Consider the following 142683-nt stretch of genomic DNA (forward strand, 5'->3'; position numbering starts at 1 on the left):
CTCTCTCCCCCTCTCTCCCTCTCTCCCTCTCTCTCTCTCTCCCTCTCTCCCTCTCTCCTCTCTCCCTCTCTCCTCTCTCCCTCTCTCTCCCTCTCTCCTCTCTCTCTCTCTCCCTCTCCCCTCCCTCCCTCTCTCTCCCTCCCTCTGCATCCAGCAACAAACTTAGAGAGCCCTCTCTCTCCGTATGTGTGCTACCTGCCCCTTCTCGCTCTCTCTCCAGTCGAATCAGCTTTAGATGAGTCTTGCCCACTGTTAGAGAATGTTAGTTGCTTCTTTAGTTTACAAATATAGCGTGGAGACAGGCCCTTCGGTACATTGAGTTCACTCGAACATCAGTTCACCCTAGATCTATGTCATCCCGCTTTCTCACCCGCTCCCTACACACTAGGAGCAATTTACAGAGACCAATTAACCTACAAACTGGGAAACTGGAGTACCCGGAGGAAACTCATGCAGTCACAAGGAGAACGTACAAACTCTGCACAGACAGACAGCACCCTAGGTCTGGATCGATCCCGGGTCTCTGGCGCTGTGACACAGTGGCTCTACCTGCTGCGCTACTGTGCTGTCAGGAGAAACAGTCAATGGTAAAGGTGTTTGCACGTTCTCCTTGGAGGAATCTGGGATATGTTAGAATCACTCCCTGTTAGTAGTAGCAGGAGTAACACTAGATAGAGAGATTGCAGCGGGAATAAAATATACAAAGTCCATATACAAAGTCCATATACATTATGCACGCACACCCCCATCCACATTAACGGGACGGAGGTGGAACGTGTTTCTAGCTTCAGGTTCCTGGGAGTCAACATCTCCGATGACCTCTCTTGGACCCACAATACCTCAACTCTGATCAAGAAGGCTCACCAGCGTCTCTTCTTCCTGAGGAGACTGAAGAAGGTCCATCTGTCTCCTCAGATCCTGGTGAACTTCTACCGCTGCACCATCGAGAGCATCCTTACCAACTGCATCACAGTATGGTATGGCAACTGCTCTGTCTCCGACCGGAAGGCATTGCAGAGGGTGGTGAAAATTGCCCAACGCATCACCGGTTCCTCGCTCCCCTCCATTGAGTCTGTCCAAAGCAAGCGTTATCTGCGGAGGGCGCTCAGCATCGCCAAGGACTGCTCTCACCCCAACCATGGACTGTTTACCCTCCTACCATCCGGGAGGCGCTACAGGTCTCTCCGTTGCCGAACCAGCAGGTCCAGGAACAGCTTCTTCCCGGCGGCTGTCACTCTACTCAACAACGTACCTCGGTGACTGCCAATCACCCCCCCACCCCCCGGACACTTATTATCACTTATTATTATTTATTTAAATCATTTGCTATGTCGCTCTTCCAGGGAGATGCTAAATGCATTTCGTTGTCTCTGTACTGTACACTGACAATGACAATTAAAATTGAATCTGAATCTGAAATGGTGGAAAAGGTGTGTTTAAGTGTCAGTTGCTGTCACACGCTCACTATAGCTCTTTCCCAGAGGGGGATCATTATTTAGTCTCTCCCGCTCTATACTAGTGTTTAATTTGTCACCGTAACATCCTTCGGGAAGCGACACTGTTTGATGACAAGGATTCAGTTTATTTCTGGCATAATTCCTTGCATGTATCTGTATGACTGGCCTTGCCTTGTCTGTGTACGACTCTCTCAAACAGTCTGCCCACTCATTCTCAGCCTCCCCCTCTGCCCCCAATTCCCCGCCCGCTCGCGCCATGTTATGTTTGCATGCTCCCGGTCTCTCACTCTGCATGGGAAGCCGGCATGTTGTACTTCGATAGAGAGCTCCCCTGTAAAGCAGACCGTGCCCGTCAGAACCCAAGGCCTGTTTCTACAAATGGGGAAGGTTACTTGATCCCGCCACACAAACTGTTGTGCTAAATGTCAAGTGGATTTCCATTCCCAGTGTGGACCGGGCGACACAGCACAGCAGGGCCAGATTACAATGCGGGCAGTCTGATTTCATGCTCAGTCGCTGGGGCTTTGGTGGAACAGTATCTGTCTGCTTGGTGGTTATGGTCTGTGGTCAGACATATACTGAGATGATGGAGAAACCCAGTGTGAGTAGGAGTTCCCGGCCCATAGAGTGAGGGTGGTGAAGTATGGGTGTAAGTGCAGGAGGCCTGGTGCATGGCGGAGTGACGGGGGTGAGAGCTTACCTTGTAGTTTCCTTGCGGACATAAGGTGATGATATAAACACCAAGAGTCCTTGTACTATATGTAGAAACAGGAACTGCAGATTCTGTTTTGTTTTTTAAAGATGCAAAGTGCTGGAGTAACTCAGCAGGTCAGGCAACACCTCTGGAGAACATGGATTGGCGACATTTCAGGTCGGGTTTGAAGAAGGGTCTCAAACTGAAATGTCGCCTATCCATGTTCTCCAGAGGTGTTGCCTGACCTGCTGAGTTACTCCAGCACTTTGTATCTTGTTTTGTGTTCGATCGTCATCCCAAGGAAAACAACGTCCCTGTTGCTTGTGGGGAGGTGGGTGAATGTGGCCCAGAATATGTATCCACTCCGGGAGGAGATTCTGTGGACAAGACGGCTGCAGTCAGTAAAAACACGGTCCCTTTAGGTTCAGGTTATTGTCACGTGTACCAAGATACAGTGAAAAGCTTTGCTTTGCATGCTAGTGAAACAGATCAGATAATACCATACAGAAATACAATTGTCAAACTCAAGTACAATAGATCAAGCCAAGGGGAAGATACAGAGTGCAGAATATAGTTCTCAACATTGTGGTGCAGCAGTCCCGGGACATAGTCCAATGTCCGCAATGGGGTGAATCAGACAGTACCCTAGTTTATGGAAGGACCGATCAGAAGCCTGATGACAGAGGGGAAGAAGCACAGCTGAAGTTCCACTCCAACATACACTTGTTCAGCAGCTTAGGGAAGGGGGTGGGGAGAGGTGCAGGACTTGTGGTGTGACCAGTGCTCAGGGATCTTTGGGAGTTTGACTGGAGAGCAACCAAGGACTGGTGAAGCATCAGACCTAGGTTCATGTGAGAACAAGGACAAACTACCCGGTTTAAGTTGTGTACACCACCGGTGGCGTTGGTCAGAGCCGCTGGAGAGGGCCTGTGGTCTGAGTCAGAGGGTGGTCCACTTTGTCCACTTGCCTGACCTCTGAGACAACATCACTATAGCGGGTGTCTGGGCGCCACATCCCGTTGGGAAAGTAGGAATGGGGGGGGACAAGGACCTCCTGCTGTTGCAGCATTGTTTGTGTGGGGGCAGGGTTCAGGGACCAAGAGGAAGGCTCTGCCAGTGGTTGGGAGATGGGGTAGGTGGCCCAGGGGAGGGGTGTAAGTCAGTCTTGAGTTCGGCAGCAGTGAGATGTTGCGATGCGGTGCATTATGGGGTTGAAGCAACGTGAAATGTAGCCAGGGTAATCGTTTATTACAGTTTAGTTTATTGTCACGAGAACCAAGCTTTTTGTTGCGTGCTAACCAGTCAGCAGAAAGACTACATGATTACAATCGAGTCATCCACAATGTACAGATACAGGATAAAGGGAATAATGTTTAATGCAAAATAAAGTCTAGTCAACTCCAATTAAAGATAGTCCAAGGGATGAGGTAGATGGGTCTGGACCACTCTTTAGTTGGTGATAGGATGGATCAGTTGCCTGATTACAGCCGGGGAGACACTTTCTGAATCTGGAGGTGTGCATTTTCATATTTCTGTACTTCTTACCTGATATACAGAGGTACAATTGTACAAAGTCACAATTCTATGCGGTCTTTGTTGGAACTGATCTCAAACCATGCTGTGAAGCATCCCAATAACATGCTTTCAATGGAGAATCTGTAGAAGTTGGTGAGAGTTGGGAACGTCAAACCTTCTAAGGGAGTAGAGGTGTAGATGTGCTTTCTTGGCCATTGCTTTGATATTGCTGCTCCAGGTTGAGGCAATGACCCCTTGATGCTTTACCTCAATGGTCTCAGCGTTGGGACCTTGTGCGTTGCTGGAGGATGTGTGGCCAGGATGGTGCTCCACTTGCATTGGGTCACTGTTCGTTGCCTGGACACTGTTCGTTGCCTGGACACTGGTCGTTGCCTGGACACTGGTCGTTGCCTGGACACTGGTCGTTGCCGGGTCACTGGTCGTTGCTGGATCACTGGTCGTTGCCGGGTCACTGGTCGTTGCCGGGTCACTGGTCGTTGCCGGGTCACTGGTCGCTGCCGGGTCACTGGTCGTTGCCGGGTCACTGGTCGTTGCCGGGTCACGGTTCGTTGCCGGGCCACTGGTCGTTGCCGGGCCACTGGTCGTTGCCGGGCCACTGGTCGTTGCCGGGTCACTGGTCGTTGCCGGGTCACTGGTCGTTGCCGGGTCACTGGTCGTTGCCGGGTCACTGGTCGTTGCCGGGTCACGGTTCGTTGCCGGGCCACTGGTCGTTGCCGGGCCACTGGTCGTTGCCGGGTCACGGTTCGTTGCCGGGCCACTGGTCGTTGCCGGGCCACTGGTCGTTGCCGGGTCACGGTTCGTTGCCGGGCCACTGGTCGTTGCCGGGCCACTGGTCGTTGCCGGGCCACTGGTCGTTGCCGGGCCACTGGTCGTTGCCGGGCCACTGGTCGTTGCCGGGCCACTGTTCGTTGCCGGGTCACTGGCCGTTGCCGGGACACTGGTCGTTGCCGGGCCATGGTGTATTGGCGGGCTATGTTGTGACACCGGGACGGTGCGATACCGGGACGTGCTGCCCGGTGCTAACTCTCCCATGTCTCCGCAGCAGCAAGGTGAGCCTGAGGGAGCGTTTCTCCAGTCCCAAGGGTCCTGGCGGCAGAGGCAACGGTCCAGAGCAGGGTGAGGTGCGGCGATCGCCCAGCGCCGACCACATTGATGAGAGCCCCGACAAGGTACAGAAGACCTGGAGCTTCACCGACAGGAGCCGCTTCCGGCACGCCTTCCGGCTGAAGGGAGCAGCCTCACGGCACAACTCCGATGGTGTGTGGACACGTGTAGGGGTGACAATGTGGAGGGGTGGCAATGAGGGCGGGGCCGCACGGTGGAAGGGCCACATGGTGGAGGGGCCGCACTAGAGGGGCTGCACGGTGGAGGGGCCGTGCGGTGAAGGGGCCACACTGGAGGAGCCACACTGTGGAGGGGTCAAACGGTGGAGGGGCCACACAGTGGAGAGGCCGCACTGGAGGGGCCACACAGTGGGGGGGCCGCACAATGGAGGGACCGCACAATGGAGGGGCCGCACGGTGGAGGGGCCGCACGGTGGAGGGGCCGCACAATGGAGGGGCCACACTGGAGGGGCCGCACGGTGGAGGGGCCACACGGTGGAGGGGCCACACTGGGAGGGGCTCCACTAAGAGACATGAGAAGGATTTGGGATGGAGATAGACACAAAATGCTGAAGTAACTCAGCAGGACAGGCAGCATCTCTGGGGAAAAGGAATAGGTGATGTTTCGGGTCGAGACCCTTTTTGGGACTGCAGGTATCGGAAGGGAAGCAAGAACAAGCAAGATGTGGAGACACCCGGGTATAGAACAAGCTCGATGGGCTGAATGGCCATCTGTTGGGGCGGCAATGTTGTGGATGGAGAGTGATGCTGATGAGGAGCGGCTGTCATTGGACACTGGTCCCCGAGATCCCTCCCCTCTGCTGTTTCCCATGGTCGTGCTGTCTGTCTTTCAGACCAGGGCAGTCTGCCCGATGAACTCATCCCGGACAACAGGAGCTACCAGTGCGAGTTCGTCTCGGACGACCTGACGCCCGGGCTGAAGGTGTCCATCCGAGCCTTGTGGTAAGACCTGGGGTCCATTTTGACCTCCTGCTGGGAGATGGGGGTAGGTCTGGGGGGGGAGGTGGGTCTGGAGGGGGTGGGTCTGGGGGGGGTGGGTCTGGGAGGGGGTGGGTCTGTGGGAGGTTTGGGGGATGGGTCTGGGGGAGGTTTGGAGGGTGGGTGGATCGTGGGGGTGGGTGAGTTGTGGTGGGGGTGAGTGGGTCTGGAGGGGTGGGGGGCTGGATCTGGGGGTTTGTGTCTGGAGGGGGTGCGTCTGGGGGAGGTTTGGGGGATGGGTCTGGGGGGGGTGGGTCTGGGGGGTGGGTCTTGTGGAGGATGGGTCAGAAGCCCCAACATAATAATAATAATTAATAATACATTTTATTTATGGGCGCCTTTCAAGAGTCTCAAGGACACCTAAACATGGTGATCCTCTTGCTCTTGACCAAAGCAGTTGGCAGTTGGAGGGAGGAGGGTGGGGGCATATGGGTCAGTTGTATTTGTGCTGGGTGGGGAGGGGGTGTGGGGTGATAATTAGTTTTGGAAGTCCAAGTAAGCCCCCACACCCAACCATTGCCCAGCCCGCCTCCCCTGTAGGCCGTAACTGTACGCCACCTTTCATTGCCAAATAGTTATAAAGTTCTATAACAACTGGGTCTTGAAACTGGTGCCAAATTTCGCCACTCTGTACATTGTCTCAGTGCACTACTGCTATACACTTGTACTATATCTCAGATGCTAATCTATGATGTATCTAAGTGCTCTTGAATGGTGATACTTGTACTGAACTGGACACAAAGATGAATTTCACTGTACCTCGGTACATGTGACAAAAAGTACCATTGACCCATTGAGTTGGGTGTCTGGCAGAGGCCAAAGGCAGGGTAGAATTGCCCACCATAGCTCCTTGCAGACCCAGCATTCCCCATCCTGTTGGGTCTCCAGGTCTTGCTTTGTCTCTCTTCCGTTGCAGTATCATGAAGTTCCTGGTTTCCAAGCGGAAGTTCAAGGAGAGCTTGCGGCCGTACGATGTGATGGATGTGATTGAGCAGTACTCGGCTGGACACTTGGACATGCTGTCCAGGATCAAGAACCTGCAGTCCAGGCAAGCACCTTCTCTCTGCCCCTCACAGTCCCTTCCAACGGCGCACTGCGGGTGACATTTGCACCAACAACAATGCACACTTGTCACGCCAACAGGTGGCTGACAACTACTCCTTCCGGGGCAAGACACCGTCTGTCCCTCCATCTGGTTCACTCAAGGTGGTTTCCTAGCCCAAAGGCCAATGTTTTCCTTCCCAGCACCAAGTAATGGAGTAACTCAGCAGGTCAGGGAGCATCTCTGGAGAACATCTCTGGAGTTGACGGTTCGGGTCGGGACACTTCTACACACCATTCGCCATAGATGCTGCTTGACACGCTACGTTACTCCAGCACTTTGTGTCCATTTTTGGTATAAACTAGCATCTGCAGGTCTTTCATAGCCCAATCTGGCCTGCACGTGACTTCAGGGTCACAGATAGATGGATCAGCAAGGTTGAGAGGGATATGGGTTAAATGCATGCAAGTGAGACTCTCACCTTGGCCAGCATGGAGGAGTTGGGCTGAAGGGTCTGTTTCTCTGCTGTATATTTCTGAGTAACCAGATACATCTTAATGACCTGGGTGTCCTTGTACATCAGTCACTGAGAGTAAGCATGCAGGAACAGCAGGCAGTGAAGAAAGCTAATGGCATGTTTGCCTTCATAACAAGATGATTTGAGTATAGGAACAAAGAGGTCTTTCTGCAGTTGTACAGGGCCCTGGTGAGACCACACCTGGAGTATTGTGTGCAGTTTTAGTCTCCTGATTTGAGGAAGGACATTCTTGCTATTGAGGGAGTGCAGCGTAGATTCACGAGGTTAATTCCCGGGATGGTGGGACTGTCATATGATGAAAGAATGGAACAACTAGGCTTGTATTTACTGGAATTTAGAAAGGATGAGAGGGATTCTTATAGAAACATATAAAATTATTAAGGGATTGGACAAGCTAGATGTAGGAAACATGTTCCAGATGTTGGGGGAGTCTAGAACCAGGGGCCACAGTTTAAGAATAAGGGGTAGGCCATTTAGAACTGAGATGAGGAAAATCTTTTTCACCCAGAGAGTTGTGAATTTGTGAAATTCTCTGCCTCAGAAGGCAGTGGAGGCCGATTCACTGGATGCATTCAAAAGAGAGTTAGATAGACCTCTTAGGGCTAGCGGAATCAAGCGATATGGGGGGAAGGCAGGAACGGGGTACTGATTGTGGATGATCAGCCATGATCACATTAAATGGCGGTGCTGGCTCGAAGGGCCCAATGCCTCACTCCTGCACCTGTTGTCTATGTTTCCATGTTTCTAATTGCCTCAGAGTGAACACCTCATAAGCCCCGCAAACACTTTTATAATACAGGTGGACAGGGTGTTGAAGAAAGGTTTTGGCACGCTGGACAATATCAGTCAGGAAATTGTGTATTGAAGTTGGGTAAAGGTTGGGCAGGCTAGGACTTATTCCTTGGAGCGCAGAGAAGATCTTATAGTGTTGTATAAAATCATGAGGGGAACAGATAGGTTGAATGCACAAAGTCCTTTTCCCAGGGTAGGGGAATCAAGAACCAGAGGACATAGGTTTAAGGTGAGAGGGGAAAGATTTAATGGGAACACAGTGGCAGCTTTTTCATACAGAGGGTGGTGGATATATGGAACGAGCTGCTAAAGGAAGTAGTTGAGGCAGGGACTATAACAGCATTTAAGACACTTGGACAGGTACATGAATAGAAAGGTTTAGAGGAATGTGGGTAAATGGGTTCAACTTAGATGGGGCATCTTAGTTTGCATGGACATGTGCTAAAGGGTCAGTTTCCGTGCTTTGTGACTATGACAAGTGGAATCACCATCTGTTCTTGAACTTTAAACAACCATTTGCGATCAGGAAGCTTCTAACCATCCCTCAACTTTTTCTTTCAGAGTAAAATGCCCCAGATTGTTCAATATTTAATGATTTTAGAAGCTGACGGTTCTGATCTTATCCTGAGGTAAAACGTTAGTTTATCTCCTCCATATCTTGCACAAAGCAGAAGCTGCTGAGATGTCAGAACCGTGGCCGGTGCAGTTCAATGTAGGGAATTGTGAGGTTATTACTGCTGGATATTAGAAAGACTGATCAGAGAGATTGATCAGACAAATTGGTAGAATGCTGGAAGTGTGGAAGATGGCGGCAACTAAACTTAGACAATAAACAATAAGTGCAGGAGTAGGCCATTTGGCCCTTCGAGCCAGCACCGCCATTCAATGTGATCATGGCTGATCATCCCCAATCAGTACACCGTTCCTGCCTTCTCCCCATATCCCCTGACTTAGTAATCACGAAATATTCTTAGATATGTACAAAAGATATTTAGAAATAATAACCGGAATACTGGCCTTTCTTCCATCTGATACGTTACGTTAAAGCTGCACGGAGCCGTGGTCAGTACCCATCGTGATAATTCCACTGGACTGAAGGTCCCAGAATGCAGGAGTGAAGGTATCCATGAACAGATACCAGTGTCGACAGTGCTTGTGTGGACAGACTGCAAACATTCAGTTTGTAATCTTTTAAACATGGAGATTAAAGAGTGAATTACTGATTCATTTATTGGTGATTACAGGATTTGGTACATAGAAACATAGAAAATAGGTGCAGGAGTAGGCCATTTGGCCCTTCGAGCCTGCACCGCCATTCGATATGGTCATGGCTGATCATCCAACTCAGTATCCTGTACCTGCCTTCTCTCCATACCCCCTGATCCCTTTAGCCACAAGGGCCACATCTAACTCCCTCTTAAATATAGCCAATGAACTGGCCTCAACTACCTTCTGTGGCAGAGAGTTCCAGAGACTCACCACTCTCTGCGTGAAAAATGTTTTTCTCATCTCGGTCCTAAAGAATTTCCCCTTTATCCTTAAACTGTGACCCCTTGTCCTGGACTTCCCCAACATCGGGAACAATCTTCCTGCATCTAGCCTGTCCAACCCCATAAGAATTTTGTAAGTTTCTAGTTTACTCAGAGAGTGGTAGCGATGTGGAATGAGCTTCCAGTGGAAGTGGTGGCGGCAGGTTCGTTGGTATCATTTAAAAATAAATTGGATAGACATATGGATGAGAAGGGAATGGAGGGTTATGGTATGAGTGCAGGCAGGTGGGACTAAGGGAAAAAAGTGTTCGGCACGGACTTGTAGGGCCGAGATGGCCTGTTTCCGTGCTGTCATTGTTATATGGTTATATGGTTATATAAGATCCCCCCTCAATCTTCTAAATTTATGTACGATAGTTTATTTTAGAGATACAGCCTTGAAACAGGCCCTTTGGCCCACCAAGTCCACGCCAACCATTGATCGCCCATTCAGACTAGTTCTATGTTATCCCACTTTTTCATCCATTCCCAACACACTCTGGGCAATTTTTTACCAAGATCAAATTAACCTACAAACTGGAACAACAATGTAAACCTAGTGGTGCGTTTAGCCAAGAAAGAGGACATCTTGGATGTCATAGAATGGAAAGTCTCATCTTGTGAGCAGATACAGTGGCGATGGAGAAGTTGAGCGTGAGGGATGCCGTCTTTTCCACAGAGATGTGTAATAGATGTGGAGCAGGAGGACTGGACAATGAGAGGTCCAGAGCAGGACATGGTTTGTGGATCTTCTCTGGAGGCCGGTCCCATCGCTGTGTTTCTGGAGGAACCCACGAGTAGACTTTCCCCTGACAAACGGCTCCCTCTGACCCAATGCTTAGGTATGACAAGTTAACATTCTGAATGTGATGATACAAACTCCTTGCTGTCTCCTGATGTTGCTTCATGATGCATTTTGCTGGTTTTCTCTCTTATTCACTCTGCCAGGATAGATATGATTGTGGGTCCCCCGCCCCCTTCAACTCCCCGGCATAAGAAGCTTAAAGAAGTCCTCACCACGTCCAAAGATTCAGTCCAATACTCTCCTAGGTTAGGCCTCATCAACAGAATGTTCTTTTTTTTCACTCAAGAATGATTATTCAAACAGCCAAACCCCTTCGACAGTAAGTAATGGGGATGATTAACCACAATAGTAAAATCTGCTTAAATTAGCTTCAAATTGTGTCGTTAAATTTGTAGACCCTCTCAGCAGAGTCTCGGAGGGCTGGGTTAAAACGTAGAGGAGATGACTGATGAAGGGGTTTAGCTGGGAATGCTTGCACAGTGCGGCAGATGACAGTCAAAGCTTTCTTGCTTTCAAGCGATTGGGAGTGTTTGTGGTTCTTCTGCCAGGAGCTGAGTGGAAACCAGAGCACCAGAGCTTGGGGTATGATGTTGCTGATGGACGTTTGCATGTGAGCATGTTGTGGAGTGAGCATCAAGTGAGGGCAGGAAGCATGTGTGAGGCGCTGTGCCAACCACTTTCACCCCGATATCCTGGCACTACTGGCATGCTATGTACAAAGTTACCATCTGCCACCAACCTGACAAGGAGCCTCGCACAAAGAATCACAGAACCATCCCCAGGACAGGGCCACCTGTGTTCAGGGTGTCTCCACCATTACCGGACCCCTCCCTGCCCTTCTCGGGGAGCAGTTCCCAGGGTCGGACACGACTGCAGGCAGCTTGTTGAGGTGTTTCTGTGGACACGTTTGTCCTGGTGTATTAAAGTGTCATCTGTGTGTGTGCAAAACCTCTTGCACTCAGGATCTGTACACTTGTTAATCAGGGATGAGCTTGGGGATGACAATACTTTACTGGACTGTTTATAAGAAAAAAATGTCACTGCGTTTGCAATTTGCACATGCGACAATAAAAACATCATTGAACCATTGAACCAAACCTTATTGCAGACTTTGCAACCCTGCAGAATCTGAATACTGCTCCACCTTTGCTTCCCCACTGCCTTTGTACCTGTTTAGTGAAGGACATTCAGTTCTAGTCCTTTAACCCATAACTACTTCTCCCAATATCTGGGCCCTTCCTCTTTAAAGATGCCCCATAAAACTGTCCCTTTTGTAAGTAACTGACTGTGATGGTTGCACAACCTTCCTTCATTAAGAGTGGTTTATAGATGCGTAGGGTTCTTTCTTAAAGCAGGACCGGTGGAAGTACAGTCACAGCCACCGCTCCATGCTGAAGTTGTGTACTGCACCCTCTCCCTTCTCCCCACACAGCCCTGTCACTGGTTTCCCCCTCACCCACCAGTCGAGCTTCCTTCAGTGAATGGTGTGTAGTTCAGAGAGGGGCCTCATTCTCACATCAGTCCCTCCCCTCTTGTGACCTCCCAGCAGTGCTCGTCATGCCAGCTGTTAGTCCATCCAGTTGTGCGGCAGAGAGGAAGCGGTCCTCAGTTAGTGCAAGTGTTTCCTTCTCATCTCTTGCCTGTCCGTGAGCTTTAGTTTAGTTTTAGTTTTAGAGATACAGCATGGAACAGGCCCTTCGGCCCACAGAGTCCGCGCCGACCATCAATCACCCGTACACTATTCTGTTCTACACACTAGGGACAATTTACAAAAGCCAATTAACCTACAAACCTGCACGTCTTTAGAATATTGGAGAAACGGGAGCACCCAGACTAAATAGGGAGAAATTGCAAACACTGCACAGACAGCACCCATAGTCAGGATGGAACCCAAGTACCTGGCACTGTGAGGCAGCAGCTCTACAGTTGTGCCACTCAGCTGGAGCTTTTCTCTGCAGACCATTGGGATGATGAGGCAGTGTCCACACTAGCGATGTCTGTGGGCACCAGGGCTCCAGTCTAACTCGATGTCTTTCACCCTCCATGGACCGAGCATCTTCTCCCATGTTCATCCACATGCCGACTCCGGCTCCCACTCACCCCCTCACACATGGCAAAGTCCAGTAACCACACGTGGAGCTCATGGCTTGCCTAGAGTGTGAGCATAGAAACCTCCATGGCAGGGAATTTAGTCCTAACGCCTGTGTTATTCTCAACCCGAAATGCAGACTGACCCTCTGCCCCACAAGCCACACTCGCCCTGCTGAGCTTTTCCAGAAGTTTTGTGGTTTTCTTGCAATTAATCTCGAGAACTACTTGGGGTGGTCGATCAGCAATCACCGATAGAACTGAACCCAACACTGAAATTTGTGACCACTGTCCACCCTGCTCTCCATCCCCTCCCCTCACACCGAGTGATTCTGTGTGTATACAGATGGTTATTACCACCCCTGACTGAGTGTGGAATAATTGTCTTTGTATATAAACACTGGCTGATGCTAGTTTGTATATCTATTGCACTGTGCTGGGAATCTCTGGCTGAGAGATGTGTACGAAAACCCCACTCCCCTTCGAGACCACCCTTCACCCTTGCATATTGAACCTGTTACACTGGCGGCAGGGTGGTTTCTAACCAACCATACAGAGTGCCTACCTCTGCCCTGCTTCACGACGACGCCATGTGTTTGAAGACAACTCCCTTAACATCAGTAGCTGCCTCCCATAGATGCCTCCATTCCCTGCTCCATGGCTCGGTGTATTGCTGCCTGTTCCATTACCTGCATGTCGCTGGCACATCAGAGCTGCTTCACTGCGAGTGTCCTGATAAATGCTGCTCTGATCTGATTCAGGCTTTCGCTCAATCATTCCCCACCCTCATCACAAAAAAAAGAAAGACAACTATCCATTAATCCTCTCCTTAAAAAGAACCCCCTATCTCTGCAGACAACACCTTCTCTTCCAAGAGCTCCACTAACCTTGACTCTTGCCATGCATCTACGATCCTAACCTCTGCTGATGATTGGTTTGTCGCTGGTGAGTCAGCGGCCGGTTTACATTCTGATCTATTTCCTGAGCAGTCTGTTTCCCCCCACCCCCTCTTTGCTAGGGTGGACCAAATCGTTGGCCGCGGCCCCCAGATACAGGAGAAAGATTGCTCCAAGATCCCAACGGAGCCAGACATCCCTGAGGATCCTAGCATGATGGGGCGGCTTGGCAAGATGGAGCGACAGGTATGTATAGTTTTGCTTATTGCAACGTGTACCAAGGTACAGTCAAAGCTTTTACATTGCATGCAATCTAGTCAGCAGAAAGATGATTTCATGATTTCAATTGAGCCGTCCACAGAGTACAGATACAGGATAAAGGTAACAATGTTTAGTGCAACATAAAGTCCAGTAAAGTCTCCAAGGAGATAGATGGTAACAGGATTGGTGATAGCAACGCTGAGGGGGACGATTTCCTGGAATGTATACGGGATGTTTTTTTAAACCAATATGTAGAAGAACCGAATAGAGGGCAGGCCATCCTAGACTGGATATTGTGTAATGAGGAAGGATTAGTAAGCAATCTTATTGTGCAGAGCCCCTTGGACAACAGTGAGTGACCATAATATGGTGGAATTCTGCATTAGGATGGAGAGTGACACGGTTAATTCAGAGACAGGGGTCTATCAAAGATGTTATAGCAGCGCATTTTGAACTTAAAGAAAGGAGACTTTGAAGGTATGAGATGTTAATTGGATAGGATAGACTGGCAAATTATACTTAAAGGGTTGACGGTGTAGATGTAGTGGCAAAAATTTAAAGGCCGCATGCATGAACTCCAAAAATTGTTCATCCCTGTCTGGCGAAAAAATAAAATGGGGAAGGCAGCTCAACTGTGGCTAATGAGGGAAATCAAGGATAGTGTTAAATCCAAGGAAAAGGCATATACATTGGCCAGAGGAAGGAGCAAGCCTGAGGATTGAGAGAAATTTAGAACTCAACAGAGGACAAAGGGGCTAATTAAGAGGGGGCAAAGAGCATGAAAGAAAGCTTGCGGGGAATATAAAAACTGACTGTAAAAGCTTCTTTAGACATGTAAAAAGGAAAGGATTAGTGAAGACAGATGTAGGTCCCTTACAATCAGAGACATTCATTTATAACATATAACCATATAACCATATAACAATTACAGCACGGAAACAGGCCATCTCGGCCCTACAAGTCCGCGCCGAACAATTTTTTTCCCCTTAGTCCCACCTGCCTGCACTCATACCATAACCCTCCATTCCCTTCTCATCCATATGCCTATCCAATTTATTCTTAAATGATACCAACGAACCTGCCGCCACCACTTCCACTGGAAGCTCATTCCACACCGCTACCACTCTCTGAGTAAAGAAGTTCCCCCTCATGTTACCCCTAAACTTCTGTCCCTTAATTCTGAAGTCATGTCCTCTTGTTTGAATCTTCCCTATTCTCAAAGGGAAAAGCTTGATCACATGGGAATGGGAAAATATGGGAATTTTCTAATGGGAAACAAGGAAATGGCAGACCAGTACTTTGGTTCTGTCTTCACTAGGGAAGACACAAACAATCTCCCAGAAATACTAGGGGTCCGAGGATCTAATGGGAGGGAGGAACTGAAGGGAATCCACATTAGTCGGGAAATGGTGTTGGGTAAAATGTTGGGACTGAAGGCAGATAAATTCTCAGGGCCTGATGGTCTGCACCCCAGAGTACTCAAGGAGGTGGCCCTAGAATCGTGGATGCATTGGTGATCATTTTCCATTGTTCTCTCAACTCTGTATCAGTTCCTGTGGACTGGAGGGTAGCCAATAACTTCACTTTTTAAGAAAGGAGGGAGAGAGAAAACGGGGAACCAGTTAAACTTACATCGGTAATGGGGAAGATGCTTGAGTTGATTGTTAAAGATGTTATAGCAGCGCATTTGGAAAACAGTGACAGGATTTGTCAAAGCCAGCATGAAGGGGAAATCATGCTTAACTAATCTTCTGGGATTATTTGAGGATGTAACAAGTAGAATGAATAAGGGAGAGCCAGTGGATGTGGTGTATCTGTACTTTCAAAAAGCCTTTGACAAAGTATCAAAGTATCAAAGGTATTTTATTAGTCACATTCACATACACCGAGGTGTAGTGAAGTGAAATGCTTTTTGCCATTTTGCAGTACACAAAGAAAGAATACAGACATAACACCAATGAGAGTCTTAAACACAAAGAACATCCCCCCACAATGGCTCCCACCATGAGGGAAGGCACAAAGTCCAGTCCCCAAACCCAGTTCACCCATAGTCGGGCCTATTGAGGCCTCCACAGTTGCCTCTACGGAGGCCCGATGTTCCTGGCCGTTCTCGCCGGGTGGTGGTGCTCCGGCGTCGGGAGAGTCCTCACAGCAGCATGGGAACCCTGGAACGGCCGCCTCCATACTGGAGGCCGCGGCTTTGGAAGCCGACAAGGCTGTACCGGTTGGAGCTCCACAACTGGCGATCTCGTCGCGAGATCCCAGGCTCCCGATGTTAAGTTCAGCGCCGCCGCCCGCAGCTGGCCGCTCCTCAGACCCGCAGCTCCGCGATGTTGTTCCCGGCGGTCTCAGCTCACCGGAGCTCCAGCGCGGCGACCCAGGCAAGGCATCGCCCGCTCCACGATAGCGCTCCAGCGCTGTGCCGCCACCGAAGCCGAGGTTCTGGGCGGTCCGCGACAGGAAACGCCGCTCCAGGCCCGCTGGTAGGCCGCGAGGACGGGTCGAAGCTGCCTCTCCGACCAGGTAGGGACCCTGAAAGGTAGTTTCCCCCCCCCCCCCCCCCCCCCACCCCCCACATAAAAAAGTCTAGACCTCCAAACAAAACACTTTAACTAACTAAAAATAAAAATAAAGCGGTGAAAAGACAAACAACTGCTGGCAGGGCAGCCGTGCACAGAACAAGGTCCCACACAAGAGATTAGTGTGCAAAATTAATGCATATGGTATTGGGGTTAGTGTATTGACATGGATACTGGTTGGCAGACAGGAAGCAAAGAGTAGGAATTAACGGGTCCTTTTCAGAATGGTAGGCAGTGACTAGTGGGAGGCTGCAAGGCTCGGAGCTGGGACCCCAGTTATTTACAATAACGATTTAGACGAAGGAATTAAATATGACATCTCCAAGTTTGTGGGTGACACAAAGCTGGGTGGCAGTGTGAGCTACAATAAGGATGCTATGAGGCTGCACAGTGACTTGGATAGGTTGGGTGAGTGTGGATAAGTATGAGGTTATCCACTTTGGTGGCAAGAACAGGAAGGCAGATTATTATCAGAATGCTGTCAGATTAGGAAAAGGGGAGATGCAACGAGACCTGGGTGTCCTTGTACATCAGTCACTGAAAGTAAGCATGCAGGTACAGCCGGCAGTGATGAAAGCTAATGGCATGTTGGCCTTCATTACGAGTGAATTTGAGTTTAGGAGCAAGGAGGTCTGACTGCAGTTGTACAGGTCCCTGGTGAGACTACACCTGGAGTATGGTGTGCAATTTTGGTCTCCTAATTTGAGGAAGGACATTAATGCTATTGAGGGAGTGCAGCGTAGTTTCACCAGGTTATATCCCAGGATGGCGGGACTGACATATGATGAAAGAATGGGTCGACTGGGCTTGTATTCCCTGGTTTAGAAGAATGAAAGGGGATCTTATAGAAACAACATTCTTAAAGGATTAGACAGGCCAGTTGCAGAAAAAATGTTCCTGATGTTGGGGGTGTCCAGAACCAGGGGTCACAGTTTAAGCATAAGGGGTAGGTCACTAAGGACTGAGATGAGGAAACATTTTTTCACCCAGAGAGTTGTAAATCTGGAATTATCTGCCACAGAAGGCAGTGGAGGCCAATTCACTGGATGTTTTCAAGAGTGAGTTAGACTTACCTCTTTGGGCTAAAGGAATCAAGAGATATGGGGAAAAAGCAGGAACGGAGTACTGATTTTAGATGATCAGCCATGATCATATTGAATGGCGGTGCTGGCTCAGAGAGCTGAATGGCCTACTCTTGCACCTATTTTACTATGTTTCTATGGTTGAGTTGCGTGATAACAGCTTGGAAAAAACTGTCCATGAATCTGGAGGTGTGCTTATTCATGCTTTTGAATCTCTTGCCTGATGGGACAGGAGAGAAGAGAGTGTCCGGGGTGAGACTGGTCCTTGATTATGCTGCTGGCTTTGCTGAGGCAGCGTGAAGTATAGATGGAGGCAATGGAAGGGAGGTTGGTTTGTGTGATTGTCTGAGCTGCACCACATTTCTCTGTAATTTCTTGCGGGCTTGGATGGAGGAGCTCTCAATCCGTGCTATGACGCATCCTGATAAAATGCTTTCTACGGCACATCTGTAGAGGTTGGTGAGAGTTGTTGGTGACATGCCGAACTTCCTAAGCCTTCTAAGGAAGTGGAGGAGTTGATTTGATGTTCTGGTCCAGGACAAGTTGTTGGTGATGTTTACTCCTGGGTACAGAGCGACACTTTATTTTGGGAGTGTGTGGACACTTCCACTAACGGATGTGTCACCTGATACTTGGAGCATCAATGGTCCCAGGGAAGCAGAAACGGGCCATTGTTGGGTAGGCATTATATTCAGGATCAGTTGCCGCATGAAGAGATTCTGCCTGGCCCTGGGTGGGGATTGGTGCAGACCTTATCAGATCCACTGAGGATGGGTTATGGACAAATGGTTACTGGGAATCTAGTTAACCAGTTGGACAACTGGTTAAAGAGCAGCTGGTTTATGGGTGACTAGTGAATTGAATGGTTGTTAATGGATGGCTAGTTCATGGTTGTTGAGCATTTGGTTAATGGATGGGTAGTAAATGGGATCTGGTGAATAGATGGTTAATTAATAGTAAGATTAAACGAGAACTTACCAGTTTGAAGTTTGATCTGTATTTTATGAGGAGTTACGATGAGGGATTACGTGAAGAGCCCGTTCACTGACATCCCAATTTGGGTGTACCTATTTCTGGGGAATGGATTGAATATACCTCTCCTCTATCTGATCACCAGTGAGTGGTACCCTTTGCCCTGTTGTCGTGGTGCCCAAGTTGAGTAGGCTGACAGAACATGTCCTTCATTGTGGTGAAGACCTGCCAGGAACAGTTTTTTGTTGTAGTTGAATGTGTAGTTCCTGTTTTGGAACAGTGTCCCATGTCTTGATGTTCCTCAGGTATGTTCCCTAGTGGATATGCGACGGAGTGCTGTCATCATGTTGATAGTGCTGCTGATCCAAGCACAGCAGTGGTCTTCCCAATTCTGCAATTCTTTTAATGACAATGTCGAGGACCACTGGGAACCATGCCTGTGGACTTAGTCCACTGTAATTTGCGTAGTACCCGACTGATGAAGCCGTAGTACCTATTGAAGAGGTAGAAGGTAGGGAGAACATAGAGATTAGATTCCCCCCCACCCCTCAATACGCGGGAATGTATCCATCGCCGCTGCCTTGAGATTGGTTTCATGCGACGTAGGTTAGTACGTGGCAATTTAATTGAATATAAGGAAATCGATATCTGGTGGCCATATTGCTTAGTAATTTCAGCAAATATTTTTGGTTTAAATGTTTGTTTACAGCATTTAGCTCACCTGATAGTAGCAATGTTACAAAATTTTGAGATTTAAAAAATCAAGTCTGTAATTTATCCCATCAGATAAAGCATAAAAATAAGTTTAATTTGACACCTAATTCACTTTCATATCTCAAGTATTTAAAAAGTTATGGCCATTTTCATACTCGGAAATGAGCATCTTGTTCCCTATTGATTTTCTATGGACATAACAAAATGGCTGTGATCGTGAACAGTCAAAAGCCCATAACTTTCTTAAAAATTAAGAGAACTGAATGAAATTTTCAGTTATCATAGATTGAAGCATTCTGAAACAAATATAAAATAATCTTACTTGGATGACCTGAAATTAAAGCATATAATTAGTTAGTTACCTAATTGTAGCTAATTTCAGACTTCAATTACTAGATCTAAACATCTATCCATTTCTTAATAAATGATTAACATTTTTAAATAGCCTAAAAGTCCAAATAATATTCACAAATAATTCACAATAAAACATGATTTTTAAATCTCATTTACATTAATTTATAGACCAAATGGAAGGAATTTAGTGTTCAATTGCTGTAAATAAATGCCCATTTAAATCAGCTTTCCAGTGGGTCCCTGTGGAACGCGCTGGTTTAGAACGTTCACATTGCGGTAGATTTGTGCCCCCAAATGCCGAGAAAAATACTGCGGGATATAATGGGCCCAAAATGAGCTACTCGCAATATTAAACTTTGTATAAAGGGATCTTTAGAAGCCCTTTATAATGTAAAAATATACAGCTTACCTTCAGTTGTCTGCTTTATGAGACCCTGCGGTTGCTGGTGGTCGCGGGTTTAGAGATTGAATTTTAAACTACTATAACTATTATTCAAGGCCTTTAAAACTAATAATAGCTTTTGCGACGGGGTCTTTCAGCGATTTTTCGTTAATATTTTACAAGGCTGAACATCTTCGATTGGAACAGCCTAGAGAAAATCGCGTTTTAAACCCGCCCCCTCTAAACGGCGCCAAAACCGCGCACACCCGCAGCGACAGATTTTCAGCGACGCTTCAGGTAGGCTTTGCAACATACCTACTGTTAGGTAAGTTACTGATGGTCAAACATGTTTGATGACATACGGTTACCAATTGTTAATAAATTGTCACCTAATATCGATGTTCTCCGCCCAAGTGGTTTGGTATATGCCACCACTGTGATGTTGTTAACTTATAAACGAACATGCAAAATGGTGCATTACTGAGCTTCACTAGAAGTAAGTAATTTTATATTTAACACGTTTAAGTCAACTTGCATTGGCACTAAGTATTACAAGCTCAGTAACACATCAGGACACATAAGATGTTACTCAAACCAGGTGGAAGTGTACAAACATAATCCTTCCTATGCAGATGAATTCCATGATAACACTCCAGATTAGTCCATTTGCCACCATATTACAGGTATGGAATATAGTTTGAACACTAGTATCTCAGCTCATAGGAAGGTACAATGTTCAGTAGCTGGTAATGCTGCTACTATCCCAATTACTTTGTCACGTAGTTGATTGGTGGTTAAATGTTACCATAATTGAGAGCATTAATGAATACCAGATAGACAATGTTGTGGATGGTCAACGTAAATATCTGGATATATGACAGAGCCCGCTAAATAAGTTAGTAGCTAATGCAGCTAATAAAGCTATATCCAAGGATAGTCTGTTGTTAATATATAGACATGCCATGACGGAATGTTCCTTTAGTGTCAGGGCTGGTTTGAATTCTGGAATGGCTTCGACTTATATGCCAATTCAATACTCAAATCAAGTTTATTTGTCACATACCCACGCGAGATGTGCAGTGAATGAAAATGGCAATGTTCATCATGTTTACCCCATCCAGGTAATTGTGGTATATCCGAAACTTATATGAAAAGGTACTGAATAGTATGCATCTTCAAGATCGATGTCTACCATAAAGTATCCTTGGATCCATGGTAGAAGTTACAAATCCCATAAGTGGGTATACCTGATGAAATACTCAAGTGGTTCATCAATGATGGTGCGACATTCACCATCGTGGGAGGGTAGACCCCTTGGGGTGCTTGCTGAATTGGTGGCAAGATATTCATTCTATTCCCCTTGAATATATTTTTTGGTATATAACTACCAAGAGTGATAGCTTCCTAACCAGGCGTGATTCACCCACCCCTTGTTAGTACAACCCTTCACCTTTATGTGATGGTAGGAACCATACTTATCTGTCTTCATTGTTGTTTTCTTCGGTTTCTGGTTCCTTGTTCTTGTAGGGACGATGTTTGTTGGGGGGTGGCGCATTTTCCATGGGGCCTGCTCTGGGCCCTGGCCTAAAAGGCTTACGGGATTGGCATGCAGGCCCCGAGCTTTCACCAGTACCATGAGGTAGACGCCCCTGGTGGACGCGTAGAGGTACTGCTGTCTGGTTTAGTGTGGTGCTCATTCCAGACTCTGCCCTCTTGTGCCGAATAGTTTGAACATTTCGTCCAGTTTTTTAGGACTGGTTTGGTAAGTGCCAGGTAGCAGGATCTGTGGTTGTGAGGTCGGCGTTCTCACAGTCCTGTGAATTTCATAGATTGAGGGCAGGTTTGTGACTTCCCTTGAGAAGTTGAACAGTAGGGTCAGGTGTTTTGCCATACTACCCTGCCCTTCTGGAATGAGCAGGTGGACATGATAGACGACGTCAGGGTATCAAATGAAATTTTGAGATATTTGGGTTAAATGCGCTGCTCAATGTATCCCCCAATAATGGCGGGCACTTTGAGTAAATGCAATTTAGGGGAGGCGTGATGAAACCAACACCTCATGGCTACCTGTCTTGGAGAGGTTTTTTGGAAAAGACAGGTAGTAGGCTGGCCATCAGTTAAGACTGAAAGCCATCTTGCTCGTGGTGAAACCACGTAGTGGCCACACCCAGCAGCTCTTCCTGATCCTGTACCTCAAAGCATACTCCCGATGTTGTTCAGCCAGTGCCCCTCTTCTTGACCAGCCCAGCTCTGGTCGCCAAAGCTGTCCTTGGATGAGGAGGAGGCAATGGCCAGTGCACAAGGCACTGTGGAGGGAGTGCCTGAACTCCCTCTGTGAAACTGCTCCTCACGAAGCAAGTCTCGCTTGAGCTTATGCTCCACGAGCCGCTCAAAGCGGGTCAGGCGGCTGTCTCTGCCCTAAGCGGGTGGTGAGACGTCCCCGTCCGACGAATCGGATACCACCGGCCGGATGTCTTGACATCCAGTCCGCTGCTCAGGCGCTAGCGGAACTGGGCTCGGCTCGGTGTCGGGGATGGCGGAGCGCCGGGTAGGCGGTCCTACCGCCCTCTGTCCCCCTCTGATGAGACGCCTGTCTGCTGGAGCCGAGCTGGGGACAGGCTTCTTGGAGAGTCTTGTTCCTTAAACTGTAGCGGGAGCGCCTGACTCCCGCTGTGCCTCTGGACTGGAAACCGGCGCAGCTCTGTCTGTGGACCGCAGCGTGTGCGGTCCTGTGCCGTCTCTCCCCCTTCCGCGAACGGAACACTCCTTCCCCTAGTCCAAGGGGGGCCGCTTGCGTCTGGACTGGCACCGGCACAGCTCCCTGTCTGTGGACCACAGCATGTGCGGTCCTGGTGGCATCTCTCCCCCTTCCGCAAACGGAACGCTCCTTCCCCGGAGTCCAACGGGGGCCGCTTGCGTCTGCTGCTTTGCTCCACCTGGAGCAACAAACAGACACGAGTCGCTGGTTAAACTGAAGGTAAGTACTTACCTAAAGCTTCCTCTTTCAGGCTTGTAGTGGGAGCGCCTGACTCCCGCCTGCCGTTGTTGCCTGCTGAAACGTAATGCCGCGCATGCGTGCTGAGCGGGCTCTTCACGTAGTCACTCACGTGACTCCGAAGTAAAATGGGATAGTTGTAGGGCTTCAGGTTCGAGGATGGCTAGTTATTCTGGTTGTTGGCTAGCTGGTTAATTGATAGTTAATTATAGAATGTTTTTTGGGCATCAGGTTAAATTATGGCTAGTTATTGGTCTATTGTTGGGCAGTTGCTCAGTGGATGTCCCGTTATTGGTCTGCTCGATGGGTGCCCGGGTGGGGTATGGGTGCCCGGGTGGGGTATGGGTGCCCGGGTGGGGTATGGGTGCCCGGGTGGGTGTATGGGTGCCCGGGTGGGGTATGGGTGCCCTGATGGGTGTATGGGTGCCAAGGTGGGTGTATGGGTGCCAAGGTGGGTGTATGGGTGCCAAGGTGGGTGGGTGCTAGGGTGAGTGTGTGCCCAGATGGGTATGTGAGGACCTGGGTGGGTGTAGGGTTGCTGGATGTCAGATGAGTGGTTGCCTGGGTGGGTGTGTGCAGGGTTGTTTGATGACGGGGTTGGTGTGAGGGTGCCCAGGTTGTTGTGTGGATGGGTGCCATGGTGCATGAGTACCACAGAGGGTGTGGGTGTCAGGGAGGGTGAGTGCTAGGGTGTGCGAGTGCTAGGATGGGTGCAGGGTTGCTGGATGTCAGGTGGGTATGTTTGCCATCCACCAACTACCCAGATGGGTGGGTACTAGGGTAGGTGTGTGCCCGGTACCCGGACGTGGCGCCGACAGACAAGAGGCTGAAGCAAAGAAGTCGAAGCCAAAGAACCGAATGGAAACGTAGGCCGAAATGAATCGAAAGGATGGGACGCCGAAATGCAAACTAACAGAAAGGGTGGGACGCCTAAAAGCGAACGAACCGAAAAGCTGCGTTGCCTAAAAGCAAACTTACCGAATGGCCGCTCTGTCGAAACGCCACCTACCCGAAAGGCGGCGTCGCCTACAGGCCAAAGGACCGACTGCCGCTCAACAGAAACGTCCAATAACGGACATGACGTTGCCGGGGGGCGGGACTTGTCAGCGATTGGTCCAGACTCCCGCGTCCATCACATCACTGTGAAGGCATGAACATTGTCCCAAACCTCCGCTCCACCCGACCCACAGCCCGCGGAGAGTAGCCGTGGGAGAGTGGGGGCTGTACACCTTCGGCCGCTTACAACTTGGTGCTTGGGTTCAGATAGCCCAGTCACCTATGGCTTGTGTGGGAAAATGAACTCCACGCTCCCGTCTCCCCCTTCTCTCTCCCATCTTCTCTCTCTCTCCCCCCCTCTCTCTCTCTCCCCCCCTCTCTCTCCCCCCCTCTCTCTCCCCCCCCTCTCTCCTCCTCTTTCTCCCCTCTTCTCTCTCTCACCTCCTCTCTCTCCACTCTTCTCTACCCCTCCTCTCTCTTCCGCTCTTTCTTCCCCTCCTCTCCCCCCTTCTCTCGCTTCTCTCTCCCTCCCCCCCCTCTCTCCCTTCTCTCTCCCCCCTCCTCTCTCCCTTCTCTCTCTCCTCCGTCTCCACCCGCGGGAGTGTCCCACCGCCATCGGACCACAACCTCCACACCAGGGTGATTCTCCGACCCCCGGACTTTGATTCACCCCGGCCGCGGAGACAGACTCGGAACGCACCCAAGCTCCCACGCACAAAACAGGCAGCATCTCTGGAGAGAAGGAATGGGTGACATTTCATGCCGAGACCATTCTTCAGAGTGCGTCTGAAAGGTCTCGACCCGAAACGCCACCCATTCCTTCTCCCCAGAGATGCTGCCTCTTCAGCTGAGTTACTCCAGCATTTTGTGTCTATCTTTGGTGTGACAGTTGTGTCATTTCATCGGCTTCGTGTATTGCGCGCCCAGGAGAGAAACTGGACATGCCGCTTGCATCTATTCAAACAAGTGCACTCAAATTGAAATTCCACATCTTTGTGAGGGAGGGATGGAATAGATGTAATCACCGGCTAAATCAAAGGCCGTTAGGACAGGGAAATAATGCCACCAGTTAATTAACCATGTTCCCGAATGTAAGAACGATTTATACATGTAATACATGATATACATTTATACATGGTTAATTAACTGGTGTATATCATGTATACGTGGGAAGCTCCCGCGGGTGGAGACGGAGGAGAGAGAGAAGGGGAGAGAGAGAAGGGAGAGAGGGGGGGGGGGGGGAGAGAGAGAGAACGGAGGGCGAGATAAGGGAGAGAGGGGGGGGAGAGAGGAAGGGGAGAGAGACAAGAGTGGAGAAAGAGGGTAGAGGAGGAGAAAGAAGAAGTGAGAGAGAGGAGAAGGGAGAGAGAGAAGAGGGGGAGAGAGGGGGTGACGGGAGCGTGGAGTTCATTTTCCCACACAAGCCATAGGTGACTGGGCTATCTGAACCCAAGCACCAAGTTGTAAGCGGCCGAAGGTGTACAGCCCCCACTCTCCCACGGCCACCATCCCACGGCTGTGGGTCGGGTGTTGCGGAGCTTTGGGACAATGTTCATGCCTTCACAGTGATGTGATGGACGCGGGGCTCTGGACCAATCGCTGACAAGTCCCGCCCCCCTGCAACGTCATGTCCGTTATTGGACGTTTCTGTTGAGCGGCAGTCGGTCCTTTGGCCTGTAGGCGACGCCGCCTTTCGGGTAGGTGGCGTTTCAACAGAGCGGTCATTCGGTAAGTTTGCTTTTAGGCAACGCAGCTTTTCGGTTCGTTGGCTTTTAGGCGTCCCGCCCTTTCTGTTAGTTTGCATTTAGGTGTCCCATCCTTTCGATTCATTTCGGCCTACGTTTCCATTCGGTTCTTTGGCTTCGACTTCTTTACTTCGGCCTCTCGTCCGTCGGCGCCACGTCCGCACACGGTGTACCCAGACGGGTATGTGAGGACCTGGGTGGGTGCAGGGTTGTTTGATGCCTGGGTCGGTGTGAGAGTGCCCAGATAGTTGTGTGTATGGGTGCAATGGTGCCATGGAGGATATGTGGGTGCCAGTGTGGTGGGTGAGTGGGTGCGAGGGTGGGTTGATGCTCGGGTGGATGCAGGGAGGTTGGATGGCTGGGTCGGTGTGAAGGTGCCCTGATTGTTCCGTGGGTGGGTGCCAGGGTGGGTGTGTGGTTGTATAGGTGGGTATGTGGGTAGCAGTGGTGGGCACCCAGGTGAATTAGTGGGTGCTCGGATGTGTGGGTGCTGGGGTGTGTGGGTGCCAGGATAGATGTGTGAGGACCTGGGTGGGTGCAGTGTTGCTGGATGTTCAGGTGAGTCTGTTTGCCCAAGTGTGTGGGTGGATATCAGAGATGGCAGCTGGCTAGCTGTGGGTTGCCTGGTGTGGGTGTATGAATAATTTCTCTCCCCCCTCCCTCTCCCCCTCCCCCTCCCTCCCCCACCTCCCCCACAATCCCCCTCCCCCCCTCTGCCCCCTCTCTTCCCCCCCTCCCCGCTCTCCCCCTCTCTCTCACCCCCTCTCTTTCTCTGTCTCTATCTCCCTCTCTCTCCCCCCCCCCCCTCCCTCTCCCCTCTCCCTCCCCCCGTCTCTCCCCCCCTCTCTCCCCCCTTCTCTCTCTCCCCTCCACCCCCTCTCTCTCCCTCTCTCCCCGCCTTCCCCCCTCTCTCCCCGCCTCTCCCCCCCGCTCTCCCCCCCCCTCTCCTCCCCCCCCTCTCTCCCCACCTCTCCCCCCCCCTCTCCTCCCCCCCCTCTCTCCCCCGCCTCTCCTCCCCCCTCTCCTCCCCCCCCCTCTCTACCCCCCCCTCTCTACCCCCCCTCTCACCCCCTCTGTCTCTGTCTCTCTGTGTTGGCGGGGTGCAGGTGCACTCCATGGAGAAGAAGCTGGACTTCCTGGTCAACATCTACATGCAGCGCATGGGCATCCCACCATCAGAGACCGAGGCCTACTTCATCTCCAAGGAGCCTGACCCCGCTCCGCCCTACCACAGCCCCGTGGGCGTGGACAACCTTCAACTGAGCGACAAGACGACCAACGGCAACAAGACCACGTGCTCCTGCGCCGCCCACAAACCCTTCCCTGGACAGGGGGGCACCTCGCTGCCCCATGGCTGCCCACCCTCCACCTCCTTCCACCAGCACTCGGTGAACGGGCTGAGTCGGCACAGTCATGGCACGCTGACCTTCGTCACCTCGCCCGTGGGCACGCCCTTTGTCAGGATCCCCCCCCCTCCCTCCACCTCACACGAGCGGATGTCCAGCCACGGGGGCTCGGAGCACGCGAGGCACGGGGGGCATGGCAGCAGACGGACGGACACGGGGCTGAAGGAGAGGGACAGTGACACCTCCATCTCCATCCCCTCTGTAGACCACGAGGAACTGGAGAGGTCCTACAGCGGCTTCAGCATCTCGCAGTCCAAGGACAACCTGGAGCAGGCGGGCGGCCTCCCCCACTCCACCACCACCCCCTGGTCCAAGGTGCGCCTCTACATCGCCGAGGGAGAGTCTGACACTGACTCTGAAGCATGCACTCCCTGCGGACCGCCAAGGCTGGGCACCAACGAAGTGCCACACTGTGACTTTGCATGGATCTCAAAGTAGACAAGAGGGCATGGGTATGTTGGACCAGGGGAGGGTGAGTCGGCACTGGCGTGGTTAGAGGTAGACCTTTACCACAATGCCAAGGAGACAACCTGATCTTCTACAGCCACCAACCCTGCCGCCAGTCGCCCTGGACCACTGGGTTCTCAATGGTTCTCAAGTCTCAACCTGTCCTGTCCCTTCAGAACCCCCCCCCCCCCCCCCCCCGCCCCCATTGCATCCGGCATCCTACCCAAGCCCTCTAAGAGGAAGTCTTCCCCCCCCCCCCCCCCCCCCAATGGTTTAAACGTCCCCTCCCCTCCATCCGACCGCTGAATGTACCCCCTCCACACCACCTTGTTCAGGTGGGCAGATGGGGGGGGGCGGGGGGAGTGCAGGGGTAAAAAGAGCACTCTGGAAAATGGCTGTGGAGTTACCCAGGTGAGGGAGGGAGGGAGGGATTCCAAACACGAGGATTGATTCAAGAGCTGAAGGAATGGCGAGTGGATGGGATTGGGAATCTTTTCCACAAAGAGGAATTGATGGAGAGGATGGTGAAGCAGGCATCTTCAGTTGATGCATCGTTCAGTATTACTGCCTCCCTGGCTACTTCTGACATTAATCATGTTTAACGTTCATTCTGTTTTTATCATTAAATGCCTTAGGTACCAGGGTGGGAGGTTGGCGTGGAGATGCCAGGTATAACCATGCTGCCTCATATTGCCCCCCCCCCCCCCCCCCCCCCCCCTCTCTGTTTTATCTCAGTGCTCTGGGCAAGGGTCAATGAATGTCTGGGACAGGGGAAGGCCACTTGGTCATCTTGTCCATTCTGGCCACTCGGATTGTTGCCATTAACATGTGAGGAACACTGTGTTAACCCTCCTGTTTTTTCTGACTCTCTGAATAACTACACTCTTCATATCCCGGTGCCCTGCCCTGACTGACTTGACTCCCTAGTGAAGATACTCCATTTGAGTCAATCCCATCTCAGGCAGGCTGGGCGTGGTTGTACAACTCTTGGTTTGATTCCCAGTTCAGGAGCAATGTTCTCGGTGACTGGGCCATTTTAATTTATTGCAGTTTTACTCTGAACACAGCAGTCCCGAGTATATGGAATGCAGGGCAGTGCTGGCATAAAACTGACCCTCCCCACCCCCCTCACGGCTGCTCTGTTCCCCTCCCATTGCACTGCTCTTAAGATCACCATCCATACACCATGCAGATTGTTAACACTGGTACACAAAATTGCTGGGGAAACTCAGCGGGTGCAGCAGCATCTATGGAGCGAAGGAAATAGGCGACGTTTCGGGCCGAAACCCTTCTTCAGACTGATGGGTGGTGGGGAAAGAAAGAAGGAAAAGGGGAGGAGTAGGAGGAGCCCGAGGGCGGGCAGATGGGAGGGTGGGAGGAGACAGCTAGAGGGTTAAGGAAGGGGAGGAGACAGCACGGGCTAGCCAAATTGGGAGAATTCAATGTTAATGCCATAAGGACGCAAGGTCCCCAGACGGAATATGAGGTGCTGTTCCTCCAATTTCCGCTGTTGCTCACTCTGGCAATGGAGGAGACCCAGGACAGAGAGGTCGGATTGGGAATGGGAGGGGGAGTTGAAGTGCTGAGCCACCGGGAGGTCAGGTAGGTTATTGCGGACCGAGCGGAGGTGTTCGGCGAAACGATCGCCCAACCTATGCTTGGTCTCACCGATGTAAATCAGCTGACATCTAGAGCAGCGGATGCAGTAGATGAGGTTGGAGGAGATACAGGTGAACCTTTGTCGCACCTGGAACGACTGCTTGGGACCTTGAATGGAGTCGAGGGGGGAGGTGAAGGGACAGGTGTTGCATTTCTTGCGGTTGCAACGGAAAGTGCCCGGGGAGGGGGTGGTGCGGGAGGGAAGGGAAGAATTGACGAGGGAGTTACGGAGGGAGCGGTCTTTGCGGAAGGCAGACATGGGGGGAGATGGGAAGATGTGGCGAGTGGTGGGGTCACGTTGGAGGTGGCGGAAATGGCGGAGGATTATGTGTTGTATTTGCCGGCTGGTGGGGTGAAAGGTGAGGACCAGAGGGACTCTGCCCTTGTTGCGTGTGCGGGGATGGGGAGAGAGAGCAGTGTTACGGGGTATGGATGAGACCCTGGTGTGAGCCTCATCTATGGTGGCGGAGGGGAATCCCCGTTCCCTGAAGAACGAGGACATATCCGATGCCCTGGTATGAAATGTCTCATCCTGGGAACAGATGCGGCGTAGGCGGAGGAATTGGGAGTAGGGGATGGAGTCTTTACAGGGGGCAGGGTGGGAAGACGTGTAGTCCAGATAGCCATGTGAGTCAGTGGGTTTGTAATGTATGTCGGTCAGGAGTCTGTCCCCTGCGATGGAGATGGTGAGGTCAAGGAATGGTAGGGAAGTGTCGGAAATCGTCCATGTGTATTGGAGTGCCGGATGGAAGTTGGTGGTGAAGTGGATGAAGTCAGTCAGTTATTGTTAACCACCAAGATGGTTGTTAACACTGTTGTTGCAGTGCTTTTGTGTTCCTACATTACAATGGTGCCGACATTTTAAGGAGATCTCACATTAAAAACAAAAACATTTTAAGAGAGGGTTACGGGCCAAACGTAGACAAATAGAACTTAGGAATAGGCCCTTCGGCCAACATGATGCCATTAAACTAACCACTTCTGCCTGCACATGATCCATATCCCTCTATTCCCAGCATATCCACGTGCCTCTTAAATGCTGCTATCGTATATGCCTCCACCACAGGCACCCACCACTCTCTGTATAAAAATAAACTGGCCCCACACATCTTTAATCTTTGCCTCTCTCACCTTAAAGCTGTGCCCTCTAGCATTGAACATTTCCACCCTGCGGAGGAACGTTCTGACTCTTTACCTTGTCTATGCCTCCCATAATTTTATATCATTCTCTCTCGGGTTTCCCCTCAGCTCCAGAGAAAGTAATCCAAATTTGCCCAACCTCTCCTTGTAGCCGGGGCCAGTCTAGTTGGGTGTCTTGGTCGGCACGGACGAGACAGGCCGAAGGGCCTGATTCTGTGCTGTCCGTCTGACTATGGCATCCACTGGCTGTACATAGCCGTGGGATGTCATGAGGTGGGATGAGTGCCTTCCAAATACTGGCCTTGCTTTAGTCTTGGAAGCTTGGTGATCCTGGCTCTGACACTCTGGTGGGCTCCAGGGTAGTAACAACAGCTACCTTATTGTATCTGGCTTGTTTCTATTTGACCTCTCACGTACTCCCACCTCACACACACTTGTTTTACAAACTTAAATTTATTTACAATAATATTTATACAACAATAACAAAATACCCGTCACCATAATACAAAAATTGGCAAGTATTATTCGTAAACATCAAATTACTATATTCCAATCCTGATCCAGGATACAATCAACCCCCCTGCGGTGTCCAGCACTTCTGGTCCCCGTGGACACCACGTGTTCATTCTCAAGGGACACCCGGGCGCGGACGTAACCCTGGAAAAGGAACAGGCAGTCTGCCTGGTGCAGTGACCCACGAATGGCCAGCTTGGCCATGCCCAGGACAAAACCAACCAGGCCATCCTCTGATCTCCCCTCTCCCCTATGCAGTCAGGATGGTGGGACTGAAATGGAATCAGAAAGATAGGAGTACTCTTGGTCCATGCTGCCTGTTGGAACCCACTCATTGTGTCGACTAGTGTCCCTACTCTCAGTCTCCCTTCTCCATTTCCAATCTCGTGTCCAAATGAAAATGTTCAAGGCCAGTAGAACTCTTCTAATGGGATTGGCAGTCTGGGTTCATTGGTTCCTTATCAAATGGACCAAGGTACAGTGAAATGTTTTTTGTTTTACGCAGATCAGTAAGATTATTGGCATACATAAGTACAATCCCCAGTTAAGTACAGAATGCATAGAAACAGCCCACTGAGTCACATGCTAGTCGCTAGGTTTTGGTGCCATTTCAAAGTGCCAGTTGCATCCGTCTCTCGTTAGTAGGCAGTCCAGGAGATTGGCTGCTGAACTCTGGTGACGAGAGTTGGAGACTCGGCAGGGACACCCCGGACAGCCGTGGACATTTCCACCCTTCCTCTCTTCATCCGTAGCCTTGCACCTTGCTCTTCCGAATGATGAGTGAGACATTTCCCAGAAGATCCCCTTGATTTAACTTTGTGAAGTTGGCAGCTGGTTTACAATAATCCCTCTTTATTTTGTGCCACCAGCCGTTCACAAAATGCTCTGTTAACAAATACCTGCAGGGATTCCCTTGTCCCCGATCATCGCCAGTCACAGCCAATGCAAACCCCATCTCTCACCCTGGCCCTGGCACTACTGACGGTTTACAATAACTTCATTTACATGGCATTCCGAGGTGCGTCACAGGCCCGGAGCTGGCATGGACTGAAAGGACCGATCGGCCTTGTGTTGTGCTGTAATTGTTCTGTGATGACCAAACCAAGTGTGGGTTTAACAAACTCTGCTCAGTGAAGGGTCTCCCTGGATCTTACCTCAATGGCAAGCAGCATTTGAATGTATATTGTAAGTCACAAGCAACACTTGGATGGGAGATGTTTAAAGGGGTTGGGTCAGATGCAAGCAGATGGGACTAGCTCAGCTATAAAATCTGGTTGTCATCGAGGAGTTGGGCCGAAGGACCTGTTTCCGTGCTGTGCAATTCTGAGCATGTTACCTATCTAGCAATGATCTGATGCCCCAGATGCCAGCATCTGTGTGCGTGTCTGAACAATTCTCAGGATCACTGATGAAGTGATTGTTACATCCTAAACCTGACTCTAGAGGAGGGCATTCCCTATGCCTCTGATCTGTAACCCAACATGGTCTCCAGTTCAGGCCTTCCCGTCCTCGCTGGCTGGACCTGGGGCAGCAGGGCTGTGGCTTTAGCTGCCTGGGCTGGTTTCACAAGGACATACAAGGACATTTGCTGTGGTTCACATGTCATATGAACCTCTGATCATCAAACAAATCATCACCTCCAAAGAAAAGACAATGTTGCTAATGCTCTGGTCTGGATGTCACTCCAGGCCCCCAAACAGTAGAAATCAAACTGTCCTTGAAGTGGCTCAGCCAGGAGTAGTTGGGCAAGAGTGCCTATCTCACTCCATGAAACCTATGACTTTCACCAGATCTTTGCAGATGCTGGGCTGGCAGGTATGTGCGGTGTAGTTGACAATGGGGCCTTCAGCAGCCCTGGCCCACTGGTCATGGATGACATATGCCTAGGGTGAGCGGTTGCAAGGTTTCTGTGTACAGCTCGGTCACTGATTGTGGGCATGGTGTCAAAACAAGCTGCCATCTGATGTCACGGGTCTTTTTACCCATGCTTCAGAGAGCTGTGGGACACGATATACATAAACATACCTGTCCTCGCACACACTCACCCTCATACTCTCACTCACTTTCTCACATGCACTCACACTCCCAGTATCTCACACACTAAATCTCTGTTCTTGACAGCTTTTGGCCGCCTGTGCTGCAATTTCCGAGAGAACGCCGCCACCGACGGACGTCATTTTTGGCCACCTCGCTCAGAGCCCCCCTCCGCCGCATGTGTGCCGAGGATTTTCCCCGTCGATGAAAAATGACAGATATTAATGTTTTTGCAAAATTCCACAATTTCTCTGCTGCCCCTGCTGGAGGGAGGGGGAGGGACTATAAAACCAGGAAGTGGTGTGCCTCACTCAGTCTCTGCAAGTGGTGTGCCTCAATCAGTCTCTGCAAGTGGTGTGCCTCAATCAGTCTCTGCAAGTGGTGTGCCTCAATCAGAGCTCTGAATAACACTGAACAAATGTCTCCACAGCTGTGAGTGCCCATAATGTGGTTTGAAAATGAAAATATGGTTAGTTTGAGGAAAAAAGCACTGCCTGCAAATGGTGTTGTTTGGGTTGAAGTAAAAAGGAACCCTCTCTCTCCCCTCCTCTCTCTCCCCACCTCTCTCTCTCCCTAGCCCTCTCTCTCTCCCCCTGTCTCTCTCCCTTTCTCTCTCTCTCTCTCTCCCCCACTCCTCTCCCGACCCTCCTCTCCCCCCCTCCTCTCCCCCCCTCTCTCCTCTTCCCCCTCTCTCCTCTTCCCCCCTCTCTCCCTCCCCCCTCCCTCCTCTCCCCCTCTATCATCTCCCCCCCACCCTCTCTCCCTCTCCTCTCCCCCTCTCTCCTCTCTCCCCTCTCCCCCCCTTCTCCTCTCCCCCCATTCTCCTCTCCCCCCCTCTCCTCTCCCCCTCTCCTCTCTCCCCCCTTCCTCTTCCCTCCCCTCTCCTCTTCCCTCCCCTCTCTCCTCTCCTCTCCCCCCCCCTCCTCTCCTCTCCCCCCTCTCTCTCTCCCCTCTTTTTCCCCCTCCCCCACCGTCCCTCCTCTAAACCCCCCTACCCCCTTCCCTCCCCCTCCCTGCTCACCCCCCTCTCAGCATCCCCCCCCCCTCTCACCCTCTCTCTCCTCCCCTCCTCCCCCACCTTTCCCCCCTCACCCACCCTCCCTCTTCTCCTCTCCACCCCCCATCCCTCTTGTCCCTCTCTGTGTCTCTGTCTCTGCCACTTCTCTCTCTAACCCCCCCCCTCCCTCTCTAGATATGATTGCAAGTTGGGGGCTATGCGTCAGTAGATAGGGTGGTTATGGGGTAAAAGGAGCAAATTAATAATCTTAATATAATATCAAGGGGGGATAATTAGCGTGAGTGCGGGGGGGGGGGATAGTTAGTGTGTGTGACGCTGCATGCCGCCTCCTCCCCCCCCCCCCCCACAACTGCACGTTGGGGGAACAGACCCAACGGGTCTGCACTTGGTCTAGTATATATATATATATACACACCCACACAGCACACTCTCTCACACTCCCTTACACAGTCTCACATTACACATAGACTTGACATACATGCAGCCTATCTCACATACACACACATTACATACTCACACATTATACTCATTAGATTCATAGATGCACACAGTCGCATATTCCCACAGCAAGGAAGTGGTTGTGGGAGGTACAATAACAGCATTTAAAGGACATATTTGCAGATACATGGATAGGGGATATATGGAGCGGTATGGGTCAAACACCGGCAAATGGGACTCATGTAGATGGAGCATCTTAGTTATTGTGGACCAGTTGGGCCAAAGGACCTGTTTCTACACTGTATGACTCTGACACACACAAACACATGTACATCTCATTTCAATTAGCTGAGAAATATATAGTGTTTATCTCAGGTTTTCCCAGCACTGGTAACAAATTTGTCAGCTTGAAATTGAATCAATTTCTCTCTCTCAGCTGCTGCCTGACCTCCTGGGAGTTTCCTGCCTTGTCCGTATTCATCCAGCTGCAACCCCTCCCTGTCATTCCCTCTGAAAACTCTCGATACAACAACATGCTGTAATGCACACCTGGGACCTTGTTAAACCATGTATGAAATTTAATGATCTAGTCTGGAACTCCCGTGAGCCGAGTATTGAAAATGTGTCTAGAATTTCACTTTTGTGACCCATGTCTGGTATCTACTTGAAATTTGGCACAGATTTAGATAAAATATAATTGAGAAGGAATTTATAACTCGTCAGTGCCAAAATTTGCATATTAATTAATTACGCTAATTAGAAAATTAGATTGAAAAAGTAACAGCGTCATCTCGTGCGTCAATGCTCATATTACTCAATGGGGAGCATAATTCCGTGCTATTTAAATCGTATATTATACCATATATATATATATATTATACACATATATATACCATATATATATTGTGTATATATATGTATAATGATATATATATATACCATATATATATCATATATGACTTGTATATGTATATATGATTTGTGAATATGATAGGTTATATATAATTATAAAAATAATATATTTAATGATGAAAATAATATAATTGTGAGTCCGACTGGAGGTGTACGGTGAGTGAGACTGCCGCGGAGGTCCCGGGTTTCACCGGCTCCTGAACCCGCCTAATCAATGGGTGTGCGTTCCCCAGTTTATTGAATCCCACTGACTGCCAGTGGGCAGAGTGGGAGTCACGGCCATAGTGGAACGGGCAGTGCCAGGCTGGGGGAAGGCTAAGGCATCTTCCACAGAGAGGAAATGCCTAACCCTAACCCGCCCCCCTTCAGAACTGCCCACGGCTGGAGCTGGAGTCGCTTTGGGACCGGCTGCGGGCTCCATATGTGTGGCCACTCAGCACGTCCACCTAACTCTAATCCTAACTAGCTCCACATTTTTATTTATCATTTTTATTTCACAGTTCACAACATCATAACTTTACAAAGATAAATCAGTTGTAAAACAAAATTATCAGCAAGGTTAGCATTACCTTTATTCCTTCGAAACCTTGCCATTGTTTTGATGTTATGAGGACGCAGCCATGATCCCACAGTACTTGCTGCCTCGCTAGCATGAAGCAAAGTGCGTGATTGGTCAATTACTACCTGGAAAATTGGAGTTTTTTCTCATATTTTAAAAATATGTGCAGGTTTTGTTCTTGATGAGTTTCAGGTATAATTTCTATAATATTTTAACACAATATGTTATAAATACAGGTAGATACGTGATTTGGTTCACGAAATGAAACGACAAAGCACCTCGGCCCACGGTCTACTGGGGATGTGTAACTTTTAACCACCTGGATTAGTTTCCATCCTAAAACAAACACCCGGGGATCTTCAATACAGATCCACGTGCTCCACAATTAGATTCTAGCCAGAAATTTGATCGTAAGACATAAGAGCTGAATTAGGCCATTTGGCCCATCGAGTCTGCTCTGCCATTCGACCATGGCTGATCTAATTTACCATCTCAACCCCATTCCCCTGTCTATATCTTGTCCTCTAAATAGAAACATCTCCATCCCCTAAACCCGAAAAGTAGATAACAACCCACAACTCTTGGATAGTTTTTATTCCATCTATCAACATGCTAGCCCACTCAGTTAATGTCTATGCTATATTTCTATAACTCACTCAGGAATCTAATGCGTTATACCAAACCTCTAGTACCTCTGGATTAGATTGCTCATCAATCCAGAGGTACTATAGGCATTGTCTGTCAGGCAAGATGGAAACCCCTCAATTATTTCCATCCATTAACTCACATAGTATTGGTTATTCTATGTACAGACCTCCGGAACCCTTAATTTGACTCCAGTCGTAAATTTGCTCCTGGCTACATATCATCGTCCACAGAAAACTCTCGATCTTCTCGACCTTTCAGTAAAGCTGCTACCTCACAGCTAGAGTCCCGGGTTCAATCCTGACCTCTGGTGCTGTCTGTGTGGAGTTTGCACGTTCTCCCTGTGACCTGAAGAGGTTTCCTCCGGGTGCTGCGGTTTCAACCCACATCCCAAAGATGTAGGTTAATTAGCCCTCTGTAAATTGCCCGTCGTGTGTAGAGAGTGAATGAGGAAACGAGAACAAGGTGGGCTGAAGGAAGCCTAGATATCTCGTCTGGATATGTTCCTCTGTATGCTAACACTGATCCACTGATTTAAATGTTACACGCTCATGACCTCAGGAGTCTATTATACCTGCTAAATGTGATTGGTTTCTAGCCTGCAACTCACTATCCGTTATTCTAAGTATAATTCCCTCGATTAGATTCCAGCCTATAATATTCTTGAATATCTGTTATTTAACACTCTGAACCCTCTTGGTTGGATCACAGCCTGTAACTCATAGAGGACCTGTTATTAACGTTTAAAGTTCCCTTCATTCCAACATTTCCATCGGATCCTAGTGAACTCCCGTCAGCGTTACAAACAGGGCCGGATTTAGATGAAGAGAGCTGTTCCACTTGTGATGCCCCCTCCGCGTTGTTTTTCAGCGCTGGCGGCGAGGCAGCAACCGGACAGCCATGGCGGCCAAACCTCCCACAATTCAAAGCGAGGGAGAAAGTGCCCAGCGCCGACCAGGTGCAGTTGCAGTGCGCATGGCGGCCGATGATGTGCTGGCCGTGGTTGTGCGCATGTGCAGGGGGAGGACGTGAAGGCCGCAGCAATGCGCATGTGCAAGGCGGCCTGCCGTGCCGGCGGATGAGGAGCGAGCGGAGCCCGGCGGCCCAGACACGGATAGTGGGGGGAGATGGAGAGCGAGAGAGGGGGAGGTCCGCCCGCCCAGAGTTGAACGGTAGTGTCCTGCCTTGGCCGGAGGCCCCCCTAGACCTCGAGGCCCTGAGCTTAAGCTTGTCTAGTTTATAGGTAAATCTCTGTGCCCCCCTCCACCCATTACTGAGGCGCGCGAACTCCACGGGTCTGGAGCCAGATGTATCTGGGAACATTGCATGAATAAGCAGCGTTGAGCTTTAATTGACAATTAGTTAGTTTCCACAATTAATATGATATCTCGCTACGCATGCAGACACATTCTAATGCTATTTTGAAAACAAAATTGCATTTATAAAATTTAATAGTGAAAATGACTTCCGGTGGTTGAATCGAGCAATGTTACAATCCAGTTTCTTAACCCAAATCTTTTTACTCTAAGGTTAACCATTTGCACAAGGTATTTATGGGAACTTTTACAATTTCTATACACAGCAGCCTTTGGTCAATGTGGTGCCTGTTTTGGGTGCAAGTGGGGCATTCGTAGACTGTGCCGACTGCAGGGCACGGCTTTCAAGAGCTGGAGGGTCGGGGTCCCGGGGAGGTGGAGGGGTGAACACCTCCCGGTGAGTGAGCCGCGGAGTGCAGGCTGCTGTTTACTACCCGGCTCTCTGCAATCCAACCGAGTCAGACGACGTGTGACTACGAGTGTGACCGCATTTGAAAAGATTCCATGAATTCTATATTATTAAATAAAGTGTATGCACTTACAAAGCACACACAATCTCTGCCTAATTGGTTGGGTCAGAAATCTTTTGTTCCCATGTTTATCTTGTTGAATTGTTAAGGCTACTCTGTGGACAAACTTTCCAGGCCTTTCATTAATTCAAGTGTTAATTCTGGCTAATTAACCTACAAACAACCCCTTCCCTCCCCTGTGCCCCATCTGGATTCTCAATCGCCCCACGACCTTCCGCCCATATTCCTTTACCCTGCTTAACAATTCTCAATTATATCTTTATCCTACTGAGGGAGCGCCGCGCTGTGTGTGGGGGGGGGGGGGGGGGGGGGGGGTACGGAGGGAGCGCCGCACAATTTTTAATTTTTTTAATTATACGGACACCTTTATTCAGAAAATAAACATGCAGAGTATTAACACGATCAAAGTCTGCCTATATTGGCAGCTTACAAACACACGGTCATCAGATTAATATATCGTCAACTTTATCAACCTAACCACAGAACAACAACCTGTGGTCCAAGACTTGTGTAGCTGGCCTCTTCCGAACAGAGGAAATAACAATGAATTAGCAGGTAGCTTCTATTGTTTGCTAATACTCTAAGGATTGAATATTATAATGTAGTTTGTATTGGTTATTAACACTTACCAGGAAATATCCAGATTGGTAATTTCACATGCTGATAGAATGGTCAAAATCAGTAACAAAAATCTAACAGTTGTGAGCAGTTTAGAGCAGTAGGTAAATGGGACTGTGCTGCTCTGGTTGTGCACAAGTAAAGAAAGTGTGACTGGGAAACACATGCAAATTGTCAGTCCAGTTGATTGGCGATGACACCTCCACAGAGGCAGGAAGGATTTCTTGAACTTCTACAGGTAGTATACAGTAGTTCTACAGTTAGTATAGAGTATTGACTGGTTGCATCACGGCCTGCTTCAGCAACTCAAATGCTCAGGAGCGGTGGTGAACACTGCCCAGTCCATCACGGGTTCTGACCTCCCCACCATCGAAGGGATCTATACGAATAGCTGCCTCAAACAGGCAGCCAGCATCATCAGAAACCCTCGTGCTAGTGATGGTAAGAACAGAATGATAGGGGAACTTAATGTGTGGCTGAGGTGTTGGTGCAGGGGGTAGGGATTTAGATTCCTGGACCAATGGGATCTCTTCTGGGGCAGGGGTGACCTGTACAAAAGGGACGGGTTGCACCTTAACTGGGGAGGGACCAACATTCTGCCTTGTACGTTTGCTAGTGGGTTTAAGCTAAACAGTGGGGTGGGGGGGTTAACAAGGTGTAAATGTATGCATGGAGTTAATGGGAAAGAGAGTGCAGAAAAGGCCACAAAAGTCTCCAGAAATAACAGGACAGAAAGTTTAAAAATGGGGAAGAGATTAAGGATGGGTAAAATCGGGATGGTTGTGAGAGGAGGGGTGGTCAACACAGAATTAAAGGTATATTTGAATGCCTATACATAAGGAACAAAGTGGATGAGCTTGTAGCACAGTTGGAAATTGGCAGGTATGATGTTGTAGGCATTAGGGAGATGTGGCTACAAGAGGATCGGAACTGGGAGCTAAATATTCAAGGCTACACATCCAATCGCAAGGACAGACGGGTGAGCACTGCTGGTAAGGAATGAAATTCAGTCCTTAGTAAAGGGTGACAGGATCAGAAGATGTAGAATCCCTGTGGGTAGGGCTGAAAAAATGCAAGGATAAAAATACTCTCATGGGAGTTATTTACAGGCCCTCAATTGCATCAGGAAATAAAATTGGTGTGTACCAAAGGCAAAGCTCCGGTGGTCATGGAAGATTTCAATATGCAGGTAGACTGGGAGAATCACTGGTAGACTGGACCCCAAGAGAGAGAATTTGTAAAGTGCCTCTGAGATAGCTTCTTAGAACAGCTTGTCGTAGGGATAAGGCAATTCTAGATTTAATGTTGTTTAATAAACCAGATTTAATATTAGAACTTGAGGCAAAGGAACCACTAGGACGTAGTGACCACAATATGATAAGATTTAACCTACAAATTGAAAGGGAGAAGGTGAAATTGGATGTATTGGTAGTACAGCTCAGCAAAGGGGACTACTGAGGCATGATGGAGGAACTGGCAAAGATTGATTGGAAAGGGGCTTTAGTAGGAATAAAGGTAGAACAGCAATGGCGGGAATTTCTGCGGATAATTCGGAAGATGCAGGATCATTTCATTCCAAAGAGGAAAAAATATTCCATGAGAAGTGGCTGACAAGGAGATCATGGGCAACATAAAAGCAAAAGACAAGGCATATAACATTTCAAAGATTAGGCGCTTTTTCGGGTAGGCTGCCAGTGACTAGTGGAGTTCTGCAAGGGTCGGTGCTGGGGCCGCCTCTCTTCACGTTGTATATTAATGCTTTGGATAAGGGGATTGAAGGCCTTGTGGCCAAGTTTGCAGATGATACTAAGATAGGAGGCAGTATAGAGGAAGCAAGGACTCTGCAGAAGGACTTGGGCAGGTTAGGAGAGTGGCGGAGAAGTGGCTGATGAAATTCAGTGTAGCAAAGTGCAGTCATTCATTTTGGTAATAAGAATTAAGACGTTGATTATTTTCTAAATGGAGAGAGAATCTGGAAATCGGAGGAGCAAAGGGACTTGGGAGTGCTGATGTTAAGGTTCGTTTCACTTCAAACAGACGAAAACGCAATAAAATCAGTAATCAAGTAGTAAAATCTTTATTTCGCCAGGCGGGTGCGCTAGTACCTCTTAAAGAATGTAGATACAGACTACAGAGCAACTCTATCCCCACACAAAGAGGTGCTGTTCAAACAGATATATTTTCCTAATTTTAGGAAGGACATTCTTGCTATTGAGGGAGTGCAGCGTAGGTTTACAAGGTTAATTCCCGGGATGGCGGGACTGTCAGATGCTGAGAGAATGGAGCAGCTGGGCTTGTACACTATGGAGTTTAGAAGGATGAGAGGTTATCTCATAGAAACATATAAGATTGTTCAGGGCTTGGACACGCTAGAGGCAGGAAACATGTTCCCGATGTTGGGGGAGTCCAGAACCAGGGGCCACAGTTTAAGAATAAGGAGTAAGCCATTTAGAACGGAGACGAGGAAACACTTTTTCTCACAGAGAGTGGTGAGTGTGGAATTATCTGCCTCAGAGGGCGGTGGAGGCCGGTTCTCTGGATGCTTTCAAGAGAGAGCTAGATAGGGCTCTTAAAAATAGCGGAGTCAGGGGACATGGGGAGAAGGCAGGAACGGGGTACTGATTGGGGATGATCAGCCATGATCACATTGAATGGCGGTGCTGGCTCGAAGGGACAAATGGCCTCCTCCTGCACCTATTGTCTATTGTCTATTTATACCCCAATAATCAGCGATTCAGCACCACTTTATGTTTCAGAGCATCGTACAGCCTCTGGCCTGCTAAGATTGACAGGTTCTTCCGAGGAAGCTATTTTTCTGCAGATCAAGCATTCTTGTTTTTTTTACCTTGTTTAAGTACTTTGCAATCTGTAGAGCAGAGGGAAGAACCGTGCCTAAACATTCCTCTAATATATTATAGTGCAAACACATTGAGTGTTATGGTGCTGTAGCCTTGCTAGTGTAATGGGAGAAAGGTGAAGGCATTTTCTGCTAGCTTTGCATAGGGGAATTGCAAGAGAGGAAAGGCGAAAGCCTGTCTTTGCTTCTAGTTGTACTGCTGAATCCATTTTGTAATCCATTCGCAATCCTCGGTAGTTACATAATGGTCGCAAGCCGTTAACAATAAAGATCAGAACGATTATTAATAATAAGATAGAGCCATAGTGTAATACAATATTCCAGAGTCTATCAAACAAATGGGTCAGTAGCTCCCATTTCTTACACTGTACCCATGCATGTCACTGTCAACCTCATGGATTTTCTCAATTTCTTGGGAAATCTGGGTAGCAAGGTCATTGATATTAGAGGCTTCATCAGGGATCTAGGCACAGCACTTGTCTTATTATAATACAGGGTCCTCTTTGTTGATCTTTATGATAACCTGGTTGAAGACATTTGTCAAATTCATGTTATGAGATTAAAATAGCATAATTTATGACAAAATGGTTGGGGTAAAATGAGAATGGAGTTCTCAACTGTCTTTATGCAGAGCTTATAAGAAATAAAGAGGAATATTCAGAAATCATACGTTTCAGGCTATTAGCATTAATTCTTATATAAATTCCCCCATTGAATTGCTGCATGCCATGTATCCATAACTGTGGGACATGCAGATTAGTTTTTAGCTTATTTAAGAGATTAACATCCATAAGTTCAAATGTTACAAGATACCATGAACTAGAAGCATTATGTGTCTGATTGAATTTGGTTTGAATCTGTCCTTTAGCTCGTAATGGGTTATAGCACAATCCCAACATCCTAATCAGATAAAGAAGTGTGTTTACGTTACAGCAGCTAGTTCACTGCTAACACTTCTATCATAGGCTGGCATGTTATTCCACCATTACTGGCAAAGTCATGGAACAATAGGCTATGCAGGTTCATCTTGGTTTCTTGGTCCTCCAAAATATTCCAAATGGAATTTAAACTGGAGGTGGTTAAGGGAGGGTTTAAGCCAGAAAGGGTTATTGGAAAGAAAGAGCTACTTTAAATTTAGTTGCATCTGGTTGGGTAACTAAAATTGGGTGGAGATTATTCCATGCTTTAATTGTGCGGGGGAAGAATGAATTGCTGTACACATCTGTCTTTGTAGCTGGGATCACAAATTGGATCGAATGCCCTTGTCTGCTCCTAATTGGTTTGGGTTTGGTGTAGGTCTTGTAGTCTATGTCGAGCTGACCATTTAACATTTTGTAAAAACAGGTCAAACGGTGAGCTTCACGTCTGCCTTGGAGAGGGTTCCACCCCAGAGAATTCAGAAGTTTGGTGACACTCGCTTCTCTCTCATAGGTGTTAATAACAAATCGAGCTGCCTGTCTTTGGACACGTTCGATGGAAGAAATGTTTTTATTTGTGTATGGGTCCCATGCTGCAACTGCGTAGTCCAAATGAGGTCTAACGAGGGTGAAGTATAGCTTCTCCTTGACAGAAGTTGAACAATGATGAAAGTTGCGCCTCAGAAAGTTTAGGACACCTGTTGCTTTCACCGTTGCATGATGAGTCTGACCATTCCAACGCAGATCATTCTGCAATTTGATGCCAAGATACTTGGTTTGTTTGGATTCTTCAAGGGTGGCACCAAGTATATTGTAAGATGTTTCGCCTGGATTTCTCTTTCTGGTGCCACGCATAGTTTCACATTTGGAAGGGTTGAACTGCATGCCCCATTGTTGTGACCACTCAACCATAGTATCGAGATCCTTTTGGAGAGCATCTTCATCATCAGCTGACTTAATTGGACGGTACAGCAAACAATCATCAGCGAAAAGTCTGGTCGTACTTGCAACTTTTTCATGGATGTCATTTATGTAAAGCAGCTATGGTTTATTAAATCAAAACATAAGATATTATGTTATTAGCAGATGTAACCACCCGCAATTTATGTAGTGACTGGACCCGTTGCACTGAGGCCAGTGCCATGAGGATTATTACCTCATGAGAGCAGGCTAAAGATAAGGATGTAGCTGGAGCCTCCTGGTGAAGTAATGTTAGCATAACGTCATTGTCCCATACATCCGTGTAACTGGGCCTGGGAGAACTTATGTTAAGATATCCTATATAATTCTGGATATCAGAGGGTGAGGCCCGACAGTGTGGGTCCCACTTGCTGCAGCAAATATGATGAGAAAGCATGTTGGCACAGTTAATGGCACTGTAACTTAATTATTGTCAAAGAATCATTTAAAAATGAACTCTTAGACGTCAGTTATATGTGCTGTACAGTATGTATTGTGTATTCAGACTAAAACGTTTCCCATCTGCTGAAGTGGAGATGTACTGCCTTTTGGTGCTTGCCCTGCACTCTGCAGTGAGCACTTACACGGATTGGTCTGACAACCCGAGCCACAGGAATAGTCGTCTCAGAGTCTACAAGTTAATGACCTGATGTATCATGCAGAGGCTGGTTTCCTGAGTCACAGGCTGAACCAGCAAGTTTTATGTTTTGAATAACCATATAAGGTTCTATATTATTCCCAACATTAGCGTGAACCATGGCTGCGTACGCCAGTCAGGCAGTTTGAGGCCTGAAGCAGTATCTTGCTGGATTTATTGCAAGGCCCAACTGATGAGGCAGAATGGAGGAAAAACATGCAATAACATTCCTCCCCGGTGTGGCGATAATGCATCTCTTGTCACCGTATGCCACATGTTTTGCAGCTGGTAAATGAGCCTGGATGTAAATATATCGATATCCGGTGTTCCATCGAGCCAAAATGACATTAAATACTTTGTGATCCAACATCCATTCTGTGTTGTCATCGATTTCACATAATACAATAGCGTCAAATGAGATTAGGTAAACATCACAGGATATTTAAACTTGATTGCACCCATGTGCCACCACCATAGTGTATCAACTTGGAGTTGAGCATGCAGCTTATGCACATTCTTACAATAACCTTTAACGTATAGAATGCACCTAGTGTTTATAGGTAGTTGATACCAAAAATCGATAACTTATGCAACCCGCATCCGCCTCCATAACTGGAGATGGCATTCGTAACTTCTCCTCTTTGAGCACTAGCATCAGTTTGTAATTACTGAAGATTACTGACCAAAATACTGGAGCAATGCAGAATACTGCCACCATCGTGACTTTGGTAACTTCAGCTGAGAATAGCATAGGTTTATTAATAATTACCTATATGATACCTGAGAAGTTAATTCTTTGCACGTTATAAGTTCTGGTAATTCAAGGGCCCAATTTGCACCGCTGAAACACAGTTGCTATATTTCCAATTACACTTGATGAATAGAAGGCTGCTTCATAACCAACGAGGTTATTACAGGCTTCTGTTAATTGCATCTCTTGCCCCAGGGCGGAGTCCCTGTTAAGTTGATTGTTAAATGTAAATCCCAATAATCAGTAGTTCTGATTGGTATCAACTTAAATTTAACTGGATGGGTGAGGGACCCCAATTCCTCAAATATAGTTTGGGCCTACAACAGTTAATTTTAGTAAAATACAGTGTTTAAACATCATCCAGATAGGCGATAACTAATGTTCTTGAGCTCTGAACAGCCCAAGCACCGGTTTTAGTAATTTGGTAAATAAACCTGGGAACTGGTAAGCCTATTTTGCAACGCTTTAACTGTTATCATTGACCCATCCAGATAAATTTTAAATATCCCAGTGAATGGGAACTGAATTGCATGCATCTTTGAGATCGATGCTTGCTATATAGCCATATAGCTCCTATAGAAATCAGTTGTTAGACCGTAAGCCCAAAGGCCGCTGATGCGGGTTCTTTTCCCCTCCTTGATTGGGGAGTAGGACTGGCAGGGTGCGTGGATTCCATGTTTCTCCTGAGACCGGCTTGGGTCTTGGTCTGAAACCTCATGATACTGAGCCTGCCTTGAAAGACGACTGGCCATATTTCCGTGCACAGCTTTCAGGCTACCTCCGGCTTCAGTGAACCGCTTATCCCCTATGGAGGCGTGGGGTGCATTGTCGCCTACCGATGAAGCTTTTGCTCGTCGTTGGTATCTTGATTAGTCTGACAGCTTTTTGCTTCCTCCTCCTGGTCACCTGTGGGATAGGTCTTACCTGAAGAGAGGATTTGGCGGCTGGTTTCATTTCCTGGATTTCAGCCCTCCAATGTCACCCTGATAGCGCTGCTCACTTGCGGGCACTTGTAGCGTGAGAACTCTGGCCCCTTACGGGTATTTTGCCAACGGCTGGAGACCAACTCTTCCGGGAGCAACCCCTTTGTGCTCTTGAGGCCATATGCATGTGCTCCAGCATGTTCATACTTTGAATTTGAAATCAGTTACATACTGACCACTCGCACTCCCCTCCACAGCGAGATTCGTAGGCAACCCTGAAAACAGGTGCTGCCGCAGGCCCCTGAGGATACCTGCGCTGACATGGCCCCTCCAGCGGACCTATGTCAGGTTTTTTGCTTTGGGTCAAACTGACCCTGGATGCTCCTCTCCTCAGAACGGGAGACATTGTGCAGCCCTGCGGGTTCTCCATAATACCCGGGCTGATAACCCCCTCCTTTGGAGTATATCATTGTGGAGCACCTCTCCACCAGGTGCTCCATGTGAGTTGGAACGTTTAAAGACGTTACCCATGAAGGAGGGGATCCTCTGCATCAGGAATCCTCCTGGCCCGACTCGTTTGCGGGCTTTTTCCTTACGCTCCCCTCCGCAGAGAGGGAGATACAATTTAGTGACTAACCCTCCAAACGGCTGTCTGGGTGCTGCCGACACCAGTCTGACGCCGCTGGCTCCACCGCCAGCGACACGAGAGGCGAATTTCGACCGCCGCTCGCTACTCGCACTTCCGCGGGAGCTCCGTAGCGGGTGCCGCGGTCCGTTTCCGGGATTCCCCCAGGTCATGACCGGGATTCCCTATTGTCCGTGACTGGGATTCCCGCGGTCCATTTACAAATTATTTCCCAAGCCAATTAACCTACAAATCTGCAAGAAGCAGCTGCTGGTTTAAACCGAAGATCGACACAAAAAGCCTGAGTAGAAGGTCTTCTAATAAAGCTGCATTTAATGGGAGTAGGAGGAAATATTTTTAACTGGATAATGGATTTTCTTAACGGTAGAAGTATCCAAGTTAAAATAGGGTCAGACATCTCTAGTAAATGTGTAGTCGAGAATGGAACTCCCCAAGGAAGTGCGATAAGCCCGATCCTATTCTCAATCATGATCAATGATATATTTGCAAACATTCAACCAGAGATGGGGCGATCGCTCTTTGCAGATGATGGCAGCCTATGGAGAAAGGGGAAGAATATAGATTTTATCGTGAAAAAAATGCAGCAAGGGATAGCCCAGGTGGAAGAGTGGGGAGTGAAATGGGGTTTTAAATTCTCTATAGAGAAGACAAAGACAATGGTTTTCACAAGGAAGGAAATTAAAGAGGATGTCCAGTTAAAACTATACGGCAACAATTTGGAAAGAGTAAAAGATTTCCGTTTCCTGGGAGTCCATTTTGACTCCAGATTAACATGGAGGGTCCACATTACAAAAATAATTGGAAAATGCAAAAAAGCCATCAATGTAATGAGATGCTTAGCAGGTTTAGAGTGGGGAGCAGATATATTATCTCTTAAACATATCTATATATCACTGATCAGATCCAGACTAGAGTATGGCAGTATAGCTTATGGATCAGCATCTAAGTCAGTGTTGTCCGAGTTGGACAAAGTCCAAGCGGAAGCTCTAAGAATCTGTATAGGAGGTGTACGGACGTCACCTGTATGTGCACTACAGGTGGAAACTGGGGAGATGCCGTTGAGACTGCGCCGCAGACAACTAATGGCTAATTACTGGCTAAGCCTTAAGGGTCATGGAGAGAACCACCCAACAAAACAGGTAGTACAGGAGTGCTGGGAGAGAGGGGTGGCTCAGTCTGGAAGCTTCGGCTGGGTTGGAGGAGGTGTGGCAAGGGACATGGAAGTAGAGGACAAAGAGTTCTGCCCTGCAGTATTGTGGCCATCTGTCCCAATATGGTTACTGAACATCCCAAAAGTTGATCTGGAGATATGGGAGGCAAAAAGGAGGGAAAAAAATTCGGACCTAAAAACAGAATACCATAACCATATATATAATAGATACAGGGAACACCTCTTAATCTTCACAGATGGATCAAAGGACCCAGTAGCTGAAACAACAGGGGCAGCTGTGGTAGTGCAAGGGATGAATGTTGAGATTTGCAAAAGAACAAATAACTATTTGGCAGTGTATACAGTGGAACTGTACGCTATTTTGATGGCAGTTCGGTGGATAGAACAGGTGCAACCATGCAAAGTATTAGTATGTAGCGACTCATTGTCTGCAATCCAGAGTATTGGGTCTGGAGCATCCCATAGGCGGCCTGACCTAGTGTATGAAATTCTACTACTATTAAGCCAAGTAACAAGGAAGGGCAGTGACGTGACTTTGTTGTGGGTCCCAGCACACATTGGTGTGCTAGGAAATGAAAAAGTGGATAAATTAGCAAAAGAGGCCGTTAAAAAAGAGAACATAGAGGTAAACTTACAATTATCCAAATCTGAAGGAAAACACATTGTGTGGAAGAAAATAAATCAGGAATGGCAACAATACTGGGAACAGGAGACAAAGGGGAGACACCTCTATTCGCTACAAAATAGAGTGGGCATTACAGCAAGAAGAGGGGGGAACAGGAGAGAACAGGTAGTATTAGCAAGATTGAGGATAGGACACACTCACCTGAACAGTACATTAAAAATGTTGGGAAAACACCCTACTGGGCTGTGTGAGGAATGCCATCAGCCGGAAACAGTTCAGCATGCCCTAGTTGCATGTAGAAGATATGAAACAGAAAGAAGAGTTTTGATCAGTGAAATGAAGAAAATTGGAATGACAGATATATCAGAAAAGAACATTCTAGCGTATGGAGGGGAAGGAAAAGGAGTAAAGGTGTTGTTTAATTTCTTGAGGGCCTCTGGCCTTATAAAAAGGATATAATGTAAAGACATGAGGACTGTGGAGTGAAGCCAGAAGGTGGCAGCAATGCAACATTGTGGATGCCGGCTGCCGTAAAACTCCAAAGAAGAAGAAGAAGAAGAAGAAAAAGCCTGAGTAACTCAGCGGGACGGGCAGCATCTCTGGAGAGAAGGGGTGACATTTTGGGATGAGACCCTTCTGCAGACCTACAAATCTGTATGTCTTTGGAATGTGGGAGGAACCGGTGAAAACCCACACGGTCATAGGGAGAATGTACAAATTCCGTACAGACGGCACCCGTGGTCAGGATTAAACCCAGTCTCTTGCACTGTAATGCAGCAACTCCACCACTGTGCTGCTCCCATACAGAACTCACTGACTTCAACTTCACGACCAATTTCCATCCTGCACACAAATGCACTTGGACCATCTCCGACATCTTCCTACAGTTTCTTGATCTCACTGTCTCCATTACAGGAGACAGACTATTGACCAACATCTATTCCAAATCCACCAATACCCATAGCTATCTAAACTGTACTTTTCCCCACCCTGCTTCCTGTAAAGACTCTCTATCAATTCCTCCGCCTCCGCCGCATTTGCGCCCAGGATGAGGTTTTCCGTACCAGGTGATGCCCTCATTCTTTAGTAAAAGAGGGTTCCCCTCTTCCATTATAGATGGGGCTCGAACTAGGTCGAATTTCGCTGCACAGCAAGTATTTTGACTGTTCGGGTGATACAGATTTCTTCGCATGCCTTTTGGCATAAGCTCTGCTGCTGAAGTATTTCAACAAGCTATGGAACAGTTGTTTGCAGGTTACCCATGCCCTATTATAGTGGATGACAACCTCGTTGCTGGACAAACTGTCGAAAAACATGATGCTAATCTGACAAAGGTCCTGGATCGCGCCAAGGCCATTAACCTAAAGCTAACCCCTCAAAAATGCAAATTCACTGTAAGTGAGGTGAAATACATAGGCCATGTGTTCACTAAAGATGGCCTAAAAACGGATCCGGCAAAAATCAGTGCCATCAACAAGCTCCCAGTACCCACAGACGTGCTCAGTTTGCAGAGATTCCTTGGCATGGTTCACTACTTCAGCAAATTTATTCCGGACTTCAGTGAAATATCAGCCCCGCTGCGCCAGCTTACACACAAAGACACTGCTTGGACCTGGCACGAGCAACAGCAGAGGGCATTCAACACTCTTAAGCAGCAGATGTCTTGTTCTCCTATTCTCGCTTATTTTGATCCTAAACGACCGGTTATACTGACTTGTGACGCTTCACAACACGGACTAGGCGCAGCATGTCTTTAAAATGACGATAGCGGCAATAAGCCTGTTGCCTATGCCTCGCGCACTATGACTGACACAGAACAGCGCTATGCCCAAATCGAGAAAGAGCTACTACCGGTTGTTTTTGCTTGCAAGAAATTTAACGACTTTATCTTCGGACAAACGGTCACGATTGAAACTGACCACCAACCTCTGGTCAGCATCTTTAACAAACCGATTCAGTTGATGTGGACAAGCTTTTCCCTTTGAGAATAGGGAAGATTCAAACAAGAGGACATGACTTCAGAATTAAGGGACAGAAGTTTAGGGGTAACATGAGGGGGAATTTCTTTACTCAGAGAGTGGTAGCGGTGTGGAATGAGCTTCCAGTGGAAATGGTGGAGGCAGGCTCGTTGGTATGATTTAAAAATAAATTGGATAGGTATATGGATGAGAAGGGAATGGAGGGTTATGGTATGAGTGCAGGCAGGTTGGACTAAGGGAAAATAATTGTTCGGCACGGACTTGTAGGGCCGAGATGGCCTGTTTCCGTGCTGTAATTGTTATATGGTTATATGGTTATATGGTTATATGGTTACTTGCCAAAGCAATCTCATATCTTCTTTTAGCTTTTCTAATTTCTTTCTTAAGATTATTTTTACATTCTTTATACTCCTCCTTTAGACTCCACCTCCGTATTCTCCAGGCCGTACAAGTCCGTCCGTGTCCAGCGGCATTGATCCGCCTACACCAGCACAACAACCCACTTCTGCGCTGCAGTCCCGTTTCATCACCGGGAATGCTGTTTCAATCTCGGTTTTCCCCCACCGAGGAAGCCACAGTAATATATACCGTAGAAAACAACAAACAAAAATAAAAGCAATATAATTAAGCAAGGAGTGATTCCGTACACTCTGACTCCATGTCGAGCTTCTGCTGCTGGAATAACTTAGGTCACGCACAGGTCCTGGTCAACTCGTCCCTTCCCACCCAAACCACCCTTCCCCAGATACTTTCGCCTGCAACCGCAGGAGATGCAACAGCCTGTCGCTTTACATCCTCCCTCAACTCCATCCAAGGACTCTGACAGTCTTTTCAGGTGAGGCAGGTTCACTTGCACCTCCTCCATCCTCATTTACTGTATCCGCTGTTCCAGGTGTTAACTCCTGTAAGTAGGCGAGACCAAGTAAGTAGGCTCGGCGATCGTTTCGCTAAACACCTCCGCTCAGTCCATCTTAACCAACATGATCTCCCGGTTGCTCAGCACTTCAACTCCCCCTCCCATTCCCAATCTGACCTTTCTGTCCTGGGCCTCCTCCATTGTCCGAGTGAGGCCCAGCACAAATTGGAGGAACAGCATCTCATATTTCACTTGGGCAGCTTACATCCAGCGGTATGAACATTGACTTCTCTAACTTCAAATAGCCCTTCTTTTCCCTCTCTCTCCATCCCCTCCCCCTTCCCAGTTCTCCCACCAGTCTTACCATCTCCGACTACATTCTATCAATGTCCTGCCCACTCCCCTGACATCAGTCTGAAGAAGGGTCTCGACCCGAAACGTCACCCATTCATTCTCTCCAGAGATGCTGCCTGTCCCGCTGAGTTACTCCAGCATTTTGTGTCTATCTTCGATTTAAACCAGCATCTGAAGTTCTTTCCTACCTAAAACATCATTGTTTGTCTGTCTGCTTTATGAGTATGTATGTGTGTGTATATATATTTGTGTTTATTATATTGTTTAAAGAGTACTATGTTTATATATTCTGTTGTGCTGCTGCAAATAAGAATGTCATTGTTCTGACTAGGACATATGACAATGAAGTACCCATCTCTTTTAACTTGACTCTTGAGCTGCTGAGTTTCTCCAGCACTTTGCATTTTGTTTTGTGTTCCTTGTTGCTGGGGTTAACAAGGAGCAAGTGTCTTTGCTCTGAGCTGAACTGTTAATCAATGATGTTTGATCCGGTGACTCTCATTCCATCTGATAATCTCCAGTGATGGTGTGCCTGACTCAAGGACTGAGTCAAGGGGACAGCTTTGATTTCACTGTAATGCTAACTGCCTGCTCCTGTCGGAATGATTCTTAGATTGTCTTGTTTCCTCATGCTTGCCACTATTTATATCTTCGGCCCAAGGTCGGTGAGAAGCTGGGTCGGATGGCAGAGCCACAGTGCTGACCACACAGGTCTCCGTGCCAGATCATGACGGGGCTGGAGTTTAGAGATCAGTCTGAAACCTCGACTCTTTCCCCTCCACAGATGCTGTCCGACCTGCTGAGAATTTCCAGCACCTCTTGTGCTTGGATTGGATTTCATGCCCCTCCCTAGTTCACACAACAGCAACGGCACAGATAGAGGCCATTCATTCCATCCATTCAATGTTCCCACCAGCCATTCCGTTTCATTGGGGCCTTGACTTCAGATAGTTATCCAGCTCCTTTATAAATGGCACCTTTGGCATGTAGTCGTGGAGCAGTACAACATGGAAATGGGATCTTCAGCCCACCTTGTTCATGCTAACCAAGATGGTCCACTGGGCTAGTCCCATTTGCCTGCATTTGGTGAGTATTCCTCGAAACCCCTCCAAGCCACAAATCTAAGTGTCTATTAAAAGTTGCAATTGTATCCGCATAAATTCATAAGTTCTAGGAGTAGAATTAGGCCATTCAGCCCATCAAGTCTACTCTGCCATTTAATCATGGCTGATCAAACTTTCACTCTCAACCCCATTCTCCTGCCATCTCCCCATAAACCCCTGACACCCTTACTAATCTGTTAATATCCATCTTAAAAATATCCATTGACGTGGCCTTCACAGCCATCTGTGGCTTCGACAACTTCCTCTGGCAGCTGGTTGCAGATACAGACTACCCTCTGAGTGAAGCGGCTGCTCCTAAGGTCCCTGTTCGATCTCTGCCGGGAAAGTGCTGAGGTTCCCCCTGCCTGCATCACACGTGGTGGAACTGGGGCAAAGAACATCTTCCCTGTCAGTGCAGAGGGCAGCGAGGAGCCAGGTCCACAGGCATGGGACCGCACTCACATCTTGTTAAGAAAGGCGTAGAGAACTAAAGGACACTCTTTTCCCCAGGGTAGGGAAGTCCAAAAATCGAGGATGACCCAACAAACTGCAGATGCTGGGATAGAGTCATAGTCACACAGCACGGAGACAGGCGCTTTGGCCCAACTCTTCCATGCTAACCAAGCGTCAGAGACCCGGGTTTGATCCTGATATCGGGTGCTGTCTGTGGGGAGTTTGCATGTTCTCACTGTGACTGCGTTGGTTTCCTCCGGCAACTCTGGTTTCCTCCCATATTCCAAAGATGTGCAGGTTTGTAGGTTAATTGGCCCCTCTGTAAATTGTCCCCCACCTACCTGTGTAAAAATGTGCCCTCACATCTCCCTTAAACTTTGTCTCTCTCACCTTAAAGCCATGCCTTTAAATTTGACATTTCCAACCTGGGGATAAGGTTTTGACTGTCTACCCTGTCTGTGCCTTTCATAATTGTATACACTACTATCAGTCTCCAACACCCGAGAGAAAACTATCCAACTTCATCCATATCTTGAGGATTCCTTTTGTATTACGGTGATTACGCTAAATGTGAATGTATTAAGTGATGCTTGACTTTAATAATTTGACTTTAATGATTTAATGCAAGTACCACAGGTAGTGAAGAAAGCGAATGGCATGTTGGCCTTCGCAACAAGAGGAGTTGTGTATAGGAGCAAAGAGGCCCTTCTGCAGTTGCACAGGGCCCTAGTGAGACCACATCTGGTGTATCTGTGACTTTGGTCCCCCAATTTGAGGAAGGACATTCTTGCTATTGAGGGAGTGCAGCGTAGGTTTACATGGTTAATTCCCGGGATGGCGGGGCTGTCATATGCTCAGAGAATGGAGCGGCTGGGCTTGTACACTCTGGAGTTTAGAAGGATGAGAGGCGATCTTATTGAAACATATAAGATCATTAAGGGTTTGGACAAGCTAGAGGCAGGAAACATGTTCCCGGTGTTCGGGAGTCCAGAACCAGGGGCCACAGTTTAAGAATAAGGGGTAGGTCATTTAGAACGGAGACGAGGAAACACTTTTTCACACAGAGAGTTGTGAGTCTGTGGAATTCACTGCCTCAGAGGGCAGTGGAGGCCGGTTCTCTGGATACTTTCAAGAGAGAGCTAGGGCTCTTAAGATAGCAGATTCAGGGGATGAAGGCAGGCACGGGTTATTGATTGGGGACGATCAGCCATGATCACATTGAATGGCGGTGCTGGATCGAAGGGCTGAATGGCCTACTCCTGCACCTATTGTCTATTGATTTTATTCAAACTGTTCAGACTATGAAGGGATGGGTGATTATTTCCCTGGATGTCGGCATGACTGGTGGCAGAGTCCCTACAGAGTCACACAGTGTGAAAACAGGCGCTTTGGCCCAACTTGCCCACACTGACCAACATGTCCCATATACACTAGTCCCACCTGCCTACGTTTGGCCCTTATTAGGAATAAATCTAAGATGGCGCCTGCCAGCGGTGACTTTTTGCGAACAGCCAAACAGAAGAAGATTACTTACAGCAACAGGCAACTTATCTGGATCGGAAAAACGGCAGAAATCGGCGCTGTAACGGACAAGCTGCTAGTGCATCTGAAAGCACTAGCGAACTCCCGCAGCTGCGGGAGCCTCCGACGGCAAGCGTTCCCTGGACAGCTGGAGAGAACCCGACCCGACTGGGAATCAGAGAGACTGTACCTGGAAACCTCCGGAGCCGACGAGCAGGATTTCCCGGGAGCAACGGAGCTGCCATCTGTGAGGGAATCCCCAACCGGAACGGAGCTGCAGCTGCCGTCTGCAAGGGAATCCCCGTTCCAGCGCAGGTTCGCAGAAACAGCAGGCACAGTAAACACAGTACCTGGAAACTACGGAGAGGCCTCGATTGTGTCCGGAAACGTGGCCGACGGGCAGGACTTCAGGTCAGACTGAAGCGCAGAGGACTTCGGCCCCAACTCCCTACTATCCTACTGGCCAATGTACAGTCCCTTGAAAATAAAGTGGAGGACTTAAGGGCAAGGCTGCTTTATCAAAGGGAGCTGAGGGAATGCTCTGTGTTCTGTTTCACAGAGATGGCTCACCCCCAGCTCACCAGACTCAGCGGTCCAATCTGAAGGGTTCTCCATCCACCGTATGGACCGTACACAGGCATCTGGGAAAGGGAGAGGAAAGGGGCGTCTGCATCGTGGTCAACTCTGCGTGGTGCTCAGACGTGGCAGTCCTTTCCAACTCCTGCTCTCCACACCTCAAACATCTGGCGGTGAAATGCTGCCCTTTCCACCTCCATCATCCTGATCGCGGTCTACATTCCACCCCAGGCAGACGTCCGTCTGGCACCAGAGTACCAAACACTCTCGACCATTGCTACACCACCATCAAGAATGCCTATCGCCCTCATAAATCCGACCATACCGCGGTGCTGCTTCTTCCCGCCTACAGGCAGCAATTCAAGAGCGCACCCCCAGAGATGAGAACAGTACAGAGCTGGCGGGGGGGGGGGGGGGGGGGGGGGGGGGGGCAGAGGAACAACTCCAAGACTATTTGGAATCTGTAAACTGGGCAATGTTCAGGGACTCGGCAACAGACCTGAACGAATGCGCCACAGTCGTTACAGACTTCATAAAGAAATGTGTGGAGGACTGCATCCCTACAAAAACCTTCCGAGTGTTTCCCAATCAGAAGCCTTGGATGAACTTTGAGATCCGCACTCTTCTGAAGACCAGACACAGGGCATTCATGTCTGATGATACAATGGTCTACAAGAAGTCCAGATATGACCTTGGTAAGGCCATAAAAAAGGCCAAAAGGGACTTCTGCTCCAAGCTGGAGGATGAGACAGATGTTCGGCAGCTGTGGCAGGGCACCTCCTACAAGGCAAAATCAGGAGGTACCTCGAATGTCGGCGAAGCATCACTCCCTGACGAGCTCAATACGTTTTACATAAGCTTTGATAGGGAGAACACTGATGTGCCTTCTCGAGCCCCTATTTGCTGTGATGGTATTTCAGTCACAGAGGCCCACGTCAGAAAATCCTTCGGAAGTTTGAACACTCAGAAAGCGCCTGGACCTGATGGTATACCCGGTCGTGTTCTAAAAACCTGTGCGGACCAACTGCCTGGAGTTTTTACGGACATTTTCAACCTCTCACTGAGGTCTGAGGTTCCCACCTGCTGTAAAAGGGCATCAATTATACCAGTCCCCTAGAAGAGCAAGGTGACGTGCCTCTATGACTATCGACTATCGACCAGTGGCACTAACGTCTGTAGTGATGAAGTGCTTTGAGAGGTTGATCATGCCACAAATCAACTCCTACCTCGTCAAAAACCTGGACCCACTGCTGTTCACTTACCGCCACAACAGATCAATGGTGGATGCGATCTCGCTGGCTCTCCACTCCACTCTGGACCACTTAGACTCATATGTCAGGCTGTTATTCATTGATTACAGCTTGGCATTTAATACAATCATCCCCTCCAAGCTGGTTAACAAACTCGCAGAACTGGGTCTCTGCGCATCCCTCTGCAATTGAATCCTCGACTTCCTCATTCACAGACCACAGACTGTTCGAATTGGTGCAATTGTGTAATCCTCGATAACAATCAGCATGGGAGCAGCTCAAGGCTGCATACTCAGCCCCCTGCTGTACTCACTCTATACTCATGACTACGTAGCCGGTCATAGTGCGAACTCCATCATCAAGTTCGCTGACGACACCACTGTGGGACATATCACTAATGGGGACGAGTCAGAGTGTAGAAGAGAGATCGAGCAACTGACCAAATGGTGCCAGCACAATAACCTGGCCTTCACACCAGCAAAACCAAGGAACTGATTGTGGACTTTGGAAGAGGTAGGATGGGGACCCACAGTCCCATTTATATCAACGGGTCGATGGTGGAAAGGGTCAAGAGCTTCAAATTCCTGGGTGTGCGCCTCTGAAGATCTCTCCTGGTCCGAGAACACTGATGCAATTATAAAGAAAGCACATCAGCGCCTCTACTTCCTGAGAAGATTACGGAGAGTCGGCATGTCAAGGAGGACTCTCTCTAACTTCTACAGGTGCACAGTAGAGAGCATGCTGACCGGTTGCATCGTGGCTTGGTTCGGCAACTTGAACGTCCAGGAGCGGAAAAGACTACAAAAAGTAGTAAACACGGCCCAGTCCATCATCGGTTCTTCCATCGAGGGGATCTATCGCAGTCGCTGCCTCAAAAAGGCTAGCAGCATCATCAAGGACCCACACCATCCTGGCCACACACTCATCTCCCTGCTACCTTCAGGTAGAAGTTACAGGAGCCTGAAGACTGCAACGTCCAGGTTCAGGAATAGCTACTTCCCCACAACCAAGACTCAACTCAAACAAAACTCTGAAGATTAATAGCCCATTATCTGTTTATTTGTACTTGATCTGTTTATTATTCATGTGTGTATATATTTATATAATGGTATATGGACACACTGATCTGTTCTGTAGTCATGCCTACTATATTCTGTTGTGCTGAAGCAAAGCAAGAATTTCATTGTCCTATCTGGGACACATGACAATAAACTCTCTTGAATCTTGAATCCCGCTAAACCTATCATATCCTTCTTCCTGTCCAATTGGCTTTTAAATGTTATAGTACCTACCTCAACTACCTCCTCAGACTGCTCACCCATACACCCACCAAATTACCTCTCAGATTCCTATTAAATCTTTTCCTTCACCTTAAACCTATGTCCTCTGGTTCTCAATTCACCTACACTGGGCAAAAGAGTGCATTCACCCGATCTATTCCCATCATGATGTTCCATCCCTACCCTGTTCAACCTCTCCCTATATCTCAAGCCCTCGAGTCCTGACGACATCATCGTAAATCTTCTCTGCACCCTTTCCAGTTTAACGACAGGTAACAGTGATGCAGCAGGAGAGCAACTGCCTTACAGCACCAGAGACCTGGGTTTTACCCCGACTACGGGTGCTTGTCTGAACGGAGTTTGTACGTTCTCCACGTGACTAGCGTAGGTTTCCTCCAAGTGCTCCGTTTCCTCCCACACTCCAAAGGCGTACAGGTTTGTAGGTTAATTGTCTTGGGATAATTGTAAATTGACCCTAGTGTGTGTGGGATAGTGTTAGTGTGCGGGGGTCGGCACAAATTGGTGGGCTGAAGGGACTGTTTCTGTGCTGTATCTCTACATTTAAGCGCCTTGAGTATTAGAAAGGCGCTATATAAATCCCATCCATTATTATTATTATTACACAAAACTAAATTTAACAAAACATCTTTCTTGTAGCAGGCGACCAAAAGATTTATGAGGATGTTGCCAAGACTCAAATGACTTGTGTACAACTCAATAAGCTCACCACTCAACCTCCCACATTCCAAAATAAACCTTCCAGCCTCTCCCTATAACTTAAGCCTGTAAGCCCAGGCAACATCCTGGTCAATCCTGGTTTGTCCACCATGTCCGCTTTTGTTTCAGATTCCACCATTTGCTGCTTATTTTGTTTTCCATTCCTCGCCTCTGACCTGCTCTGTAGCCAAGCTCTTTGAATCTCTGGTCTACGGTGATTTGGTTCATGGACAAATTTCGAGGCAAACTATTTTTTTTTCACTTTAGCCTTTTATGCATACACAAATAAAACACAAATATAACAACAAAACATATAACAATGCAGTGAAACGTACAACAGTGCAGCAGGGGGTTCAGTTTACAATTAATGATGCAGTATACAGAACTATTTTCTTATTAAAACATTTTCCAATAACTTACATTAGTGTCAATAAAATTATAGTGTTGATGTCATTATTTCTATACCTAATCCATTTTCCCCATTTTCTGTTAAACTCGTCTTCTTTCACTCTTAGAGAATATGTCATTTTCTCCATGACAAATATTTCCTGTACTATGTCTAACCATTGTCTAAGTCTGGGTGTGTCTGCTGCAAGTCAGTTTCTTGTCATGGCCTTTCTGCCAGCTGTGAGTAGGATTTTAACCAAGTAATGATCTTCCTTCAGCACCACTGTAGTTATATTACCCAGGTATAAAATGGAACACTTCTTGGAGACTATATACCTCCTTTAATTCTGAATTCACTCTGTCCCAAAATGATTCTATTTTTGGGCAACTCCAGAAGAGATGTGCATGATTTGTGTCTGTTTGGGCCACATTGCCTCCAGCATGTTTACTGCCTTACAATGTGCTTGCTTTTTACGTTAGGCGTAATAAAGAAACAAATCAAATTTTTCCAATTAAATTCTCTCCATTTTTGTGAATTAGTGGATGTCTGTAGTGTTACACACATATGATGCCATTCTTCTTCTGAGATTATGATGTTCAATTCCCTCTCCGACTTAAATTTTACATAAAATGTAGTTTTAGTTTGACAATCCATTGTAAAGGGGGTGTTTACTTCCGTGAGATACATCATTACGTCAACTGCAAAAAGGCCAATTTTATGTTCTCTGTCCCTTATAGTTACTCCCCTCAGTTCCCTATCTTGCTGAATCGATTGAGCCAATGGTTCAATATATATAGCAAACAGGGTAGAGCTAAGACAACATCCCTGTCTCGTTCCTCTTCCTAACACAAATCTCTCAGTTAAGGACCCATTCACCTTTACTCTTGTAGTAGGTTGCTGGTAAATTGCTTTAATAACTTGAATTGAATCTTTGGTCAGGCCAAATCTTTCTAGTGTTTGATATAAGAATTCCCAATTAACCCCATCGAAAGCCTTTTCTGCATCTAGGCTAATCAGGACATAGAAACATAGAAATTAGGTGCAGGAGTAGGCCATTCGGCCCTTCGAGCCATTCAATATGATGATGGCTGATCATCCAACTCAGTATCCCGTACCTGCCTTCTCTCCATACCCTCTGATCCCCTTAGCCACAAGGGCCACATCTAACTCCCTCTTAAATATAGCCAATGAACTGGCCTCGACTACCCTCTGTGGCAGAGAGTTCCAGAGATTCACCACTCTGTGTGAAAAAAGTTCTTCTCATCTCGGTTTTAAAGGATTTCCCCCTTATCCTTAAGCTGTGACCCCTTGTCCTAGACTTCCCCAACATCGGGAACAATCTTCCTGCATCTAGCCTGTCCAACCCCTTAAGAATTTTGTAAGTTTCTATAAGATCCCCTCTCAATCTCCTAAATTCCAGAGAGTATAAACCAAGTCTATCCAGTCTTTCTTCATAAGACAGTCCTGACATCCCAGGAACCAGTCTGGTGAACCTTCTCTGCACTCCCTCTATGGCAATAATGTCCTTCCTCAGATTTGGATACCAAAACAGTGCGCAATACTCCAGGTGTGGTCTCACCAAGACCCTGTACAACTGCAGTAGAACCTCCCTGCTCCTATACTCAAATCCTTTTGCTATGAAAGCTAACATACCATTCGCTTTCTTCACTGCCTGCTGCACCTGCATGCCTACTTTCAATGACTGGTGTACCATGACACCCAGGTCTCGCTGCATCTCCCCTTTTCCTAATCGGCCACCATTTAGATATAAGTCTGCTTTCCTGTTTTTGCCACCAAAATGGATAACCTCACATTTATCCATATTATACTGCATCTGCCATGCATTTGTCCACTCACCCAGCCTATCCAAGTCACCTTGCAGTCTCCTAGCATCCTCTTCACAGCTAACACTGCCCCCTAGCTTAGTGTCATCCGCAAACTTGGAGATGTTGCATTCAATTCCCTCATCCAGATCATTAATATATATTGTAAATAGCTGGGGTCCCAGCACTGAGCCTTGCGGTACCCCACTAGTCACTGCCTGCCATTCTGAAAAATGACCCGTTTACTCCTACTCTTTGCTTCCTGTTTGCCAGCCAGTTCTCTATCCACATCAATACTGAACCCCCAATGCCGTGTGCTTTAAGTTTGTATACTACAGCGACAGCGCGCGTACTTTCCTTTTGAATCTTGTGTATTATATGTAGGGTTCTTCTAATACTGTCCTGTGTTTGTCTGCCTATTATAAAACCAGTCTGGTCTTCATCAATTAAATCTGGCATGAACTTTTCAAATCGTTTGCAGATAATTGAAGAATATAATTTATAGTCCACATTTAGAATTGATATTGGTACAATTTTCCTTGTCTTTGTTCTCTTTGGGGATGAATATTATAATTGCCTCTTTCCATGATGGGGGTCTTTGATAATCCAGTTAAAGGTTCGCAGAAGTAGTGGGTTCAGCTCATTCCGAAATATTTTATACCATTCTATAGGGAAACCGTCGCTGCCTGGGGCCTTGTTTGTTTTCATCCTACCAATTGTCTTCTCTATCTCCTCCAGTGATATTTCTGCTGTGATTATTGTATTTTGTGTCTCTCCAATGCAGGGCAGACCTATTGTACTTAAAACAGTCCTCATTGGTGCATCGAGATGGGGCTCCTAAGGGACCGTGTTAAGAACCTGGAGCAGCAACTCGATGACCTCTGTCTGCTCAGGGAGAGCGAGGAGGCCATAGAAAGGAGTTACAGGGAGGTGGTCACTCCAAGACCACGGGAGACAGAAAACTGGGTCACAGTTAGAAAGGGCAACGGGCAGAGGCAGGGACTGGTGAGTACCCCGGTGGCTGTACACCTTGAAAATAAGTACTCATGTTTGAGTAAGGGTGGGGGAGTCAGCCTACCTGGGGGCAGCGACAGCGGCCGGGCCTCTGGCACAAAGACCGGTCCTGTTGCTCAGAAGGGTAAGAAAAAGAAGAGGAGGGCAATTGTAATAGGGGACTCTATAGTCAGGGAGTCAGATAGGCGATTCTGTGGACACAGACAGGAGACCCGGATGGTAGTTTGCCTCCCTGGTGCCAGGGTCAGGGATGTGTCTGAACGTGTCCAAGAAATCCTGAAATGGGAGGGAGAGGAGCATGAGGTTGTGGTACATATAGGTACCAACGACATAGGTAAAAAAAGAGAAGAGGCCCTGAAAGAAGAATTTAGGGAGTTAGGTAGAGAGTTAAGGAGATGGACTGCAAAGGTAACAATCTCAGGATTACTGCCTGTGCCACGCGACAGTGAGAGTAGGAATGGAGCGAGGTGGAGGATAAATGAGTGGATGAGGGACTGGTGCAGTGGGTATGGATTCAAGTTTCTGGATCATTGGGACCTCTTTTGGGAAAGGTGCGACCTGTACAGAAAGGACGGGTTGCACTTGAACTCGAGGGGGACCAATATCCTGGCGGGGGGATTTGCAAAGGCTACTGGGGAGACTTTAGGCTAGTATGGTTGGGGGGAGGGACTCGAATTGGGAAAGCTAGCAGTCAGTGTGTGAGGCAGGAGGCAGAGAATGGTAGCACTCTGACCCAAAATGTAGGGGAGAGAGAAGAAAAAGACAAGAAACAGAGAATAAGAGAGGGTGGGTTTCTTAAATGTGTATATTTTAATGCTAGGAGCATTGTAAGAAAGGTGGATGAACTTAGAGCCTGGATTGACACCTGGAAGTATGATGTTGTGGCGATCAGTGAAACATGGTTGCAGGAGGGCTGTGATTGGAAACTAAATATTCCAGGATTTTGTTGCTTCAGGTGTGATAGAATTGGAGGGGCAAGAGGTGGAGGTGTTGCATTGCTTATCAGGGAAGACATTACAGCAGTGCTTTGGCAGGATAGATTAGAGGGCTCGTCTAGGGAGGCTATTTGGGTGGAACTGAGAAATGGGAAAGGGGTAGCAACACTTATAGGGGTGTATTATAGACCGCCAAATGGGGAGCGAGAATTGGAAGAGCAAATATGTAAGGAGATTGCAGATATTAGTAGTAAGCACAAGGTAGTGATTGTGGGAGATTTCAATTTTCCACACATAGACTGGGAAACACATTCTGTAAATGGGCTGGATGGGTTGGAGTTTGTAAAATGTGTGCAGGATAGTTTTTTGCAGCAATACATAGAAGTACCTACTAGAGAAGGGGTGGTGCTGGACCTCCTGTTAGGAAATGAGACGGGTCAGGTGGCAGAGGTATGCGTTGGGGAACAGTTCGGGACCAGTGATCACAATACCATTAGTTTCAATATAATTATGGAGAGGGTCAGAACTGGACCTAGGGTTGAGATTTTTGATTGGAGAAAGGCTAACTTTGAGGAGATGCGAAAGGATTTAAAAGGAATAAATTGGTACAGTTTGTTTTATGGGAAAGATGTGGAAGAGAAATGGAGGACATTTAAAGGTGACATTTTAAGAGTACAGAATCTTTATGTACCTGTTCGGTTGAAAGGAAATAGTAAAAATTGGAAAGAGCCATGGTTTTCAAGGGAAATTGGACGGTTCAGAAAAAGAGAGAGATCTACAATAATTATAGGCAGCATGGAGTAAATGAGGTGCTTGAGTAGTATAAGAATGTAAAAAGAATCTTAAGAAAGAAATTAGAAAAGCTAAAAGAAGATATGAGGTTGTTTTGGCAAGTAAGGTGAAAGTAAATCCAAAGGTTTCTACAGCTATATTAATAGCAAAAGGATAACGAGGGATAAAATTGGTCCATTAGAGAGTCGGGGTGGACAGCTATCTGCAGAGCCAAAAGAGATGGGGGAGATATTGAACAATTTCTTTTCTTCGGTATTCACCAAGGAGAAGGATATTGAATTATGTGAGGTAAGGGAAACAAGTAGAATAGCTATGGAAACTATGAGATTCAAAGTAGAGGAAGTACTGACACTTTTGAGAAATATAAAAGTGGATAAGTCTCCAGGTCCGGACAGGATATTCCCTAGGACATTGAGGGAAGTTTGTGTAGAAATAGCAGGGGCTATGACAGAAATATTTCAAATGTCATTAGAAACGGGAATAGTGCCGGAGGATTGGCGTACTGCGCATGTTGTTCCATTGTTTGAAAAGGGGTCTAAGAGTAAACCTAGCAATTATAGACCTGTTAGTTTGACGTCAGTGGTGGGCAAATTAATGGAAAGGATACTTAGAGATAATATATATAAGCATCTGGATGAACAGGGTCTGATTAGGAACAGTCAACATGGATTTGTGCCTGGAAGGTCATGTTTGACTAATCTTGAATTTTTTGAAGAGGTTACTCGGGAAATTGATGAGGGTAAAGCAGTGGATGTTGTATATATGGGCATCAGTAAGGCCTTTGACAAGGTTCCTCATGGAAGGTTGGTTAAGAAGGTTCAATTGTTGGGTATTAATGGTGGAGTAGCAAGATGGATTCAACAATGGCTCAATGGGAGATGCCAGAGAGTAATGGTGGATGGTTGTTTGTCAGGTTGGAGGCCAGTGACTAGTGGGGTGCCACAGGGATCTGTGTTGGGTCCACTGTTGTTTGTCATGTACATCAATGATCTGGATGATGGTGTGGTAAATTGGATTAGTAAGTATGCAGATGATACTAAGATAGGTGGTGTTGTGGATAATGAAGTAGATTTTCAAATTCTACAGAGAGATTTATGCCAGTTGGAAGAGTGGGCTGAAAGATGGCATATGGAGTTTAATGCTGATAAGTGTGAGGTGCTACATCTTGGCAGGACAAATCAAAATAGGACGTACATGGTAAATGGTTGGGAATTGAAGAATGCAGGTGAACAGAGGGATCTGGGAATAACTGTGCACAGTTCCCTGAAGGTGGAATCTCATGTAGATAGGGTGGTAAAGAAAGCTTTTGGTGTGCTGGCCTTTATAAATCAGAGCATTGAGTATAGAAGTTGGGATGTAATGTTAAAATTTACAAGGCATTGGTGAGGCCAATTCTGGAGTATGGTGTATAATTTTGGTCGCCTAATTATAGGAAGGATGTCAACAAAATAGAGCGAGTACAGAGGTGATTTAGTAGAATGTTGCCTGGGTTTCAGCAACTAAGTTACAGAGAAAGGTTGAACAAGTTAGGGCTTTATTCTTTGGAGCGCAGAAGGTTAAGGGGGGACTTGATAGAGGTCTTTAAAAATGATGAGAGGGATAGACAGAGTTGACGTGGATAAGCTTTTCCCACTGAGAGTAGGGAAGATTCAAACAAGGGGACATGACTTGAGAATTAAGGGACAGAAGTTTAGGGGTAACATGAGGGGAAGCTTGTTTACTCAGAGAGTGGTGGCTGTGTGGAATGAGCTTCCAGTGAAGGTGGTGGAGGCAGGTTCGTTTTTATCATTTAAAAATAAATTGGATAGTTATATGGACGGGAAAGGAATGGAGTGTTATGGTCTGAGCGCAGGTATATGGGACTAGAGGAGAACACGTGTTCGGCACGGACTAGAAGGGTCGAGATGGCCTGCTTCCGTGCTGTAATTGTTATATGGTTATATGGTTTTAGGCACGGCCTAAAATGGCCGTGGGACTTATCATCGCCCGCCTGGGGCTTGGATATCGGGAGAGACATGGAGAACAGGGGAGAGAAAAGACTTTGCCTTCCATCACAGTGGGTCCACTGTGATGGATGTTTGTGTGAATTAAATTGTGTCTATGTCTAGGAATTGTCTTTGTTTGTATGGCTGTGGAAACAGAATTTCGTTTGAGCCTCGCTGAGGCTCAAATGACAATAAATTGTATTGTATTGTATATATTGATTCCCCATCTACTGTAGAGGTTGGTGTATATAATTCTTTATAATATTCCTGGAAGATATATTCTATTTCTTTTGGATCACTTTTCAATTTCTGTGTTCAGGGGTCCTTAATTTTGTGTATGGTGTTGTCAGCCTGTTGTTTGCGTAGCCTCCGGGCAAGTCTTTTAGTGGATTTAGGGTCTAGCTCATAATGTGCCTGTTTAACAAATCTTGCTTTTTTCTCCACCTCTTCACCCAATATTCCATTAATTTGTCCCCTCAAACCTTCTATTTGTTTATAAGTTCTCTGGTCCTTATTATTTTTGTACTTCTGTTCTAAATCCTTCAGGTCTGATATCAACTTATTATATGCTTTCTTTCTGGCCTTTTTAATATGTGATGCCCGAGCTATGAACCTACCTCGTATTACAGCCTTCAATGAGTCCCATAGTATGGATGGGTCCACTTCCCCATTGTCATTCTCCTCTAGATAACTTTTGATTTCCAATTTAATATCATTAACAGTTGTTTTATCATTCAGTATTCCAACATTTAATAGTAAGATTAAATGAGAACTTACCAGTTTGAAGTTTGATCTTGATTTTATGAGGCGTTACAATGAGCGATTACGTGAAGAAGGACGTCATCCCACTTGGCGCATTATACTTCAAAGCAGCGGTGTGGAATCACAGAAACAAGTAGTTGACCATGAACATAGTAAGATTTTGAGAACTGGAATTACGATATGACCTTGATAATATGAGGGTGGGAGCGGTGGGCATGTAATCGCTCATCGTAACTCATAATGTCCTTCCTCAGATTTGGAGACCAAAACTGTACGCAATACTCCAGGTGTGGTCTCACCTTTGTTTCGTTTGGAGCCTTAAGGCTCTAAGTGATCTGGACGTATTGTTGTGAATGTGTGGCCACGCATTCCCGAAGGTCCATCGGGTATGTCATGAAACTGTTGTACATGGTGGCCGACTAGGAAAAGGGGAGATGCAGCGAGACCTGGGTGTCATGGTACACCAGTCATTGAAAGTGGGCATGCAGGTGCAGCAGGCAGTGAAGAAAGCGAATGGTATGTTAGCTTTCATAGCAAAAGGATTTGAGTATAGGAGCAGGGAGGTTCTACTGCAGTTGTACAGGGTCTTGGTGAGACCACACCTGGAGTATTGCGTACAGTTTTGGTCTCCAAATCTGAGGAAGGACATTATTGCCATAGAGGGAGTGCAGAGAAGGTTCACCAGACTGATTCCTGGGATGTCCGGACTGTCTTATGAAGAAAGACTGGATAGACTTGGTTTATACTCTCTAGAATTTAGGAGATTGAGAGGGGATCTTATAGAAACTTACAAAATTCTTAAGGGGTTGGACAGGCTAGATGCAGGAAGATTGCTCCCGATGTTGGGGAAGTCCAGGACAAGGGGTCACAGCTTAAGGATAAGGGGGAAATCCTTTAAAACCGAGATGAGAAGAACTTTTTTCACACAGAGAGTGGTGAATCTCTGGAACTCCCTGCCACAGAGGGTAGTCGAGGCCAGTTCATTGGCTATATTTAAGAGGGAGTTAGATGTGGCCCTTGTGGCTAAGGGGATCAGAGGGTATGGAGAGAAGGCAGGTACGGGATACTGAGTTGGATGATCAGCCATGATCATATTGAATGGCGGTGCAGGCTCGAAGGGCCGAATGGCCTACTCCTGCACCTAATTTCTATGTTTCTATGTTTCTATAAAATGAAGATCAAACTTCAAACTGGTAAGTTCTCGTTTAATCTTACTATTTTACTTCGGAGTCACGTGAGTGACTACGTGAAGATTTCAAAGCTCTGTGATTTCACGCCGGAACCGAATCCATGCGTAACACACTGCTTGAAGTGACCATGGATGAGTGAAAAAAGATTCATGCATTCAGACATGACTTGGTTTGTTATGCTGATGCTTGATCATCCAATGAAAATAATAGCGACCCCTTTCATCCAAAGGAAACTATTAACAGAGTCAAAAATGGAGTTGGCAAATACCCCCGATTTGGCAACGGTTGTATTAAAAGTTGGTAAGTATGTTCGTTTGACCACCCTGCAGCTGCTAGGATGTGGTCCAAAGCAAACGTACATAATCCTATGAGCTGATGTGGTAGCAGCCCCGGTGGAGTGCGTGTTAAAATATTAGTATTGACTCCTGCATTCACCAAACTCCTGTTTTACCACCTGAAGATGGTAGAACTAAACGTGTTATGAAATTTATATATATATATATATTTCTTCCACAAAACATTGTTTCGTTTGGAGACTTAAGGCTCTAAGTGATCTGGACGTATTGTTGTGAATGTGTGACCACACATTCCCGAAGGTCCATCGGGTATGTCATGAAACTGTATGTACCTCACGCCTGGTTAGCTCTGGTTTATTAAATCAAAACATAATAACCACCCTGACCAGTCGTAATTTATGTGATGACTGGACCCGTTGCACTGAGGCCAATGCCATGAGGATTATTACCTTTTGAGAGGCGTCTTGAGATAAGGATGTAGCTGGAGCCCCCTGCTGAAGTAATGTTAACATTACGTCATATCCCATACTCCCATACTCCCATGTTATTGGGCCTGGGAGAACTTGTGTTAAGATATCCTGTATAATTCTGGATATCAGAGGGTGAGGCCCGACAGAGTGGGTTCCACTTGCTGCAGTAAATAAGATGAGAAGCACGTTTGCACCATTTAATGGCACTGTAACTGAGTATTGTCAAAGACTCATAAGAAATGAACTCTAGAACATCAGTTATTCATGCTGTATAGCATGTAACATGTGTATTCAGCTAAAACCGTTTCCCATCTGCTGAAGTGGAGATGTCCTGCCTCTTTTTGGTGCTATCCTGCATTCTGCAGTGAGCACTCCACGGATTTGTCTGACAACCTGCGGCGCAGGAAATCGTCTCGGAGTCTTCAAGTCAATGACTTGACGTATCATGCAGACGCTGGTCTCCTGAGTCACAGGCTGTACCAGCAAGTTTTATGCTTTGAATAACCATATAGGTTCTATATAATTCCCTATATTAGTGGGAACCATGGCTGCATATGTCAGTCAGGCAGATTGAGGCCTGAAGCAGTGTCTTGCTGGATAAATTGCAAAACCCCACTGATGAGGCAGAATGGAGAAAACACACATACAATAATTCCTCCACCAAGTGGCGATAATGTATCTTTTGCCACTGTATGCCACATGTTTTGCAGCTGGTAAATAAGCCTTATGTAAATGTATCGATATTTGATGTTCCATCGAGCCAAAATGACATTAAATTCTATCTATAACACGTTTAGTTCTACCATCTTCAGGTGGTAAAACAGGAGTTTGGTGAATTGGTAGGGGGCGCTGCTCTGGTAGCAGCCATGTCAGCAGCGCGTCAGTTTTTTCAACTTAAAATTTTTTTTTTAGTATGTTTTAAAGTATGTGTTTAATGTTCCTTTGTGTGTTTTGTGTGGGGGGTGGTGTGGGGGGGCAAGGGGGAAACCGCTTCGGTCGCCTCCTCCATGGAGAGGCGACTTTTTCCAGGTCGCCTCCCCCGTGGCCTAACAACAAGGATCGGCGCGGCCTTTCCCGGAGACGCGCCCGGGGCTTCAGCGGCGGGCGCAGCGTGGACTCTCGTTGTGGAGTGGGTGAGCCCTCGCTGGGGCTCGCTGGAGGGGAGCGCTCCGTTTCGCTGGCCCGGGGCAGCCGGCAGCCTGAAGCCGCAGCCTGAAGCCGCGGTCTGCAGAGCTCCAGCTGGTGCGGTGTCTACAGCCCGGGATCCCTCGTGGGGGACCCGGGGGAAGAAGAAGCCATCACTGCCGGCCCGCGGCCAACTTCTACCGCGGGCCCGGCATGGACTTACCATCACCCCTGGAGGGGAGCTTCGACCGCCGGCCCTGCAGTCTACGGTGCTTCTGGCTGCGGCGGAGACTTTAAATCTTGACCGCCAGCCTGCGGCCTACAACAACTTAAAGCCGCGGTCTCCGGTGAGGAAGAGCCGATCCTGGACTGACTCTGGACTCTGGTCCTGTCCACGGGGGGGAAATGGAGGAGGACTGGCCAAATTTTGTGCCTTCCACCACAGTGATGAATGCTGTGGTGGATGTTTGTGTTACATTTTTATTGTGGTTGTGTGTTCTCTATTATTGTATCGCTGCTGACAACCCAAATTCCACCGACCCTGGTTGTGTGGTAATAAATTCTATCTAAATTCTATCTAAGTACTTTGTAGTCCAACATCCATCCTGTGTTTCATAGATTTCACATGAGATAGTAGTTTCAAAATAAGATTAGGTAAATATCACAGGATATTTAAACTTCATAGCACCCATGTGACTAACATATGCCACCCCCATAGTGTATAAACTTGGAGTTGAGCATGCAGATTGTGCACATTCTTACAATAACCTTTAACGTATAGAATGCACCGAGTTATAGGTAGTTGATACCAATTACTGAAAATTGGTAACTTATGCAACCCGCATCCGCCTCCGTAACTGGAGATGGCATACCATACTTCTCATCTTTGAGCACTAGCATCAATTTGTAATACTAAGTATACCCAACCAAAAATACTGGAGCAATGCTGAATACTGCCACCATCGTGATTTCGGTAGCTTCAGCTGAGAATAGCATAGGTTTATTTGTAATGACCTATATGGTACTAGAGAGGTTAATTCTTTGCATGTTTTAACTTCAGGTAATGCAAAGCCCAATTTGTACCGCTGATACACAGCTGCTATATTGTCAACTACATCTTGATGAATAGAAAGCTGCTTAATAACCAACGAGGTTATTACAGGCTTCTGTTAATTGCATCTCTTGCTCCAGGGCAGAATCCCTTGTTAGTTGATAGTTAAATGTTAATCCCAATAATCAGTAGTTCTGATTGGTATCAACTTAAATTTAACTGGATGGGTGGGACCCTGATTCTTCAAATATAGTTTGGGCCTATACAGTTAATTTTTAGCAAAACGCAGCGTTTAACATCATTCCAGATAAATGATAACTAATGTTCTTGAGCACTGAGCAGCCCAAGCTCCGTTTGGAAATTTGGTAAATAAACCTGGGGACTGTAATTGAAATAATTTAATTGAAATAATTTAATTGCCACACAACCAAGGTCGGTGGTATTTGGGTTGCCAGCAGCGGTACAATAATAAAGAACACAACCACAATAAAAATTTTACACAAACATCCACCACAGCATTCATCACTGTGGTGGAAGGCACAGAGCTTGGCCAGTCCTCCTCCATTTTCCCCCGTGGTCGGGACCACCACCCTCCACAGCCGTTGCTGCGGGCGTCCAGATGGTAAGGGACAAAGTCAAAGTCAAGGTGAGTCCAGGATCGGCTCTTCCCAGCCAGAGACCGCGGCTTCAGGCTGGTGTAGGCCGCAGGCCGGCGGTCAAAGTTTTAAAGTACTTGCCGTGCCGCAGCCGGAAGCATCGCAGTCTGCAGGGTCGGCGGTCGAAGCTCCCCTCCAGGGGAGATGATAAGTCCATACCACGCCCGCGGTAGAAGACGGCCGCGGGCCGGCGGTGGAAGCTTCTTCTTCCCCCGGGTCCCCAACGAGAGATCCCGGGCTGTAGACGCCGCACCAGCTGGAGTTCTGCAGACTGCTGCTTCAGGCTGCCGGCTGCCGGCTGCTGCGGGCCAGCGTAACGGAGCGCTCCCCTCCAGCGAGGTCTCACCCGCTCCGCGCCAAGAGTCCACGCTGTGCCCGCCGCTGAAGCTCCAGGCGCGTCTCCGGGAAAGTCGGCGCCGATCCATGCTGTTAGGCCACGGGGGAGGCGACCTGAAAAAGTCGCCTCTCCATGGAAGAGGCGGCCGAAACGGTTTCCCCCTTACCCCCCCACACCACCCCCCACACTTAACACACAAAGAAACATTAAAAACAGACTTTTAAACATACTAAAAAAATTAAAATGTTGAAAAAAGACGGACACGCTGCCGACAGGCTGCTGCCAGTGCAGCGCCCCCTACCGAATAGTTAGCCTATTTTGCAACGCTTTAACTGTTATTATAGCCCCATCCAGGTAAATTTCAAATATCTCTGGCGATTCCAGTGAATGGGAAACTGCATAGCATGCATCTTTGAGATCTTTGAGCTCCTATAAAACAGTTGTTAGACCGTAATTAAATTTACTATTCTGAAAGTCTGTACTGCACATATGAGTTAAACCTGGATGAAGTGACATCCTCCATCTATCACCTGTCCTGGAAGGCAATCCTGCCCATAATACTGGGCCTGCCTTGAAGACAACTCCGGTCCCAATTCCAAGTCTGCTTGGAACCTATGTATGTTGTGCAGTAAAAGTAATCACATGTTATTATCAGTTTTTTAAAACCAGATTTGAAACTCATGTTGTTTTTCATTGTCATTTTGAACAAAAAAACACAAGAGTAAAAATTACCAACATGTAACTGGTCCACAATCCCTTGTTTCGGTAAGCCCAGACCCACCTACCTCCATGGCTACCGGTGGTCTTATGGTAAACCCAAAGGCCGCTGATGCGGGTTCCTTTTCTCTCCTTGATTGGGGAGTAGGACTGGTAGGGAGTGTGGATTCCATATTTCTCCTGACCCCTGCTTGCGTCTAGGTCTGAAACCTCATCACACTGAGCCTGCCTTGTAAGACAATTCTGGCCATAACTCTGCCTTGAAAGAGGACTCTAATCATATTTCCGTGCCCAGCTTTCAAGCTACCACCGGCTTCAGTGAACTGCTTACCCCCTATGGAGGTATGGAGGTGTGCCCCTGAGGATACCTGCGCTGACATGGCCCCTCCAGCGGACCTATATCAGGTTCTTTGCTTTGGATCAGCTTGAAAGCTGACCCTGGATGCTCCTCTCCTCAGAGCAGGAGATATTTGTGCAGACCTGAAACAAGTGCCGCTGCCTGCGGGTTCTCCATAATACCCGGGTTGATAACTCCCTCCTTTGGAGTATATCATTGTGGAGCACCTCTCCACCAGGTGCTCCATGTGGGTTTGAACGTTTCAACACGTTACCCATGTAGGAGGTAATCCTGTCCATCCGGAATCCTGACCCGTCTTGTTTGCGGGCTTTCTCCTTGCGTTCCCTTCCTCAGAAGGAGAGATAATATAGTGGCTAACCCTCCAATTGGGTTTGCCTAGGTACTCCTGGCCCGTTTTGTTTAAATGAATGGGCCTCTTCCCTGCACTCCTCTCAACAGACCACCGGATCACCTACAAAATCCTGATCCTCACCTACAAAGCCCTCCACCATCTGGCCCCCCCATATCTCACTGACCTCCTCTCCCCCTACCAACCCTCACGGTCCCTCAGATCCACATCAGCCGGTCTCCTCTCCATCCACAAGTCCAACCTCCGCAGTTTTGGGGACAGAGCCTTCTCCAGGGCAGCTCCCAGGCTCTGGAACTCCCTCCCCCAACTGATCCGCAATTCCGTGTCCCTCACCATCTTCCAGTCCCGCCTCAAGACCCATCTCTTCACCTCTGCCTATCCTTAGCCCCACGTCCCCCTCCCTTTTCATCTGTGCATTAATTGCCTCATATTGTGTTTTGTATTGAATTCTGTCTTTACTTTGTGTACTAGTCATGTCTCTACTATTTATTTCATTCCCCTTACATGTTTTTCCTCTACCTGCTATATTTTTGTAAGGTGTCCTTGAGACTCTTGAAAGGCGCCCATAAATATAATTTATTATTATTATTATTATATAATTTAATGGCTAACCCTCCAAACGGGTTTGCCTAGGTACTTCTTGCCCGTATGTTTAAATGTATGGGCCTCTTCCCTACACTCCCCCCCGCAGAGCGGGAGATACAATTTTATGACTAACCTTTCAAACGGCTGTCTAGGTGCTGTCGGCATCAGTCCGAAGCTGCCGGCTCCATTGCCAGCGATTCGTGAGGCGAATTTTGACCGCCACCCGCTACTCACACTGCCGCGGTCTGTGTAGCGGGTCCCGCGGTCCGTTTCCGGTATCCCCAAGGTCATGACCGGGATTCTCTCTGTTCCGTGACTGGGGTTCCCGCGGTCCATAGAGGTTTACCCGCGGCCCGTCCGGACTTCGCCCCCAATCCAGCAGGCAAATTCTGAAAATGAGTTTCCTGCAAAATAAAACCAATCCCAGAGGTAAGTTTAAAAACTTACCATGTTGGTTGAAACTTACCGCTGGACAGCGTGAATGCTGCCACCAGTCGGCTCGTTTGCGCAAAGCGAGTCAACGTAATGACGCGCCAAGTGGGATGACGGCTTTCTTCACGTAGTCACTCACGTGACTCCGAAGTAAAATCGCCACTGTTTTTCCTTCTACTGTCCATTTGAATTGTTAAGTATGTGGCATTATGGTCTGATACATCTGCCACACCAATTCTGCAAACAGTTACCCTATAACATTCTTCTTTCTGCATTAAGAAATAGTCTATTCTGGAGTAAACTGAGTGTGGTATTGAGTAATGTGTGTAGTCTCTTTCTAGAGGGTGAAAATGCCTCCAGACATCAAGAAAACCAAATTCTTCAGGCAGTGTTTAGTAGTTTTGTTAATTGGTTCTTATTCTTATTTTTACTTGTCGTATCAAGCCTATGATTCAGTACAACATTCATATCCCCCCCACATATACAAATTCCTTCTGCTTCCATTGCAATAATATCAAATAGGGATTTAAAAAAATGTTTATCACTATCTGGGGAAGCATAGATATTCACCAGTGTCAGGATATTATTGTCAACTTTGCCCTTTACTATGATATACCTCCCTTCACTAACACTAAGAAAGGGCCCTCTCCTAGATAAGGGGGATAACCCTCTATAGGTCCCTCCATTAATTCTAGCCAATATTTCGCTAATCTCCCTAACTGTCAGATTTATCTAATACAGAAAGTTGTATTAAATCAACATTAATTACACTCACATTCAGGTCTGTGATACTTGGTGATATTTTTAGAACCAGGCTTATAAACAGATTTGTCTATGAATATACATATCTATATCAAAGGTCAAAGGTATTTTATTGGTCACATTCACATACACCGAGGTGTAATGAAGTGAAATGCTTTTTGCCATTTTGCAGCACACAAAGAAAGAATACAGACATAACACCAATGAGAGTCTTAAACACAAAGAACATCCCCCCACAATGGCTCCCACCATGAGGGAAGGCACAAAGTCCAGTCCCCAATCCCAGTTCACCCATAGTCGGGCCTATTGAGGCCTCCACAGTTGCCTCTACGGAGGCCCGATGTTCCTGGCCGTTCTCAGGTGTGGTGCTCCGACCGGGTGGTGGTGCTCCGGCGTCGGGAGAGTCCTCACAGCGGCATGGGAACCCTGGAACGGCCGCCTCCGTACTGGAGGCCGCGGCTTCCGAAGCCGACAAGGCCGCGCCGGTTGGAGCTCCACAACTGGCGATCTCGTCGCGAGATCCCAGGTTCCCGATGTTAAGTTCGGCGCCGCCGCCCGCAGCTGGCCGCTCCACAGTCCCGCAGCTCCGCGATGTTGTTCCCGGCGGTCTCAGCTCACCGGAGTTCCAGCGCGGCGACCCAGGCAAGGCATCGCCCGCTCCACGATAGCGCTCCAGCGCTGTGCCTCCGCCGAAGCCGAGGTTCTGGGTGGTCCGCGACAGGAAACGCCGCTCCAGGCCCGCTGGTAGGCCGCGAGGACGGGTCGAAGCTGCAGCCTGGAGAAAAGCTGCCTCTCCGACCAGGTAGGGACCCTGAAAGGCAGTTTCCCCCTCCACACCCCCCACACAAAAAAGTCTAGACCTCCAAACAAAACACTTTAATTAACTAATAATAAAAATAATACGGTGAAACGACAGACAACTGCTGGCAGGGCAGCCGTGCACAGGACAGCGCCCCCTTTCAAAAACACATATTTGCAAACCTAGGATTCGATGAGAACTCAGTATTCTAACATATTGTGGCGGAGACCACTGTGTTATCCATGTCTATGCGTACCTTCATAATCAAACTATAGGCAAACTATTTAAATAAATACTTCTGACAATTTAATAAGAAACATTTCCATACTTCAGTTAAACATTTTTGCTCAAGAACAGAAAGATGATATAAAAATACAAGAAGAACCATCACAGAGACTACAAGAAATATAAAAACACAGAAGCTTGAGAGTGCGCACCAAGTCAAGAGTGTTTTATTGTCATGTGTCCCAGATAGGATAATGAAATTCTTGCTTACTGCAGCACAACAGAATATGTAAACATAGTAAATAAACAAGAGGAAAAAAAAGTTCAATGTGTGTGTATACACATGCTCACATATGTAAAAAATAAACAAATATAGTGCAATAATAATGATAGTCTGTTGCAGTTCGGAGCTTATTTGTTGTCGTGTTTAATAGCCTGATGGCTGCAGGGATGAAGCTGTTCCTGAACCTGGACATTACAGTTTTCAGGCTCCTGTACCTTCTTCCTGATGGCAATGGCGAAAGGAGTGAGCGGCCACGATGGTGTGGGTCTTTGATGATGTTGGCTGCCTTTTAGAGAGCTACTTCGATAGATCCCTTCGATGGTGGGTAGGTCAGAGCCGGTGATGGACTGGCAGTGATCACAACTTTCTGCAGTCTTTTCCGCTCCTGGACGTTCAAGTTGCCGAACCACGCCACGATGCAACCAGTCAGTATGCTCTCTAGTGTAGAAGTTCAGGAGAATCCTCTTTGACATGTCGAATCTCCGTAATCTTCTCAGGAAGTAGAGTCGCTGATGTGCTTTCTTTATAATTGCATCAGTGTGCTGGGTCCAGGAAAGATCTTCGGAAATATGCATGCCCAGGAATTTGAAGTTTTTGACCCTCTCCACCACCGACCCATTGATGTAAACAGGATTGTGGGTCCTCATCCTTCCCCTTCCAAAGTCCACAATCAGTTCCTTGGCCAGAAACAGTTTTCAGGCTTCTGGCACAGTCCTTCCAGAAACTGTCTGATTCACCTCTACCCCATTGCGGACATTGGACTTTGTCTCTGGAACTGATGCACTACAATGCTGAGAACTATATTCTGCACTCTGTATCTTCCCCTTTGCTCTACCTATTGGACATGGGTTTGACGATTATATTTATGTATGGTATTATATGATCTGTTTAGATAACGAAGCTTTCACTGTACCTCGGTTGATACGTGACAATAATAAACCTAAATCTAAAGGTAGAAATAATCAGATAAAAAAATTATTTAAGGAGCATCAGACCTGACAGATTGTTTAAAATAATACTTCCTAAACTCCAAAGTATCTAATGAAGCTTTACAGCCATTAAGCTAGTTTTTAAACATTAAGGAACTGCAGTTGCTGGTTTACAACCAGGGCCGGCCACAAGGCCTGGTAGGTCCATTGTTGGGAAAGGAAAGTGTGATCTCAAGAGAAACAGTGTGGAGAACTGTGGAACTGGTAAAACGACCGGGGTGGAGGGGTGCAAGGAGGGAGGGGGGAGGGAGATGAAGTTACTTAAAAATGTGAGAATTCAATGTTCATACTACTGAGCTGTAAGCTACCCAAGGGGAATATGTGCCATTCCTCCAACAACCCCTACCTCTTGTTTCAGATGAAGAGTTTTTTATTGTTTGTGTCTGTGGACCAGGGTCCTTGACCTACGTGCTATTCGTGGACTTTAAGCAGCTTATGTTATCTGCTCTCTGAAGCACCAGATTCTCCAAATCCTCAACATCTGGTATAGGATTTATCGAGTTTTATGGCAGATTGTGCCGCATTTACAATCCCTCTCTCTTCTTTAGACTTTAGACTTTAGAGATACAGTGAGGGAAACAGGCCCTTCGGCCCACAAAGTCCACACCGACCTGCGATCACCCCATACACTAGCACTATCCTACACACTAGGGACTAGGGACAATTTACAGAAATAAATTAACCTAGAAACTGCACATCTTTGTAGATGGGTGTGAGTGGATTGGTGGTGGGGGGGGGGGGGGGGGGGGGGGGGGGGGGGGGGGGGGGCATGGAGGGTGTGAGGAGGGAGAGGGAAGGAAAGGGTGGAGATCTGCCTTATTTTGGTTTAGAGATATAGCATGGAAACAGGCCCTTCAGCCGCAAGTCCACGCCGACCATCGATAATCTATTCACACCAGTTCTATGTTAATTTAGAGACACAGCATGGAAACAGGCCCTTTGGCCCATCGAGACCATGCTGACTATCAAACACCCATTCACACCTGTTCTATGTTAACCCACTTTCTCATCCACTCAACAGTGTATGAATGGATGTGAAAATATCAGACCTCAACCTTTTTTAAGGTGAGCGGGGAAAGATTTACAAGGAATATGAGGTGCAACTTTTTTATGCAAAGGGTAGTAGGTATATGGAGCTGATAGAAGAGATAGTTGAGGCAGGTAATTTCACAAAGCTTAAGAAACATTTGGGCAGGTACAAGGATAGGACAGGTTTACAGGGATATGGGCCAAATGTGGGCAAGTGGGACTAGTGTAGATGGGCAGGATGGTTGGTGTTGGCAAGTTGGGCCGAAGGGTCTGCTGTAAGATTCTATGACTCCCTACACACTAGGGGTACTTTACAGGGCCAATTAATAAAGGCGTGTGAGTTGGGGACGATAGGATTGGCTCTGAGTGGCTGACATGGGTTGGAAATAAAGGTCAGACGAGACCCACACACGAAGAATGGTGAGATATTTATTCTCAGATGTAAGAGTACTTTCTCTTTCGTCCGTAATTGGATCATCAAATGGCGTAAGATTAGGGAGAAAGATTCTGAATTATTTATAATGCATCGTTATTAGTATTTAATTGAAAACAGCTTCTGCATGCAGTTACTTTAATTGATGTTGAATGAAATATGTATATTTTATGAATAATATTGACCGAAGGCTCAATGCTTGATATTTAACCCGTTCGAGACTGAGCTGTAGACTCCTCCATGCTTCCACCCTGTACCCGAAAAGCTGAAGGTGACTGAACCATGGCAAGGACAGTCTGGAACCAGATACATTACAAGGAAATTTCTAATTTAAGCTATATTGGTTTTGGCGGGGACAGGGTTGTGTCCGAAATGAAAGTAGGACAGAGATTAAAAACAGAACAACAAACTCCAATGGTCTGGCAGCATCTGTGGTGGGATATGGGCAGGCGATGTTTTGAATCATAAGATCATAAGACATAGGGTGTCACAGTGGCACTGAGGTAGAGTTGCTGCCTTACAGCACAAGAGGCTCTGCTTTGATCCCATGCGTCCTATGGGTGCTGTTTGTACGGAGTTTGCACGTTTTCCTTGTGACTGCGTGGGTTTACTCCGTGTTCTCGAGTTTCCTCCCACATTCTAAAGATGTGCATGTTTGTAGGTTAGTTGGATGCAGTAAAAATTGTAAATTGTCGTTAGTGTGTAGGATAGTGCTGGTGTACAGGGATCATTGGTCAGCGTGGACTTGGCGGGCTGAATGGCCTGTTTCCGCACTGTATTTCTAAACCTAACGAAAACATAGGAGTGGAATTAGGACATTCAACTAATCAAGTTTGCTCCACCATTCAATCATGGCTTATCTATCTTTCCCTCTCAACCCCATTCTCCTGCCTTCTCCCCGTAACCTTTGAGACCCAATCAAGAACCTATCAATCTCCGCTTTAACAATACTCAACGATGGCCTCGCCACCAGTTTGTGGCAATGAATTCCACAGATTCATCAACCTCTGGTTAAAGAAATTCCTCCTCCTCTCCAAAGGTACATCCTTTTATTCTGAGGCGGTGCCCTCTGGCCCTAGACTCTCCCACGACTGGAAACAGAACCCTTCTTTTTCAGGGCTCGAAATTAACGGTACTTTGGGTGGCCGTTGGCACCCGGGCAACCTAAACGGTGACTCATTTTGCCCGGCTTGACACTGCAGATACTGGTTTATACCGAAGATAGACACAAAAAACTGGAGTAACTCCGTGGGTCAGGCAGCATCTCTGGAGAAAAGGAACGTGACGTTTCGTGTCTGCGGCGGCTGTATTGCTGGGCAAAGATACCAGGTGCGGGGTGACGATGGGTCGGAGCGAATGACGGGCCCCGCACAGTGGCAGCAGCGGCCGCGACAGTGGCTCCACCACCTCTTCCTCCCGCACCCCGCCCGCCCTGATAGCGGCTGCTGCTTGCAAATCCGCTAACAGCGATAACCGCTTTCAAACCTCCTCTGCATCCCGCACTGATCCCCATTCCTACCTCTATTCAGTCCTCACTGACATTCCCTGTGCTCCCCTCCCCATCTATCCCTCCCCATATATTCATCCTGTGCTGACCACCCTATCCACCACGCTACCCCCCATCCATCCTACACTGGTCCCCCAATTCATCCTGTACTTACCCCCCTTCCCATCCATCCTCCACTTCTCCTCCATTCATCCTGTACTAATCTCCCCATTCATCCCGTACTGACCCACACTCCATTTACCCTGCACCAACTCCCCATCCATCCTGTACCGATCCCCTCATTCATCCTATACTGATCCATGCAACACCACTGACATCTCTGGTGCTCTCCCCTCACAATTTTACATACTCCAACTAACACGTACTAATTCATCGGCCTCAATCCATCCATTCCGCACCAATTGTCTTCTCAACACCCCCCCCCCGCCATCTATCCACCCCGCACCGATTCACACACCCCCTCCCCCCCCCTCCCTGACCATATTGTGCTGGAAATGTCTTCAGAGCGAATATTGACTATGTTTGATAACGGAATGCAATCAAATGTGGTTTAATTCTCAATGTTATTAGTTCATAAAGATGGATTAATTAAATTGTGAACACGTGAAACATTAAAACCGCAGTGTTCGATTGTCACTGCTACCGTTGACACGTTATTACAGAATTAATTTTAACGGCAAATCAATGCTCTTAATATGGAGTATCAGTACTGTAGTTATTTAATGAGCAACAATCACAACTATATGTTCGATTTATCGAGGTTTCACTTCTACAGTCGGTTATATACATCACAAATTTGGTCAGGAGATATTTCAGTTGAAATTTTAACATTAATTCTGAGTGGGAATGATGGAAACAGCGTTTATCAATAATTTTTTATTAATCTGGTGCGAACAAACTGGGTATCTTCATTGCTGTTCACAACACATACATCTAATCTGAATGTACGGTAATGTGGCGTTTTGACACCTTTAAACATATTACCAAAAGAACATTTGCTGCAGTTATGTCCTTTGGCAATCTCTTGTCAGTTAGTGTAATGTTTAACCTGTCAGATGGGTATAGTCGGTTTTAACATGCCTTTAGAAAATTCCTTGCAACCTGTATATTTTGTTGTGGATAAATTATGTGGGAGGCGAGAGTGTTTCTGTACCAATAGCAATAACGACCCATGCTATGGCCATGGTAATTTTCGGTCCTTCACAGAAAACATGCTTGCATCAATCTGTAGTGTGCATGGTTAAGCATATATGTTACCATGGTCCAGGATTTATTGACACAGGTTGATCATACGCTGAATAATCCAACCCCATTTTTGTTTGGAAGTGAAAAGAACTAATAGAAATTGCATTAATTGCAATGTGTAAAAAGAGTTGAGATACTGTATTATAATTTTGCTGCATGTCATTGTGGTATAAATCATGTCTAGATCGGTGAATATGTTTAGTTTGTGACTTTATTTGAAGCAGAAATAATATGTGAATGCTTAATTGAGCATAATTCCGACTGGTGACTACGCATTTCGTCCGAGCACATTATCGCACGCGTCTTGCAAACCATCTTAAATGACCACCTAAACTGTCATTTGGCAACCTAAAATGCTGCCAAGGTTAACCTGGCTTGCAACAGGAAAAAAAAGTTAAGTGAGAGCCCTGCTGATGAAGGCAACTGATCTGAAACGTAATCTGTCCATTGCCTCCACTGATTCTGCCTGACCCGCTGAGTTTCTCCAGCACTTTGTCTTTTTTTACTTGCGATTCCTGCATCTGCAGTATCTTGTATCTCAATGAAAACAAAACACTAGAAATACTCAACAAGTCAGGCAGCATCGGTGGAGATAGACACCGGGTGAAAGTTGAAGATCCTTTGTCAGAACCTTTCAAGAAATGTTCATTACGGGTCTCTCCACTGACCCTGCCTGACCGACCATAGAGTCATGTATAGGATGTCAGGGGAGAAAGCATGAGAATGTGGTTGAGAGGGAAAGATAGATCACCCACGAATACCCATCTAAGCTAGTCCCATTTGCCCGAGTTTGGCCCATATCCCTCTCAAACTTTCCTATCCACGTACCTGTCCAAATGTCTTATAAATGTTTCCAAAGGATCTTCAACTTTCACCCTGCGTCTCTGTGCAGACGCTGCCTGACTTGTTGAGTATTTCCAGCTCCATGTGTGTATCCAAACACAATTGTAAGCTGGGAGAGAGGGAGAGGGACTGACCCTTATGCCCAACATGTTCATGCAATTGATACACCTCAGGATCTCTAAAAGTCTGGGACTTCTGTGGTCTTCAGAGTTATTAAGCTGATACTTCTCATAAATAAGTATTTTGGGAGGGAGGGGAAGAGGAGGGGGTCTGGGGAGGGAGAAATGTGTTGGGGAGCAGAGTTGGTGAGCAGTCTGTCGAGGAAAGGGGACTGGCCATTCCATCTCTAGGGAGAGGAGGGATGTGAGGAGGATGGGGCGGAGTGTTCTGGGGGGTGGGGGAAGAGTGAGCCAGGGGAGAGATGTCTCTGGGGAGGGTGTGAACCAGGAGAGATAGAGGGAGGGAGGGAGAGAGAAGGGGGAGAGAGAGAGAGGAAAGAGTGAGGGGGGAGGGAGAGAGGGTGATGGAGGGAGACAGAGAGGGGTGGAGAGAAGGGGAGAGAGAGGGCGGAGAGATAGAGGGAGGGAGAGAGAGAGAGAGAGTGGTGGAAAGAAAGGGAGAGGGAGGGAGAGAGAGAGAGAGAGGGGGCGGAGTGCCCTGGGAGGTGCGATCTGTCCTGGAGGGCGGAGTGCGAGTCCGGGCGAACGGGACAGAGCAAAGATCCTATAGCGCTATAGGAGCTTTGGGACAGAGTGGCGCTGAACGCCCGCCCGCTGCACGGTGCGCTAACGCGGGATGCGACGGCCAGACGGGACCGGGGGCTCCCGGGGCCGAGCTCCTCTGCTTCTGCTGCTGATCAGCGCCCCAGGTAGGGTCCGAGCGACGGGCACCGAACGGGGCGGGGAGAGAGGGTCGGGTGGGGATTGGGGTTAGAGGGGGGAGGGTGATATGGGAGAGGTGTTAAAGGAAGTTGGGGAAGGGGTAGAGGAGAAGGAGGGAGGGAGGAAGGAGGGGGTGGGGGTGGGGAGAGAGGGGGGTAGGTGAGAGTGGCAAGGGAGAGGGATGGACGGGATAGGTGAGGTTAAAGGGAGGATGGGGGGCAACGGGGTAGATAGAAGGGGAGAGTTAAGGAAAGGGGAGAGAGTTAAGGGGAGTGAGGAGGGCGAAAAGGGTAGAGAATCAAATCGAGGATCATGTTGATCGAGGAGCGAATAGCCGACCGCTGGCCCTGGTGTTACCCGATCCGGGCTGTGTCCGTGAGCTGCTATCACCATCGCAGGTCATAGACTCACAACTCTGGCCTGCACCCATCTCTGCTATCTGGGTAGGTGGACAAGTGAGGATCTGCAATAATGATGGGAATGGGTGGAGACGCAAGGAACTGCAAATGACAGAATCTTGAGCAAAACACAGAGCTGCAGGAGCTCAGCGGGTCAGGCAGCATTTGTTGAGGGAATGGACAGACAACGTCTCGGGTCGGGACGCTTCTCCAGACAGACGGAGTGGGGGATAGATTGCTGCAGGAAGGGGCAAGGGGAAGTGATTGGGAGGGAGGTGGCAGGTTTAGTTCAGTTTAGTTTACAGCGTGGAAACAGGCCTTTCGGCCACCGAGTCCACGCCGACCAGTGATCACCGGTACACTAGTTTTAGCCTACACACTAGGGACAATTTACATAAACTAATTTGGAGTGTGCTAAGAAACTGGAGCACCCGGAGAAAACCCACGCGGTCACAGGGAGAACGTAGAAATTCCGTCGACAGCACCCATAGACAGGATTGAACCAGTGTCTCTGGTGCTGTGCCACCGTGCTGCTCCTAGCTCTTAGTTGCATCTGCAGTTCGTTGTGTCTCTATCTCTCTGTTGGTAGACACAATGCTGGAGTAATTCAGTGGGACAGGCAGTATTCTCTGAAAAAGCGTCGCCACCCGAAACAACAGCCATTCCTTCTCACCAGAGATGCTGCCTGTCCCCCTGAGTTACTCCAGCATTTTGTGTCCAAGTTCTCTGTTGATGTCTGGGCCTGATGACGTGTAGGTGGTGGGTTCTCAAACTGAATAACATGCCGCTGTCAGTGTGTTGCAAGGTGGGTCGTCATCGCCAGGCGGAGGAACGGCTCCTGGAGAACCTCTTCACTGGCTACAACAAGTTCTCCCGACCGGTGGCCAACTCTTCAGACACCGTCTTTGTCCATTTCGGACTGTCCATCGCCCAACTTGTGGACGTGGTATGTAGATCAAGCTGCAGGTCACTCTGCAAGTAGATAGATTGGTGCAGTTTCATCATGGTATGCTTTGACTTCATTGGCCATGGCGATGAGTATAAGAGCCAGCAAGTCATGATTCAGCTTGAAGATGGGCACAATATGCTGGAGTAACTCAGTGGGACAGGCAGCATCTCTGGATAATAAGAATGGGTGATGTTTCAGGTCAAGACCCTTCTTCAGACTGAAGCTTGATGGCTTCAGCTAACTTTTGAGTTCTGTATGTAATTCAGTACAAAAAGGATGTGGAGGCTTTAGAGAGGGAGCAGAGAAGGGTTACCAGATTTATACCTGGATTAGAGAGTTAGCTACAGGAAGAGGTTAGACAGACTTGGATTGTTTTCTCTGGAACGCTGGTGGTTGCGAGAAGACCTGATGATCAAATTATGCGAGGCGTAGATAGAGTGTGTAGTCAGAACCTTTGTCTCAGGATGGAAATATCAAAGACTAGAGGGCATAGCTAAAGTGAGAGGGGCGATGGGCAAAGGTTAAAGGGGATGTGATGTGGAAGTTTTTTACACAGAGGATGATAAGTGCCTGGTGGTGGAGGCAGATTTGATAACGGCATTTAAGAAACTTTTGGATAAGCACTTGGATTTGCAGGGAATGGAGGAATGTGGATTATTTGTACTCTATGACTATGTGCAGGTAGATAAGAGTTGGTCTTGGCATCATGTTCAGCACAGACATTGTGGGCCAAAGGGCCTGTTCTGTGCTGTACTGGTCTATGTTCGATGTGCTGCACTGGCAGAGTTAATTTTATACTATGGGGCTTAACACTGCAACTTTGATTGGGAGGTTCGAGGGTGAGGGAAAGTTTGTTCAGTGGATTTGGGATTTAGTCAAGGGATGCTACCAGCATTCTCCCATTGACAGTACATTATTGATAACATAATTGTTCAATTACTTGTGAGTTATATTGTGTTGTTATATGGTTATAGTCTTCCACTTGTAATGTCTTGGGATCTCCACACAGGATGAAAAGAACCAGATGATGACCACAAACGTGTGGGTGAAGCAGGTCAGTCAGTCTTCTTCACATCCCACCTTCCCCCTTGGTTCAACATGGTGACCTTTCCACTTGATTTGACACCTGGCCACTCTTGTTGACTTTCCAGGAATGGGATGACTTTAAACTGCGCTGGGATCCCTCGGAATATGAGAATGTGACTTCCATCAGGATCCCATCAGAGCTCCTCTGGAGGCCTGACATAGTCCTCTACAACAAGTGAGTTGCAGCATGCCCGTGTTTGACTGTGTTTGACGGTAATGAGTCTGCTTGTCCAGTTCTGCAGATTACCAAAGTGTCAATGCAAACTCAATGGATAATTGGGACTCAGTTCCCGGGGGTTTGACTGGGAAGCAAGGGTACAGAGACACAGAGAGACAGAGACACAGAGTCACAGAGAGAAGGAGCCACAGAGACATGGACACGGTTACTTTGGCCCAAATGGTCCATGCCGACCAAGGTGCCCCTATCTAAGGTAGTCCCAAATGCTTGGATTTGGGCTATATCCCTCTAAACCTTTTCTATCCATGTACCTATCAAAAGTATTTTTTAATGCTGTTATAGACCCTGCCTCAAGTACACCCCCCCCTCGCAGCTCGTTCCATCTACTCACTGAGTGAAAAGGTTGCCCCTCAGGTCCCTGTTAATTCTTTCCCCCCTCATTTTAAACCTGTGCCCCCTTGTTCTTGCTTCCTCTACTCTGGGTAAATGACTGTAAAAACACAGATAACATAATAAACTAAAAAAAAAGTTTAATTAAATTTAAAAAAGAGTGCAAAAAAGGCCAGACAGGGCTCTCGCTTACCTTTTTTTCCCTGTTGCCAGCCGAGCAACCTCGGCAGCTTTTTAGGTTGCCAAATGACAGTTTAGGTGGTCATTTAAGACGGCTTGCATGACACGCGCGATAATGTGCTCGGACGAAGTGTGTAGTCACCAGTCGGAATTATGATCAATGAAGCATTCACATATTATTTCTGCTTCAAATAAAGTCACAAACTAAACATATTCACCAATCAAGATATGATATATACCACAATGACATGCAGCAAAATTACAATACAGTATCTCATCTCTTTTTACACATTGCAATGAATGCAATTTCTATTATTTCTTTCCACTTCCAAACAAAAATATGGTTATTCAACGTATGATCAACCTCGGTGAGACCAAGCGCAGGCTTGGCGATCGCTTCGCACAACACCTTCACTCAGTTTGCAATAACCAACCTGATCTCCCGGTGGCTCAGCACTTCAACTCCCCCTCCCATTCCGAATCCGACCTTTCTGTCCTGGGCCTCCTCCATGGCCAGAGTGAGGCCCATCGCAAATTGGAGGAACAGCACCTCATATTTTGCTTGGGTAATTTACACCCCAGCGGTATGAACATTGACTTCTCCAATTTCAGGTAGTCCTTGCTTTCTCCCTCCTTCCCCTCCCATTCCCAGCTCTCCCACAGCCTACTGTCTCCGCCTCTTACTTTCTTTTCCCCGCACCCTACCCTCCCGACATCAGTCTGAAGAAGGGTCTCGACCCGAAACGTCGCCTATTTTCTTCGCTCCATAGATGCTGCCTCATCCGCTGAGTTTCTCCAGTATTTTTGTCTACCCATTCACACAAGTTCTGTTATCCCACTTTCCTCACCCACTCTCTGCACATTAGGGGCAATTTTATAAAGACAAGTTAACCTACAAAGCCAATGCGTCTTTGGGATGTGGGAGGAAACCTACATGCTTGCAGGGAGAATGTGCAAATTCAACACAGACAGTGCCCGAGGACAGGATCAAACACAGATCTCTGGCGTGTGAGGCAGCAAGTTCACCAGCTGTGCCACTATATTTTCTTTTCCAACACACAAAAAATTATACGTTGATAACTTTGGTTACTAAAAAAAAAGAAACTATCCATTTTCAGTCTTAAATCTCTAAGTGACGCGATGTCCCCCTTTCTGGGATGTGAGAGAATAAAACACTTGACTTACGTCGCTAATGTGTGGGATACTAGAGTACGAGTGATCCATGGTCGGCGTGGACTCGGTGGGCCGAAGGGCCTGTTTCCACGCTGTATCTTTAAATTAAACTAAAAACACTAAAACCAGAGGAAATGTAATGAAGGGTTTCTACTCGAAACGTCACCCAATTTTCTCTATCCAGAGATGCTGGCTGCTCCATGGAGTTCCCCCGCACAATTAAAGCATGGAATAGTCTTCACCCTACCCATGCAGGGTAGCACATGCGCACAACCATGGCCGATGATGTGCTCGGCGGCCGGCCGTGCCGAGCGGAGACCCAAGACCCGAGCCGAGAGCTAGCGCCGAGCGCCGAGAGCCGAGAGCTAGCGCCGAGCGCCGAGCCGAGCGGAGACCCGAGACCCAAGCCGAGAGCTAGCACCGAGCGCCGAGCGGAGACCCGAGACCCAAGCCGAGAGCTAGCGCCGAGCGCCGAGCCGAGACTCATACACGAATGGTGGGCGGGTGTCCCGGTTGCTTGCCAAGCCGGGCAAAATGGCATGGCTTTTAGGACTGTAACTTGCCATTGGCACCCGGGCAACCGCTAATTTCGAGTCCTGAGTGCAACTACGACAATTTGTAGTTTGTAGTTTAGTTGGGGTTTGTAGTGTTCAAAATGGTTGTTGGGAAGATTGAGTTGATTGGACTCTGGAAGGCTGTTTAAACTATCTCAATGCTTCAAGAGAGAGTCAAGAGTGTTTAATTGTCACATGTCCCAGAGAGAACAATGACGTTCTTATTTGCAGCAGCACAACAGAATGTATAAATATAGTAGTCTGTAAATGAGTGTTATGAGGATGTTGACAGGACCAGATGGTTTGAGCTACAGGGAGAGGTTGAGTCGGCTGGGTCTCTATTCTTTGGAGAGCAGGAGGATGAGGGATGATCTTATAGAGGTGTATAAAATCATGAGAGGAATAGATCGGGTCGATGCACAGAATCTCTTGCCCAGAGTAGGTGAATCGAGGACCATAGATTTAACGGGAAGGGGAAAAGATTTATTAAGAATCTGAGGGGTAACATTTTCACACAAAGGGTGGTGGGTGTATGGAACAAGCTGCCAGAGGAGGTCATTGAGACTGGGATAGCCCAAAGTTTAAGAAATAGTTAGACAATACATGGATAAGACAGGTTTGGTGGGATATGGTCCAAACGTGGGCAGGTTGGACTAGTGTAGCTGGGACATGTTGGCCGGTGTGGGCAAGTTGTTCCGAATGGCCTGTTTCCATGCTGTATCACTCTTTGACCATCAATCTATAATTAAACAATATAATAAACAAAAGAAAAGTTCTGTGTGTGTGTACATATACTGTACATATATATTATATATATATATATGCGCAGGCTCGGTGATAGTTTCACTGAACACCTCCGCTCAGTCCATCTTAACCTACCTAACCTCCCAGTGGCTCAGCACTTGAACTCCCCCTCCCATTCCCAATCTGACATTTCCGTCCTGGGCCTCCTCCATTGTCAGAGTGAGGCCCAGCACAAATTGGAGGAGCAGCACCTCATATTTTGCTTGGGTAGCTTACACCCCAGCGGTATGAACATTGACTTCTCTAACTTTAGATAGCCCTTGCTTTCTCTCTCCATCCCCTTCCCCTTCCTAGTTCTCCCACTAGTCTTACTGTCTCCACCTACATTATATCTTTGTCTCGCCCCCTCCCCTGACATCAGTCTGAAGAATGGTCTCGACCCGAAACTTCGCCCATTCCTTCTCCCCAGATATATATAAATATACTAGACCAAGTGCAGACCCGTTGGGTCTGTTTCCCCAACGGCGTTTGCGGGGGGGGGGGGGTGAGAAGAGGGGAGAGGAGGAGGAGGAAACGGGATAGATTTGGGAGGGAAAGGAGAGCAGGGTAGGGGGTGAGAGATGGGGAGAGAGATGTGGGGGAGGGGGGATGGGGAGGGAGGGGAGGAGGGAGGGATGGGGAGAGGGGTGGGGGGAGAGAGGGGAAAGAGTGGGGAGGGAGAGTGGAGGGGAAGGGGGAGAGAAGTGGAAGAGTGGGGAGGGAGGAGGAGAGGGGTAGCGGGAGTGATGGAAGAGGGACAGAGGGATAGGGGGAAGGGGGTGGGGGGAGAAAGGGAAGGGGGTGGGGTAGAGACGGAAGGGGGGTGGGGGAGAGAGGGATGGGAGAGGGGTGAGGAGAGGGGGAGGAGAGAGTGGGAGAGAAGCGGAAGAGTGGGGAGGGAGGGAGGGGTAGAGGGGTAGCGGGAGTGGTAGAAGAGGGACGGGGGAGTGGTTGGAAGAGGGACAGAGGGAAAGGGGTGGGGGAGAGAGGGGAAGGGAGCGGAAGAGAGAGAGGTGGGGGAGGGAGAGGCGTCGGGTAAGGGGATAGAAGTGGAAGAGTGGGGAGGGAGGGGTAGGTGGAGTGGTGAAAGAGGGACAGAGGGGTAGGGGTAAGGGGGTGGTGGTAGAGAGGGAAGGGGGGTGGGGGAGAGAGGGATGGGTGGGAGAGGGAGAGGGGTGAAGAGAGGGAAACATAGAAGCATGGAAATTAAGTGCAGGAGTGGACCATTCGGCCCTTCGAGCCTGCATCACCATTCAATATGATCATGGCTGATCATCCAACTCAGTATCCTGTACCTGCCTTCTCTCCATACCCCCTGATCCCTTTAGCCACAAGGGCCACATCTAACTCCCTCTTAAATATAGCCAATGAACTGACCTCAACTACCTTCTGTGGCAGAGAGTTCCAGAGACTCACCACTATCTGTGTGAAAAATGTTTTTCTCATCGCTGTCCTAAAGGATTTCCCCCTTATCCTTAAACTGTGACCCCTTGTTCTGGAGTTCCCCAACATCCGGAACAATCTTCCTGCATCTAGCCTGTCCAACCCCTTAAGAATGTCATACGTTTCTATAAGATACCCCCTCAATCTTCTAAAATCTAGTGAGTACAAGGCGAGTCTATCCAGTCTTTCTTCATATGAAAATCCTGACATTCCAGTAATCAGTCTGGTGAACCTTCTCTGTACTCCCTCTATGGCAACAATGTATTTGAGCATTGGGCATTGTGACATCACACGATGGAACGTTCACCAGGGGCTGGGGCTCCTGCAAAGGCATATGTAAATGTATCCATTCCGATTGGACATATGTGAACATTGGGCATTGTGACATCACACAATGGAACGTTCATCAGGGGCTGGGGCTGGTGCTGCTTCTATGGGTGAGAAGCCAGTTTATTTTTGAAATATTGGGGGGGGGGGGGGGGGGGGGGAGGATTTGATTAAAAATGTGTACTTAAACACGACGAAATGTAATGAGGAGTGGATACTTAGAAAGAAAAGTGAAATCTCTACCGAAATGGAAATGATGTCGGCGATTCTGCGTCTGGTTTCGGAGTTGCAGGGAATCAAAGGAAGAAATGCGGCCGGAAACCGTACATGTAAATGGATCCATTCCGATTGGACATCTGCGAGCATCGGGCATTGCGATTAGACATCTGCGAGCATTGGGCATTGTGACATCACACGATGGGAACGAATCGAAAGGCAGGCAGGCAGCCGGACGGATGGCAGGCGACAGGCACACAGTTTTAAAGATAGACTAGACCAAGTGCAGTCCCGTTGGGTCTGTTTCCCCAACGGCGTTTTGCGGGGGGGGGGGGGGAGGGGGGGCTGCGGCATCAAACTCACATTAACCACCCCCCAAACACACAGGTGGGGGAGGGGGGATGTGAAGAGGGGAGGGAGGGGAGAGGAGGTGGAGGAAACGGGACAGATTTGGGAGGGAAAGGAGAGCGGGGTAGGAGGTGAGAGAGGGGGATGGGGAGAGAGATGTGGGGGAGGGGGAGGATGGGGAGGTAGGGGAGGAGGGAGGGAGGGGGAGAGGGGGAGAGGGGTGGGGGAGAGAGGTGAAAGAGTGGGGAGGGAGAGTGGAGGGGGAAGGGGGAGAGGTGGAAGAGTGGGGAGGGAGGTGGAGAGGGGTAGGGGGAGTGATGGAAGAGGGACAGAGGGGTAGGAGGAAGGGGGAGGGTGGAGAGAGGGAAGGGGGTGGTGTAGAGAGGGAAGGGGGGGTGGGGGAGAGGGGTGAGGAGAGGGAAACAGAACCATTGAAAATAAGTGCAAGAGTAGGCCATTCGGCCCTTCGAGCCTGCACCACCATTCAATATGATCGTGGCTGATCATCCAACTCAGTATCCTGTACCTGCCTTATCTCCATACCCCCTGATCCCTTTAGCCACAAGGGCCACATCTAACTCCCTCTTAAATACAGCCAATGAACAGGCCTCAACTATCTTCTGTGCCAGTGAATTCCAGAGATTCACCACTCTCTGTGTGAAAAATGTTTTTCTCATCTCGGTCCTAAAAGATTTACCCCTTATCCTTAAACTGTGACCCCTTGTTCTGGACTTCCCCAACATCTGGAACAATCTTTCTGCATCTAGCCCGTCCAACCCCTTAAGAATTTTGTACGTTTCTATAAGATACCCCCTCAATCTTCTAAATTCTAGCATGTACAAGCCGAGTCTATCCAGTCTTTCGTCATATGAAAGTCCTGACATCCCAGGAATCAGTCTGGTGAACCTTCTCTGTACATGGCAACAATGTATTTGAACATTGGGCATTGTGACATCACACAATGGAACGTTCACCAGGGGCTGGGGCTGGTGCTGATTCTATGGGTGAGAAGCCAGTTTATTTTTGAAATATTGGTGGGGCGGGGTGGGGAGAAGGATTTAATTAAAAACGTGTACTTAAACACGACGAAATGTAATAAGGAGCGGATACTTAGAAAGAAAAGTGAAATCTCTACCGAAATGGAAAAGATGTCGGCGATTCAGCTTTCCCCCTTATCCTTAAACTGTGACCCCTTGTTCTGGTCTTCCCCAACATCCGGAACAATCTTTCTGCATCTAGCCCGTCCAACCCCTTAAGAATTCTATACGTTTCTATAAGATACCCCCTTAATCTTCTAAAATCTAGCGAGTACAAGGCGAGTCTATCCAGTCTTTCTTCATATGAAAGTCCTGACATCCCAGGAATCAGTCTGGTGAACCTTCTCTGTACTCCCTCTCTATGGCAACGATGTCTTTGAGCATTGGGCATTGTGACATCACACGATGGAACGTTCACCATTGGCTGGTGCTCCTGCATAGGCATATGTAAATAAATCCATTCCGATTGGACATATGTGAACATTGGGCATTGTGACGTCACACGATGGAACGTTCAGCAGGGGCTGGGGCTGGTGCAGCTTCTGTGGGTGAGAAGCCAGTTTAGTTTTGAAATTTTTGGGGGGGGGGGGGGGAGAAGGATTTGATTAAAAACGTGTACTTAAACACGACGAAATGGAATGAGGTGCGGATACTTAGAAAGAAAAGTGAAATCTCTACCGAAATGGAAAAGATGTCGGCAAATCTGCGTCTGGTTTCGGAGTTGCAGGGAATCAAAGGAAGAAATGCGGCCGGAAGCTGTACATGTAAATGGATCCATTCCGATTGGACGTCTGCGAGCGTCGGGCATTGCGATTGGACGTCTGCGAGCATCGGGCATTGTGACATCGCACGGCGGGAACGAATCGAAAGGCAGAAAGGCAGCCGGACGGATGTCGGACGGATGGGACGAGAGTTTTATATATTAACTAGACCAAGTGCAGACCCGTTGGGTCTGTTTCCCCAACGGCGTTTAGCGGGGGGGGGGGGGAGGAGGGGCTGCGGCATCAAACTCACATTAACCACCCCCCAAACACACAGGTGGGGGGAGGGGGGATGTGAAGAGGGGAGGGAGGGGAGAGGAGGTGGAAGAAACGGGACAGATTTGGGAGGGAAAGGAGAGCGGGGTAGGGTGTGAGAGAGGGGGATGGGGAGAGAGTTGTGGGGGAGGGGGAGGATGGGGAGGTAGGGGAGGAGGGAGGGAGGGGGAGAGGGGTGGGGGAGAGAGGGGAACGAGTGGGGAGGGAGAGTGGAGGGGAAGGGGGAGAGAAGTGGAAGAGTGGGGAGGGAGGAGGAGAGAGGTAGCAGGAGTGATGGAAGAGGGACAGAGGGATAGGGGGAAGGGGGTGGGGGGAGAGAGGGAAGGGGGGGGGGGAGAGAGGGATGGAGGGGTGAGGAGAGGGGGAGGAGAGAATGGGAGAGAAGTGGAAGAGTGGGGAGGGAGGGAGGGGTAGAGGGGTAGCGGGAGTGGTAGAAGAGGGACGGGAGAGTGGTGGAAGAGGGACAGAGGGGAAGGGGTGGTGGAGAGAGGAGAAGGGAGCGGAAGAGAGAGGGATGGGGGAGGGAGAGGCGTCGGGTAAGGGGATAGAAGTGGAAGAGTGGTGAGGGAGGGGTAGGGGGAGTGGTGAAAGAGGGACAGAGGGGTAGGGGTAAGGGGGTGGTGGTAGAGAGGGAAGGGGGGTGGGGGAGAGGGGTGAGGAGAGGGAAACATAGAACCATTGAAATTAAGTGCAGGAGTAGGCCATTCAGCCCTTCGAGCCTGCACCACCATTCAATATGATCGTGGCCTGCCTTCTCTCCATACCCCCTGATCCCTTTAGGCACAAGGGCCACATCTAACTCCCTCTTAAATACAGCCAATGAACAGGCCTCAACTACCTTCTGTGCCAGTGAATTCCAGAGATTCACCACTCTCTGTGTGAAAAATGTTTTTCTCATCTCGGTCCTAAAAGATTTACCCCTTATCCTTAAACTGTGACCCCTTGTTCTGGACTTCCCCAACATCTGGAACAATCTTCCTGCATCTAGCCTGTCCAACCCCTTAAGAATTTTGTACGTTTCTATAAGATACCCCCTCAATCTTCTAAATTCTAGCATGTACAAGCCGAGACTATCCAGTCTTTCGTCATATGAAAGTCCTGACATCCCAAGAATCAGTCTGGTGAACCTTCTCTGTACTCCCTCTATGGCAACGATGTATTTGAACATTGGGCATTGTGACATCACACAATGGAACGTTCACCAAGTGCTTGTGCTCCTGCAAAGGCATATGTAAATGAATCCATTCCGATTGGACATCTGTGAACATTGGGCATTGTGACATCACACGATGGAACGTTCAGCAGAGGCTGGGGCTGGTGCAGCTTCTGTGGGTGAGAAGCCAGTTTGGTTTTGAAATATATGGGAGGGGGGCGGGAAGGAGTTGATTAAAAACGTGTACTTAAACACGACGAAATGTAATGAGGAGCGGATACTTAGAAAGAAAAGTGAAATCTCTTGGGGGGGGGGGCGGCATCACACACACTAACCACCCCCACACACAGAGTTGGAAAAGTGTATAAAGACCGTACCCTACCTGTAGCCCCCAGCGGAGACGTGGTCGTCGAAGTCGGGTCCCGGCCGTCTTAAAATAGCGTATCTTGAAGTCGTCGAAGTCGGGTCCGTCTCGGCAACGCGGGGGGGGGGGGGGGTGGCGGGGCGGCATCACACACACGAAGCATCCCCACACACAGAGCCTTAAAAGTGTAATGCCCCAACGCAGCCGTTGCCTACCCGTAGCCCCCACGGGAGACGTGGTGCTCGAAGTAGAGCCGTTCCCGAAAGGCCGTTTTTAAATGGCGTCGCTTGAGGTTGTGCTGCGGGCGCCAGCAGCCGTTATGGTCGCTGGCCAGCAGGAGGCGACAAAATGAGTGAGTGGGGGGGGGGGGGGGGAGAAGGTTTTAATGAAAAAAATGGACATAAACATAACGAAATGTAATGAGGAGTGGATAGCTGGAAGGGAAAGTGAAATGTCTATCGAAATGGCTACTTGTATGGGTGTGAAGCCAGTTTATTTTTGAAAAACTGGGGGGTGGGGGGGGGGGAGAAGGAATTGATTAAAACCGTGTACTTAAACACGACGAAATGTAATGAGGAGCGGATACTTTGAAAGAAATGTGAAATCTCTACCGAAATGGAAAAGATGTTGGCGATTCTGCTTTCCCCCTTATCCTTAAACTTTGACCCCTTGTTCTGGTCTTCCCCAACATCCGGAACAATTTTTTTTGCATCTAGCCCGTCCAACCCCTTAAGAATTTTAATTAAAAATTAAAATCTAGCGAGTACAAGGCGAGTCTATCCAGTTTTTCTTCATATGAAAGTTCTGACATCCCAGGAATCAGTCTGGTGAACCTTCTCTGTACTCCCTCTATGGCAACGATGTCTTTGAGCATTGGGCATTGTGACATCACACGATGGAACGTTCACCATTGGCTGGGGCTCCTGCAAAGGCATATGTAAATGAATCCATTCCGATTGGACATATGTGAACATTGGGCATTGTGACATCACACGATGGAACGTTCAGCAGGGGCTGGGGCTGGTGAAGCTTCTGTGGGTGAGAAGCAAGTTTAGTTTTGAAATATTGGGGGGGGGGGGGGGGTAAGGATTTGATTAAAAACGTGTACTTAAACACGACGAAATGTAATGAGGAGCGGATACTTAGAAAGAAAAGTGAAATCTCTACCGAAATGGAAAAGACGTCGGCGATTCTGCGTCTGGTTTCGGAGTTGCAGGGAATCAAAGGAAGAAATGCGACCGGAAGCCGTACATGTAAATGGATCCGTTCCGATTGGACGTCTGCGAGCGTCGGGCATAGCGATTGGACGTCTGCGAGCATCGGGCATTGTGACATCGCACGGCGGGAACGAATCGAAAGGCAGGAAGGGATCCGGACGCCAGCCAGACGGATGGGGCGAGAGTTTTATATAATAGATAGATAGATAGATAGATAGATAGATAGATGGATGGATGGATGGATGGATGGATGGATGGATGGATGGATGGATGGATGGATGGATGGATGGATGGATGGATAGATAGATACACATTTACAAACTGTAGATACATGCAGGGGCCGCAGAACGTTTTTGAAAGTGGGGGGGCTGAGCGATCACTGATGAGGGAGTGGACGACTGAGTGGGGGGAGAGTGTGGGAGGGGGAAGTGGGGGGAGGGGGGTGTCCCAACTCCCACGGTAGAGACTTTTTTGAAATTTGATGTATTAAAATCATGTTTTAGTGCATTGTAGACGTAGGATTTCAATGTTTTTGTTTGAAATATTTTCAAGATAATTTGGGCCCTACATGAGAGAGAGGAGCAGGTGATTATTATTGTTGTTATTGCTTGACCTCCAAAAACTGGGGGATAATGATACAGGCCATCCGCCACCTCAAAATGTAGGGGGATATATCCCCCATCCTCCTCCCTCCCGGGTTGATGGCAGTACAAAAAATTGTTTGTAGTTGGAAAAAAGGAACAAGAAATAATCATAACATTTCCTGATTTTGCAAAATCATACAAATTATGTTTAGCTTGGGAAAAAAAACACAGTATTTTGAAAGTATGCATTCTCCTTTTGACGTATATTTTATTTTGATTTGAATTTAGAATCATTGAAAGTAAGACTTTCGAGAACTCCAAAATGCATTAGAAATATTCATTTCAATGCACTGATTTTTTTTTGCCCAGAGTAGGTGAGGACCAGAGAACAGATTTAAGGTGAAGGGGAAAAGATTTCATAGGAATCTGAGGGGTAACATTCCACACAAAGGGAGGTGGGTGTATGCAACAAGCTGCCAGAGGAGGAAGTTGAGGCAGGGACTATCCCAACATTGAAAAAACAGTTAGACTGATACATGGACTGACAGGTTGGAGGGATATGGACCAAAAGCAGGTAGTGTAGCTGGGACATGTTGCCGGGTGTGAGCAAGTTGGGCTGAAGGGCCTGTTTTCACACTGTATCACTCTATGGCTACATTATACCTCCACCTTGCATGAATGCTTCAAAATCAAGTGGTCGAGTTTTATTGCCATATATTCAAGCATAGAAACGTAGAAGATAGGTGCAGGAATAGGCCATTCGAGTCAGCACTGCCATTCAATATGATCATGGCTGTTCATCTAAAATCAGTACCACTTTCCTGTTTTTTTCCCATATCCCTTGATTTCACTAGCCCCAATAGCTAAATGCACCTCCTCTTGAAAACATCCAGTGAATTGGCCTCCACTGCCTTCTGTGACAGAGAATTCCACAGATTTACAACTCTCTGGGTGAAGAAAGTTTGTTGTCTTCTCCTTCCTAAATGGCCTATCCCTTATTCTTAATCTGTGACCCCTGGTTCTGGACTCCCCCAACATTGGGAACATTTTTCCTGCAGTTACAGTAAGTGAAAATCTAGCAGGCAAGCAGGTTGCTTTCTCCAACCACCCCCATTTGAAGGCCACTATCTTCCACCGCTTCTACCCAGTGCTTGGTACATACTTCCAGCAGCCACTGGTTGTCCTCCAGGATGCACCGAGCCGTAGCCTGGTCCATGCCGGACACCAGGGCGAATTCGGCACAGAGACCCTCAAGGCAGCGGTGCAACGCTTCCAATGCTTCCGATGGACCTGGACTCTTGCACTGAGGCTGCTCAATGGCCGGAGCTGCAGTGAGCGACTTGCCAGCCCGGCAAACACTCGCCAGCCCCGTATCCCCATCTGCATCTGCCTCCGCCGCTGCTTCTGTTTCCATCCCTACCTCCCCCCCGGATCTCCAACGCCCATGACCAGATTGCTCAGAGCACAGCAGCGCCTCATCCAAAGCCAGAGACATTGAAACATGTCTAGCCAAAAAAGGCCCCCCGGCGCCCCTGGTTCCGCGGCCCATGACATGCACATGGATGGTTAGACTAGTGAGGCTATATGGGTAGAGCTGAGGAACAAGAAAGGGATGGTCACCTTGTTGGGTGTGTACTACAGACCCCCGAATAGTCAATGGGAATTAGAAGAACAAATATGCCAGGAGATTGCAGGCCAAATAAGGTTGTTGTAGTAGGCGGATTTTAACTTTCCCAATATAGACTGGGAAATTCATAGTGTGAAGGGTTTAAATGGTGTGCAATTCTTCAAACGTGTTCAGGAGAATTTTCTTAAGCAGTATGTAGAGGCCCCCACACGTTAGAGGGCAACACTGGATCTAGTATTGGGAAATTGGGAAGGGCAAGTTAATGAAGTGTTTGTGGAGGAGCCTTTTGGGACCAGTGACCACAGTTCGATTAGGTTTAAGATAGTTATGGATCGGGACGGAGAGGGTCAACGTGTTAAAATGCTCAACTGGAGTAAGGCCAACTTTGAGGGTGTGAGAGAAGGTTTCGCTTAAGTTGATTAGAGCAGGTTATTTGAGGGGAAAGGATCATCGGCCAAGTGGAATGACAAAAGCTCAGGATATATATGTCCCCGTTAGAGTGAAGGGCAAAGCAGGCAAATGTAAGGAAGCTTGGCTGACGAGCGAAATTGAGGCGTTGTTCAAAAACAAGAAGCATGCATGGGACAGGAATAGGCAGCTGGGATCAACTGCATCCCTGGAGGAGTTTCGGGAACTATAGGAGTAAACTGAAAAAGGATGGTAGGCATAAATGCTGGAGAAGCTCAGCGGGTGAGGCAGCATCTATGGAGCGAAGGAATAGGTGACGTTTTGGATCGACCCAGTATCTGCAGTTCTTTCTTAAACTGAAGGAGCTTCCTCCCCCTCAGCATAAACGGGGCCCAGGTGGAGAGGGTGGAGAGCTTCAGGTACCTCAGCATCCACATCTCCCAGGACCTGACATGGTCACACCACCTCAGCAGCCAGCGTCTTTACCATCTCAGACGGCTGAGGGACTTCAAGCTCCCACTCAGGGTGCTCAAGAACTTCTACACCCATACTGTGGAGAGCATCCTGAGTGGGAGCATCATCACCTGGAGGGGGAACACCACCAAGAGGGACCAACTGGCTCTGAGGAGGGTGGTTCGCTCAGCTGAGCGGACCATCAAAACCACCCTTCCCAACCTGCAGGACATCTACACCAAGCGCTGCAGGTCAAGAGCCAGGAGTATTATCCAGGACCACACTCACCACAACAACAGACTGTTTTCCCTGCTGCCCTCAGGGAAATGGTACCGGCTGCTCAGGGCCAACACGGAGAGAATGAGGAGGAGTTTCTTTCCCCAGGCCATGAGACTGCTGAACGAGGACTGAGTGTCGCCGCCCCCCCCTCCCCCTCCCCCCCCCCAGCCCCCCAACGCCAAAACCCTCCCCACCCTCCTCACCAGCACCTCACCAGCACCTGCACCCCCGCCCAAACCCCCCGCCCCGCCTCGCCACCATCAAACACACACACACACACACACATACACACACACACATGGGACTGAACTAGATGGAACATGCTGTCATCACAGGTGTTCCACGGCACTTGTCACTTTGCTTGTAACAGCACTACTTGTTATGTGGTATATTTATGGGGTATGTGTTATATGTGGGTATTGTTGTATGTGGGTTATGTGGTATCTATGGGGTACATATTTATTATGTGTTATATGTGGGTATTGTTTTATGTGGGTTATGTGGTATCTATGGGGTACATATTTATTATGTGTTATATGTGGGTATTGTTGTATGTGGGTTATGTGTAAGTGGGGAACCATGCACAACTGGACAGGCACTTAAGCATTTCACTACTGGTTATACCTGTATAATTGAGTATGTGACCAATAAACTTAAACTTGAAACTTGAACTTGAAATAGGAGATCAGATGGGAAAAAGTGCACACAAATCTTTTGGGATTGTCCTTAATGCTACCTGCAAGAGCTATCCCTTGGATAGACTGGAAGACTGTAGGGTGGCAAATGTTGTGCCTCTTTTCAAGAAGGGCTGCAGGGAAAATGCAGAGAACCATAGGCCGGTGAGTTTAACATCTGTAGTTGGAAAGTTACTAGAGAGTATTCTGATGGATAGGTTATACAGGCATTTGGATGGGCATCGATTTCAGTAAGGCATTCGACAAGGTTCCGCATGGTAGGCTGCTCTGGAAGGTTAGATCACATGGGATCCAAGGAGAGATAGCTGAATGGATAACAAATTGGCTCCATCTCCATGAAGCTGAGAGTGATGATGGAAGGTTGCTTCTCGGACTGAAGGCCTGTGACTGGTGGTGTGCCTCATGGTTCGGTGCTGGGCCCATTACTGTTTGTCATCTACATCAATGATTTGGATGAGAACATACAGGGCAAGATTAGCAAGTTTGCTGATGATACAAAAGAGAGTGGTTTTGCAGATAGTGATGGTTGTGAAAGATTGCAGCAGGATCTAAATCGATTGGCAGGTGATCTGAGGAATGGTTGATGGAATTTAATAGTAAGATTAAACGAGAACTTACCAGTTTGAAGTTTTATCTTTATTTTATGAGGAGTTACGATGAGGGATTACGTGAATAGCCCGCCAGCCCGCATGCGCGTCAATCTTCAAAGCAGCGGTGTGAAATCACAGATAACAGTTGTTGAACTGAATATAGGAAGATTCGAGAACTAGAACTACCAGCTGACCTTTATGAGAAAGGGATGGGAGCGGAGGGCACGTAATCCCTCATCGTAACTCCTCATAAAATAAAGAGCAAACTTCAAACTGGTAAGTTCTCGTTTAATCTTACTATTTTACTTCAGAGTCACGTGAGTGACCACGTGAAGATTTCAAAGCTCTGTGATTTCATGCCGTGAACATGAGTCCATGCATCACACACTGCATCAGTTGACCAAGGATGAGTGAACATTAATAATGCATTCAGAAATGACATATAGACATGCTGATGCTTTTTAATGAGCAAATAATAATAATAGTAACTCCTCTCATCCTGGAGGAAACTATAAAACAGAACCTAAAATAGAGTTGGCGAATAGAGTTGGCAAATACCCCCGGTTTGGCAATGGGTTTGTTATAAAATGTTTGGAAAGATCGTTCATTTGACCATCCTGCAGCCGCTAGGATGTGGTCCAGCGGAACGTCCATAACCCTGCTGCTGATATTGTTGCAGCCCTGGTGGAGTAAGATTTGAAAATGTCAGTGTTCACTCCTGCACAAGCCAGAACCCGTTTTAACCACCTGGAGATGGTCTGTACTTCTTATGAGGTTTTAACAACCATTGCTAGTTCAGAGCCTCTAAGGCTCTTAGTGACCTAACATACTGTTGTAGATGTGTGAACACACACAACCGAAGGTCCATGGGATATGCCAACAAATCTAGTTTGAGACCTGATGCCCCTGGTCCACTCTGCTTGAGTAAGTCATAAACATAAAATGTTATTTTGCCTGCAGATGTAACCATCCTGTCCAGTCGCAGCTTTGCAATGACTGGACCCGTTGCGCTGAAATCAGCGCCATGAGCATTACCACTTTGTAGGTGAGTTTGACCAAGGACAGGGATGTAGCTGGAGCCTACCGGTGAAGTGGTGTTAGCACATCCCATATCTCTGCGCACCTGGTTTCGAGTTGAAGATACCCTTCATAAATCTGGATATCAGAGGGTGAGATCCGACAGAGTGGGTCCCGCTCCCCGCAGCAAATATGATGAGAAGGCACGTTTGGCACGGTTAATGGCACTACAACTTAATATTTGTCAAAGACCCATTCGAAAATGAACTTCAAGACGTCAGTCATCTGTGCCATATAATATGTAATATTAGCATTTAAACAAAATACTTCCCATCTCCTGATGAGGAAATGTACTGCTTTTTTTTGGTGTTATCCTTGCAATCTGCAGTGAGCACGTCCATGGTTCGGTCTGACAACCCGAGCCGCAGGAACGGTCTTCTCAGAGTCTGCAAGTCAATGTATTGATTTTATCATGCAGAGGATGGTTTCCCGAGTCACGGGCTGAACCAGCAATTTTTGTGTTTAGAAATAACCATATAAGGTTCTATTATCATTCCCAACATCAGCGGGAACAATGGCTGCATAGGCCAGTCAGGCACTACGAAAATGCCTGAAGCGGGACCTTGCTGAGCTTTTTTGCAAGACCCGACTGATTAGGCAAAATGGAGGAAAGACATAAAAGAACATTCCTCCCCAGTGTAGCGAGAATGCATCTATCGCTACTGCCATGCCACATATTTTTTGCAACTGGTGATTGAGCCTGGTTGTAAACATCTCGATCTTCGGTGTTCCATTGAGCCACAATGTCATTAATTCAAAGGTTCAAAGGTTCAAAGGTTATTTATTGGTCACATACACCTAGGTGTAGTGAAATGCTTCTTGCCAATGCAGCACATAAAGAAAGAATACAGACATAACATTAATAAGAGATTTAAACATAAAGAACATCCCCCCACAATGGCTCCCACCATGAGTGAAGGCACAATGTCCAGTCCCCAACCCCAGTTCACCCATAGTCGAGCCAATTGAGGCCTCCACAGTTGCCTCTATGGAGGCCCGATGTTCCTGGCCGTTCTCGCCGGGTGATGGTGCTCCGGCGTCGGGAGAATCCTCACAGCGGCATGGGACACCTGGAACGGCCGCTTCCGTACTGGAGGCCGCGGCTTCCAAAGCCAACAAGGCCGCGCCGGTTGGAGCTCCACTACTGGCGATCTCGTCGCGAGATCCCAGGCTCCCGATGTACAGATCGGCGCCTCCGCCCGCAGCTGGCCGCTCTACAGACCCGCAGCTCCGCGATGTTGTTCCCGGCGGTCTTCAGCTCACCGGAGCTCCAGCGCGGCGACCCAGGCAAGGCATCGCCCGCTCCGCGATAACGCTCCAGCGCTGTGCCGCTGCCGAAGCCGTGGTTCTGGGCGGTCCCCGTCAGGAAACACCGCTCCAGGCCCGCTGGTAGGCCGCGAGGACGGGTCGAAACTGCAGCCCGGAGAAAAGCTGCCTCTCCGACCAGGTAGGGACCCTGAAAGGTAGTTTCCCCCTTCCCCCCCCCACCCCCCACATAAAAAAGTCTAGAACTCAAGAAACAAAAACACTTTAACTAAAAAAAAAAAAAAAAATAGCTTTGTGATCCAACATCCATTCTGTGTTATCATTGATTTTACGTGATGACACACCAGCGCCAAATGAGGTTATGTAAACTATCACAGGACACTGACTTGATTGCACCTATGTGATTAACATTTGCCACCAAGTGTATCAACTTGGAGTTGAGCATCTAGATTTTGCATATTTGTACAATAACTTTTAACCCATAGAATGTACCTAGTGTCTATAGGTGGTTGATACCATTTAACTGAAGAATTGGTAACTCATGTAAATCGCATCCGCCTCCGTAACTAGAGATGGTATTAGTAATTTTCCATCTTTGAGCACTAGCATCAGTTTGTAATATAACTGAAGATTTACTGACCAAAAGTTACTGGAGCAATGCTGAATACTGTTCGTCCACCATTGTGATTTTGATAGTTTCAGCTGGTTCTAGCATAGGTCTGTTAACAATGACCTAAATGGAATTTAAGAGCTTGGTCCTTTGCACGTTGTAAATTCTGATAATGCAAAAGCCCATATTGCGCAGCTGAAGAACACAGCCACTATATTGCCAATTACATTGACCACTTGATGAATAGAAGGCTGCTTCTACTAATTCTAATCTCTTGCCCCAGGGCGGAGTCACAGAAATTAATAGCGTTAAAGGTAAATCCCAATAATCAGTAACTCTAGTTGGTATCAACTTAAATTTAACCGGATGGATGAGAAACCCCAATTTCTCAAATATAGTTTGCGGCTGACACAGTTAATTTTAGTAAAATACAGCGTTTAGATTATCATCCAGATAGGCCATACCAAGTGTTTTTGAACTCTGAGCAGCCCAAGCACCAGTTTTAGTAATTTGGTAAATAACCTTTGTTGTTTGTCATGTACATCAATGATCTGGATGAAGGGGTGGTAAATTGGATTAGTAAGTATGCAGATGATACCAAGATAGGGGGTGTTGTGGATAATGAAGAGGATTTCCAAAGTCTACAGAGTGATTTAGGCCATTTGGAAAAATGGGCTGAAAGATGGCAGATGGAGTTTAATGCTGATAAATGTGAGGTGTTACACCTTGGCAGGACAAATCAAAATAGGACGTACATGATAAATGGTAGGGAATTGAAGAATACAGTTGAACAGAGGGATCTGGGAATAACCGTGCATAGTTCCTTGAAGGTGGAATCTCATATAGATAGGGTGGTAAAGAAAGCTTTTGGTATGCTAGCCTTTATAAATCAGAGCATTGAGTATAGAAGCTGGGATGTAATGTTAAAATTGTACAAGGCATTGGTGAGACCAAATCTGGAGTATGGTGTACAATTTTGGTCGCCCAATTATGTCAACAAAATAGAGAGAGTACAGAGGAGATTTACTAGAATGTTGCCTGGATTTCAACAACTATGTTGCAGAGATAGGTTGAATAAGTTAGGTTTTTATTCTCTGGAGCGCAGAAGGTTAAGGGGGGACTTGATAGAGGTCTTTAAAATGATGAGAGGGATAGACAGAGTTGATGTGATCAAGCTTTTCCCTTTGAGAATAGGGAAGATTCAAACAAGAGGACATGACTTCAGAATTAAGGGACAGAAGTTTAGGGGTAACATGAGGGGGAACTTCTTTACTCAGAGAGTGGTAGCGGTGTGGAATGAGCTTCCAGTGGAAGTGGTGGCGGCAGGTTCGTTGGTATCATTTAAAAATAAATTGGATAGGCATATGGATGAGAAGGGAATGGAGGGTTATGGTATGAGTGCAGGCAGGTGGGACTAAGGGAAAAAAGTTGTTCGGCACGGACTTGTAGGGCCGAGATGGCCTGTTTCCGTGCTGTAATTGTTATATGGTTATATGGTTAACCTGGGAGCTGAAGTTAGACCATTTTGCAACGCTTTAACTGTTATTATTGCCCCATCCATCTAAATTTCAAATATCTCCGGTGATCAGTTGAACAGAGGGATCTAGGAATAACTGCACAGTTCCCTGAAGGTGGAATCTCATGCTGATAGGGTGGTAAAGAAAGCTTTTGGTGTGCTGGCCTTTATAAATCAGAGCATTGAGTATAGAAGTTGGGATGTAATGTTAAAATTGTACAAGGCATTGGTGAGGCCAATTCTGGAGTATGGTGTACAATTTTGGTCGCCTAATTATAGGAAGGATGTCAACAAAATAGAGAGAGTACAGAGGAGATTTACTAGAATGTTGCCTGGGTTTCAGCAACTAAGTTACAGAGAAAGGTTGAACAAGTTAGGTCTTTATTCTTTGGAGCGCAAAAGGTTAAGGGGGGACTTGATAGAGGTCTTTAAAATGATGAGAGGGATAGACAGAGTTGACGTGGATAAGCTTTTCCCACTGAGAGTAGGGAAGATTCAAACAAGAGGACATGACTTGAGAATTAAGGGACAGAAGTTTAGGGGTAACATGAGGGGGAACTTCTTTACTCAGAGAGTGGTAGCTGTGTGGAATGAGCTTCCAGTGAAGGTGGTGGAGGCAGGTTCGATTTTATCATTTAAAAATAAATTGGATAGTTATATGGACGGGAAAGGAATGGAGCGTTATGGTCTGAGTGCAGGTAGATGGGACTAGGGGAGAATACGTGTTCGGCACGGATTAGAAGGGTCGAGATGGCCTGTTTCCATGCTGTAATTGTTATATGGTTATATGATCCCTGTGAATAGGACCTGAATAGTATGTATCTTTGAGATCAATGCATACCATAAAGATCCTGTGGAAATCAGTTTAGACAGTAATGAAGTTCCCTATGCTGAAATGTCTATACTGCACATGCGAGGTAAATCAAGGATGAACCGACCTCCTCCATCTTTCACAATGATCAGTCCACGCTTGCCATAATTCAGAGCCTGCCTCGAAAGACAACTCTGGCCATATTTCCGATCCTGTCTCGAAAGGCAATCCTGGCCATAATACTGAGCCTGCCTCGAAAGGCAATTCCGGCCATAATTCTGAGCCTGCCTCGAAAGACAACTCTGGCCATATTTCCAAGCCTGTCCCGAAAGCCTGCTTGGAACACTTGTATACTGTGCAGTATAAACTAATCTCATGTTATCATTTTAGTTTATAAATGGATGTGAATCTCATGTTATCATGGTAATTTGTACAAAAAACAAGTGTAAATATTACCAACTTGTAAATGGTCCACATACCCCATGTTTCAGAAAGAATCAGACCCACCTACCTCCATGGTTACCGGTGGTCTTATGGTAAGCTCAAAGGCCCTTGATGCGGGTTCTATTTCCGTCCTCAATTTGGAGAGTAGGACTGCTGGTATACGTGGATTCCATATTTTTTACTAAGGACCGGCTTGGGCCTTGGCCTGAAAGACCTTTGCCCAGCTTTGAAGCTGCCACCAGCTTCAGTGAACCGCTTACTGCCGATGGAGGCGTGGGGTGTGTTGTCGCCGAAACGATGAAGCTTTGCTCGTCGTTGGTACTTTGATTAGTCCAACAGCTTTTGCTTCCTCATCCAGGTATTACCTGTTGGATAGGTCTTCCCTGAAGAGAAGATTTGGCGGCTGGACATTGCTGGCCTTACATGCCTCCTCCAATGTCACCCCAGATAGCGCTGTTCACTGTCGGTGCTTTCAGGAACAATTTACAGGTGCATGGTATCTTACAGCCCTCACCTGTTCCAGTAATGATGTGACGTGAGGTAGCTGATGCTTGCAAAGCTTGTAATGTGAGGGGAACTCTGGCCCCATCCGGGTTTTCTGCCAATGGCTGAAAGCCAACTAATGACAGACATTTCTTGAACCTGATGCATGTACTCCAGTATGTTCCACGGACATACTTCCGAGTTTGGAGTCAGTTACACATTGACCCCTCGCACTCCCCTCCACAGAGAGGGAGATTTGTAAGCAGCCCTGAAGCAGGTGCTGCCGCAGGCCCCCAAGGAGACCTGCGCTGATATGGCCCTGTTCCACGGACCATATCAGGATGGAGCATCACATTTGTGGGATAAACGCCCCAGGGCGCTATCCATGCTCCATCTGGGTTAAACGTCCGAGGACGTACCCATATCTGAGTCGACAGGCCTATCCGTCTTACTCTTGGCTTTACCCCCTTTCTGGGGAACCACAGCGGTTGCTATCCGTCTTACTCTTGGCTGTACCCACTTTCTGGGGAACCACAGCAGTTCCTATCCGTCGTACGCTTGGCTGTACCCCCTTTCTGGGGAACCACAGCGGTTTCAAGAGGCACTCGGAAGTCGCTGACCGCACTGTCAGCGACTCAGGTAGTGAACCCGACGGCCGCCGGCTACCCGCACTTCCGCGGTCTCCGTAGCCGGTTCCCCACGGTCCATAGCCGGTTTTCCCCCGCGGTCCGTGACCAGGATTCCCCGCGGTTCATAACCGGTTCCCCGCGGTCCGTGACCGGTATTCCCCGCCGTCCATAACCGGTATTCCCGCGGCCGTCCGGACTTCGCCCCGTATATTATATCCAGCAGGAAACTCTGTAAAAGAGATTCCTGCAAGCAAAAAAACAGAACCTGGAAATAAGTTCGAAAACTTACCTGGTCACGGACTGCGGGTCAGCCAGATGTCTGTCAATCAATCAGTTTTAATCAATCAATCAATCAATCAATCAATCAATCAATCAATCAATCAATCAATCAATCAATCAATCAATCAATCAATCAATCAATCAATCAATCAATCAATCAATCAATCAATCAATCAATCAATCAATCAATCAATCAATCAATCAATCAATCAATCAATCAATCGATCAATCGATCAATCAATCGATCAATCAATCAATCGATCAATCAATCAATCAATCAATCAGGTTTATTCGTCACTTGCACATAAAGTGCAAGTGAAATGAATTTGCCAGCACAATAATAAAGAACACACAAAAACACAACAAGAATTCAACATAAACATCCTCCACAGCATTCATCACTGTGGTGGAAGGCACCAAATTTAGCCAGTCCTCCATTTCCCCCCGTGGTCGGGTCCTCAACCATCCGCTGCGGGCGTCCAAATGAGTAGACAGGTAAAAGTCCAGGTAAGTCCTGAAATGGTGCCTCCCCACCGGAGACCGTGGCTTCAGGTTGATGTAGGCCGCAGGCCGGCGGTCGAAGATGTAAAGTTCCCGCCACGCTGCAGCCAGAAGCACCGCGGACTGCAGGGCCGGCAGTCGGAGCTCTTCTCCAGGGATCCCCAGCGAGGGTCCACGGCGAGGGACCCAGCTCCTGATGGTATGTCCCCGCCGCGCCCGCGGTAGAAGTAGGCCACGGGCTGGCAGTCGAAGCTTATCTCCTCCTGGGTCACACAACGAGGGATCCCAGACTGCGGACGCCGCGCCGGCTGGAGCTCCGCAGACCCCGGCTTCAGGCCTCCTCGGCCCAGCGAACGGAGTGTTCCCCTCCGGCGAGCCCCGGCGAGGGCTCGCCCGCTCCACGACGAGTCGGACTGGCGACGAGAGTCCACGCTGCGCCCGCAGATGAAGCCCCGGGCGCATCACCGGGAAAGGCCGCACCGATCCTCGATGTTAGGCAATGGAGGAGGCGACACAGAAAAAGTTGCCTCTCCGTGGAAGAGGCGACCAAAGCGGTTTCCCCCTTACCCCCCCCACACACAAGACACAAAGAAACATCAAAAACATACATTAAAACACACTAAAAAAACAACAAAAGTAGAAAAAACTAACACGCTGTTGGCACCGACCTTCAAAGGGTCAACGGCGCACCCCCTCATTTCCAAAGATCTTTTTACATGGCAGAACTTTACATTAATTAACTTTACATTCCCTTGTCTGACAGAGCCGTTCTGTTTACTAGAATCTTTGGTTCTGTGGGGACCAAGGTGTATAATTCGTAATCTACTGTGTGGGCAATAATGTCACTGGGCCTCTGGGCAGTGTTGTAGAGTAGAGGGGTCTAGGAGTACAGGTGCATGGTCCTTGCAGATAGATAAGATGTTCAAAAAGGCTTTTGATTCAAAGTATAGAAGTTGGGAGGCCATGTTGCAGTTGTATAAGACGGTGAGATCACATTTGGAATATTGTGTTTAGTTCTGGGCGCTATGTTACAGGAAAGATATTGTCAAGCTTGAAAGGGTTCAGAAAAGATTATGAGGATGTTGCCAGGACTAGAGGGTCTGAGCTATCGGGAGAGGTTGAGTAGGCTGGATCTCTATTCCATGGAGCGCAGGAGGATGAAGGGTGATCTTATCCAGATGAGAAGTATTATGAGAGGAATAGATAGGGTAGATGCACAGAGTCTCTTGCCCAGAGTAGGGGAATCGTGGTCCAGAGGATATAGGTTCAAGGTGAAGGGTGTATCACTCACATTTATGACACGCATGTACATAGTATATACATAAATCAAACCATAGTGCAAAAAGATAAAGACAAAACCAATGCTCCAAAGTCTGTGTAATTCAGAGCTTATTTGGAGGTTGACACAAAATGCTGGAGTAACAGCTGGACAGGCAACATCTCTAGAGAGAAGGAATGGGTGACGTTTCGGATCAAGATGATTTGGAGCTTGTAGTGTTTAATAGCCTGATGGTTGTAGGGAAGAAGCTGTTCTTGAACATGGACTTTACAATTTTCAGGCTCCTATACATTCTTCCCGATGGCAGGAGTCAAATGAGAGCGTGCCCAGAGTGTTGTGAGTCTCTGATGATGCTGGCTGGCTTTTTGAGACAGTGACTCCTGTAAATCCCTTTGATGGTAGTGAGGTCAGTGTCCTTATCACTGCGATAATAGACAATAAACAAAAGGTGCAGGAGTAGGCCATTCGGCCCTTCGAGACTGCACCGCAATTCAATGTGATCATGGCTGATCATCCCCAATCAGTACCCCGTTCCTGCTTTCTCCCCATATCCCCTAACTCCGCTATTTTTAAGAGCCCCATCTAGCTCTCTCTTGAAAGCATCGAGAACCTGCCTCCACCTGGGGCAGAGAATTCCACAGATTCACCACTACCTGTGAGAAAAAGTGTTTCCTCGTCTCCGTTCTAAATGGCTTACTCCTTATTCTTAAACTGTGGCCCCTGGTTCTGGACTCCCCCAACATCGGGAACATGTTTCCTGCCTCTAGCGTGTTCAATCCCTTAACAATCTTGTATGTTTCAATGAGATATCCTCTCATCCTTCTAAACTCCAGAGTGTACAAGCCCAGCTGCTCCATTCTCTCAGCATATGACAGTCCCGCATTCCTGGGAATTAACCTTGTAAACCTACGCTGCACTCCCTCAATAACAAGAATGTTCTTCCTCATATTAGGGGACCAAAACTGCACACAATACTCCAGGTGTGGCCTCACTAGGGCTCAGTACAACTACAGAAGGACATCTTTGCTCCTATACGCGACTCCTCTTGTTATAAAGGCCAACATGCCATTCGCTTTCTTCACTGCCTGCTGTACCTGCATGCTTACTTTCATAGACTGATGTACAAGGACCCCCAGATCCTGTTGTACTCCCCTTTTCCCAACTTGACACCATTTAGATAGTAATCTGCCTTCCTGTTTTTCTACCAAAGTGGATTACCTCACATTTATCCCTGTTAAACTTCATCTGCCGTACATTTGCCCACTCCCCCAACCTGACCAAGTCACCCTGCATTCTCACAGCATCCTCCTCACAGTTCACACTGCCACCCAGCTTTGTGTCATCTGCAAATTTGCTAATGTTACTTTGAATCCTTTCATCCAAATCATTAATGTATATTGTAAATAGCTGCGGTCCCAGCTCCGAGCCTTGCGGTACCCCACTAGTCACTGCCTGCCATTCTGAAAGGGGCCCGTTAATCCCTACTCTTTGTTTCCTGTCTGCCAATCACTTCTCTATCCATGTCAGCACTCTACCCCCAATACCATGTGCCCTAATTTTGCCCACTAATCCCCTATGTGGGACCTTATCAAATGCTTTCTGAAAGTCCACGTGCACTACATCCACTGGCTCTCCCTTATCCATTTTCCCAGTTACATTTTCAAAAAATTCCAGACGATTAGTCAAGCATGATTTCCCCTTCGTAAATCCATGCTGACTCGGACCGATCCTGTTACTGCCATCGAAATGTTCGGCTATTTCATCTTTTATAATTGACTCCAGCAACTTCCCCACCACCGATGTCAGGCTAACTGGTTTATAATTCCCTGTTTTCTCTCTCCATTCTTTCTTAAAAATGACGTTCTGTGTGGGTTCAGCCTCGGTGATGGTGTTGGATGTGTTTCTCCCTGCAGTGCGGATGGGGACTTTGCTGTCACTCACCTGACCAAGGCCCAGCTGTTCCACAGTGGCCGAGTCAAGTGGACACCTCCGGCCATCTACAAGAGCTCCTGCAACATTGATGTCACCTTCTTCCCGTTTGACCAGCAGAACTGCACCATGAAGTTTGGATCATGGACCTTTGACAAAGCCAAGATAGACCTGGTGAGCATGGACAGACAGGTGGACCAACAGGACTACTGGGAGAGCGGAGAGTGGGCCATCATTACCGCCATTGGCAACTACAACATCAAGAAGTACGAGTGCTGCGTGGAAGAGTATTCGGATATCACCTACTCCTTCCTAATCAGGAGGCTCCCTCTCTTCTACACCATTAACCTCATTGTCCCTTGTCTTCTCATCTCCTTCTTGACCATGCTGGTCTTCTACCTGCCCTCGGACTGTGGGGAGAAGATCACCCTCTGTATCTCGGTCCTCCTTTCACTGACTGTCTTCCTGCTGCTTATTACGGAGATCATTCCTTCCACCTCGCTGGTCATCCCCCTCATCGGCGAGTACCTGCTCTTCACCATGATCTTCGTCACTCTCTCCATCATCATCACGGTCTTCGTGTTGAACGTACATCACCGCTCGCCCGACACCCACATCATGCCTGCCTGGGTGCGGAGATCCTTCCTCCATTTCATCCCCCGCCTGCTCTTCATGCAAAGACCTCCAGCCGGCAACAAGGATTGCCGAGAATTTCTCGGTCTCGTCACCGGCAGAGCAGGGCTGTCGAGCAACGGTGACCAAAAGCACCTCAGGCTGTCCTTGGTTCATTCTCAGGGGGAGGAGGAGAGATGCCAAGCACTGTGCATGGTGCCACCTGCCCAGTGTAGTGTCCTCTGGGATGACCAGGCAGAGACTGCTTGGCATTGCTCACCACCCATTGACCACCCTCCCTGTCTCACCACGGACCAACCAGGTACCCTCTCCAAGGCCAGGTCAATGAGTTTGCAGCACCCTACAGGGCAGGAGAGTGTCCCGCTGACCAGCGCTCGCTCTCGCTCTTGCACTGACCAGCAGGGCCGCTTGCTTGAGGATTGCTCGCAGGCCAACGGTTACTCTGTATCTATGCCCGCTCTTGGGAGAGGAGAGGCAGGAGACCACACTCCGGCTGCTTCATCTCCATTTCGAGGCAAGCTGAGAGTAAGAGCCTCATGCAGGATGGGAGAGGCGGCCGGAGGGTGTTCAGGGAAGGCCGGCAGTGTGGCATTGAGTCCTGGCATGGAGCAAGCTGTGGATGGAGTCCGCTACGTTGCTGACCACCTGCGGGCAGAGAAAGCCGATGCCTCCGTAAGTTGTACTACATTTAGAATTTAGTGATACAGTGCAGAGACAGGCTCTTCAGCCCACCAAGTCTGTGCCGACCAGTGAATACCATACTCAAAGAGTCAGAGAGTGATACTGTGGAAACGGGCACTTCAGCCCAACTTGCCCACAACGGCCAACATGTCCTAGCTACACTAGACCCACCTGCCCGCGTTTGGTCCATATCCCTTTAAACCTGTCTTATCCATGTACCTGTTGAACTGTTTCTGAAACGTTGGGATAGTCCCAGCCTCAACTACCTCCTCTGGCAGCTTGTTCCATACACCCACCATCCTTTGTGTGAAAAGGGTACCCTTCAGATTTGTATTAAATCTTTTCCCCTTCACCTTAAACCTATGTCCTCTGGTCCTCGGTTCACCTACTCTGGGCAAGAGGCTCTGTGCAGATACCCAATCTATTCCTCTCATGATTTTAAACACCTCTACAAGATCACTCCTCATCCTCCTGCATTCCAAGGAATAGAGTCTCATCCAACTCAACCTCTCCCTATGGCTCAGACCCTCTAGTCCTGGCAACAACCTCGTTAATCTTCTGTGAACCCTTTCCAGCTGGACAACATCTTTCCTATAACATGATGCCCAGAACTGAACACAATATTCTAAATGTAAGTAAGTATGTAAGTAAGTTTATTGGCCAAGTATTCACATACAAGGAATTTGCCTTGATGCTCCGCCCACAAGTAACAACATGACATACAGTGACAGTTATGAATGACTCAGAAAACACTAAACATTAATAATAATAAAACATTAATGATAAAACACCATTGATCAAGCAAGTGAACCAACAAAATACCAGATCAAAGGGAGGCTACAGATTTTTGGTTGTTGAGTAACTAGAGCAACTACTCATGGATAAAAACTGTTTTTATGTCTGGCTGTGGCAGCTTTGACAATCCGGATTCGTCTTTCAGAGGGAAATGATTCAAAGAGTTTGTGGCCAGGGTGAGAGGGGTCAGAGATGATCTTGCCCGCTCGCTTCCTGGCTCTTGCAGTGTACAGTTCATCAATGGAGGGAAGGTTGCAGCCAATAACCTTCTCTGCTGATCGGACAATTCGCTGTAGCCTCCAGGTGTCGTGCTTGGTGGCTGAGCCAAACCAGACCATGATGGAGAAGGAGAGAACAGACTCTACGATGGCCGTGTAGAATTGGACCATTATTGCCTGTGGCAGATTGTGCTTCCTCAGCTGCCGTAGGAACTACATCCTCTGTGGTGCCCTTTTGACTGTGGAGTCGATGGTAGCCCCCCACTTAAGGTCCTTGGAGATATAACCATATAACCATATAACAATTACAGCACGGAAACAGGCCATCTCGGCCCTACAAGTCCATGCCGAACAACTTTTTTTCCCTTAGTTCCACCTGCCTGCACTCATACCATAACCCTCCATTCCCTTCTCATCCATATGCATATCCAATTTATTTTTAAATGATACCAACGAAACTGCCGCCTCCACTTCCACTGGAAGCTCATTCCACACCGCTACCACTCTCTGAGTAAAGAAGTTCCCCCTCATGTTACCCCTAAACTTCTGTCCCTTAATTCTAAAGTCATGTCCTCTTGTTTGAATCTTCCCTATTCTCAAAGGGAAAAGCTTGTCCACATCAACTCTGTCTATCCCTCTCATCATTTTAAAGACCTCTATCAAGTCCCCCCTTAACCTTCTGCGCTCCAGAGAGTAAAGACCTAACTTATTCAACCTATCTCTGTAACTTAGCTGTTGAAACCCAGGCAACATTCTAGTAAATCTCCTCTGTACTCTCTCTATTTTGTTGACATCCTTCCTATAATTGGGCGACCAAAATTGTACACCATACTCCAGATTTGGTCTCACCAATGCCTTGTACAATTTTAACATTACATCCCAGCTTCTATACTCAATGCTCTGATTTATAAAGGCTAGCATACCAAAAGCTTTCTTTACCACCCTATCTATATGAGATTCCACCTTCAAGGAACTATGCACGGTTATTCCCAGATCCTTCTGTTCAACTGTATTCTTCAATTCCCTACCATTTACCATGTATTTCCTATTTTGATTTGTCCTGCCAAGGTGTAGCACCTCACATTTATCAGCATTAAACTCCATCTGCCATCTTTCAGCCCATTTTTCCAAATGGCCTAAATCACTCTGTAGACTTTGGAAATCCTCTTCATTATCCACAACACCCCCTATCTTGGTATCATCTGCATACTTACTAATCCAATTTACCACCCCTTCATCCAGATCATTGATGTACATGACAAACAACAAAGGACCCAACACAGATCCCTGAGGCACCCCACTAGTCACCTGCCTCCAACCCGACAAACAGCCATCCACCATTACCCTCTGGCTTCTCCCATTCAGCCACTGTTGAATCCATCTTGCTATTCCTGCATTTATACCCAACAGTTGAACCTTTGAACCTTGTCAAAGGCCTTACTAAAGTCCATATAGACAACATCCACTGCTTTACCCTCGTCAATTTCCCTAGTAACCTCTTCAAAAAATTCAAGAAGATTAGTCAAACATGACCTTCCAGGCACAAATCCATGTTGACTGTTCCTAATCAGACCTTGTTTATCCAGATGCTTATATATATTATCTCTAAGTATATTTTCCATTAATTTGCCCACCATTGAAGTCAAACTAACAGGTCTATAATTGCTAGGTTTACTCATAGAACCCTTTTTAAACAATGGAACAACATGTGCAGTCCGCCAATCCTCGGGGACTATTCCCGTTTCTAATGACATTTGAAATATTTCTGTCATAGCCCCGGCTATTTCTACACTAACTTCCCTCAATGTCCTAGGGAATATCCTGTCAGGACCTGGAGACTTATCCACTTTTATATTTTTCTTCTCAGGAACTTAAAAGACTCCACAGATACAACTGTGGTGTTGTTGATGGTGAGTGGGGTGAGGGGAGGGGGAGCTCTCCTATAGTCTTGGCCAGCACAAGCCTTTCGAGTGGCTTCATGACTACAGAGGTCAGTGCGATAGGCCTGTAGTCATTAAGACAAGCAATCCTTGCCTTTTTGGGTACAGGGACATTAGTGGAGACTTTGAAGCAGGCAGAGACAGTACATGTTTGCAGGGACTGGTTAAAAATGTCTGTATATACCGGTGCCAGCTGTTTGGCACAGAGCTAAAGAGTAGAGGGGTAAACATCGTCAGGTCCTGGAGATTTCCAGCTCTTTTGCCCTCTGAAAAATCTCTCCACCTCCTCTATTTTTATTGTTGATGATGGACCATAATATGGTTGAGTTCTTCATTAGGATGGAGAGTGACATAATTAATTCAGAAACAAGGGTTCTGAACTTAAAGAAAGGTAACTTTAAGGGTATGAGACGTGAATTGGCCAAGTTAGACTGGCAATTGATTCTTAAAGGGTCGACGGAGGATATGCAAAAGAAGGCATTTAAAGACTGCATGGATGAACTATAACAATTGTTCATCCCAGTTTGGCAAAAGAATAAATCAGGGAAGGTAGTGCATCCGTAGATAACAAGGGAAATCAGGGATAGTATCAAAACAAAAGATGAAGCATACAAATTAGTCAGAAAAAGCAGCCGACCAGAGGACTGGGAGAAATTCAGTCCAGCAGAGGAGGACAAAGGGTTTAAAAAAAAAAAAAGATTTATTAAAAAAATTATTTATTTCGAACAGAATAAAAGAATAAAAAGCAAATGTGAAACAGCATACAAAAAACAAAACAAAAATATTTATAAAGTGTCATAAACAATATCTATAAATAAATGAAATCATATGTGTCCGAAAAGGAGCAGGAAGAAGCCAAAGCTTATTAATTCCCACCCCTTATTCAATTGCTTGTAATTATCTTATACAAATTTACATAGATACATAGATACATAGAAAATAGGTGCAGGAGTAGGCCATTCGGCCCTTCGAGCCTGCACCGCCATTCAATATGATCATGGCTGATCATCCAACTCAGTATCCCGTACCTGCCTTCTCTCCATACACCCTGATCCCTTTAGCCACAAGGGCCACATCTAACTCCCTCTTAAATATAGCCAATGAACTGGCCTCAACTACCCTCTGTGGCAGAGAGTTCCAGAGATTCACCACTCTCTGTGTGAAAAATGTTTTTCTCATCTCGGTCTTAAAGGATTTCCCCCTTATCCTTAAGCTGTGACCCCTTGTCCTGGACTTCCCCAACATCGGGAACAATCTTCCTGCATCTAGCCTGTCCAACCCCTTAAGAATTTTGTACGTTTCTATAAGATCCCCCCTCAATCTCCTAAATTCTAGTGAGTATAAGCCGAGTCTATCCAGTCTTTCTTCATATGAAAGTCCTGACATCCCAGGAATCAGTCTGGTGAACCTTCTCTGCACTCCCTCTATGGCAATAATGTGCTTCCTCAGATTTGGAGATCAAAACTGTACGCAATACTCCAGGTGTGGTCTCACCAAGACCCTGTACAACTGCAGTAGAACCTCCCTGCTCCTATACTCAAATCCTTTTCGTATGAAAGCTAACATACCATTCGCTTTCTTCACTGCCTGCTGCACCTGCATGCCTACTTTCAATGACTAGTGTACCATGACACCCAGGTCTCGTTGCATCTCCCCTTTTCCTAATCGGCCACCATTTAGATAAAAGTCTGCTTTCCTGTTTTTGCCACCAAAGTGGATAACCTCACATTTATCCACATTATACTGCATCTGCCAAACATTTGCCCACTCACCCAGCCTATCCAAGTCACCTTGCAGTCTCCTAGCATGCTGCTCACAGCTAACACTGCCCCCAGCTTAGTGTAATCCGCAAACTTGGAGATGTTGCCTTCAATTCCCTCATCCAGATCATTAATATATATTGTAAATAGCTGGGGTCCCAACACTGAGCCTTGCGGTACCCCACTACTCACTGCCTGCCATTGTGAAAATGATCCGTTTACTCCTACTCTTTGCTTCCAGTTCTCTATCCACATCAATACTGAACCCCCAGTACCATGTGCTTTAAGTTTGTATACTAATCTCTTATGTGGGACCTTGTCGAAAGCCTTCTGAAAGTCCAGATACAACACATCCACAGGTTCTCCCCTATCCACTACTAGTTTCATCCTCGAAAAATTCTATAAGATTCGTCAGACAGAATTTACCTTTCGTAAATCCATGCTGACTTTGTCCAATGATTTCACCATTTTCCAAATGTGCTGCTATCCCATCTTTAATAACTGACTCTAGCAGTTTCCCCACTACCGATGTTAGACTAACTGGTCTGTAATTCCCTGTTTTCTCTCTCCCTCCCTTCTTAAAAACTGGGGTTACGTTAGCTACCCTCCAATCCTCAGGAACTACTCCAGAATCTAAAGAGTTTTGAAAAATTATCACTAATGCATCCATTATTTCTGGAGCTACTTCCTTAAGTACTCTGGGATGCAGCCTATCTGGCCCTGGGGATTTATCGGCCTTTAATCCATTCAATTTACCCAACACCACTTCCCGACTAACCTAGATTTCACTCAGTTCCTCCTTCTCTGATCCGCGGTCCTCTGCTATTTCCGGCAGGTTATTTATGTCTTCCTTAGTGAAGACGGATCCAAAGTAGTTATTCAATTGGTCTGCCATGTCCTTGTTCCCCATGATCAATTCACCTGTTTCTGACTGCAAGGCTATAGCAACTATATGTACACCATATGTACACCAGCCACTATATGTACACCAAATTATTTACATTTGAACACTAATCAAATATTTACAAAGCCATACAAAAAAGAAAAAAGAAAAAGAAAAGAAAAAACCCTCATATACTATACAGTATCTTAGTCATATTTACATCCCATCACCCTATAATCACCCTTCCCAATACAATCAGTATAACAAATATCACAATCACCTATCATCATCCCAATATCCTTTTAAACAAGGGTTAATTAGGAAAGGGAAAATAGATTATGAAAGAAAACTGGCAAGGATCATAAAAACTGACTGCAAACGTTTTTATAGATATGCAAAGAGAAAAAGATTAGTTAAAACCAATGTAGGTCCCTTGCAGTCAGCAACAGGTGAATTGATCATGGGGAACAAGGACATGGCAGACCAATTGAATAACTACTTTGGTTCTGTCTTCACTAAGGAAGACATAAACTATCTGCCGGAAATAGCAGGGGACCAGGGGTCAAATGAGATGGAGGAACTGAGTGAAATCCAGGTTAGCCGGGAAGTGGTGTTAGGTAAATTGAATGGATTAAAGGCCGATAAATCCCCAGGGCCAGATAGGCTGCATCCCAGAGTACTTAAGGAAGTAGCCCCAGAAATAGTGGATGCATTGGTGATAATTTTTCAAAACTCTTTAGATTCTGGAGTAGTTCCTGAGGATTGGAGGGTAGCTAATCTAACCCCACTTTTTAAAAAGGGAGGGAGAGAGAAAACGGGGAATTACAGACCAGTTAATCTAACATCGGTAGTGGGGAAACTGCTAGAGTCAGTTATTAGCAGCACATTTGGAAAGTGGTGAAATCATTGGACAAAGTCAGCATGGATTTATGAAAGGTAAATCATGTCTGACGAATCTTATAGAATTTTTCGAGGATGTAACTAGTAGAGTGGATAAGGGAGAACCAGTGGATGTGTTATATCTGGACTTTCAGAAGGCTTTCGACAAGGTCCCACATAAGAGATTAGTATACAAACTTAAAGCACATGGTATTGGGGGTTCAGTAATGATGTGGATAGAGAACTGGCTGGCAGACAGGAAGCAAAGAGTAGGAGTAACGGATCCTTTTCAGAATGGCAGGCAGTGACTAGTGGGGTACTGCAAGGCTCAGTGCTGGGACCCCAGCTATTTACAATATATATTAATGATTTGGACGAGGGAATTGAATGCAACATCTCCAAGTTTGCGGATGACACGAAGCTGGGGAAGCAGTGTTAGCTGTGAGGAGGATGCTAGGAGGCTGCAAGGTGACTTGGATAGGCTGGGTGAGTGGGCAAATGCATTGCAGATGCAGTATAATGTGGATAAATGTGAGGTTATCCACTTTGGTGGCAAAAACAGGAAAGTAGACTTTTATGTGAATGGTGGCCGATTAGGAAAAGGGGAGATGCAACGAGACCTGGGTGTCATGGTACACCAGTCATTGAAAGTAGGCATGCAGGTGCAGCAGGCAGTGAAGAAAACGAATGGTATGTTAGCATTCATGGCAAAAGGATTTGAGTATAGGAGCAGGGAGGTTCTACTGCAGTTGTACAGGGTCTTGGTGAGGCCACACCTGAAGTATTGCATGCAGTTTTGGTCTCCTAATCTGAGGAACCACATTCTTGCCATAGAGGGAGTACAGAGAAGGTTCACCAGACTGATTCCTGGGAGTTCAGGACATTCGTATGAAGAAAGACTGGATAGACTCGGCTTGTACTCGTTAGAATTTAGAAGATTGAGGGGGGATCTTATAGAAACGTACAAAATTCTTAAGGGGTTGGACAGGCTAGATGCAGGAAGATTGTTCCCGATGTTGGAGAAGTCAGAACAAGGGGTCACAGTTTAAGGATAAGGGGGAAATCTTTTAGGACCGAGATGAGAAAAACATTTTTCACACAGAGAGTGGTGAATCTCTGGAATTCTCTGCCACAGAAGGTAGTTGAGGCCAGTTCATTGACTATATTTAAGAGGGAGTTAGATGTGGCCCTTGTGCCTAAAGGGATCAGGGGGTATGGAGAGAAGGCAGGTACGGGATACTGAGTTGGTTGATCAGCCATGATCATATTGAATGGTGGTGCAGGCTCGAAGGGCTGAATGGCCTACTCCTGCACCTAATTTCTATGTTTCTATGAGAAGTGTTGTTGTGCAGCACAGAGGGTGTGGGTGATTGGGTGTGAAGTGGTGATTGGAGGGGGGTGGGTGTAGAAGGGCCCAGTTTATGAGTTCCTCTCTAGTGAAAGTAATCTTTGTAGGGTTTTCACAGAGGACACAAACGAACAAACACATACAAAACAGCAAGGAGCAGTACACCGTGGTCGCCATGTGTTTGTTGAGTGTTTCACTGAGAGGATTGCAGGAACTGAGGAGGTGGGTTTTTAGTTTTTAGGTTTCATGTTTAGGTTAGTTTTGGAGATACAGCATGGAAACAGGATGGAGTCCATGCAGACCATCCATCATCTGTTCACACCAGTTCTATGTTATCCCACTTTCTAATCGACTCCCTACACAGGGAACAATTTATAGAGGTCAATCAACCTACAAACCTGCACGTCTTTGGGATGTGGGAGGAAACTGGAGCACCCGGAGGAAACCCATGCGGACACAGGAAAAACGTACAAATTCCACACAGACAGCACCCAAGGTCAGGTTTGAACCTGGGTCTCTGGCGCTGTGAGGCAGCAGCTCTACCCGTTGCGCCACTGCATGTCTCTTGACCTGGGGGCAGAGATATGTGTTGCACGTCCTGGTAATGTGGACTGCTCTTCCTCTCTTGTTACAGGTGAAGGAAGATTGGAAATATGTTGCCATGGTGATCGACAGGATCTTCTTGTGGATCTTCATCATCATTTGCCTGCTGGGAACCCTAGGACTCTTTCTGCCGCCATGGATGGCGGGAATGCTGTGAGCTGGGATCGACTCATGATCCGCTCCCATGGGACTAAGGCTTCCTGATTGACATTCCCCATCTGCCCAGAGTGATCTCCATCTGCCCAAGGAAGCAAGACCCATGTGGACAAAAGACATCAGAATATCATGAGGATACAATGTTTGATTTGATTTAGTTTATTGTCATTGTCTTCAATTAAGAGACAACAAAATTATCTTTCCCTTACAAAAAATTAAAAAAAATAAAAACACAGAACACAGTAGTCCACAACACAAACATCCCCACAGCGGCACCAAAGTTCCCCACTGTCCAGTCAACCTCCTCACTGATGTTCCCCTGATGGCCTCCCGAGCACCTCGTAGCCGCCGCTACGGGCGGCCCGATGTTCAGGCCCTCTCGCCGGGATCAATGGAACCCCGACGTCGAACGGGAGAACATCCTCAGCGGCCTGGACCTCTGATTCGGCCACCTTCCACCGGAGTCCGCGGCTCCCAATGTCCACAAGCTGCGCTGGGCAGAGATTCGCGCTGGCGACCCCCAGCAAAGGGTTCCAGGAGTCCACGATGTTAAAGTCAGCGCCGCCCGCATTGGGAGCTCCGTGATGTTGGAGCAGCGGCCCAACACTCTGGAGCTCCAAGCGGCGATCCCAGGTAAGGCCTCGCTCGCTCCGCGATGTATCGAGCGCAGCGACGCGGCTGCTGAAGCCCTGGTCCCGTCCCGGCCGGAAAGGCCACGCCAATCCAGTTTGTCCGGAGGGGGGGGGGGCGAGAATGCGAGGATGCGACACGGATAATAGCTGCATCCTCGCCAGGAAGCGACTGAAGGACGGTTTTCCTCTTATCCTACCCGCTTCCCCCCCACATAAAATACTGAAAAAAACAAAAGAAACATGCTCTATACAGCCAGTAACAGTGCCACCGGATGTCCAGGATGTAGGGTCTCCGATGAATAAAGTCCTAACCTGCCCAACCTCTCCCTACAGCTTAGGCCCTCGAGTCCTGCCAACATCCTCAGAATCTTCTCTACACTCTTTCTAGTTTACTGACATTTATTTAGTTTAGAGATAAAGCATGGAAACAGGCCCTTCAGCCCACGAGGTCAACGCCGACCAACGATCATCCGTACACTAACACTATCCTGCACACTAGAGACAATTTACTGAAGTCAATTAACCTACAAACCTGCACATCTTTGGAGTGTGGGTGGAAACCGGAGCATCCAGAGCCAACCCATGCGGTCACAGGGAGAACATGCAATCTCCATAAAGACAGCACCGGAGGTCAGGATCAAACTCAGGTCTCTGACGCAGTAAAGCTGCAGCTTTACCTGCTGTTCCACTGTGCCACCCTAGGATGACCAAAACTGATCACACTACTCCAAGTGCAACCTCACAAATGTCTTGTACCACTGTAACATAAGGTCCCCTTTTCTGTGGACACAGTGCTGGAGCAACACAGTGGGTCAGGTAGCAACTCTGGAGTCAAAGGATGGGTGATGTTATTCTTCACGTCCCGAACTAAAATGTCACCTAGATGAATCCCCCATGATTTCATTGGATGGTGATTATGCTCGGCCCAAGACTGCAAGAAATCACAGAGAGTTGTAAATGTAGCCCAGTCCATCGCATAGACCAGACTCCATCTACACTTCATACTGCCTCGGAAAGGTGGCCAATGTAATCAAAGACATGTCCCTGTCCAACCCTGGTCATTCCTCTTTCTCCCCTCTCCCGTCCAGCAGAAGATACAGAAGCTTGAAAGCGCGCACTTTCAGACTCAGGAACAGCTTCTTCCCCTCTGCTATCAGGCTTCTGAACGGTCTTTCCATAAACTGTACCCCATTTTGGAAATTGGACTTTATCAGTCTATAGAACTGATGCGCTACAATGCTGAGAACTATATTCTACACTCTGTATCTTCCCCTTTGCTCTACCTATTTTACAAGTTTGAGTTGATTGTATTTCTGTATGGTATTATCTGCATGTACAACAAAGCTTCTCAATGTACCTCGGTACAGGTGACAATAAACCTAAACCTGTTCCTGTTCTGCTCACCCCTCTTTGAACAGCCCTTCTGGGCCACTTCAAACAGCTGCAGGCTGCAACATCTGTGAACAGCTGGGTGTTCCCAGTATGGAGGGGGTGGTTGTTCTGACCATTAATCCAGTCCACAATTTAACGTGGGTCAATAATGTGGAGCCACACTGCTCCCCAGAGGAACCGCAGGCCATTGATTTCCTTTAATTGCCTTGTAATTGTCTTGAGTTTCAGTAAGAACAAAGAACAAATAAATGACAAGAGGTCACAATGTGTTGGAGTAACTCAGCGGGTTAGGCAGTGTCTCTGGAGAATATAGATAGGTAACGTTTCGGGTCAAGAACCTTCAGACTGATTGTGACTTTAGACTTTCAGACTTTAGAGATACAGTGGGAAACAGGCCCTTTGGCCTACTGTGTCTACGCTGACCAGCTAGTACACTAGCACTATCCTACACACTTGGGACAGTTTACACTTTATAGAAGCCAATTAACCTACAAACCTGAAGTGTGGGAGGAAACCTGAGCACCTGGAGAAAACTCATGATCACAGGGAGAACATTCAAACTCCATACACACAGCACCCATAGTCAGGATTGAACTGGCACTGCAAGGCAGCAACCCTACCGCTGCGCCACCATGCCGCCTCTCACTGTGGTTGGAGGGTAAGAGGAAGAAAGATGGAACGGGGGTTGATAGGCAGATGGTTGGATAAAGGCCAGAGATGAAAAGACAAAAGGCTGTGAGAGAAGAGGCACGGAATGTGAACCCCAGAGGAAGGGATCCTCTGCAACTGGATACTGGACCCCAGTCTGTTAGGTTAGACAACCACGCCTCTTCAACCCTCACCCTGAACAGGGCCGTTCCGCAGGGCTGTGTGCTGAGCCCTCTCCTCTACTCCCACTTCACCTACAACTACACGCCTGTACATGGTACTAACACCATCAAGTGTGCAGATGATACAACGGCGATTGGCCTCATCAGAGACAACGATGAGTTGGCCTATAGGGAGGAGGTCCAGCTCCTAGCAACATGGTGCGCTGACAACAACCTGGCCCTTAACTCCAAGAAGACCAAGGAGCTCATTGTGGACTACAGAAGGTCTAGGGGTGGCACGCACACCCCCATCCATATGAATGGGACGGAGGTGGAGTGCTTTTCCAGCTTCAGGTTTCTGGGGGTCAACATCTCTGATAACCTCTCTTGGACCCACAATACCTCAACACTGATCAAGAAGGCTCGAACTCTCCTTGTGGCAGCATGCTGTAAAGGTTGCAAATTTGTTTGCTCACTTAACTTTTAACCTTCACTTACCACTCTTTCAATGCTACTTGTTATTACTTGACTTTAAGGCACGGTCTAACTTTTCATATACACCTTAATCGTGAAAAGGATGGATACAAGAAGGAAAGGAGCTCCCCAAAGAAGGAACATGGGAAAACCACAGTCACAGCCACAGCTTCTGACTCAGGTATTTTAGAAGCAATATCGAAAATGAACGATGAACTGAAAAATGAAATGAAAACAAGATTTTGCAGTTTGGAAGAAATGGTGAAAGGAGTTTCGAGCAAATTCAAGGAAGTTCAAGAAAAGCTGAATGTGTTACAAGATGAATCTCGTGAACAGAAGGAACAAATTGATAACTTGCGAACCCTGGGCCAGGAGAGAGATTTGAAGATTGAAAAACTGGAACGGAGAATGAATGAAAATACTCGAGCACTCCAGCAATACAAGATCAAAAATATGGACCTGGAAAACAGAAGCCGTCGACTGAATTTGTGAATTGTTGGTTTGCCGGAAGGTCAAGAAGGAGATAATGTTATAAAATATGCTTCTAAAATGATAAATGAGACTTTCAACATTGAGCACTATGAAAATCTTCCATTTTTGGATAACACACACAGGATTGAGAAGGAATCCGGTAATAAACCGAGACATTTGATTGTTTGGTTTCACTTCTTGCACATGAAGGAGAATATTCTCCAGGCAGCAAAAAAGTTGGGCATGGTTGAATATGAAGGATGCAAGTTTCGTTTTGTTCCTGATTATAGTTACGAGCTTTTGGAAATAAGAAAGTCTTTCCATAATGTAATTTTAAAAATTTAAATTTCTTTATTTATATAGCACATTTTTAGTCAACTTGCATTGACCCCAAAGTGCTTCACATAATTACATTCACACACACAGGCAAATGTGGGTGAAGTGTCTTGCCCAAGGACACACACAGGCAAAGGTGGGTGAAGTGTCTTGCCCAAGGACACAACGACAGTATGCACTCCAAGCGGGATTCGAACCAGCTACCTTCCGGTTGCCAGCCGAACACTTAGCCCATTGTGCCATCTGTCGTCTGATAATGTCTGATTTTTTAAAGAAAAAGTTGCGCCCAGCCTTAGTTTATCCAGCTAGACTGCGTATATGACTCTTTAATGGTAACATTCGATTTTTTAACAATCCTCAAGACGCTTCCATCTTTCTGGAGGCTTACGAGGGTGAAGGGGAGTAATTGATAGCTGATTAGGTTATAATTGGAGATTTACTGTTCCGATTTTGGCAATATATCGGTTGGTAATGATTAAGAATTTAACAGGACGAGTTGTTTTTCTTTTGTATATATAAATTTTTAAGAATTTATCTTTTTCTATTTTTAAAATTGAAGGAATTTGTTTTCCCCTGTCTTTAGACAAATTAAGTGAGCGCAGTTCTTGTTTTTCATATTTTGACCTTGGATAAATAATATGAAGTAGCTCTTGTTCTTCAGCTCCACTGCCAACATGTACTTTTTTTTCCTCAAACCACAACATTGACTGTGTTTTGGCTATTGAGTGGCAAATATGCTTTTGTTTTACGCTGGGTGCTGTTGTTAGGAGAGATGGGGGTAGGAAAGGGATTAGGTAGCTTACTGACTGTCTATTGGTCAGTTTCGGGCTTTACATGGGTGGGTAGGGGGGAGGGAGGGGTCTTTTGTTTATTACTTAATGTTTTTCATTTGTGCAGAATCTGAACTACAAAAATATCTGAAATGTCGTCACTTCTGGCTCCGCCCTAGATTTTTCTTCTTCCAGTATCATGAACTAGGCTTTAAGAAATTAACCCTTTACATCCCACATGATTTTTACAAACAATATGGATAAAGTTATTAACTTCCTTTCATGGAATGGGAATGGCTTGAACCATCCCATTAAGAGGACATTTAAAAAAAAAGTTATTCGTAGACTAAATGCTCTGATTATTTTTGTTCAGGAAACTTATGGAAGGTAAGATGACAATCAACGATTTTTCAAGTTTTGGAGAGGACAGCAGTTTCATTCAAATTCTCAGGCTAAGGTGAAAGGAGTCTCTATTTTTATTGACTCCTCAATTCCGTTTGTTCATTATGAAACAATTTCTGATCCATATGGTAGATTTTTGGTGATTCCTGGTGTTCTTTATAAGCAAAAAATTGCTATGGTGAATGATTATGCACCAAATATTGATCACCCTGAGTTTTTTTAAACAGTTAATTGCATCCTTTCCCAATTTAAATGACACTTTTTAATAATGGGTGGAGATTTCAACTGTTGTCTGAACCCCTTGATTGACAGGTCTACATCTGATCATGTGCTTCCAAATAAATCAGTTAGTTTTATCAATTCTTTTTTACTTGACTCTGAAATGTTAGAAGTTTGGAGATTCTTACACCCAAATGACAAAGAATTTTCTTTTTTTTCTCATGTATATCATAGTTATTCTAGGATTGACTACTTTATAATAGATTCTCAGCTAACTTCATCGGTCACTGCATGATGCAATTGCTATTTCTGATCATGCACCATTGAAACTATTAATCAAACTACCTGATTCCAAGTTTAGTGCTAAACAATAGCGATTTAATGCTACTTTGCTTCAAGATCTAAATGTTGTTAATTTTATTAAAGATCAGATTGCTTTCTTCTTCTTGACAAACTCTACTGAAGAAATATCCAATGGTATAGTCTGGGATGCTTTTAAGGCATATATTCATGGACAAATTATTTAATACTTTAAAAAATTAAATTCAAAAACAAATTCAAAAAGAAATACGTATATTGGCTGGCGAGATTAAAGAAATTGATAAAAAATATTCAAAAGCTCCTAGTCTAGAGCTCTATAAGAATAGAGTTGAACTTCAATTGAGATATGATTTGTTATTAGTATCACCGATTGTGAACCAGCTACTTAAAACCAAAAGTCAATTTTATATACATGGCGAAAATCTGGTAAATTACTCGCTAATCGGTTGAAAGCGGTGTCGACCAAACGTCAGATTTCTAAAGTGAGTAAACGGGATGGTACACTAACTGTAGACCATGACAAAATTAATAAATCCTTTCAGGAATTTTATACCTCCCTATACCAATCAGAATTTCCTACTGATTCCAATATAATGCATGAGTTTTTAAAGAAACTGAACTTGCCAAATTTACCACATAATGAGTCTCTGTTGTTAGATTAATCCATCACGGTAGAAGAAATACAGAAAGCAATCCTTTCAATGAATTCTGGTAAAGTTCCTGGTTTAGATGGGTTTACAGTAGAATTTTTAAAGTATTTTTCAAGTTTATTGTGTCCCTGGCTATGCAAGGTTTTTAAAGAAGCCTTTTTAAGGAATAGATTACCACAATGCTTTTATGAAGCATCTATTTCTTTGATTCTTAACAAAGATAAAGACCCTACCATATATATGACACCATATAGACCTATATCACTGTTAAATGTAGATTCCAAAATTCTGTCCAAAATATTAGCTATGAGATTGTAAAATATTTTAACGCAAATTATTTCTGAAGATCAGACAGGTTTTATTCAAAATCGTCACATACTTTAACGTTAGGAGATTAATGAATATCGTATATACAGCGTCAAATAAAACCCCATAATATGTCATTTCTCTTGATGCCGAGAATGCGTTTGATAGAGTAGTCAGGGAATACTTATTCAATATTCAATTTTCAAAATTTAATTTATTTCTTGGATCAAGCTGATATATCATATACCTCAGGCTTCTGTACTTACCAAAATCAGTGATCTTTTTTCAGGCTCTTTCGAGGTACTCGCTAATCAAGGCTGTCCTTTAAGTCCTTTACTATTTGATATTGCTTTGGAACCTTTGGCCGTTATTAGGGAATCCCCTAATATTTTTGGTATTGTCCGCGGGAATAAGACACATGAGCTATCTCTTTATGCAGATGATCTGTTTTTATTCATTTCTAACCCTGAGAAATCTATTCCGGCAATAGTAGCATTACTTAATCAATTTAGTAGTTTCTCTGGTTATAAACTAAATCTTAGAAAGAGTGAGCTTTTTCCATTAAACAATCTAGTTTCAAATTATGGATAGTTTCCACTTAGATTGACTACCAAAAGTTTTACTTATTTAGGTATTAAGATTACCAAGAAACACAAGGATTTATTTAAAGCTAATTTTATGCCTTTAATTGACCATATCAAACAACAGTTTACTAAATGGTCACCCTTATCTTTAATCAGCCAAATCAATGTTTATCTTACCGAAATGTTTATATTTATTTCAGACGATACCAATTTTTATTGCTAAATCTTTCTTTGATATTATTGACTCCAAAATGTCCTTATATATATGGCAGAATAAAAATTCCAGACTAAGTAAAAAATACTTACAGAAATCAAAAAAATGATGGTGGTTTGGCACTGCCGAACCTTAGATTCTACTATTGGGCAGTTAATGTTCATTATTTAACGTTTTGGACAAAAGATTTGGAAGATACCCAATGCCCAGGATGGATAAATCTTGAACGTGATTTTATTCAAGGGCTATCATTGGCTTCTATTCTAGGGGCCTCGTTACCTTGTACTGTTATGAGATTGAATAAATATACGATTAACCCAATAATAAGACATACATTTCGAATAAGGTTTCAATTTCGTACATTTTTTGGACTGAATGATTTTATCTTATCGAGTCCAATCTTATCAAATTTTCTCTTCCAACCTTCTAGTACTGATCAAGCCTTTCTGTTATGGAAGAGGAAGGGATTAGTAGCTTTTCGTGATTTGTTTTTGGATGGTTGTTTTATGTCTTTCGAACAACTCTCCAATAAATATAATTTAGCTAATTCACATTTTTATAGATATTTACAAATTAGATATTTTTTGAAGGGTACTCTACTCTTTTTTCCGCTACCACATCAAACCGAAATTTTGGATTTTTTAAAACATTTGGACCCTTCTCAGAAAGGATTAATAACGACTATTTATGTTGATTTTGAAATTACAAATAGATACATTTGATAAAATTAAGAATGACTGGGAAAGAGAACTCCAAATTTCTCTAACTATAGAGAAATGGGAGAGGATTCTTCAATTAGTTAATACTTCCTCAAAGTGTTCAAGACTCGCTCTGATACAATTCAAGTTGGTTCACAGAGTTCATATGTCAAAAGATAAGTTAGCTCGTTTTTATGGTCATACCCTGTATAAATCCTACCTGTGACAGATGTAATTCTGAAGTGGCCTCACTGACCCATATGTTTTGGTCCTGGCCACTTTTGGAAAAATATTGGAAATAAATTGTTGATACTATTTCTGTAGTTTTAGGTATTGATTTACAACCTCATTCTATTACTGCAAATTTCGTGCTACCAATGTTAGATTCTATTCATTTTCCCGCTCCGCCCATCGGTTGATTGCTTTTAACATTAATCGCCAGAAGATCTATTTTACTTAAATGGAAAGACTCCAACCCTCCGACCACACTCCATTGGTACTCTGAAATGATATCATGTTTAAATTTAGAAAAAATCAGGAGTGACATTGCTGAACCCTTGATCAAATTTGATAAGACTTGGGGAAAATTTATTCAACACTTTCACACAACATAAATTGCTCCCTCTCCAACCGTTATAAAAATTATTTTACCTTTATATGGTGGAATGGACTTGACGACAAACAGGGTCTTAAATTGTCGAAATTCTCAGCTCAGATTCTGTTTTTTCTAGTTTAGGGGGTTCTTTCTTCCTTTTTTCTTTTTTTTTCTTTTCATCTTTTTGTTTTTTTTTCTACATATGTTTTCTTTTAAACATTTAACCATATTTACATAAAGGTCTATATTCAATGTGTATTTTGATGCTGGACTCATTTTTAGGTTATACATGTTATTAATGTAATCCTGATCCCTATGTATCAACATCATTGTTATGTTTATCATTATTCTTTTTGTTTTGTTTTTTGTTTTGTTTTTGATTTTTGGAAAAAAACTAATAAAAAGATTTTAAAAGAAAAAAAGAAAGAAAGAAGGCTTACCAACGTCTCTTCTTCCTGAGGAGACTAAAGAAAGTCCATCTGTCTCCTCAGATTCTGGTGAACTTCTACCGCTGCGTCACTGAGAGCATCCTTACTAACTGTATCACAGTATGGTATGGCAACTGCTCTGTCTCCGACCGAAAAGCACTACAGAGGGTGGTGAAAACTGCCCAACGCATCATCGGTTCCTCACTCCCCTCCATTGAGTCTGTCCAGAGCAAGCGATGTCTGCGAAGGGCACGAAGCATCGTCAAGGACCACTCTCACCCCAACCACAGACTGTTTACCCTCCTCCCATCGGGGAGGCGCTACAGGTCACTCCGTTGCCAGACCAGCAGGTTCAGGAACAGTTTCTTCCCTGTGGCTGTTATCCTACTTAACTCTGCACCCTGGTGATTGCCAGTCACCCCCCCCCCCCGGACACTCCTTCCCCCAGTGACTGATCTCCCCCCCCCCCCCCCCCGAAATTTGCACTATTGCTGGTTGTTGGTTAGTTCCCTGAAATTAGTGAGTTAAACGTTCAGACCATTGAGTGAAGGCTACCTAAGTGGAACACGAGGTGCCGTTTGACCATCGATCTCCCATTCACACTAGTTCTATGTTATCCCACTTTCTCATCCATTCCTTACAAACAAGGGGCAATTTACATAGGGCCAATTGACCTACAAACCTGCACGCCTTTGGGATGTGGGAGGACCCGGAGGAAACCTACGCGGTTTCAGGGAGAACGTGCTACCTCCAAACAGACAGCACCGGAGGTCAGGATCAAACCCATGTCTCTGGAGCGGTGAGGCAGGGGCGTCACTGTCCCACCAGGGTCTACAGTAGACACAAGGAACTGCAGATGCTGGAATCTCGTTTATAGTGTCTCTTTCAAAGTGCTGGAGTTACTCAGGGTCAGGCAGCATCTGTGGAGGACTTGGATAGGAGACATTTCCAGTCAGGACCCTTTGTCAGACTGGGTCTGCAGTACCAGCTATACCCAGTTAGTGGCACTGCTGGCACAGTAACAGAGTGCAGGATATAGTTTCCACAGCCAATTTAAAACATTTTTTTTAATTAGAAGCAATTGTACAAGAATAAATCGCTCGGCATCTACCATTATACAATTATTGTACAGCTTCATTTTTTTCAAATTTTATCATAACAGACACACAATGGACAGAAAACAAAAGACACCAATTAAAGGGAAAAAAAACGGGAAAAAAACGAGGCAGCCAGAATATCAATCAGAGTGCAAGATCAAAGTTCGCTCAGATTAAAGACATAGCAGCAGCAAAATAAACAGATCAGACATGCCTCATCAAGCAATATCAAAAATGGTTTCCACACCTTCAAGAAATAATTTTGTAAATTCCCTTTGTTAAAACGAATCTGTTCCATCTTAGCAATAGAAAGCATTTCGTTGAGCCACCTCTTAAAACATGGGGAGAGTGGGGACCATACCTGCTCTAAGAATCTGCTTCTGGTGGGATGGAAGGGCCCTTGTATTGTCGGAGCAACCAAAAATAGCCAGATTACAATCAGGCGGAATATTTATTCGACATTGTTTGGAAAGACAGTTAAATATGTCACTCCAGAAATTACTTAATACTGGACAGTGCCAAAATAAATGTGATAGTGATCCTTCTGCAGTACCACATCTGTCACACATGGAGGAAACCGATTCAAAAATCTTGTTAAGTTTGGTTTTAGAATAATGTAGTCTATGCAAAACTTTAAATTGAATTAACCTGTATCTAGAACAAATAGAGCAGCTCTGTATACCGGACAAACCTTCCTCCCACAGTTCATTTGATACAGGAGTGCCCAATTCTGCAGCCCAGGCCTCCCTGAGATGACCGGCTTCAACTGGTATCGTAAAGGCAGTGACAAAGCGGGAGATCAAGTGTTTAGAGTCAGGCTGTGAGAGAAGTAGATCATAAAGAATGTGACTTTTTGGTTTGACTATGAATTCTGGGATACGCTCCCGTACAAAATGCCTGACTTGAAGGTAGCGATAGAAGTGTTGTTGAGGAAGGCGATATTTAGTTTGGAGCTGAAAAAATGAGGCAAATTTATTATCTATGTAGAGATCATCAATACAATCCCCCTCCAGTCCAGAAACACTCTATCCATCAGTGCCGGTTTGAACAAGTGATTGTGTACTATAGGGGTGTACACTGAGATATTTACCAATCCAAAGAATTTTTTTATTTGATTCAGAATCCTTACGGAGTTTCTGAGAATGAAGTTATGGCCAACTAATTTGTAGGGAACCTGTGCTCCGAAAAAGAGCAACACTGGGAGAGAGGTCTCTGAAACAAACATGGATTCAATTTTTAGTCAGAGTGGGGAGACATCAGACCGATCATCCTCAGGAAAGCCCCACTGCCAGAAAGTGAGAGCCCTCGCATTTGCAGGCCAGTAGTAATGCTTCAGTACCGGAAGGCCAAGGCCACCCCTGTCCACATTCTTCTGTAGGTGGGCTTTAGCAATGCGAGGGGTTTGACTGCCCAGACAAATGAGAGTATAAACGAATCCGGTAGTTTGAAAAAAGATAAAGGTAAGTAGACAGGAAGGTTTTGGAAAAGATACAAAAATCTTGGAAGTGCAACCATTTTAATAGCATTGATGCTGCCAATCAGTGAGAGGGGAAGCAGCTTCCAGCACCTAATGCTAGCTTTTAATTTGTCTACCATGTCCAAAAAATTCAATTTAAGTAGAAGTTTGGGGTTTCTGGAAGTCTTCAGTCCAAGATAGGTAAAGTGGGTGGTAACTAATTTAAATGGCAAAGATTTCAAGAAAGCAGGGCTCAAATTATTCGTCAAGGGCATGAATTCACTTTTATCCCAGTTAATTGTATATCCTGACAGTTTACTTAATGTAGTTCAGGAGGTTGGGAACTGACACTACCGGATCAGATAAACAAGTTAATAAATCATCCGCATATAAATTCACAAGACCTTCAACATTACCAAATTTTACACCATGGATACCCGGGTAACCCCTGATTCGTATTGCAAGAGGTTCTAAAGCGATATCAAACAGCAGTGGAGAAAGGGGATCACCCTGTCTCACACCGCGCTGCAGGTCAAAAGGTTGGGATTTTTCTGTGTTAGTCAGAATAGAAGATACTGGATTGAATAAATTATTTTAATCCACTCTATAAAGTTCATCCCGAACCCAAACTGTTTTAACGTCTCTAGCACATAGGGCCATTCGATCTGATCGAAAGCCTTCTGAGCATCGAGAGATAGGATGGCAACTTGCGTATCCTTGTCATGAACCGAATATAATGTATTTAACAGCAGACGAACATTGCTAAATGAGAATCTACCCGGTATAAATCCAGTCTGATCAGGATGTACAATTTTTGAGATATGCTTACCCAATTTTGTGGCCAGGACTTTAGTTATCATCTTCTGGTAACAGTTCAGAAGAGCGATTGGTCTGTAACTTGCAGGGTCAGTCTCTGCTTTTCCCTTTTTTAGGAGCAAGCAAACATTAGCTTCATAGAGTGAGCTGGGGAGCCTCTTGTTTTTCACTGAATCATTCACCATTCTTAACATGAGAGAGACTATTTTTCCATGAAACGCCTTATAAAATTCGCAGCCGAAGCCACCTGGGCCTGCTGCTTTTCCAGAGGGGAATGCTCGGATAGCTTCCAGAAGGTCATCTACAGAAATCTGAGTGTCAATGTCATCTCTAGATGCGCCATCAAGTTGTGGAATATTTAGGATAGTGAAAAAATTACAAAAATCTGTTTCAGTGGGCTTTACTTTACTGGAATAAAGTTCTTTATAAAAGTTCCTGAAGCAAGCATTTAGGTCAGTAACCAGTATACCTGATTTTGATTTGATCCTATGAATGGCACGATTAGCTTGCTCACCTCTAAGTTGACTTGCTAATAATTTCTCTGGTTTATCACCGAGTTCAAAATATTTCTGTTTGAGCTTTAGTAATTGGCTGCTAACACGTTTATTGAGGATAGTATTATATTCATATTTTAATTTTAAGATCTTATTGCAGTCAGACTGTAAGAGAGAGGATCTATACGTCTCCTCAATCACTGGAAGCATCTTATCAATATCCCTAAGGCGACGATTAAGTTCTCTTTTTGTATATGATTCAGATGAAATAATATGGCCTCTCATCACAACCTTAAAGGCCTCCCATAAAGTGGAATCAGAGACTTCCCCATTATCATTTGTGGTAAGAAATTCATCTATACATGCAGTCATATGATCAATAAAAGAGTGATCATTAAGAAGAAGAGGGTTGAAGCGCCAGCTGTACTTTTGTTTGGACAGAATATCTTTAAATTGAATTGACTATGGTCAGAAATCAAAATATTATGATAGGTGGAATTTGTTATACTGGACAGTAATTCAGACGAAATCAAAAAATAGTCAATCCTAGTGTAGGATTTGTGGACATGAGAATAGAAAGAGAAATCTCTGTTAGTAGGATGCTGCAGTCGCCAAATGTCAACCATGTTCCTAGTCTTAGTTAAATCATTTAAAGTTTGCACTGAGGCTATGGTAGGAGCCGGTTTTGTTGAGAGTCTGTCCAGGATTGGGTCTAAATAACAATTGAAGTCACCTCCAATAATGACATTAGAGCTAGAGGCTGGTATCATATCAAAAATTTTACCAAAAAAATCAGGATTATCAACATTTGGGGCATAGATATTAAGCATAGTTATTGGAAATGAATTTATGTGACCTGAAATCATTAAGTATCTGCCATAAGGGTCTGCTGTCATAGAGTCAAGGCGAAATGTAATATTTTTACGAAAAAGAATAGCAACCCCTCTGGCCTTACGAGTAAAAGGCGCTTGGAAAACCTGAGAAATCCAGTTTGCTTTCAGTCTACCCTGTTCGTTTACACCAATGTGCGTTTCTTGAAGAAAAATTATGTCTGACTTCAATGATTTGAGATGTGAGAAAACGCGACCCCTTTTAATTACATGACCAAGACCCTTCACATTCCATGAGACTAAAGCTAAGTTGTTATTAATGCTGTTATGTGCAGTACTGTCAGGTACTGACATTATCCCTGAGACGAAGACGATCTGGCATTCCTCCAAAAAAACACAAAAGACAATAAAAAACACATAAACACCACACATTGCGGTGCAAAACACCACACACACACAACCCCCTGAACATATTCCCTACCCACCCACAGAGTACCTCCCCAAACGAAGCACGGGTGTCCATCTAAGCCTGGGCCCGCTAAACGCACGCGAGGTGACTACCTCCTAAAACAAAAACAAAAAAAGTAGCTAGCTGAATAAAGCTACAAGAAGCTCCGCCACCAGCCATGGCTGAATTAAATAAAATAACATAAATTGACAGTCTCATACAGACCAATTGAATTCTCTGAACTACAAAGAGTCACGTTGAAACATAATTAACCCTCTGAACACTCAGAGTGGCATCAAAGTTTTTAAGATATGTCTTTTAACTCAGTGTTCAGAAATGACATTGCCTCACCCGGTGTAGTGAGAACCTTGACGCGGCCCTTGTGTTTGATGCGGAGCTTTGCTCCACCTTGAGCTCCCGCAGCTCGCCCAACACATCGCTGAATTCCCGTCGTTGCCGCATCACATCTGGTGTGTAGTCCGGGAAGATAAGAACCTTATTGCCTTTATACACCAGCTCTCACGCCCTCCGGAGTCGCAGTATATGCTCCTTCTCCCGATAGAAATGGACCCGTGCGATAATGGCGCGGGACCTGGCTCCCTCCGGGGGTGGCGGTCGCAGGGCCCGGTGTGCCCGGTCGATAATCACCTTGGACTGGAAGTTGTCATCTCCAAGAAGTTTCGGTATCAGAGCCTCGATGAATTCCGTCGGTTTACCCCCTTCCTCTAGCTCAGGTATGCTGATAATTTAAATATTATTACGGCGTGACCGACCCTCGAGGTCCTCCACCTTGAGCTTGAGTGCGCTGTTCTCATCCTTCATGCCGGAGAATGACTTTTCCAGGAAGCTAATACGGCTTTCCTGTTCCTGCACCTTCTCCTCGATAGACTCTACCTTCTCCAACAGTTCCTTTTGGGAGCTTTGTACTGCCTGAAGAGTGCTCCAACTTATCAAACCTGTCATTAATGTGTTTGAGTATCTTGTCGGAGACCTTCTCCCAGATCAGCGGCAGATCATCGACGTCGTCACCACCTGTAGCTTGACCACGAGCTCGACTGGGAGAGCTGCCGCTAGCATTGCTAGCATTAACATTAGCTGAAGCTACTCGGAGCGACTCGGTGTCTTTGGACTTCTTGTGAGGCATGACGTCCCGAAAAATCAGTTAGCCGGACCCCCACTGTGTCAGGAAAGTTTCTGAGGCAGGTGAAATAAGATCTGAGACTATAAAAATACAGAATATAAAGACTGGCACGGAGGAGCTTCTGGAAGCACGTCTACTCCATGCGCTGCTCACTAGCGCCCCCCACCTCTGGCCCTGATATCTATGTTCTCTCCTATTTGATATTTCTATCCTGGGAAGTTTTGATGGTCTTCCCAACAACCATCAGGCTATTGAACACAACGACTCCAACTAAACTCCAAACTATGAACTCCTTGGGTTGCTCTCAGGACTTCGAGCCTTGTTTTTTTTATTGCACTGTATTGTTTTTTTTTATTGAACTTCTTTTTTTGTTTGTTTATTTGACACCCGTACTAATCATATCGTGATAGTCTATCTAATTAGTAGTGCAACTCCTCCACCCCTTTTGTCTCCCTCGCTAACACTCCCTCTCTAAAGGATTTTTCATCAAAAACCCTCTTTCACAATAAGTATATAATGAACCCAAACATATAGAATTACAACAAAAAAAAAATGTTGTTTGTTCCAACTAAATCCTCTAGAAAATGTTCTATGGTTATTAACTAATTGACTATTGAACATTTTCTTTGATGGTTATTGACTAATTGACTATTGTGATGAAATTTGTTGCTATGTACATGTGGTTACCAAGAGCCAATATGCAACCAGTGATGGATAAATGTGAACAGTTTAATTGTCCTTATTTACCAATTACTGCACTTGGATGAAAATGGATTCACTAAGGTTCACATCTGGAGAGACAGAAGTAAAGGGAGAAATTGATATTTAAATTAAATTAATGATTCCTTCATAGGATTTTTGTAACTGAAATATTCATGCGCCTATCTAAATAACTCTTAAATGCCACAATTCTATTTGCTTCCACCACTAACTCTGGCAGTGCGTTCCAGGTCCTCTCCAATCTCAGGTTTTAAAATCCCGACTGCACATCTCCTTTAAACTTTACCCATCTGACCTTATATCTATGTTCTTTAGAAAATTGATATTTAGGATAATAAGGTTTTGACTGTCATCCCAACAACAACGACTTTGCTATTGAGGGAGTGCAGCGTAGGTTCACAAGGTTAATTCCCTGGATGGCGGGACTATCACATGCTGAGAGAATGGAGTGGCTGGGCTTGTTTACTCTGGAATTTAGAAGGATGAGAGGGTATCTTATTGAAACATATTAGATTATTAAGAGCTTAGACATGCTAGAGGCAGGAAACATGTACCCGATGTTGGTGGAGTCCAGAACCATGACCACAGTTTAAGAATAAAGGGTAAGCCATTTAGAACGGATATGAGGAAACACTATTTCACACAGTTATGAGTCTGTGGAATTCTCAGCCTCAGTGGGTGGTGGAGGCCGATTCCCTAGATACTTTCAAGAGAGAGCTAGATAAGGCTCTTGAAGATAGTAGAATCAAGGGATATGGGGAGAAGGCAGGAATGGGGTACTGCTTGTGGATGATCAGCCATGACCACATCGAATGGCGGTGCTGGCTCTAAGGGCCGAATGGTCTACTCCTGCACCTATTGTCTCCATCGTAACTTCTCTTCTCCCCTCCTCTCCTCCACTCTCCACTCTCCTCACCTCTCCATCCCTCTCCACCCCTCTCCTCCCCCTCCTCCCCTCGCCTCACCTCTCTTCACTTCTCCTCCCCCTCTCCTCACCTCTCCTCCCCCCTCTCCTCACCTATCCTCTCCTCCCCTCTCTCCTAACCTCCCCTCTCCTCTTCTCTCCTCCCTTCTCATCGCTTCCCTCCTTTCCTCTCCTTTCCTCTCCATTCCTCTCCCCCCCTCTCCTCTCCTCTCCTCTCCTCTCCTCTCTCCCTTCCTCCTTTCTCTTCTCTCCACCTCTTTCTCTCTCACCACCTCTCTTCTCTCCTCTCGCCCAGCTGCTCGCTTTTCTCGCTCCTGCTCTCCTATACTTTCCTCTCCGCTCTCCCCCTCCTCATCCCCTCTTCTCTCCTCCCCTCCCTTCTCCTCTCCTCCCTTCTCCTCTCCTTTCCTCTCCCCCTCCCCTCTCCTCTCCTTTCCTCTCATCTGCCCCCCTCCACCTCTCTCCTCTCCTCTCCACCCCTATCCACTTCTCTTCTCTTCTCCCCTCCTCACCTCCCCTCGCCTCTACACACCTCCACTCCTCCTCCACTCCCCTCCTTCCCTCCCCTCTACTCTCCACACCTCTCCTCTCCCCTCTCCCCTCTCCTCTCCTCTCCCCTCCTCTCCTCCTATACTCCCCTCTCCTCTTCTCTCCTACCTTCTCCTCTCCTCCTTTACTCCCTTTGCCCTTCCATCCTCCCACCGCTATTCTCTGCCCCACATCTCTCCTCTCCACACTTCTCACCCCTCCTCTGCTCCCCTCCTCCCCTCATTGACTCCCCTCATCTCCTCGCCTACTCTCTCATCTCCTATTCTCTCCCCTCTCCCCTCCACCCCTCATCTCTCCACCCCTCCTCTCATCACCTCTCCTCTCCTCCCCTCTCCACTGCTCTCATCTCCTCTCCTCCCCTTCCTATCCCCTCCTCCCCCCCCTCCCCCTCCCTCTCTCTCTCCACCGCTCCAATCTAGAACCAAAGATAAATAAAATATGGTGGAGGTGAGACATTGTCTCCTCTCCTCCCCCCTTTCCTCTACCATCTCCTCTCCTCCCTTCCCCTCTCCTCTTCTCACCTCCCCTCTGCTCCCTCTTCTCCCTGTCTCCCCCCCCTCGCTGCTCCAACTCCCTCTCCTACCCCCCCTCACCTCCCCTCTCACCTCTCCTCTCCTCTCTCCTCTCCTCCCCACCTCTCTCCTCTTGCCCCTTCCGTCTTCTCTCCCCTCCGCACGTCTCTCCCCTCCCCTCTTCTCTCCTCTCCCCTCTTCTCGCCGCCCTCCTCGCCTCTCACTCCTTACCCTCCTCCCTCTCCTTGCCTTCCTCCCTCTCCTCCTCCTATTCTCACTCTCCACTCCTCCCCGTGCCTCTCTCCCTCCCTCCTCTCCCCCCTGTCCCCTGTTCTCGCCCTCACCTTCTCATTCATCACGTCGCCTCCCAGCCCATCTCCTCTCCTTCCCTCTATGACCCTCATCCCCCTCCGACCCTCCTTCTCCCTCTCCTCTCTCTCCCTCCCCTCCTCTACTCTTCTCTCCCCTCCCCTCCCTTCCCCTCCAATCCAGCACCAAATTGGTGGACGAGAGATTGTATCCTCTCCTCCTCACCTCTCCATTCCTCCCCTCTCCTCTTGCCACTGCCCTCTTCACCCTCCTCTACCCTCCTCCCCGGTTCTCTCCTTTCCTCCTCTCCCCTCTCATCTCTACTACCCTCCACTCTCCTCACCACTGCTCTCCTCCTCCCCACATCTACTTCCCACATCTCTCCCCTCCTCCCCTCCCTTACAACCCCCTCCTATCTCCTCCCTCCCTCTCCCTCTCTCTCCCCTCCCTTCAAATCCAGCACCAAAGATAATTGTAATATGGTGGATGTGAGACATTGTCTCCTCTCCTCTCCCGTACCACCCTCTCCTCTCCTTCCCTTCCTCTCCTCTCCCCTCCTCCCCTCTCCTATCCCCTCCTCCCTTCTCCACTGATTTCCACTGCCCTCCCCCCCTCTCCTTTGCTCTCCTCGTCCCTCCTCCCATCTCTCCCCTCTCTTCTCCTCCCCTCCTCTCGGCACCCATCCCATCTCCCAGGACGGTGGTGGAGAGGGGGGTAGAGGAGAGGAAAGGAGGGGGGAGAGAAGAGAGAAGAGGAAAGGGGAGGGGAGGAGAGAGGGGAGGAGGGGGTAGGAGAGGGGGGTAGATGTGAGGAGAGTGGAGGAGAGGGGATGAGTGGAGGGGAGAGGAGAGGGTAGGAGGGAGACAATAGACAATAGGTGCAGGAGTAGGCCATCCGGCACCGCCATTCAATGTGATCATGGATGATCATCCTCAATCAGTACCCCGTTCCTGCCTTCTCCCCATATTCCTCGATTCCACTATCTTTATGAGCCCTACCTAGCTCTCTCTTGAAAGTATCTAGGGAATCGGCAGAGAATTCCTCAGTCTCACAACTCTCTGTTTGAAAAAGTGTTTCCTCATCTCCACTATAAATAGTTTAACCTTTATTCTTAAACTGTGGCCCCTGGTTCTGGACTTCCCCAACATCGGGAAGATGTTTCCTGCCTCTAGTATGTCCATACTCTCAATAATCCTCTCATCCTTATAAATTCCAGAGTATACAAGCCCAACCAATCCATTCTCTCAACATGTGACAGTCCCGCCATCCCTGGGAATTAACCTTGTGAACATACGCTGCACTCCCTCAATAGCAAAGTCATTGTGTTCATTAGCCTGATGGTTGTTGGGATGACAGTCAAAACCTTTTTTACCCAAATATCAATTTTCTAGAGAACTTTTCTAGAGATACCAGGTCAGATGGGCAAAGTTTAAAGGAGATGTGCAGTCGGGTTTTTTAAACCTGAGATTGGAGAGGACCTGGAACACACTGCCAGAGTTAGTGGTGGAAGCAAATATAATAGTGGCATTTAAGAGATGTTTAGATAGGCGCATGAATATACAGGGAACGGAGGGATATGGATTATGTACAGGCAGATAAGAGTTGGTCTTGGCATTATGTTCAACTTAGTTATTTTAGTTACAAAAATCCTATGAAGGAATCATTAATTTAAGTTTAATATCAATTTCTCCCTTTACTTCTGTCTCTCCAGATGTGAACATTAGTGGAACCATTTTGATCCAAGTGCAGTAATTGGTCAATAAGGACAATGAAACTGTTCACATTTTATCCATCACTGGTTACTTGTTGGCTCTTGGTAACCACATGTACATAGCAACACATTTCATCACAACAGTCAATTAGTCAATAACCATCAAAGAAAATTTTAATTAGTCAATAACCATAGAACATTTTCAAGAGGTTTTGTTTTGAACAAAAAATATTTTTTGTGTTGTAAATCTATACATTTGGGTCATTATTTCAAGAGAGAGCTAGATAGGGCTCTTAAAAATAGCGGAGTCAGGGGATCTCGGGGAGAAGGCAGGAACGGGGTACTGATTGGGGATGATCAGCCATGATCACATTGAATGGCGGTGCTGGCTCGAAGGGCTGAATGGCCTACTCCTGCATCTATTGTCTATTGTCTATTGTATACTTATTGTGAAAGAGGGATATCGAAAAATAAAATTTGATTTTGATGAAACATTTTTTACAGAGGGAGTGTTAGAGAGGGAGGCAAAAGGGGTGGAGGAGTGGAGCGAGGAGGGGGGAGAGATGATGGGAGAGGAAGGTGAGGGGAGCATGGTAGAGGAGAGGAGAGGAGATGATGGAGGGCAGGAGAGGGGGGAGAGAGGTGAGAGGGAAAGGGAGGGAAGGATAGAGGAGGCGAGGAGAGGGGAAAAATAGAGTAGGGATGTGGGAGTCGACGAGGGGAGGAGGGGAAAGGCGAGGGGAGGGGAGGGCAGTACAGGAGATGAGAGGGGAGGAGAGAGGAGCCCCTTTACATTGGGGACCTGGGGTGGAGAGTGTTGCACAGAGCGGTGGCATATTTTGATTCGGTTCACAGGCTCGTCGGCCGCCTGTGTTTTCTGCGGTGAGGAGGAGACCGTGTTCCACACGTATATGGAGTGTGAGAGGTTACTGCCCCTGTACCAATATCTGAAGAGATTGTTCCTCAAGTTCTAGTTGCATTTTAGTCCCATGATTCTAGTGTTTGGACAGAAGGCAGGGAGTGAGGAGAGTCGATCAGGGGGGTTGGGACCTCCCTCTCAGTTTGCTCCTGGGCCTGGCCAAGATGGCCATTCGCGGGTCGAGGCAGCGGGCGGTCGATGGTCATGCTAGTCGGCTGCTTGCCCCTCTTCTGGGCCTACGTCCGTGCGCGCGAGAAGGAACACGCGGTGACCACGGGGACTCTGGAGGCCTTCTGTGGGCGCTGGTCACCACGTGGGGTTGAGAGTATCGTAAATAATGAATGCATCATTGTACTATAATGATTATTTGATGCATTGTAACTTCTGATTGTGTTTTTGATGTATCATTTGTTTGTGTTGAATAACGTTTTTGAAAAGGAAAAAAAGAGGAGAGAGGAGGAGAGGAAAGGAGGGGAGAGAAGAGGAGAGGAATGTAGAGATAGGGGAGAGAAGAGGGGAGTGGAGGTGAGGAGAGGGGAGGAGAGGATAAGAGACAGGAGAGAGGGGGTGAAGAGAGGAGGGGTGAGCAGAGGGGACAATCTCTCACCAGGTAGTCCATATTGCAATTATCTTTG

General features: G+C 46.9%; 2 protein-coding genes and 1 long non-coding RNA gene across 10 annotated transcripts in view; 2 read left to right on the forward strand and 1 right to left on the reverse strand.

The window, feature by feature from the left end:
• The window catches only part of kcnq2 (potassium voltage-gated channel subfamily Q member 2), a 111521-nt gene extending 83375 nt beyond the window's left edge, over positions 1–28146 (forward strand). For 2 of the 8 annotated variants that reach the window (XM_033042144.1, XM_033042145.1), the window contains 6 exons: positions 4730–4944; positions 5645–5753; positions 6706–6837; positions 10639–10740; positions 13602–13725; positions 26666–28146. In XM_033042144.1, coding sequence (XP_032898035.1) covers positions 4730–4944; positions 5645–5753; positions 6706–6837; positions 10639–10740; positions 13602–13725; positions 26666–27403 — 1420 coding nt within the window. In that variant the 3' untranslated portion in view covers positions 27404–28146. Of the gene's footprint in view, positions 1–4729; positions 4945–5644; positions 5754–6705; positions 6838–10638; positions 10741–13601; positions 13726–26665 lie in introns of those variants that run through there. The other 6 variants (XM_033042146.1, XM_033042147.1, XR_004415499.1 and 3 more) reach the window with 6 other exon arrangements.
• Positions 18015–40291, reverse strand: LOC116986518. Its single transcript, XR_004415500.1, has 3 exons — positions 40230–40291; positions 30051–30056; positions 18015–18026 (listed from the first exon to the last, which is right to left on the reverse strand). It is a non-coding gene; the product is annotated as an uncharacterized LOC116986518 (long non-coding RNA).
• Positions 40292–83783: 43492 nt separating this feature from the next.
• Positions 83784–121044, forward strand: LOC116986519 (neuronal acetylcholine receptor subunit alpha-4-like). Its single transcript, XM_033042148.1, is given in 6 exon segments — positions 83784–83975; positions 84988–85032; positions 85034–85239; positions 110909–111771; positions 112090–112229; positions 120696–121044. Coding segments are annotated over 6 exon segments (1545 nt in total). The 5' UTR covers positions 83784–83810; the 3' UTR covers positions 120822–121044.
• Positions 121045–142683: the final 21639 nt, after the last annotated feature.

Source organism: Amblyraja radiata, chromosome 23 (assembly GCF_010909765.2).
Source record: "Amblyraja radiata isolate CabotCenter1 chromosome 23, sAmbRad1.1.pri, whole genome shotgun sequence".
NCBI lineage: Eukaryota > Metazoa > Chordata > Chondrichthyes > Rajiformes > Rajidae > Amblyraja > Amblyraja radiata.